At 44.2% G+C, this 139,862-nt stretch overlaps 3 protein-coding genes, 1 non-coding gene and 1 pseudogene across 12 annotated transcripts; 4 read left to right on the top strand and 1 right to left on the bottom strand.

Annotated features, from left to right (window-relative positions):
- Positions 1–395: 395 nt before the first annotated feature.
- Tcea3 (transcription elongation factor A3) lies at positions 396–25,592 on the top strand. The gene is made up of 11 exons (XM_041652509.1): positions 396–572; positions 9,084–9,146; positions 9,773–9,878; positions 10,349–10,490; positions 12,681–12,743; positions 15,339–15,502; positions 15,673–15,729; positions 19,128–19,282; positions 21,183–21,329; positions 24,093–24,164; positions 25,480–25,592. The coding sequence occupies exons 1-11, from the start codon at positions 504–506 to the stop codon at positions 25,486–25,488; spliced, it is 1,047 nt and encodes a 348-aa protein (XP_041508443.1). The 5' UTR covers positions 396–503; the 3' UTR covers positions 25,489–25,592.
- Positions 25,593–35,290: 9,698 nt separating this feature from the next.
- On the top strand, positions 35,291–48,112 carry Znf436 (zinc finger protein 436). 6 transcript variants are annotated; one of them, XM_041652415.1, is made up of 4 exons: positions 35,291–35,736; positions 37,038–37,092; positions 37,848–37,974; positions 44,165–48,112. In XM_041652415.1, the coding sequence occupies exons 2-4, from the start codon at positions 37,060–37,062 to the stop codon at positions 45,415–45,417; spliced, it is 1,413 nt and encodes a 470-aa protein (XP_041508349.1). In that variant the 5' UTR covers positions 35,291–35,736; positions 37,038–37,059; the 3' UTR covers positions 45,418–48,112. The 6 variants fall into 6 exon arrangements, with proteins under 6 accessions (XP_041508349.1, XP_041508347.1, XP_041508351.1 ...); XM_041652413.1 differs by having other exon boundaries at positions 36,503–37,092; XM_041652417.1 differs by having other exon boundaries at positions 37,731–37,974; positions 44,165–48,111.
- A 14,433-nt stretch (positions 48,113–62,545) lies between these two features.
- Hnrnpr (heterogeneous nuclear ribonucleoprotein R) lies at positions 62,546–98,911 on the top strand. 4 transcript variants are annotated; one of them, XM_041652114.1, is made up of 11 exons: positions 62,555–62,681; positions 65,733–65,898; positions 68,052–68,170; positions 68,733–68,840; positions 71,984–72,097; positions 82,734–82,910; positions 84,642–84,777; positions 88,277–88,482; positions 93,353–93,502; positions 97,401–97,522; positions 97,646–98,911. In XM_041652114.1, exons 2-11 carry the CDS (start codon positions 65,742–65,744, stop codon positions 98,256–98,258), a joined length of 1,902 nt encoding a protein of 633 aa, XP_041508048.1. In that variant the 5' UTR covers positions 62,555–62,681; positions 65,733–65,741; the 3' UTR covers positions 98,259–98,911. The 4 variants fall into 4 exon arrangements, with proteins under 4 accessions (XP_041508050.1, XP_041508048.1, XP_041508047.1 ...); XM_041652113.1 differs by having other exon boundaries at positions 65,730–65,898; XM_041652116.1 differs by lacking the exon at positions 65,733–65,898 and having other exon boundaries at positions 62,546–62,681.
- On the top strand, positions 70,099–70,227 carry LOC121448949. Its single transcript, XR_005974418.1, has one exon. It is a non-coding gene; the product is annotated as a small nucleolar RNA SNORA8 (small nucleolar RNA).
- On the bottom strand, positions 87,108–87,194 carry LOC121448971 (annotated as a pseudogene).
- Positions 98,912–139,862: the final 40,951 nt, after the last annotated feature.

Genomic DNA, 139,862 nt, shown 5'->3' with positions numbered 1-139,862 from the left:
TGGAGACGGAAGCACCCACAGGCCTTGGGTACACGAAGGAGCCTAAGTTAGGGCAGGGCTGACTTCAGGATCTGCACCAAGATGCGATGAATGTACCAACTTCTCTCGGTTTGGGCATAGCCACGGAACTAAGTTCTTCTGGGAGATGCTAAGACTCGGGAGCTCAGAACTTCCCTCAGCTGCACTCACACCCCAGTCGAAGCCTCATGCCCAAATGTCCCTGCAGCCCGGGGGCACCCCTACGAGGGTCGGAAGGGAAGAGCCCCTTCTCCCAGCCTCGTTCTTCCCCCAAAGGTGAGACCCGCCTGGCTCAAGCAATCTTTGCCCGGGCAGTCCTTGAAGTCTATATTTAGTGCCCGCCACCCCTCCCCCAGCGCTGGGAGGGGCATGCCCCGCCCCCGCCGGGCTTGAGTGGACTGTTGCGGCCCGTGCCGCTTGCGCTCCGCGCTTTTGCGCCCGTTGCTGCTCAGCACCCCTAACCCCGCGCGGCGTCGTGGACCAACATGGGCCTGGAAGAGGAGCTGCTGAGGATCGCCAAAAAGCTGGAGAAGATGGTGGCCCGGAAGAAGACGGTGAGGCTACAAAGTTTGCAACGCAACCCCTGGGCCACGGAGGAGCGACCCGGCCAGCCACGGGCTTGGTGGGCGTGCCGGCCGTGTGCTCGAAGGGAGCGCTCGGGACTCCGGACTGGAGGCGGGTGGCAGGCTGCCAGGCAGGGGAGTCCCGCGCTACTTGCTGGGCACTTAGGGTGTGTGTGTGCGTGCGTGGCCAGGTCTGGAGAGGATCGTGTAGCCCCCCTCCCTTCTCCCGAGGCGCGACTGGTGCAAGTCAGTGTGGACAAATCGGGTGTATTCGTGGGCTACCTGCGCTGTGCAGTGAGAGCGTGAGGAGAGACACGAACCCGGGGCGAGGATTTTGAGAGGGCAAGGCTGGGGAGCTGCAGGCACGGCGGGAGTTGGAGAGACAAATTCTGGGTGACTTGAAAAAGATCAGAGAAACTCGGGCTGAGAAGGGGCCGCCGAGCTGCATTTGCACCCCGCCGCCCGGGAGTGGGCCTGCAAGACCAGAGCGAAGGGCCTTAGCGGGGGTGCCAGGAGTCTGTTTGCAACTTTTTCCTTGGCCACGGGATGGGGCCCTGGCGGGCGGAGGTGAACAGGTGCGGGGCGGGGGGCGGGGGAGGAGAGGAGGAGGCCTGGGCTGCCCCAGCGGGGGAGGAGCGCGAAAGGGATCTGTGCCGGGAGGAGGGTCCGCAGCCCTGCGCGAGGGTCCCTGATCTCTCAGTCCCAGCCGCGCTCAGCGAGAGCCAAAAGAAAAGTTAATGTTTGATCTATCTATCTAGCGATCTTTGCCTCAGGCTGGTGGCTGGCGCCTGTGCCAATTCTGGAGGGCGTGAACATGGAGGGAGGGAGGACAATGCCGGAGGGAGAAGACAGGGGACCCTGTGGTTAAGGCCCTCCACGCAGACTCGCCGCGGGGTCCTTTTCTTCTCGTAGTGTCTAGCAACGTGTTACACCGAGACCTGCATTGCGCGAGTACATTCCAGGAAAGTTGAAAAACGCTGGGGTCCCCCAGGAGAGGTTTCAGAGCCAGGAAGAGCGACTGAGGCCTGAGGAGCCAAGGGGGTATCAGGCATCCTGGAATAGTTGCATAGTTGCAGGGCAACAATGAGATGGGGGCGCTGGCACAATGTCAGAGCTGCCGTTTCCTCGTCTATACGATGATTGAATTCCTGGGGAAGAGCATCTCGGGGCAGTAGGGAGGGGTGAGGAGTGAGACAGGTGTGCAAAGCCAATAGCAGGTCTGAGGCAGGTGACTGAGGTGAGCGAGGCTTGCTTCTGCATGGCTGGAGGGGATGCAGAAAGATGCCTCTCACCTGCACCGCCCAGGCTGCAGTTCCTCCCTCAGCTCCCATCCTCCGCTGAGGTGCTCTGGGCCACCCCCAAAGTCGCCAGCAAAACCTAACCTCAAGTTACGGGACACTTCCCCAGCTGGAGATGGCAGAGCCCAACTAAGAAACTGAGTGGCACTTCAAGTAGACTGTCTAAGCCTAACCCCTTGCTCACCCAGACACTCGGGTGAGCAAAGGAAGTCTGGACTTCCAGGTGAGAAGGATTAGGGGGAGGAGGAAACCCAGGAGGCTCCGGGAAGACAGCCGGGTTGGAAAGCTTAAGGGGCCTCCTATGGCTTCCCTCTCAATCCTTTTACAGTCCTAAGCCAGCCACTCTACTTCTCTTCTTTGGACCTCAGTTTCCTCTTCTGTGAAATGGGAAGAGGTAGTGGTGCCTCTTGGGAATGAGGGCCTGTGGAAGTGACAGGGTTGTCGCCAGGAAAGCAGTATGTCTGGCCACAGGGTCCTTACAGGACCGAGCCAGTGTAGAGCCCGCATCTGTGCCTGGAGTCTGTGCCTGGACTCTAGCAGGGTTTGGGTAGGCACAGAGCTCTGGGCTTCCGCCTGGGAAAGGCGGGCCTGTACTGAGAGTGAACGTGGGCCCGCCCAGTGGTGGTTAGTCCAAGAAGGGAATTGCTTCCTGCAATAAGACAGCGTCCACGTTGCAGCTCAGGGCTGGAATTTATTTATTCAGCGACTCGGGGCTCTGTCAGATACTGTGAGCACGCACCAGCGGAAACAGCATGGAAGAGACAAGCCCCGTGTTCAGCTAGACCTACATACAATGCCACATCAACAGAGCCACGCACATACCGAGCCACGCACATACCGAGCCACGCACATACAGAGCCATGCACATACCGAGCCACGCACATACAGAGCCACGCACATACAGAGCCACGCACATACAGAGCCACGCACATACAGAGCCACGCACATACAGAGCCACGCACATACAGAGCCACGCACATACAGAGCCACGCACATACAGAGCCACGCACATACAGAGCCACGCACATACAGAGCCACGCACATACAGAGCCACGCACATACAGAGCCACGCACATACAGAGCCACGCACATACAGAGCCACGCACATGCCACCTCGCAAGCCACTTCTACTTGCCTGTGTGTAAGAGGCGGCTCCTGACGCTGTCTATCAGGACAGGCCTGGTACACCCTGACAGTGTGAGTTTAATCCTGAAAGTCGACAGCAGGACTTCACCGGGAAATGCAAAGCCAACAGCCTCATTTACACCTTCAGACATCCTCACACAGGGACAAAGAGACCGGAGGGGGGGGGGTGTCTCAGGCTGCACACTCGCGACTCCACAGCTGCACCAGAGAGACTGTTCACCACACAATGAGCCAGCGAGGCACATCCAGCCTGATGGGCAGGCAGCCTTTGTGCGCCTGCCTACAAGGCAAGCCCGTGGGCGTTACTCCTCAGTATGACCCAGTCATACAGAAAGAGGTGGTGAGCTGCAAATGATTGAGCTCTGGTTATGGGATTTTCAGGTAGTTCACAAACTGTTAAACATAGACATTTGAAAAACATTTATATGCTTATGGTGAAAAGAACTCCTCGTACAGGGTCTCCCCTGCCAGTTCTGCCCCACATCAGGGACCAGGAGCAAGACGACTCAGTGGGTAAAGGTGCTTGCCACTAAGCCTGTCGAACTGAGTTCAGAACATGTGAGCTGGGCATGGCAGTGCACACCTTTAATCCCAGTACTCAGGAGGCAGAGGCAGGTGGATTGCTGAGTTCTAGGACAGTCAGGAGAAACCCTGTCTCAAAAAAGAAAGACAAGAAAGAAACACCATGTGGTAAGAGACAGCTGACGACACTGGGCCATCTTCTGACCTCCACACGGAGGCTATGGCACGGGCACGTATACACACACATGCTATAAACGTAAAAGAAAAGCCGGTTCAGAAACAGCATGTTGGTAGCTTGAGAGTCATCGCTGGAGGAATAGTTACACCCCAGAAACTAGCAGGGTGTTCTCCTGGGAACTGGCTGTTGGTATGCACCATCATGTGATAACCCGTGTTGGTATTCCACGACTGTATGTATTGGCAGATCTGTGGCTCAGTATAGTATGTGAAGCTCCAAGGCCAGTGTTCATTCTAGCCTAGGTTTTTTTTGTTTTTGTTTTTTTCCTGAGACAAGGTTTCTCTGTATAGCTCTGGCTGTCCTGAAACTCACTCTGTAGACCAGGCTGGCTTTGAACTCACAGAGATCCGCCTGCCTCTGTCTGCTGGGATTAAAGGCTTGTGCCACCACTGCCCGGTTCAACCCAGTCTTTACAAAGCTTCTTGGTTTCCTCTTCTATAAATGGGTTAATAGTTCTGTAAAAGTGGAATGGTAAATAGGACCCACTTGTTAGGGGCCTTCTGAGAGATGGGTGGGTGGTTTGTGTGTTTTTGAGACAAGATCTTATATAGAAGGCCTACCTCAAACTCTGTACCTGACTGAGAATGGCCTTGAACTTCTGCTCTTCCTGCCTCCACCTCCCAAGAGCTGAGATTCTAGTTGTGAATTACCACCCTGGTACACAGTGCTGGCTCTAAGCTTTGTGTATAACAAGCACTACCTTCCCACCTCTTCCTTGTGAGAAGTCACAGGACATTAAGGACTTAGGTGTTCCAGCACATAGTAAGCCTTTCGCTAACATCAAGCATGGAGTTTGTGTGCCTCCGAGTTCATAGACACACCCGTCTGCAGGTCATTCTGGAAACACTGAACCTCAGTGCTAAGGGAGGCTAAGGACTAACAGAGGACAGCTCACAGGATGTGGTCCAGGTCCTGGCAAGGGGAGGCTGGGAGCTGGAACCAAGCAAGGGACATACAGGACATAGTTAGTTTGTGTTCCTCAGGGGACTAATCTGAAGATAGCCAGGGCTGGCTTTTAGGATGCAGGTGCCAGGAAGGAGAAGGCTAAAATGGGCTGAAGGTGTGTTTAGGACCTGGCAGACAGGTTTTCAACTCCAAGCTTCCTTCTTTCTCTGCTCCTGCTTTCTACTCTGTTTGATCTTTAAAAAATATTTATTTTTATTCTATGTGTTTGGAAATTTTTCCAGCATGCATGTTTATCTGGGCACCGCATGCCTGCAGTGCCCATGGAGACCAGAAGAGGGTGGTGAGTTGTGAGCCACCCTGTGAGTGCTGGGAACTGAGTCCTCTTAAAGAGCAGCAAGGGCTTCAGCCACTGAGCCACCTCTCCAGCCCCTGTCTCGTTCTGTCTTGTGTTTCTATACTCAGAGAGCAGCTGAAATCCACTGGACTCTTAATATGTACCAGGAACTCTAATTATTTTATATCATTAGATAAACAGATATGCATGACAGAAAAATTGCTCTGAATTACAGAAAAGTAACAGAAAGGAGCTGTGTGTCCTGTAGATCTAAGGCAGTATGGATGGATCTCAGAAACAGTAAGCTAGCAAAGCAAAAAAGAAGCTTATGCTACACTTTTGGGCAGGGGGTTGAGACAGGGTTTCTCTGTGTAACAGTTCTGGCTGTCCCAGAACTTGCTTTGTAGACCAGGCTGGCCAGCCTCAAACTCACTGAGATCTGCTTGCCTCTGTCCTCTGCCCCGAGTGCTGGGATTAAAGGTATATGCTACCACTGCCCATCTTGTTTATGCCACACTTTTTATATAAAATACTTAAAATGGCCAGGCATGGTGGCACAAGCCTTTAGTCTCAGCATCTGTGAACTTGATGCAGGAGAAGCCAACTCGAGCTACATACTGAGGTGTTATAAAACATCCTCGATGGTGGCGCACGCCTTTAATCCCAGCACTCGGGAGGCAGAGGCAGGCGGATCTCTGTGAGTTCGAGACCAGCCTGGTCTACAGAGCGAGTTCCAGGACAGGCTCCAAAGCCACAGAGAAACCCTGTCTCAAAAAAAAAAAAAAAAAAGAATACAAAGTCTAGGGGCTGGAGAGGTGGCTCAGAGGTTAAGAGCACTGACTGCTCTTTCAGAGGTCCTGAGTTCAATCCCCAGCAACCACATGGCGTCTCAGAACCATCTGTAATGGGATCTGGTGCCCTTTTCTTGTATGCAGGCAGAACTGTGTATACATAATAAAAAAAAAATACGAAGTCTGGAGTTGAGCTTAGTGACACACCTTTAATCTCAGCAGTTAGGGGACAAAGGCTGGTGGATCTCTGCGAGTTTAAGACCAGTGTAATCAAAAAAGGGGGGGGGGTGCTGGAGAGATGGCTCAGAGAATAAGAGCACAGGCTGTTCTTCCAGAGGACCAGAGTTCAATTCCCAGCAACCACGTGGTGGCTCACAACCATCTACAATGAGATCTGGTGCCCTCTTCTGGTATGTAGGCATACGTGCAGGTAGAACTTTTACACATAATACCTTTAAAGGAAAAAAAAAGACCATGTAATCTACATTGCAAATTCCAGTACAGCCAGGCTGCATAGAGAGATCCTGTCTCAACAAACAAACAAAATAACAACAACAAAGTCAGTTGGCAAAGTGCTTAGTGTATAACCATGAGGCCCTGAGTTCAAGCCCCAGCACTCACTGGAGATAGCTAGATGCCTAGAACTCATGGTCCAGCCAAGCCTAACTGTTGATCCTGTGGTCCTGTTGAGAGAGACTGTCTCAAAAAAACAAGGCAAATATACCTGAGGGAAAAAAATCCAAAATTAACCTCTAGTCTCCACCACGAGCACACGCCTATCACATGCATGTCACATGCACACAAACAGACACACAAGTCACCTGCAGCGATGCAAGGAGAATGTTGGTTGTGTGATATGGCGGTAATAGGAGGCACACATTACAAAGAACCCGCAGGAATTTCTGAAGTGATGCCCGTGTTCTTGGTGGTGATGGTTTCATGGGGATTATACGTGTGTCAGGACTCAGAGGCCGGCTAGAGAGATGGGTTAGTGCATAAGTCTGGTGACCTGAGTGTGATCTCTGGGACCCACATGGTAGAAGGAGAGAGGCTGCTCCAACAAGTGCCATCTGTCCTCCACACATGCACCTTGGCAGGCACATGGCCTGCCTTCCAACAACAAGATAAATACATCAAAAAAAGTATCCTTTTTTCCCCTAATTTTTTATTTTATGTGCATTAGTGTTTTGCCTGCATGTATGTGTGTGTGAAGGTGTCAGATCATGGAGCTATAGACAGTTTTGAGCTGTCATGTGGGTGCTGGGAATCGAACCCAAGTCCTCTGGAAGAACAGTCAGTGCTCACAACCATTGAGCCATTTCTCCAGCCCCCACCCCAATATTCTTTTTTATTTTTTTTAAATTTTTTTTTTTTCGAGACAAGGTTTCTCTGTGGTTTTGGAGCCTGTCCTGGAACTAGCTCTGTAGACCAGGCTGGTCTCGAACTCACAGAGATCCGCCTGCCTCTGCCTCCCGAGTGCTGGGATTTTATTTATTATGTATACAATATTCTGTCTGTGTGTATGCCTGCAGGCCAGAAGAGGGCACCAGACTCCATTACAGATGGTTGTGAGCCACCATGTGGTTGCTGGGAATTGAACTCAGGACCTTTGGAAGAGCAGTCAGTGCTCTTAACCTCTGAGCCATCTCTCCAGCCCCACCCCAATATTCTTAAAGTGCCAATTCAGGACTCCAGCAGTCAGGAGGCAGAGGCAAAGGCAAGCAGATCTCTGAGTTCCAGGCCAGCCAGGACTACACAGAGAAACCTTGTCTTGAAAAAAAAACAAAAAACAAAAAATATCATTCAGGGGAGCTGGAGAGATGGCCCAGCCGTTAGAGCTGGAGAGATGGCTCAGTGGTTAGAGCTGGAGAGATGGCCCAGCGGTTAGAGCTGGAGAGATGGCCCAGCGGTTAGAGCTGGAGAGATGACTCAGTGGTTAGAGCTGGAGAGATGGCCCAGCAGTTAGAACTGGAAAGATGGCCCAGCAGTTAGAGCTGGAGAGATGGCTCAGTGGTTAAGAATGCAGACTGCTCTTCAGAGGACCAGAGTTTAGGTTTTGGCACCCACACTGGGCAGCTCACAACCACCTGTAATTCCGGCTCTAGGAGTATGACATCCCACGTTCACATGCACATACCCACTCAGAGACACATGAGCAAAACATACACATAATGTAAAACATACACCTGGGGCTGGAGAGACGACTCAGCAGTTAAGAGCACCGGCTGCTCTTACAGAGGACCTCGGTACAGCTCTCGGAACCTACGTGATGGCCCACAACCATCTGTAACTCCAGTTCTGGGGGGAGTCCAATGCCTTCGTCTGACCTCCACAGGTACCAGGCACACATGTGGCACACGTACATGCATGTAGAGAAAACATACATTTAAAATAAATTAAAATCTTTAAATTACACATATGAATACACATAATTAAACATTTTTAAATTAAAAAAACTGAAAAAAAAAAAAACCAACTTAGGGAGATGGTTCAGCTGATGAAGTGCTTGCTGCATCAGTTTGAAGACTGGACTTCAATTCCCAGCACCGATCAGCTGTCGGCCTGTGCTCTCAGCATGTGCTGGAGGCACAAGCTGATTAGTTGGGGCTAGCCAGATGGACAAGCTCTGGGATCCATTGAGAGACCTTGTTCAATATAGATGGAGGAGAGTGCCAGAGAAAGACAGATGTCAACCTCTGTTCTCCACACAGGCATCCAAACACACATGAACCCACATAAACACACCACACTGAGATAGATAAGCGAAAAAGAAGAAAAACGTATACAGTTGTATACAACAATACACGTGGCTTATCGCATGCCAGTTAGACCTCCATAAAGCTGATCTAAAAGCCCGAAAGTGCCAGGTGCAGCAGCTGGAGCCTGTACAATCCCAGTCGCTTTGGGAGGTTGAGGTGGAAAGATCCCAATAGTTCCCAGCTAGCCTAGGCAGCATAGTGAGACAATCCACAGCCCACCCGCCACAGAGCAACAGTGACTCCATTCTGAGGCAGACACAAGACACGGACATAGGGACATGCTGGGCAGAAAGTGAAGCAGAGGGAAAGGCTAGAACTCGGTGGAGGGAGGTGGTGGGAGGCACAGCTAGCCAAGTGCTCTGAGGCCAACCTTTCCCTCCTCTTCTCCTCTGTGCGCCCACATCTGTCCTTGGACCACACATCCATCTGTTCTCCCCAGAGCCCACAGCACTCAGAGTGGCCTGCGGCATCACCTGTGCCTCAGGGCTCTTCTTGTGACTTCCCACAGGAAGGGGCCCTCGACCTTCTGAAGAAGCTGAACAATTGCCAGATGACCATCCAGCTGCTACAGGTGTGGGGGCCCCTTGGGGTAGCACCTCTGTGGGAGGGAAAGACCCTGTGGAGGTTTCTGAGACATGGAGTTGGGACATGGGGAGCATCTCTTGAGGACCAGTTCTTTCTCAGGCTTGTGGGGGTCAGAGTCCTTGGGTTTAGGGAGAAGGCGGTTTCCTTGAATCTCTATCCAAAGTTAAGGCCTGTGGGATCTAAGTGGCCCATGACCCAGGGAGAGGGGGTCTGTCCCCTTGCTTTCAAATCCTCCTTAGATTTCCCACGTACCCCCAAACTTTACTAGAGACTTCTGGCCCCAAAAGACAAACACAGATCTAAGATATGGTAGCCAGAGGTGGGTCTAAGTCAAGACTTTCTCTCAATGTATCTAGTGGACTGCAAATGGTACAGGGTCCTAATTACAGCCAACGTCCTCTCAACCCAGCTCTCCACCAAAGTTCCCAAAAGTATAGGCTTGGGTCTCAGTCAGGGTAGCGGGTCAGACCCTAGTTCTACAATAGATGACTCAGAGTTAGGACACGGATCCTGGGGAGGTCTAGGTTGGAGAGAAGTGATGGCTGAGCTGACGCTCCCTCCAGAAAGAGTAACCAGTCCTGTGGGTCAGCTCCCCTAATCCTTTCCTCACAGACCACCAGGATTGGAGTCGCCGTCAATGGAGTTCGCAAGCACTGCTCAGACAAGGAGGTGGTGTCCTTGGCCAAAGTCCTCATTAAAAACTGGAAACGGCTACTGGGTGAGAAGGGGCAAACTGCTAGGAGGTGGTACTTCTTCTCAGCGTATGGGAGAGGACGCTCAACTTGTGTCACCGAGTTATTTAATTAATGGCAGGCGACCCCTGAATTATGGAGTTCATGGTGTTGTGGGTACAAGTGTAGGATCTGTATGTAGCATCTAACCTTTCTTGTGTGTGTCTATATGTTTCTGTTTGTGCACATACATGTGCACATTGCCTGACTCTGCATTGATGGGTATACTTCTATGTTCATGTCCCCATGTGAGGTATACATGTTATGTGTGTGTGCATGTGTGTACAAGCATGCATATATGTGTATGTGAATATGTGCACATACATGTGTGTGTTTAGTGGACATGCATGCGACTGTCCCCTAGTCCTGGCCCTTTATTCTCAGTGCCCAAAGCCACACACAGGGCTGTCCTGAGAAGGCGCTGAGTGGAGAGACAATGCCACTCTTTCATTTTCAGACTCCCCCAGAACTGCCAAAGGAGAGAGAGAAGAAAGAGACAAAGCAAAGAAGAAAGATAAAGGGCTCGGGTGTTCAGACTGGAAACCAGACGCAGGTCTTTCTCCACCGAGGAAGAAAGGAGGGGGAGAGCCCCAAACCAGGTACTTCTTTCCCGGACTGGAGCAGAGGGGGCCCACGCTTGTCTCATTCTCTATCAGCTGCTCACCCTGGGGTCTTTGGCTCAGTCTGACTGAGTCACACGGCACTGGCTTCCCCTAGAAGGGTGAAGGGATGCGAAGCATGCCAGCCGTGCAGCCCTGGCCTTGCTATCCTTGAGATACTCACAGGGGCCAGGCGCAGTGCACATGACTATAAACACATCACTTAAGAGGTAGGAGCAGGAGATCATGGGTTTGTGGCTAGCCTGGGCTACATAGCAAGATCACTGCCTCCAAAACGAAACAAAGCAAAAACAAATAAGGGTTCTCCCAGGAGGCTGCACAGCTGTTCTCTAGCCCTTCAGGTACAAAGAAAGAAGACCATGATGGAAGTGTGAACCCCTGTTCAGAGGGGTCCCCATGTCCCCAGCATCGCGCCGTCCTCTAAGCAAAGCCTTAGTGTCTGACAAGAGCAGTCGCCACTGACAGGATCCTCAGCTTGAAAGCTGTGGCTCTCCACTAATTATCCGGAGTCTGTTTGCAGCATTTCCTGTCTAGACACACTTTACGAACCGAGTCATTTGCGCTGGCAGTGTTGTTGCCTGGTAACCCAGCCCACATCCCACCTTTGTCAGGTCTGCGGGGCCAGCCAGTGGGGCCAGAGCCTTGAAAAGGGGAAGTAATTCAGTATTTACTCAGCATCTGTGTTAAATCACCTGGAAGCAGAGGATCCTGGGAGTAAGGACTTCCCAGATCCCACAGCTATGATGCGTGAGACCTCTGTAGAGAGGTCTCAACTCCATGCCCCATTCCTCTCGCCTACCCTAGCCGGTGTTCCCCAAAGCTGTGTGCTTTGGATAAGACACAAATGCCACATTTATTATGGTAGGTTAAAGATTTTGTAGATATATAGATGAGGCATTGGGGAAGCTGAGGCAGGAGGATAGCTTGAGACAGGAGTTGGAGGCCAGCCCCTATTTCAAAAGAAAAGCTTTCAAAAAGTGACTACATCTTCCTCAGTCCCTATAACCCGAAAGTCTCCTAACCTCTTGGGGTTTATGTTTGACCACCTGTTAGTAGGTTGGTGGTAGATGATGTCACACTGCACATACACACCTTCAGAATCTTCAGAATTGTTCACTGCACAAACTTAAAGAATTAGTGTGTATACACACTCATATATACACATGTGGGGGTCAGGGGACAGCTTCTAGGAATCACTTCTGTCCTCCTACCTTGTGGATTTGGGATATCGAACTCAGGTCATCAGGTTTAGCATCTGCCCCCTCCTCTTCTCTTTTTCTCCCCTCCCCTCTCCTCGCTGCCTCCCCTCTCCCCTCTTCCCTGTTCCTAGTGACCTCTCTTCACAGTGCTGGGGATGGAACTGAGAGCCTTACCCATGCTAAACAAGCGCTCTACCACTGAGGCCCAGCCCAGCGCAGCCCTCACACACAGCTCTTCTGTAACTTTCATGGAGGGCTGTTGCATAATAAATATAACAAGGAAATAAGTTGTTCAGTATACTAGAAAATGGGAGCTGTGGAATTAGGTAAGATGAGGGTACCATTTACAAACATGAATTTTATAAGAACGGTGAGAGGAAGTTGCTCGGTGCATGTGGAAAGTGAAGGTGTTTTTACCTCTGACCTCGGCATGCTAACGTCATGGTTACAGGATTTGGGTGGATTTTCTTTCCATCTTTTTTTCCCCTCCTGGACGTTGTTTTCTTCTAAGACTTTGTGCACAGCACATGCCCAATCCTGTCCCTGTTGTATTCACATTTGTACTCAGCTACTTGTCTACCTCCTCCACGCCTGTGTTCTCCTCCCCACCTCCACTTATAGCCTGCAGGGGAGCCTGAAGCCCACCTCAGTCTCTCCAGCTCCAGACACATAGCGACCCCAGGAGCCCAGCTGCCTGGCAGCAGGAGAGGGGCCTGCTGAGAATTCTCAGGAGAGTGATTTACATCACAGGGTGCATGGATGTAGCATTGCTGCAGACATCTGTTCCCTCCCTTGGATTGCTGTCCGGTAGGGCTGGGCACTTCTGAACCTCCCTTTCCCTGGCTGCTGTGGCCCAGGGAGGGTACTTCATTTTCCACCCAACATGCCTTGCCCCAGGGGTTCCTCTCCTGGAGAGCAGAGCCACTGCCAGCCTACAAGACAGCATCAACTCCAGTTTTGTGTCTTTCAGGAGAGACTCTGTAGACTCCAGGTCGTCTGCCACCTCCTCTCCAAAAAGGCCCTCAGTGGAAAGGTAAAGGAAGCTGCTGACTCCCCCTCCTCTACTGCCTTGTTCATCAGGATGGGGTCTGGGGTGGAGCTCTGCTCAGCAGGGGAAGCCTGAAGCAGGAGAAAGGGGGAAACCCCAGACACTATGTTTCCTCCAAATCCTAGGACCTTTGGGTATGAATGCTGACAGGTCCCTGTCACTCCATCACTGAGTACCATCCCCAAGGTCAAGCTGAGCTCAGTAAGGACAGCCAGGGCTCCATAGAGAAGTCCAGTCTTGAAAACCAACCAACCAACCAACCAAACAAACAAACAAAAAAAGGTGTTTTGGAGATGGAGGGATTGCTGTAAACTCAAGGCCAGCCTAGGCTGTATAATAAGAGGTAAGGAAGCTGGTTATGCAGGTAGTGGGGTCATACTTATCCAAGGGCCCTAGGTGTGTGAAGGCAGCCTGACAGAGCAGTGGCAAGGATCTGCAGGAGCAGACTGGGGGAAGCAATGCATGGATGAATCCAGTCCCACACGGGTCCTTTAGAAACTGGGGCCACTGGCTTGGGAGTGGCATCACCAGAGTTATCAGGCTTGCTCTGGTGGCTGCATCAGAGTGAGTTGCAGGGCTCCGAGCAGAAGGAGAGAACAGCCAGGAGGTTGCTGGGATGATCTGTGGCTCAGATCACTTTGATGGTGATGGAGGTGGAAAAAGAAATAGATCCAAGATCTGTCTGCAGTGGCATTTGATGAGTGGATGTGGGATGTGAGATGTGGTGATATTTTGTTTGTGTTTTAACAAATGAAGCTTACCTGAAGATCAGAGTGCAGAGCTAAACCACTAGAGGCCAGGAAGTGGTGGCACACATCTTTAATCCCAGGACTCGGGAGACAGAGGCAGATGTATGTGAGAGCATGTGCTCGTGTGTGTGTGTGGGTGTATGTGATGGGGTCAGAGGACACCTTTGTGAAGCCAGGTCTCTCTTTCTATCCTTATGTGGATTCTAAGGATCAAACCTAGGGCCCAGGCTTACGTGCCCATCTCTCTGGCCCCAGTCTTCCAGCTACTTTGATTGGTTGGTTGTGTATGGACATACATGTGGAGGTCAAAGCGCAGCTTGTAGGGGTTGCCTCTCTCCTCCCACTGTGTGGGTTCTGGGATGGAGCTCAGATTGTCAGGTTGTTAGGTTTGGTGGAAAACAACCATCTCATCAACCCACAACCTTCCAGTTTTATGTATTTTTGTTGTTGTTCTTTAATTTATATGTATATGTGTCTCCTTGCTTAAGTTTCTATGCACCATACATGTGTAGGAGCTCAGCGGTCAGGACAGGGCATTGGTTCTCCTGGGCCTGGCGTTACAGGTGGTTGTGAGCCATGCTGGGAAGGTAACAGATCCTCTCTGCAAGAAGAGTCAGTGCTCTCGACTGCCGACTCATCTCTCCCAGGCTTCCAGCTTTTAAGGAAAGCTAAACATTCATAGTCTTGATATGACATTTCCTATTGTAAATATTGGCCACGGGTACAGATTTTTCTGGGACACAACAGGACACAGTACAGAGGTCACACACCAAAAATGCTAGCTTAGATTCCTTGGTCCCATAACTTGGATTCAATGGAGTGTGCATGCCGTGCAGTAGGCACACAGGAAGAATGTCAGGGCGTGCCTCACAGAGGAAGGAGAGTTCAAGCTGGGAGCTGGCCTGCTAACTCAGAGGATGATGTCAGGAGGACCCTGGGGAAGCAGTGCAAATGGGAGGCAGCAGGAATGAGCAGGTGTTCTGGGGACGGTGGCTGTAACCCGCATGCACAGACAGACAGACACGCACGCACGCGGAGGGCTCTGTGGTAACAGAGTTTATGGAAGTTGCATTCAGCTCAGGTGCCTGTAATCTTGACTTTGGCCAGGCAGCTTCTGCACACTTGCAGTAACTGAGTTGTCCTCAAGGTGGCAGGCAAGATTTTCTAAGAGCGCTGGCTGATCTGGGAAGGTGCAGCAGCCAGGCTTGGTGACGCACGCCTTTAATCCCAGCATTCAGAAGGCAGAGACGGGGATCTGTGTGAGTTTGAGGCCAGCCTGGTCTACAGAGCAAGTTCCAGGACAGGCTTCAAAGCTACAGAGAAACCCTGTCTCAAAAAAACAAACCAAAAAAAAAAAAAAAAAAAAAAAAAAAAAGAGCTGAGATTAAAAGACACCCACTTCTACAATGGGCCTCAAGCTCATTCTCGTAACACATCTATTTCTTTCTTTGTTTTGTTTTTTGTTTGTTTGTCTTCAGGACAGGATTTTCTCTGACTGTCCTGGAACTCACTCTGTCGACCAGGCTGGCCTCAAACTCAGAGATCCGCCTGCCTCTGCCTCGAGTGCTGGGATTAAAGGCGTGCGCCACCACTGCCCAGCTAACTCATCTGTTTCTAAGGCGACACCTCTAGTGTGGGATAATCATAGTGTGGACCTCATGGACTCGCTATGAGGAATAAATGCAGTGATCTTTGTCAAGAATCTAAAACAGCACCTGCCTCCGAAGGCTATTTTGGGAACTAGAGGAGAGCACCCATGGAAACCTCAGGGGATGCTACCCTCCAAAAGTGGTTTGTTTGTCTAATGTCCACTATTGATTGTCACCCTCAGATCTAACAGCGGCAGATCTAAAGTGGAAACTCCCAAGACCCCCAGCAGCCCCACAACTCCCACATTTGCCCCCTCTGTGTGTCTCCTGGCCCCCTGCTATCTCACCGGAGACTCCGTCCGGGACAAGTGTGTGGAGATGCTGTCAGCAGCCCTGAAGGCAGAAGGTGAGGGCGTGGGCCGGGGGTGAGGGAGGACAAGCAGAGATGAGATGCCATTTATTTATTTACTTATTTGCTTACTTACTTATTTTGAGATAGGGTCTCCAGTAGGGATCCAGGTGTCATCCCTGGCAAAGTCACACAGGATTGATGTCTGTTTCCTGATCTCTTTTTAGATGATTTCAAGGACTATGGAGTCAACTGTGACAAGTTGGCCTCAGAAATAGAAGACCATATCCTCTTGTCGTATGGAGCTAGGGCTGCCTAGACTGTCTAGTTGGTGGGATATGGGAGCAGCTCTGGGAACAGCTCCCTGCTCTGCCCTTGAACGAGAGCTCCTAAGTGCAGCTGACTTTGCTGTTAGGTCTTGCCTTGCCTCTCGGTGGGTTCCCTGGGTTTATCCGGAGGCCCGGCCCGGGGAGGCTCTGTTCAATGCCAGAGCTCCTGCAGCTAACAGAGCTGGGCTTTGAACCCTGAAAGTGTGACTCCAGAACCTGAGGGCTTAGCTGCTGTACCAGACAGACCATGTTACACACACCTCAGCTGATCAAGTCATTGCCTGCCGGGTCTGAACGGATAGAGGGCAGCCTGCTTCGTACACACTGTTCTCCTCCCTCCTCTGATGGGCGCAGCTCCCGAAGTGCACCCTGTGATGCCATCAGGCGGGCACTGTGTCAGAAGACTCCCAACCATCCCCGTGGTGTATGCTGGTGGTCTCATTGCATACACACTAAGGAAACTAAGGTTGGGGACTCCGAGGATCACAGCTGGACTAAAAGCCTTCGTTCTATGGTTCTGTGCATAAGAAAGTACATTTTAAAATTGAATCTCACTGGGTACCCCTGGCTTGGCAGAGCGCTCTCTTCTCTCTCTCTCTCTCTCTCTCTCTCTCTCTCTCTCTCTCTCTCTAGGGCAGGCTAGCTTCAAACTCACCGAGATCTGCCTGCCTCTGCCTCCAGAATGCTGGTATTGAAGGCACACAGCAACATGCCTGGTGGGTCCTGGGTGCATGCATATACTTTCTATGTACTTCCCCCAGTAATTTCACCTCCTCACTTTCTACCTTTTTTGGAAAAATAATTTATTTCACTTTATTTTAGATACATTGGTTTCTGATCGCCTGGAACTGGAGTTACAGACGCTTGTGAGCTGTCCTGTGGGTGCTGGGAATTGAACCCCACATTCCCTGAAAGTAGCCAGTGCTCTTTTAACTGTTGATGCATCTCTCCAGCCCCTCACTTTTTTCTTTGTTTTGTTTTTGGAGACAAGGTTTTTCTGTGTAGCCTTTGCTGTCCTGGAACTCCTCTGTAAACCAGGCTAGCCTCAGACTTAGAGGTCTTCTGCCTCCCAAGTGCTGGGGTTAAAGACATGTGCCACCACCGATCACCTCCTGTTTTGCTTCTTAGGGAAAGGGTTGCATGCCGTGGCAAGGATGGTATGCTTTCTCTCCCTGCAGACAGAGGTTTGCATGTTTAGATGAAGTGTGGGATGAAGGGGCAGAAACTCTGGGGGAATGAGATGTGTGACTGGGTCTGCCTGGGAGGCCAGGGTCCAGACTGTGAGCAGCTAGCTTGCTTGTTTCCATCTCCTGCCTAAAGCCAACCCTAATATACCCCAGTATAGCCTCTGGTGGTTTCTGTTAGCCATTGTTCATTGGGTATCCAGCCGTACCTCCACAGATTTTGCATTTCCCAGTCTCTCAGCAAATACATTCTCACATTTTCTGGTTAATGTGGTCCCAGAGCTTTGGGGGTCTCACGACTTCATCTTCACTGTCTCCAGGACAGGCAGTGGCTTCCAAGCCCAACTTGAAGCAGAGTGAGTGGCCTGGTACCTGGTTCCACTTCTGTCTTTCTTCCTCATTTGCTTCTTCCATTGTCTGTCCCTCTTGTTAGGAGAGGAGCTGAAGCCACAGAAATCTGCTTATTTGCTTTTTCTCACAGCTAAGGGAAGTCTGAATACAGGGCTCATATGCTCTGTATCCCTCAAAAGATCTGTCCTCTGTGGAGTAACCCTGAACTAATATTGCATGGGTGAGGCATGGGTGTGACCTTATGAAGGATCCCCAGAGTTTCCAGGACTGCTTTCCTCCTGATTGTCCCCAGTGATACTGGTGTGTGCAGGAGAAATCAGAAAAAGGCTGGTGTTCCCAAGCGTCCCCCCATATCCACAGATCCACACACTATAGACGTTCTGAATGGCAGTGTTAAACTCAGAGTTTAAAACTCTGGCTCCCAAAGGCTTAGTGGCATATTCTCTTATTTTCATGCTCTTATTGTACTAATATCTAGATGACATTCCAACAAAAATGGGGCAAAAGCCACAGCTCCACCTCCTTTCCACCAGTTCCTGGAAGTCAGCTGCTCTGCTCTGCGTGTTGCCCTGGTCTCTGTCTTGGCTGTGCTTTTTCCCAGCAACAGCTTTGTCTTGCTTCCTTCACTTGGCTCAGGAGACCAAGAAAATGAGTCTGGCCTCCCCAGCCCTGCCCTGTGTCTCCAGAGCAGGAGGGGGAGGATCTGGGCTGCTGAGCTTGGACAGAACTGTGGTCCGTGGCCAGGGGTGACTTCCTGCCCATGAGTGAACAGAGCATTGCTGTTAAGAAGAAGCCTGGCTTGCGGCCCTAACCCCACTAGTACTTTGCCCTCTGACTTTGAGCAAGGACCTGAACCCTTCCCAAGTCTCAGCTTCCTTGTCTACTTGTGGGCGAAGTAACTGGCCAGTCATTCCCAAAGTGGATCCCTGGGATGAAGGGCTGTGTCTGAGAGGGAGAGAGAGCTCTGAGCAGGCACTGTGGGAGAGGCCGGGGGTGCAGTTTGGTTGGCATAGTGCTTGCCTGTAATTCTAGCAGCCAAGAGATGGGAGTAAGAAGATTAGAGAGTTCTAGGCTATCCTTGGCTACATCATCCTCAGCTACATAGAGTTCTAGGCTATCCTAGGCTATTCTTATCTCAAAAGAAATTGGAGGTGGCAGAGAATAGGACTGCCCACTGGATTTTGTTGTTGTTTTGGTTTGGTTTTTGAGGTAGGGTCTCTAGCCCTGGCTGTTCTGAAACTTGCTATGTAGAGCAGGCTGGCCTCAAACACAAAGATCTGCCTGCCTCTGCCTCCCAAGTGCTGGGTTAAAGGTATACATGACCATGCTCAGCTTCCAGTGGTTTTTGCACTTTTCAGAGCCAGAAACATGTGGTTCTTGGCCTTTTCCTTTGTCAGTTGCTCCCCAGCTCTGTGGTCATTTCAAACTAGAGGTTACCCTCAGTATTCTCGTGATAGCAGTTCCCGGATATGGGCTTGTTCCAGACCCCACACTGATAACTTCTTGATGCTGCCCAACAGCCCTGTTTGTTTGTTTGCTTGCTTGCTTTTAAACGAAAAGGGAACTGAGGCACTGAAGTTCTGGGACTCACCTGAGGTGCAGGAGAGATTCAGACAAAGCAGCCTGCCTTTTCCTGGATACCACAGAGCTTGCTGTAATCCGGCCTCTTCTTGGAGGCTGTTCCTATCTCTGATACCTGGATGATCCCAGGGCTCTAAACAGAAGCCCATTAAGCAGAGGCCACAGAGATGACCCCTGACCCCTGGAGCCGGCTCCCATTTCCACCATGAATGGCAAAATGGCCCTTGACCCAGACACATATCTACCAGGAACTCAAGAGCACAGACATGAAGTACCGGAACCGTGTGCGCAGCCGCATCAGCAATCTGAAGGACCCCCGGAACCCCAGCCTGAGGCAGAATGTGCTCAGTGGGGCCATTTCCCCAGGGCTCATTGCCAAGATGACAGCAGAGGTGAGGAGGATCACAGGGCCTTGGTGCAGGGCGCTGACCAGAGCCCTCCTGCTGCCCAGCTCTGATAGCAGTGGCCGTAGCTCTGGGGACACGATCTAGGTGCCCTTCAGCCTAGCCCAGCCCCCACCAGCTCAGACTCTCGTTGGACAGATGGGTACCCACACATCTCAGAACCCACATCTTGGAAAGATCGTTGGCACATCCTTGGGTGTGATTAGCTTCCACAGCTGCCAGGGGACTCCCTGTCGGTCTTCAAATCGAGAAATGAAGAGACCCAGAGAAGGCGAGAGGAAGTGTTAAGCTCCTAAAGACTGGGTGGGATTCAGGGTGTTGTGGTCCAGAGTAGAGGAGCATGACGTATGCTCTGTGTATAGTGTGGAGTGAGTATCTGGGATGTGTGTGTGACGTATTGTGTGTTGTATGTGTGATGGTGTGTGGTATATATGATATACAGAGTGAGTGAGGGCTGATGTGATGTCTGACACAAATGCCCATGTAAGCTCACACGATGGATGAGTGAGGGGGTCTTGCGCCTGTTTTCTTCACGAGGGCGCCATCCTGTTCCCTAGTCGCCTACAAAAGAGGCTGTCTCCAAACACTGTCACCTTAGGGGTGGGACTTCCACATGTGAAGGCCACAGAGACCTTCATTCTGTGGTTGCCTTTTGCCCCAGGCAGTCAGTTTCTGTAAGAAGTATAAGACACATTTTGCTTCCGTGAGAATAGTGGTTTCAAAGCCAGATGAGGTAGCACATACCTGCAGTCACTTGGGAAGCTGATATAGGAAATTACCATGAATTTGAGGCCAGCCTAGGCTATAGAGGTAGCAAAAACCTGTCTCAACACACATACACACACTCACACACACCCAAAGCGATGGCTGAGGGTATAGTCAATTGGTAGAGAGCTTGCCAAGTATGTTCAAATATGTGTTTGATCCCCAAGCTAGGTGTGACTCACCCTGTAAACCCAGCACTTGGGAGATAGAAGCAGGACTATCAGGAGTTCAAGGCCAGCCTGCACTAAGTAGCAAGTTCAAGGACAGTCTAGGATACAAGAGACTCTATCTCAAATAAATAATAACAATAAAACAATAATTAGCTGAAAACAGGCCCCCCCTCCCTATGAGCCTTGGCTGCCCTCTGGTCCACACACCACTTATAACTAGTGCTGCCTCCACATAAGTGGGTCTGCCCAGCCTTTCTTTGGCAGAGGCTTGAAGGCTTATACTCAGAGATCGGCCTGAAGGGGTTCAGTGAACAGCGGTCAGACAGGAAAGGGAAGAGACTGGATGAGGCTGATACCGCATCTCCAGAAGGATCACAGACTCTAGGTGTGTCTGGGACAGCTGTCTGAGGTGTATGTCCACAATGTCCACAGTGATTACACAGACCTGTGACCCTGGTTCCTGTGGGGACCTGCTGGATAGCGTAGCCCGTAGGTCATGGTTCCCACCAGCAGACGGGCTAGACAGCATGTTGTCCTAGCTGGAGCAGGCCCTGGTTAAAGCCCAGAGTGGAAGGCAATGGGACATGGGTGAGCAGCAGTCAGTTCAGATGCCAGGACGGTTTGGCTCAGGCCGAGGCCTGGCAGACAGGGTGAGCACTGTCCTAAAGGAATGGCCCCACAGTACTAACTCCAGCTATCAACACCTGCTGCTGTCCCACACATTCCCAGCTGACCTTGACCCAGCTAGAACTCCCAGGTTGGACATTCCAGCCAGGATGGAGAGGAGACTCCTCCAGGACAGGCCTTTCCCAGGTCAGGAGGGACCAGGAGGGTCCAACGTCTCTCCCAGATCTATGTTCCTAGTATAGTACTTCCCTCTCAGCTCAGACTCTAGAAACCTAGCAAAGGGCAGGCTCCCCCACCCACCCTGAAACAGACCCATTTCTCTCCAGGAAATGGCCAGCGATGAGCTGAGGGAGTTGAGGAACGCCATGACCCAGGAGGCCATCCGTGAGCACCAGATGGCCAAGACAGGCGGCACCACCACTGACCTCTTGCGGTGTAGCAAGTGCAAGAAGAAGAATTGCACCTACAACCAGGTAGGTAGAGGTGAGGTGGAGTGGGGTGGGGCCGTAGCAGGGGGAGCAGAGAGATGTCCACGGAGGTGCTGAGGGGAACAGAAACTGAACTCTTCAGGCCACTGGGTGAATGACAAGCTTGAAGATGCCACCTCGGTGCCTTGTGGTTTTCTGGAGAATGTTCAGATTGTGGAATGAGCTGCCGCGTGTCCATGGAGCAGGACTGGTGTGTCCTGAAGTGAGAGTGAGCTCCAGACCCCAACTTAGACCACACTGTCCTCCATGAACACTGCTGGGCACAGACTTCAGGAGCATCACTTATGCTGGAAGGAAACGTAGCAGTGAGAAATTCAGCTCCTCAGCCTATAGTGCCCAGGCAGGCCAATGGCAGGAAGACTTTGAACTCAGATTTGGGAATTTCTTTTTATCATACTTGGTTATTTTGAGATAGGGCCTTGAACTTACTTTGTAGCTAAAGCTACCTTGGAATTTCTTTCTTTTTCTTTCTTTCTTCCTTTTCTTTCTTTCTCTTTTTTGTTTTTGTTTTCGAGACAGGGTTTCTCTGTGTAACTTTGAAACCTGTCCTGGAACTCGCCCTGTAGACCAGGCTGGCCCCAAACTCGCAGAGATCCACCAGCCTTCCAAGTGCTAGGATTAAAGGCATGAGCTACCACCGCTCAGCTACCCTGAAATTTCTGATCCTCTTGCCTCCTAACTGTGGGATTTCATGTGTGCACCACCATGATGGGCTTTTGGGTCCAAACCTTTCTGAGGGCGTCCAGTCAGCTTGTCTGGTGATGACTAAGGGGGTTCCTGAGGATGAAGATACTCAGGAACCATAGGAGACTAGGGTGGGGATGGGGAACAGACCTTCCCCTAAGTCCCAAGAATGGCCTATTGCTAGGTTCTGTTCTTAGAGTAGCAATATTGATTCTAACTCATATTTAGTGATTCTAGAACTCTCTTCGTTTCTTTATCTGCTCAGCAAGCAAAATCCATCAAGAGTAGCCATGCATGGTGGCACATGTCTGTATTTTTATCACTAGGGGAATATGAGACAAGAGGACAGGATTGGGGGGTGGTAAAGCCAGCCTCGGATACACAGGGAAACCCATCTGAAAGGGGGAAGAATGGGTTAGAGAGATTTTTGGGTCATTGCTCTATCAGAGGGCCAAGTCCAGATCCCAGCACCCATATTGGATGGTCCACAAATACTTGTAACTCCAGATTCAGGGGATCTGATGTCCCCTTCTGGCCTCAGCATGCACCTGCATGAATACACACACAGCATCTCTTTAAAAGACATAGGGTTGGGAATGTAGCTCTGTTGGCAGATCAGTGGGGTGGGGGTGGGGGCCTGTGTGAAGCAGTGGGTTTGATCCCCAGCACCACAGAGACCAGAAGTGGTGGTGCACGCTAATCCCAGCACCAGAGAGGTAGAGGGAGTGGGCTAGCGAGATGGCTCATTAGGTGAAGGTGCTTGATGCCAAACCTGACGACCCAGATGGTAAAAGGGAGAGAACCAACTCTGCACATTGTCCTCTGACCTCCACACACGCCGTGGCATGTGCAGCCACATACATGCACGCAAAACAAAATGTAATAAAGAACTTTTTGAAGAGAGGGAGGAGGATCAGAAATCCAAGGTTATTTTTGGATACATAAATATGAGACTTTGGGGCTGAAGAGATGGCTCAGTGGTTAAGAGCACTGGCTGCTCTTCCAGAGGTCCTGAGTTCAATTCCCAGCAACCACATGGTGGCTCACAACCATCTGTAATGAAATCTGGTACCCTCCTCTGGAGGCGTGCAGGCATACACGGAGGCAGAATGTTGCATACATAATAAATAAATAAATAAATAAATAAATCTTTTAAAAAAATAAATAAATATGAGACTTTGCCTCAAAAGTGGGGAGGGACTAGCAGGAGCACTTTGCCCTCAGTATCCTGTGGCTACAGTGGAAGTATAGTCACCCATTTTATTTTCTGGAAAGTTCTCTTGAAGGGTTCCAGTTCTGGAATTGGGGGACATCTGTGTAAGCTCCTGTGTTCCTTCCTGTCTGTTCTAGACAGGGTTCTGGGCACTTGCACGGCACTGCCCTTCAGAAGTGAGCTGCTCAGCTAGCAATGTTTAGTCTATCCTGCAAAAGCCCACTCCTGCTCTTCCTCCTTACCGCTGTGGGTGTGGCGACAAGGCTGACAGACAGCTGGAGCCACACACCAGCAGAGGGCTCGGCCCCCACTGCTGATCCTAGCAGAAGCCACCAGGTTGCCTTTAGAGAGAATCAGAAGGGCAGCTGGAACTCCAGATTCTTGGGGTGGAAACCCATGTCTCTGAACCTGAAGGATATAGAGGACTGGAAATGGGGAAACACAGCATAACCCAACCCATCCCGGTGATCTGCAAGCCCCCTTTCCTCTCTGGGTCTCAGCCACTTGCAGGGTGACAATAGACAAGGTGATTTCCCAGGCACCTCTGGCTCAGACAGGCATGTCAGATACAGTGAGTCTGGGAAGGCTTCTTGTAAGCAGTGAGGCTTGGAGCAAAAGAAGAGAAACGGGTTCAGAAGGCTCACCAAGAGAACAAGTACAAAGGCCAGGCTGAGGCATGACCAGAGGAAAAGAGGTTATACATCCATGTCAAGGAGATTACCAAAGTCCGCTGAATATCAGTGACAGCCTGTGGGATTTGAATTTACTTCTGAAGATGGCGGGTGCCACAGCAGGCCCTAGAGCGGTGGTGGTGGTGGGGTGACCTTATGAATGATTCTTCTCTCCGTTAGGTGCAGACGCGCAGTGCTGACGAGCCCATGACCACCTTTGTCTTATGCAACGAATGTGGGAATCGCTGGAAGGTCTGTATGCTCGTGTCTTTCCTCCTCCCTGTCATCCCCAGATGCTGCCCTCCATGAGGAATATTATACCTACAGACAGGAAGAGGGCCCCGTGCTAGCAGGCGGGAGGCTTGCCAGCCTGCAGTACAGTAACCGTGGCAGGTGGTTACTGGGGAGGGAGTGTTAGTTCGGAAGGGCAGTAGCTGGGATGGGTGGCGGCTCAGAGTTTATTATAGGGTGGGCAAGGCTGTCTGTTGAACATGGATGGGCTTGGCTTCCTAGGGACCAGAGGGAAGGGGAACAGGAGCACTGTGCACTCAGACCAGACCTCTGTGAAACACTTTCACAAAGGCTATTGCCCTTGAACCTGGCCACACATGGCTAAGATGGGGAAGCTGAGCCCTGTCACAGTAGAGTAGCCCTGAGGTGACCTGAGTGTCCTGTCCTTCTTAGGAAGCTCTGGAAAAGGCTTTTTACCAAGTGTTGCGACCTAGGGGCCTGACTCCTGCAGGGGCAATGGTCTGGTTTTCAGTGGTGAGGGCCAAACAGAATCATCCCAGATACTCTTTGCTGGGGGGGGGAGGGGGTGGCTCAGGCCTAGAGCATGTTCTGATATGAATGAGGTCCTAGGTTTGATCTCCAGTGAAACATACACACACACAAACACACAATTATAAAAATGTAATTTAAGAAGACCATAGAAAAGATACTGGGTGCCGGGCGGTGGTGGCGCACGCCTGTAATCCCAGCACTCGGGAGGCAGAGGTAGGTGGATCTCTGTGAGTTCGAGACCAGCCTGGTACACAAGAGCTAGTTCCAGGACAGGCTCCAAAGCCACAGGGAAACCCTGTCTCAAAAAAACCAAAAAAAAAGAAAAAAAGAAAAGAAAAGATACTGGGTGAAATGGATTTAAACATATTACCATGGCCTAGCAAAGATCAGTGTGGAGTAATGATGGTTGCTATGGGGAAAGGGTATTCTGTCTGCTCCTCTGTGCCTGTTGGAAAGGCAGGACCCAAGGGAGGTTACATCTTGTCTTCTGACAGTATTTTTAGTTCATGTCCACTGCCATGTGGGAGAACTAAAGTCCAACCAAGTGGTTTGTGGCCACCATGTTATTTTTGTTGTCGTTTTGAGTCAGGAATTTTCTATGTAGCCCTGGCTGTCCTGGAACTCCTTACACAGACCAGGCTGGCTTCAAACTCACAGGGATTCACCTTCCTGTGCCTCCTGAGAGCTGGGATTAAAGGCAGGTAGCACCACGTCTGGCTGTATCCATCAGTTTGTCTATGAGACTCGATGAGACCTCTTACACGGTTGCCTCTTGGTTTTATAGTTCTGCTGACCAAATGACCCGCCAGGATAACAGTGGACAAGGTGAGGGAAGATCAAGCAGCAAGCAGAGACCATGTGACCCGGAACAATAATAAAATTTCAAATGAAAGAAAATGCTGAGTTCTGGATGAGGCTAGGGTTTAGTGTGTGTGTGTGGGGGGGGGGTACCAATTACTAATTCGTAATGAAAAATGATTGGCTCGTGGGATGTGATGCTTACCCCAGCACCTACACAGAATGTCAGCATCAAATCAGGAGTCTTATCTTTGACATGGCCTGGCAGATCTTTCGTTCCCTCTCCCCTACTGGAAAATAGCAGACTGGGGCTGGGAGTATAATTCAGTGGTTGGCTCTGGGCTCCACCCAGGATAGAACAGATCCATCTCCATATAGAGGGGAAGAAGAGAAGAAAGGAAGGGGAGGGGTGGGTAATACCAAGCCTGGCATGGTGCTGTTTGCTTGTGATTCCAACTGCTTGGGAAGCTGAAGATGATCACCTGAGTCTGGGAGTTCAAATCCAGCCTAGGAAACAAACCCATCTCTTAATTTCCTTTATTTCATTTCCATTTTATTATTTTATTGCATTTTGAGATAGGATCTCATATAACCCAGGATAGACTTAAGCTCTGTGTGTGGTTGAGGATGCCTTGAACATCTGGTTCTCTAGCCTCCACTTTCAAGACTTGGGGTCCTAGGTCTGTGCCACCAAGCCCAGTTTATGCTGGAGATAGAACCTAGGGCCTCATGCCTGCTAGGCAAGCACTCTACCAATATAGCTACACCCCCAGCTCCAAACTCCACCTTTAAACAAAACATCTGGGCTGGAGAAATGGCTTGGTGATGAAACTGCTCTTTCAGAGGACCCAGATTCAGTTGCCAGCACCCACATGGTGTCTCACAACTATTCAAAACTCCAGGGGATCTGATTCCCTCTTCTGATCTCTGAGAGGACCAGGCATACATGTGGTACATATACATTCATGTAGGCAAAACACTCAGAGAAATAAAATAAACCTAAAAAAAATTAGACAAAAATAATCCATGTGTGGTGGTATACATGTTGAGTCCCAGTGCTTGGGAGGTAGAGGTGGGATAACCACAAGTTCAAGGCCAGTGTGGTCTAAGCAATGAGTCTCTGAAGGCTGGCAGTGTGGTTTGGCTTCTGCAGATAGGAATTTCTTCCCAAACGCTGCTGTGTCCTGGTCATACCTGTTTTAAAGGCCTCTGAGGCCTCTGGATCATTCCAGGCAGGAACAGTATATCTGCATGAAGGAGGGATTGCAGTACTGCCCATGACTTCTGGCCCCCTCGAGGGTCCTGAGCCGCAGAGCCTGTCCAGACCCAGTGTGTTCCTTACAGCTCTCTGTAGTCTGAGCTTCCAAGAAGTAAGCAGAACACAGTAGCTTTGTTGAACTTCTCCCATGTTGACATCAGCTTGTTCTTTATGCTGAAGAGAACTTTAGGCAAAGCTAGAAACTTTGAGAACAGCCTTTGATGCAGGTGTGGTGAACTGTGGCTTTTTTCTTTTTTTCTTCCTTCCTTCCTTCCTTTCTTTCTTTCTTTTGTTTTTCTTTCTTTCTTTCTTTCTTTCTTTCTTTTGTTTTGTTTTTCGAGACAGGCTTTCTCTGTAGCTTTGGAACCTGTCCTGGAACTCCCTCTGTAGACCAGGCTGGCCTTGAACTCACAAGGGTCTGCCTGCCTCTGACTTCTGAATGCTGGGCCACCAACCTCCCAGCTGCCTTCAGCTTTTAAACCAGTAAGTGTCCTGTGGAAAGACTGACGATCCTCTGAACAGGTTTCACACCCGAAGCTCCTAAAGACAGAGCAGGACGTATCCATATCTGCTTCCCGTCACCATGTGCAATACTGGGAGAGCCAGAGCTGCTCACAACCCCAGCCCTACCTTCTCGCTGGTCTCTGCCTGGCAGGGAAATGGGCTTGCACACTGGATGATGATGTGTGCCACTTCTGAGGCACAATCATCACCCCCCAGAGGTGCAGAGGGACAGCACTTAGAAATCTAGGTGCTCCTTGAAGTTGACCCTGGGGTCATGTTGAGATTCAGCATCTGACTCAGTAGGTCCCGGGTGAGGCTGAAGAGTTTTTAATTCCAGCAACTTCCTAGGTGCTGCCAGTGCTTCTGACCATGAATCACACTCTAAGTAGGGAGTGCTCAGATGCCTAGATTTCTGTCTGCATGATTTAATTCTCCATTGCTTCTTGCCTTCTGACTAACAAACAGCAAATTTATCTAATCCTCCATCCAAATGTTTATAAACCAGAAGAAAAGCGTGACCCACTGTCAATCTAATAATGCTAGTGAGGGTTGCTTTGCATGTTTTTTTTTAATTTTACATTTCCCCCACCTATACGTAGTGAACTAATATATATATTTTTAAAATATTTATTAAGTGTACAATATTCTGTCTGTGTGTATGCCTGCAGGCCAGCAGAGGGCACCAGACCCCATTACAGATGGTTGTGAGCCACCATGTGGTTGCTGGGAATTGAACTCAGGACGTTTGGAAGAGCAGGCAGTGCTCTTAACCTCTGAGTCATCTCTCCAGCCCTAAAATATATTTTTTAAAGGTAAAGAAAGCATTACATATCCTTTTTTTTAAATATTTATTTATTATGTATATAATATTCTGTCTGCATGTATGCCTGCTGGCCAGAAGAGGGCACCAGACCTCATTACAGATGGTTGTAAGCCACCATGTGGTTGCTGGGAATTGAACTCAAGACCTTTGGAAGAGCAAGCAATGCTCTTAACCGCTGAGCCATCTCTCCAGCCCTACATATCCTTTATAAAATAAAAATTCCAGGAGGCTGGAGAGATGGCTCAGAGGTTAAGAGCACTGACTGCTCTTCCAGAGGTCCTGAGTTCAATTCCCAGCAACCACATGGTGGCTCACAACCATCTGTAATGAGATCTGGTGCCCTCTTCTGGTCTGCAGCATATATGTAGGGAAAACACTGTATACATAATAAATAAATCTTTAAAAAAAAATAAAAATAAAAAAAATAAAAATTCCAGTTTTAGAATCAAGCAATGAATATTCAGTATTATAAAGCTGTTAATAACAGGAGTTATAGTGGTAACATTTTACCCTTGAAAAATGTCACAGATGGGGCTGGAGAGATGGCTCAGTGGTTAAGTGCACTGACTGCTCTTCCAGAGGACCTGGGTTCAATTCTCAGCACCCACATGACAGCTTACAACTATCTGTAACTCCAGTTCCAGGGGATCCGACACCCTTACACAGTGCAGGCAAGATGCCAGTGCATGTGAAATAAAAAAATTTAAAGCTGGGTGGTGGTAGTGCACACCTTTAATCCCAGCACTTGGGAGGCAGAGGCAGGCAGATCTCTGAGTTCGAAGTCAGCCTGGACTACAGAACAAGTTCTAGGACAGGCTCCAAAGCTACAGAGAAACCCTGTCTCAAAAAAAAAAATTTTTTTTTACATTCATTCATTTATATTGTACGTATGTGCAAGTGCACACACATACCACAATGTGTGTATAGAAGACAACTTGTAAGAACTGGCTTTTTCCGTTTTCTCCTTCCATCACATGGGTCCTGGGGACCTAACTTAGGTCCTCAGCCTTGGTGGCAAGCACCGTACCTACTGAACTTTCTTCGTGAGTAACCTTACTGTTTACAAAGGAGATGAATCAGATTAAACAGCAAAGGAACAAGCTGCTGCAAGTCCACCTGTGCTCCTTCACAAAAGGACACAAAAGACTGAACGGCCCATAGGTTTTATAATACCCTCCCAGTGTGTTTTCCTGGCCCCAACCAGGACCCATCCAGTTCATGCGATTTCAATGGCAAGGACTGGATACAAGCTTTGTGAGACGCAGGGGCAACTGCCTTCAAGTCCCCTGCTCTGCCACCCACATTTAAAAGCGTCCCTTAGGCAGAGGCAGGCGGATCTCTGGGAGTTCGAGACCAGCCTGGTCTACAAGAGCTAGTTCCAGGACAGGCTCCAAAGCCACAGAGAAACCCTGTCTTGAAAAACCAAAAAAAAAAAAAAAAATTAAAAGCGTCCCTTGTCCCCCATGCTCTTGGAAAGGGCTTAGAGGTTCTGCAGGGCAGGCTCTGGCCTCACCGTACATGGTTCCTCAGCCACACTGGCCTCTCTGATATTTGTAGACTGTTGGGATGCCACTTAACTCCATGGCTGTGGACATCAAGCCTTAGGCAAATTGGCATTAACATCTACCACTCAGGAGGGCAAGATTGCTTCCCCGAAGGAGGAAAAGGACAAGGTTGGATGAGGTGAAGCAGAGAGAAGACATGTTTTGGGAGTTTGGAGAAAAGATCTCACCAAGTTATTTCAGCAAAAAGATATTGAAAGTAAGTAAAAGCCAATTAAATAACCGACAGCTAGTTTAGAAGGTATTTGTATCTTCAAAAGATCAAACACACATGGACTGGGATATAACTCAGTTGGTAAAACGTTGCCTTATATGCATGGGACCCCTTGGTTATCTGATCCCCAACAATGGAAGGGGTCGGGAGTGTTACGGACATCTAAAATATGGTATCAAAGTCTTCATTATGTGTGTGTGAGAGAGAGAGACTGGGAAAAGGGACCCTGGTGGGCTTCTAACTCAGACATAATTAACAATGGCCTTGAGCCCCTGCGCTTTCCGCTTAACTGACATTACAGGTGTGCAATAGTATGCCCAGTTTATGTGGTGCCTTGTGAATGCTTGGCAAACACTCTCCATCCTGTAACGTCCTCAGCCCTGGTTATGTATCTGACATGCATACCTGGTGCCCGCACAAGTCAGGAGAGGGAACTCTGGAACTGGAATTCCAGAAGCTTGTGAGCCACAATGTGAGTGCTGGGAATTGAACCCTGGACCTCTTTAGGGTTTTTTTTTTTAAATGATTTATTTAACTTTATGTGCATTGGTGTGAAGGTGTCAGATCTCATGGAACTGCATTTTCAGACAGTTGTGAGCTGCCATGTGGGTGCTGGGAATTGAACCCGGGTCCTCTGGAAGAGCAGTCAGTGCTCTTAACCGCTGAGCCATCTCTTTAGTGTCGTTTCCTCTCATATCCCTCCCCCCGCCCCCCCCCCCCCCCCCCCGTCTTAATCATCTCGCTGAGTCCTCCCTTCTCTTTAACTCAAGACTATGTCACCCAGGGCCTCTCAGATGTAGCAAAGTCCCTCCATTGTGAAGCCTTCTCTCCATTACTGCCACCATCAACATGGCTTCTCAAGATTCTCTCCCAGAAGAAACCCTGTCTCGAAAAATCAAAAAAAAAAAAAAAAAAAAGATTCTCTCCCAGTGCAGTGGCCTCCCTATTCCACCTTTGTCAACTCACCCTGAGTGCCTGCCCAGTTATCCTCAGCACATTTCCATCAGCCCACAAATAAAGTTCAAATGTTTTATCCACCCTGCAAAGCATCCCTCCATCTGCTGTCTGCCTGGATTTTTTGTTTTTTTGTTTTTTGAATGGTTTGGAAAATGCTTCCTCCCCCCCCCCCTTTACTTGTTTTGCCTACATGTATGCCTGTATGAGTGCCAGATCCCCTGGAACTGGAGTCACAGGCTGGTAGTTGAACCCTGGTCCTCTGGAAGAGCAGCCAGTGCTCTTAACCACTGAGCCATCCTGCCATCCTGCCACCTCCCTTCCCCCATCTTAAATGGCTCATCTTCCACTCTGCTGTGCTCTCTTGTTGCTCCAGCCTAAGTGGGCTTTTTGCCTTATTCGTTACCGGCCCTTCCCACCTATGGCTAGCTGTTCGACTTCCCCGACCCCAGGCCCGTGCAAATTGCACCCATTCCTCAAGCTGGCCTCTGACAGACACATTCCATCACAGTTCCCACCCCCAGGCCTCAGAGCTCCCGTACCTCTCAGTACCATGATTCTAGCTCAGTCTCTTGTTGCAGCCCATGATTTTAAAATGCTTCTTTGTCTCACAGTGCCCTAGCATCTGCCAGTCACCGGGCATTTCCCAAGTGGGTGTCTGGGGCACACTATGTAGCTCTCCACGCTTCCAGTTTTCCACTTGCAAAACGGTGGTAATACTGACTCTCAGCACAAAGTTAACAGCATGTGCAGAATGTTTAGAATCCTGCTTCATACACGCTTCTTTCAGCTACTCCTTTCGCTAAGAGCACCTGACACTGGCTTTCTCAAAGAACCCTCTGGCCCCAGAAATGGGTATTGTTTTGTTGTGGAGCTAATGGCGATGGAGCCTAGAACTTTAAGCATGCCAGGCAAGCGCTTTACCACTGAACTCCAGTCCAGCCCCTCCACCCTTTACTTTTTCTTTTTTCTTTTTGGTTTTTCGAGACAGGGTTTTCTATAGCTTTAGAGCCTGTACTGGAACTAGCTCTTGTAGACCAGGCTGACCTCGAACCCACAGAGATCCACCTGTTTCTGCCTCCCAAGTGCTGGGATTAAAGGAGTGCGGCACCACCGCCTGGCTTAGTTTTTCATCTCTTAAAGGCTGACTGGCTCAGTGGTAGACTCTGGGAGTCTAACACATGTGAGGCCTTTCCCTCCTGCAAGCCCACACCTTCCCCCATCCTGGCAACCACTAGAGCTCTTTGTATTATTAGACTCTATAAGCTGAGGAGCCCAAAGTTCAGGGAGTAATTTGTTCTTGGGAGACAGAACTTGGATTTGGACTCAGATGCCCAGTTACCTTCTGAGTCACTTCATATAGCTTCACCACACAGAGCATCTGTGATACATTTAACCCCCTCCTGTCTTGGACAATGGCCACCATGTGCTAAGGTCCTCCTGTGTCACTCTCACACTTAATCCTCCCAGCAGCCCTGCAGCCATGTAGGGGGCGGTGTCCAATTCCTAGTTTAGGATCTAGCACAGAAAGGGGATAAAAACCTGGCTCCAGTTGATGGCTTTAAACAGTCTAGGCAGTACCAAATCAGTTTGTTATGCATTTTCAAAGCTACGCTCTACATCTTTGGGAGAATCCTCTCTTTGGGGAAAACCAGCAGAAGCATTAGGAGACCAAGCGCCCCAGTCCTCTGTGCCCTGCCCTCCTCCTGCAGGGCCCATCTGCTCTCCTCACCTAGCCCAGCCCCCAGGGCCTTAGTGCTGGACTGACTACCAGCTTCACTGATCTGCAGCCAAAGGCGGAGACAGGCATGCAAGGGAACATGAGACACTGTCCTCATCCTGCTTCTTCGCCCTGCCGCTCCTCCCTCCAGTCCCAAGGAACCCAAGTCAGGCTGGAGCAGAGCTGTCCTTTCCCGCCTCTGTGCCTTTGCACAAGCTGTTCAAGACTGAAGCTCTCCCTCCTACAGTCTTCCTCTCTGGCATGCCCACGGTCTGCAGACTGCTTGAATGTCACCTCCACTGCAAAGCCTCCTTCATCCCCAGGGAAAAGGGGGTGGCAGATGGGGGCATGACGGGATGCATGTCTGGGTGCCGCTGTAAGGTCAAGGGAGACCCAAGTCATTTCCTTGAGAGAATTACAAACACAGAGCCATAATTTAAACTGTTGAACAGATTAATGCCTCTGATAGCAAAGAAAAACTACAGTTGGGCTGCTCATAGATAACCATAAGATTGATTAAAATATGGGGCTGGAGAGCTGGTTCAGAGATTAAAAGTGCTTGTTCTTTTAGGGAACTGGAGTTTGGTTTCAGGTACCCACATTAGATGGCTCACAATGGCCTGTAATTCTAGCTCCAGGGGAACCGACTCCTGGCTTTTCAAGAGTTCTCAGGGCATCGGCACAGGCATGCATGCGCGCGCAAGCACACACACACACACACACACACACACACACACACACACGGCGTGGGGAGTTAATAAAATGAATCTTTAGAAAAAAATGTTTATTAAAAATAACCATTCCCAGAGCCCCCCAGGAACACAAATCCAGTAGCAAATGCTTATATTTTAAACATGTGCGAGGAAGGCCCTCGTTTCCCAGGGCCAAGCCGTGCTGAAGCCTCCACACGGAAGGTGCTCATCATTTGCTGAATGATGGGGACAGATAGGACTTTCCAATTCACTCGAGAAAACCCAAAACAGTATTTCTGAATAACACTGAACAATAGGGCAGGAAGCTACCTCCTCCTCCGGGGACAGCCCCCCAACCCCCTCCACGCCCCAACCCTCGGAGTTAAGCAGCAAGCTGCCACAGGAAGACCTTCAGCCACTGTCCTTCCTGCCCCGCTCCCCCAGGTGCTTCCCACGCTGTTTATGCCTCCTCTCTACTCCCAGGTGGATAAAGAAAAATTACTCCTGAGGCTGACAAGCTGGACGCACAGAACCATCCTGCCCCCAGGCGCAGTCCTTGGGAATCAAAAGAATAGCAAGAGGGACAGTCGAGGATTTAAAGCTTGACAGCAAGGGGACAAAAGGCCTCAGAGTTTACAAAGGCTCTGCTAGAAGAGCCCTGAAAGGGGAGCTCCTTCTGCGTGGGACCGGGCCCTCTTCTCACCCTAGAGACCTGCTGATGAGCAGTACAGGCCTCCTCTGTGTTTCTAGGAGTTTGGTTATTGACCCCTGACTCAGTTTTCTCTGAGTGAGAGCTCAACTTTCTGGGCTGCTGGCAATCCCAAATACTAGGCTTGAATACATATATATATACCATGAACTTGAACCCACCCACTGGCCCAGCTTCCAGTTCTTTCTGCATTTCCAGCAGAAACAATAATGTAAGGATAAGGTCACCCCAGAGTTGCTATGATTTCCCAAACCTTCAGGCCATCGAATATACCCACAGACCTTTCTGTATGTTTTTCCTGCTACCAAAGGTAGGATCCATCCAAACATCTGTGGTCTGATTGTTCATTCTGTGCAGGTGTGCTTTAAATCCCTTCTCAGCTTCCTTAGCTACGACAATTCCAACTGTACAGAAAAGGGAGATGACAGGGCTGGAGAGGTAGCTCAGTGGCTATAAGTGTATACTGCTCAGAGGGGGAGTGGTGGCACAGGCCTTTAATCCCAAAGTTTGAGGCCCGCCTGGTCCACAAAATGAGATCCAGAACAGCCATGACTACTCAGAGAAACCCTGTCTCAAAACAAGAGCAGCAACAAGTGTATACTGCTCTTGGAGAGGCCCCAAATTTGTTGTCCAGTGCTCTCTCCCATAGGGTGGCTCACAATCACTTGTAAATCCAGCAGGGGATTGGACCCTCTTCTGGCTTCCTCAGGCACCTGTACTCGTATGTGCATAAACGCACCCCCCCAACCAATACAAATCATTAAAAATAAAATAAATTTTAAAAAAGGAAATGGTTCTGGAGAGTTTTTCCTGAAGAAACACAGCCTAGGCCCTGATTTTGCTCTGTCTGACCTTTACGGCCACACTCTTCTGGCTCTTGTAAATTCTTCAAGATTCTAATTTACATGGTGGCTGGATCAATTTTACAGTAGGTAGAAGGAATAATTTTGTGTGGCATTGACACATTTTTGTGTCCCAGCTTTGGGAGTGAAAGGGCAGCACAGGTAGAAAAGCTGCATTGTGGCTGGTAGGGGTCCTGTAGCTCATTTGTAGATCCTTGAGTCATATAGCCATAAATAACTGGGCACTGGGAACAGGACACTAATAAAAGCATGGCTGGGAATCATATTTGAAAAAAAAATTTTCTTTTTAAGTTCTTCAGTGCGTGGATGTATCTGCAAAACAAAAGAAAAGCCCTTTTTCCCAGCCCAGGCAGAGAAGTCTCCTGTTCAGTCAGAGACAACAGGCTTCTGGGCATCAAGCCAAGGTTCTTGGGATATTTATAACTTGAAGAGGGTGGGAGTCCCTAATAAGCTGCTATATTCTTTTTCCATCACTTCCCTCTCCAAGGCTACAGCAAGCTGGAAGCTCTTCCCCACGCAGAATGCCTGCTTTGCCTAGCCCTCGTCTTCCATTGTCTAATTCCTGCATCCCGGCTGAAGGTTCCAAGTCCTACTGTTTGGAGGACTCTTACTGAATGTAGCTTAGCTGCTGTTGGTGTTTATTGGTCAGCTGTCGTGGCCTCAGGGATCTGTTTATGAGCTTGTGGTTTTCTCGGGGCAATAGAACAGTCTGAGGTCTCTGCAAATCTTGAAGCTTTGGGCTCAATCCTACCATCAAACTCTGGCCTTTGCCTGTTCATCTATGGATTCGGATTTTTACCCATGGCTCTGAGATCTCCGGAATCTGCTGGTGATCTCTAGAATCTTTTCGAACGTCAGGGCTCTTTAGAACTCTGAGGCTTGGGGATCTCAGGCCTCTCGAGGATCTTGGAACCAGCGATCCGCGGTGTTTCACAGACCAGGAGGTAAGCCTGTTCATTCTGCCCTAACCCGGGTTTGTGGCTTCTTTGAAACAGAGACTGCTAACATCCTTAGGACCCTTTCAGGTTCAATCATCACAGGCCCTGGGTCTCCATGGTGTTGGGAAGTCTTCAAGAATGTTTCAGCAGAGAAACCGTCAATCGTGCAAGTTCCTTGAGGCTCCATTCTGAGACCAGCTATCTCCCTACACATCCTAGCTCCTTACCCGCTTCTGATTTCAGTGTTCTGGCGTTTTAGATAATAAGTGCACTTGGGTCGGGTCTCTATAAAACAGCGCTAGAAGCTCCCTACAGGGTTAACAGGATACCGAATCCTGGCTGCAGACTGCACTCCCACGTAGGGCATGCAGCACGAAGCCTACTGGAATATGTAGTCTGCAGGCAGGTTGCGAATACCGCAAGTTCTTTTGGGAGTTGTAGTTCTTGGACGCGGAGAGCAAGCGCTGCAGGCGGCACTGGGAGGTGTTGCGAGTACGTGGGCGGGGCCCAAAGTTCCACCGCGGCCTGGGAGTCTGCCGAGGGAGGGAACTGGAGCTTTTTCCCGCTCTGGACTGGGCTGTCAAATAAGGGTTGATCCCAGCTGAGTTCAGCCCAGGCCGCCACACTCGCGGATAATATCTGACTCAAAGACGGCCGTAGGGCCATGAGAAAAAATCAGGGAAGCCTCCTTTACTGAGTCGTGCTGTGGTCTCCGAGAAGAAAGTGAAGGACGTTGCCCTGTCTCCTCCCTTTTGTTCTTTTTCCACCCCAGCTCTTGGCCTCTAAGTGGCCTTTGTACGCCAGAGTGGAACTCCAAGTCCCGGCAGGCCGCGAGGCGCGCGCACGCGTGGTGGAGATGCTCGGCCACGCGGCAGGAGGAGGGCTGATGATTTGGCATCTGATTGGCCTCGTGTTTGATGAGGTTTTTCTGCTGATTGGTTGAGGTTGCTGCCGGAAAGGCCCTTGAACGGAGATGGAAGAGCAGAGGCGTTCTGTAGGGCTGGGTTGAAAGCCTCCGTCTAATAGCATCGGCCTGACCCCCAGTCCGGGGGCGGGGGGCACTAGCCAGGGGCTGTCCTCCCTTACTCTAGCCTTGCCTGTACTTGGTATTAACCGAGACGCGGAGAGCGGGTCACGCTCGGGGGTCAGAGAAGGAGGAGAGTGACCGATCCTGGGCCGTTCCTGCATACCCGGCAATCAGAACTCCAGCCCTAGGGAGTGGGCAGGGCCTCTAGCCGCGCCTCGCTCCCTGCTTTTCATCTCCTTCAGCGTTGTCTACTAGCTACTTGTCCTGCTCTCTCTCCCAGGAGACGAACGTTTGAGCCTGAGATGGCAGCCACCCTGCTCATGGCTGGGTCCCAGGTAAGCCGGGGGTGGCTTCCCAGACCTCGCCTCTGCTTTCCCATCTCGCCCGGTGTTTCCCCCTTCTGCAAACCCTATAGGAAATTACCTGGGGTTAACTCATTTCACTATTTTGCTGCAGGGGCTTAGTGCTGGCTAATTTAGTCACATACAGGCATATCGAACATCTACTGTATGCCTTTAACTACTGAGGAGAATAAAACCGAACAAGATGGGTGATAACCTCCTTGCAAACTATCTGTAGAGAGAGAGGTGCACCCGATTAACCTTGATACAATATGATAAACCCTCTGCCTTAGCAAGAAAGTGTTGTGGTGTGGGAACAGCAAAATCGTGGCGTGATTAACTCTATGCGGTATCCGAGGAAGGAGTGAAGAGCAAATGGGGGGAGGGGGGCAGGAAGAACGACAGTTGGCGCTCGAACTGGACCATAAAGAAGAGAATGTCACTGGTCTTAGAAAAGGAGAACATTGCAGGTAGAGGTCTGGAGCCGTGTAAGTTCTAGGTCTGAAGAGGATGTGTCCCATAGTGGGCAGGGATATCTAGTAGATTGCCCGAGGAGGCAGCTAGTAGATCGCCCTGCCTTTTGACCACATGTCTTTTTTCTTTCTTTCTTATTTCTTCTTTGCACTCTACAGATCAGACTTAATGCCAATGCCTTCTCGACATTTCTAACCATGTCTCTAATTTCAAGAAGAAAGGCTGGGACTAAACTCCTAGATGCTAAGTAGTGAGGAAGCATTGTGTGATTTCAGGCCCCTGTGACATTTGAAGATATGGCCATGTACCTCACTCGGGAAGAATGGAGACCTCTGGATCCTACACAAAGAGACCTTTACAGGGACGTGATGCAGGAGAATTACGGAAATGTTGTCTCACTGGGTGAGTGGGCATTTCTACCTTTTCTCGTCTCCTGTTTTGAACCTGTCAAAATGACTTAGGTCTTTCAGTGCAGACTTGTTTGTTTGCTTTTAAGGGAAACCAGACAATTAGTGATGCAAAGCTTTAAATGTGGGATGATCTATGTTATATGGTCGGGGAAAAAAAATGGTTTCTGCAGTTTTAGAGACTTTGAGGATCCTCATTCCATGAGTCATTCGCCATCCGGCAGCCTGTTTGTACAGATCGCTGACCAAACAGGTCTGGCGCTGTGGTGCCTGCCAGGACATAAAGGCCCTGTAAATGCCCTGTAAATGGTGCTTTTTCTCTAGGGCTCCTAAGCAGGTTCACAGAAGGGCAGAAGCCGCCCCTTTTGTGTTTGTTTTGGCTCCACGGCTGCAGTTTTGCCTCAGGTACTTTATCTGGGTAGGTTCTCTTCTCGAGCAGCTTCAGAGGTGCTCATCCTTCAAGTGTGCCGCGTTGTCTCAGAGGAACCCTCGCACGGTTAGATCACAAATGCCATTGAGAGAAGAACTCATGAGGCTGGGGGCTGCCGCTCAGTGGGGAGGGTGCTTAGCATACTTGAAACCCTGGGTTTGATTCTCAGCAGTGCATAAAGACAGGACTAAGATATTTTAAAATGTTTTTATCCTCAGAACAAAAGGTAACCTGAGGGGTTTTCTTGACTTGGACTTTCTCTAATATCCCAATTTCTTTGGCTTCTTCTATTGTGTGAATTTTTTAGTCTTCCGGCTTTTTGAGGGGCCCACCACCCAGCTCCCAAATAAATCACATAGAGACTTATTATTACTTATGAATACCCAGTTTTAGTTTGTCTTGTTTCTTGCCAGATTTTCTTAACTTACATATTTTTATCTATCTATCTATCTATCTATCTATCTATCTCTGTCATGTTAACAGCATTCTCCCTGCGTGTATGCTTGCCTGCCAGGAGAGGGCACCAAATCTCAGTATAGAGGGTTGTGAGCCATCATGTGGTTGCTGGGAATTGAACTGAGGACTTCTGGAAGAGCATTTACTGTTCTTGACCTCTAAGCTATCTCTCCAGCCTCTTCTTAACTTATATTATCCTGACTACTTTTTGCCTCTGGACTTTTATCTTTTTCTATTTCTGTTTACCCTTCTTTCCTTCTTACTCCATGACTGGCTGAGTGGCTGGCCCCAGTGGCCTCCTTTTAGATTTCTCCTTCTATTTATACTCTCTGCCCTGTCTATCCCTGCTCCTGCCCTGGCCATTCATTTCTTTATTAGGATCATCAGGTGTTAAGTAACAGTTTCACAGATAAACAGATGCAGCATAAACAAAAGTCACATACCTGAAAATAATATTCCCTAACATTCTTTTTTTGTTTGTTTGTTTGTTTTTTTTTTTTTCGAGACAGGGTTTCTCTGTGGTTTTGGAGCCTGTCCTGGGACTAGCTCTTGTAGACCAGGCTGGTCTCGAACTCACAGAGATCCGCCTGCCTCTGCCTCCCAAGTGCTGGGATTAAAGGCGTGCGCCACCACCACCCGGCTTTCCCTAACGTTCTTTGTAACAGGAAGGCTGCTTGTTTGTCCTGGCTGCCCAGAACTGAAATAATCACACAGAAACTATATTTATTAAATCACTGTTTGGTCCATTAGCTCTAGCATCTCATTGGCTAACTCTTACATCTTAAGTTAACCCATTTCTAGTAATCTGTATATCGGCACATGGCAGTGGCTTACCGGCTAAGATTCTAACCAATGTCTGTCTCAGGCTGGGGATCCATGGCTTCTCCCTCCCAGAATTCAGTTCCTTCTTCCCCGCCTACCTAAATTCTGCCCTAGCCGAGTGGTGGTGGCGCACACCTTTAATCCCAGCACTTGGGAGGCAGAGGCAGGCGGATCTCTGGGAGTTCGAGGCCAGCCTAGTCTACAAGAGCTAGTTCCAGGACAGGAACCAAAAGCTACAGAGAAACTCTGTCTCGAAAATCCAAGAAAAAAAGGTTCTGCCCTATCAACAGTCCAAGGCAGTTTCTTTATTAGACAAAAGGACCTCCTACACCAATTCTTCTTTTTATTTTTTTTTTTAATTCATTGTTAGGTGATACTAAACAATGGGTTTCATTGTGATGTTTTATATGTATGTGTGTTGGTATACTTTATTCTGATTTGTCCCCTACCCTACTTCCCCCTTGAGCCTTGTCCCTTGAATTGTTCCTTAAAAGCAGCCACAACTCCACTACTAAAAACAGGTTGAAGAGATGGCTCAGCTGTTAAGAGCACGTATTGCTATGGCAGAGGACCCGAGTTCAGCTCCCAGCACCCACATCAGGCATCTTACAACCACCTGTGATTCCAGCTCCTAGGGCCCAGATGCCCTCTTCTGGCCCCTGAAGGGCGTCTGCAATCATAGGTACCCATACTCCAACCTGGACACAGACACATAATTAAAAGTGAAGTGAAAATTAAACAGCCATAACTATGTTGTTTACCCAGATCTATTGTAAACACAACCTAAATATATCACAACAACAGGAAAGAAAGAAAGAAAGAAAGAAAGAAAGAGGTGTCTTTAAAAAGACTTGCTCTTGCATCTCTATAGACTATCTCAGGAGCAATTCTTAGCTAGAATCACCAGGAGCCTTGTTGCTTACACAGATAAATTTAGGGGAGGGTTAATAAATGTTTCCAAGGCACTTTGTTGTTTTGTTTTTCCTTCTAACGTGTATAGGTGTTCTGTCTGAATGTTTGTCTGTGCACCACGTGCATCCTTGGTGCCTAAGGAGGCCAGAAGAGGGCATCAGATCTCCTGGAACAGGAGTTATAGACAGTTGTGTATTGTCTGATGTGGGTTCTGGGAACTGAACTCAGGTCCTCTGCAAGAGCAACAAGTGCTCTGGACCACTGAGCCAGCTCTCAGGCCCTTCAAGGTAGGTTTTTTTTTATTTTTTATCTCAGAACCCATTGGATCCTTTAATGTAACATTAAACATTATTATTATTTTTTTTTTCGAGACAGGGTTTCTCTGTGTAACATCCCTGGCTATTCTGGAACTCGGTTTGTAGACCAGGCTGGCCTTGAGCTCACAGAGATCCCCCCCTCCCCCGCCCTGTGCCTCTGCTTCCTGACTGCCCGGCTTGGATTTCTTTTCTGTTTGTTTGCTTGCTTCTTGTGTGTGCATGGGTGTGTGGGGGGGGGTAATACACATACATGTGTGTGCACATGTATGTGCTGATGACATTTTCCTATGTATATAAGCCAGAGGCCCATTTCCAGTACTTTCCTCTGTCTGTTTCGACCTTATTTTTTGAGACAAAGTCTCTCCTCTTATTGAACCCTGAGCTAGCTCTTTGGTGCAGCTGCCTGACTAGCAAGGCCCCAGGATGCCCCAGGATGCACTAGACTCCATCCTCTCGAGTGTTAGGGTTAATGTTATGCCCAGCCTTTATGTGTATATGTGATGTCCCAACCCAGTTCTAATGTTTGTAAAATGAATATCCACTGAGTCATCTTTCCAGCCTCCCTTTGGGTTTTGGATTTTTGTTTGTTTTTGTAACTAGTTACCAAATTTATTTATTCATAGGGCCTTTTGTTTAAATGGTTTTGTTTTTGTTTTTAAATATTTATTTATTTATTTATTTATACAACATTCTGCCTGGAGTATGCCCGCATGTAAGAACAGGGCGCCAGATCTCAGTACAGATGGTTGTGAGCCACCATGTGGTTGCTGGGAATTGAACTCAGGACTTCTGGAAGAGCAGCCAGTGCTCTTAACCTCTGAGCCATCTCTCCAGCCCGTTTAAATGGTTTTTTATTACTTATTATGTATACACTATTCTGCCTACATGTATACCTGCAGGCCAAAAGAGGGCATCAGATCTCACTACAGATGGTTGTGAGCCACCATGTGGTTGCTGGGAATTGAACTCAGGACCTTTGGAAGAGCAGTCAGTGATCTTAACCTCTGAGTCATCTCTCCAGTCCTCATAGGTTCTTTTTATTTTTATTTTTTTTCCATAGTCCTTTTTAATGAACATAACTACTTACAGTTTTCTGGTGTGTACTAAGAAACCCAGTTTGAAAAATATAGTGTCTGATAGAAGTTCCTTATGAGCTGGTTGTATATTTTTATTTTCATACTTGAAATATATGGAATATTGAAGTATATGCAATATATGTAGTTCCAAAGCTAGTTTGAGTTGGTTCTGATGTGTGGTTGAGTACTATAGCACATGCTTAGCATACATAGAATGTCAGATTTGTTCCCCAACAGTCCTCTGCAAAAGAGGGGCTGCTCTGTGCAGCCTTTTATATACCCTGACTTTAAGTGACATCTATAAATCTCTTTTTCTGTCAAATAAGAGATGAAGACATGGAGCTGGAGAAATGACTCAGCGGTTAAGAGTGCTGCTGCCCTTCCAAAGCAACCACATGGCAGCTCACAACCATCTATAATGAGATCTGGTGCCCTCTTCTGACCTGCAGGGATACATGCAGGCAGAACACTGTATACATAATACATCTTTTAAAAATACAGGAGCTGCTTCTGTGGTGTGCACCAGTGTTCACTGCACTGGGTAGGTAGAGTCAACAGGAAGAAATATTCGGTGTCAGCTGACATAGTGAGTTAGACCCTGTCACAAACGAATGTTCCTGATAGAGATAGTTAAGAAATAACTTCATAGGGGCCTAGAGAGATGGCTCAGAGGTTAAGAGCACTGGCTGCTCTTCCAGAAGCTCTGTTTTCAATTCCCAGCAACCACATGGTGGCTCACAGCCATCTGTAATGAGATCTGGTGCTCTCTTCTGCCATGCAGGCGTACATGCAGACAAAACACTGTATGAATAATAAATATTTTTTTTAAAAAAATCTGGTAGCTTCTGAGTAAATATAATAATTAAGAAAGCTTGACAAGTTAAACAAAATAACACATGCTCCAAAATTTTTCTAGGGTCTTTTAGATACCCTAATTTAAGTTTCTTGTTGTTTTTATTCTGATTGTTTACCTTTTTCAAAAAAAAAAAAAGGAATAGATAGTTTCTTTTTTTTGCTTGTTTGTTTTTGTTTTTCAAGACAGGGTTTCTCTGTAGTTTTGGAGCCTATCAGGGAACTAACTCTTGTAGACCAGACTGACCTTGAACTCAAAGAGATCCACCTGCCTCTGCCTCCCGAGTGTAGATAGTTTCTTTTTTTTTTTTAAAGATTTATTTATTAATTATGTATACAGCATTTTCCCTACATATATGCTGCAGACCAGAAGAGGGCACCAGATCTCATTACAGATGGTTGTGAGCCACCATGTGGTTGCTGGGAATTGAACTCAGGACCTCTGGAAGAGCAGTCAGTGCTCTTAACCTCTGAGCCATCTCTCCAGCCCTAGATAGTTTCTTAAATAACAATTAACTGAAGAGCCTGAATTTAGCAGACTTGAGTTGGACATTTAGATTTTGTTTTTATTTTTTAAGTACATGTATGTGAGAGTGTGGGTTTGTGTATATGAGTATAGTGCTCACAGGAGCCAGAGTGCATTGCATCCCTAGAGCTGGAATTCGTGGTTGGGAGCTGCCCAGTGTGGGTACTGGCAACCAAACCCAGGTCCTCTGTAAGAGCAGTATCGCCTCTCCAGCCCCTACTGTGTCTCCCATTTCCTGGGGAAAGCCACTTCTCCGCTCTGAGCCATGGATCTCTCCTTCACAGAGATGGACTTTGGCGATAAATGTGAGCATTCACGGTTATGCATGTTAAGAACTTGGTGTGTTGCCGTTGCCATTCAGCTCAGTCCACCCTCCCCTGTGGATGATGTACGGACTTCCCACTTTTGCTTTCTCACCTGATGCTGAAGTAGACTGAAGCTGGGCAGTGGTGGCGCAGCCTTTAATCCCAGCACTCGGGAGGCAGAGGCAGGCGAGTTAAAGGCCTGTGAGTTAAAGGCCATTCTGGTCTGTAAGAACTAGTTCCAGGACAGACTTCAAAGCTACAGAGAAATCCTGTGACGAAAAAAGAAAAAACAAAAGAAAAGAAAGAGGACCTGGTACTGGAGCTGGGCATGGTGTAGCTGAGGGTAGAGCACCTAATGGTGAACCCAAAATCCTGGGTTTACTGTGCAGCACCGAGGATAGAGGAATAAACAGAACCCTTGGTTTAGTGCCAGGAACACAGTAAGAATGTTTACACACTGACCGTCTCCGCATTATTTACTCCTTACAGACTTTGAGATCAGGAGCGAGAATGAAACAAACCCGAAAGAAGAGCTTAGTGAAGATGTGGAGTTTGTGACCATGTCCGAAGAGCCTATTGGGGTTGCTGAGAAGAACCCGGAAAGCGAAGAGGCCTTTGAAAGTGGGGACAGGTCCGAAAGACAGTGGGGAGAGCTGACTGCAGAGGAGTGGGTCAGCTACCCTCTCCAGCAGGTCACTGACCTGCTGGCCCACAAAGAAGTCCACACAGGCATCCGCTATCACATATGTTCTCAGTGTGGGAAGGCCTTCAGTCAGATTTCAGACCTCAATCGACACCAAAAAACGCACACGGGAGACAGACCCTACAAGTGTTACGAATGCGGCAAGGGCTTCAGCCGCAGCTCCCACCTTATCCAGCATCAGAGAACACACACAGGCGAGCGGCCCTACGACTGCAACGAGTGCGGGAAGAGCTTTGGAAGGAGCTCTCACCTCATTCAGCACCAGACAATCCACACCGGGGAGAAGCCCCACAAGTGTAACGAGTGTGGGAAGAGCTTCTGCCGGCTCTCCCACCTCATCCAGCACCAGCGGACCCACAGCGGGGAGAAGCCCTACGAGTGCGAGGAATGCGGGAAGAGCTTCAGCCGGAGCTCGCACCTGGCTCAGCACCAGAGGACGCACACGGGTGAGAAGCCTTACGAGTGTAACGAGTGCGGACGGGGCTTCAGCGAGCGCTCCGACCTCATCAAGCACTACCGCGTGCACACGGGCGAGAGGCCCTACAAGTGTGAGGAGTGCGGGAAGAACTTCAGTCAGAACTCTGACCTGGTGCGGCACCGCAGGGCCCACACCGGGGAAAAGCCGTACCACTGCAACGAGTGCGGGGAGAACTTCAGCCGCATCTCGCACTTGGTCCAGCACCAGCGGACGCACACGGGAGAGAAGCCCTACGAGTGCACGGCCTGTGGGAAAAGCTTCAGCCGCAGCTCCCATCTGATCACACACCAGAAAATTCACACCGGGGAGAAGCCCTATGAGTGTAACGAGTGCTGGCGAAGCTTCGGGGAGAGGTCAGATCTGATTAAGCACCAGAGGACTCACACGGGAGAAAAGCCCTACGAGTGTGTGCAGTGTGGAAAGGGGTTTACGCAAAGCTCCAACCTCATCACCCATCAAAGAGTTCACACGGGAGAGAAGCCTTACGAATGTACCGAGTGTGACAAGAGTTTCAGCCGGAGCTCAGCTCTTATTAAACACAAGAGAGTCCATACCGACTAAGTCCTGTATTTCTGAGTAAGAAATGACTCGTGGAGGTACAGTTATATTTGATTTGATATCAGTGAGGTTCCTTAAGACTGACTTTCCTTATTGTTGGCCACATTTTCAAACATGGAAGAATACGACCCCTTTGAAATTCCGACCCACAGCGTTGGGGACGTTTTCCCCTTCTCCAAAATAGTTTTCTTCACCGATTTTATTACATGAATCGCTTCATCAAAAGCAGCCCCCGTCCCTAGTAACTTGAAAGCTGAAGACCAGAGGACAAGATGCTGGTGGATGCTTAGGCCTGGAGATGGAGTAGGTTTTTAAAAAGTTGTTTTTTTCCTCTCGTATCTTTGGCCCCAAAAGACTGCAGCAGGAATGTAGAACTGGACTAGGGTGGCCGCAGCTGCTCTGGCAGAAGGCAAGCGGACTTGTCCTGAGTAGCCACTGTTCACACACCGCAGTAGCCGGGCTCATGCACTTCCCTTCCAAAGGGCTTTTTCCTTGAGTAGCTCGTATTGGTACCTTGCCATCTTGTGCACAGGATTCTGCACGCTGAAGGCAGTGACTGAATCATTTCTCCTTGTTTCTCACTTGTGTATAGCTTGCATGCTTTTGAAAGCTACCGGAGGATACAGTGTGAAAGGAGAAGGGTCCAAGGTTGAGGACCAAGGGCCCTTGGATGGTGGTGACCTTAGCAAGAGATACCCATTGATGCTGTCTTTAATCAGGTTTATCACTTTAGAGATGGCAGTGTGGAAACTGCCTTTAGGAAAGGACAGGCCCGCAGGTGATGATGGAAGGAGTAGAAGTGGGTTGACTCCTTCAGGGAAGGGAGCACCGAGCCTTTCTGTGTCCTTTGCCATCTAACTTTAACAGTTAGGTCACTCGCCCTTGTACTGCTACCTCTAGGGTTTGATAGGGCCACGCCCCAGTCTCTATCGTAGCTTGCATAAAGGCACGTGTATGTACAGTGAAATGTGTACTCGAATAGCAGAGACCGAATTCCTAAGAATCAGCATGTTCTTACGTGATGTAGACCATAAGATAGAACTGTAGGCATACTCCATGCGAGAGATGTCCTTTATTTTTCTTGTGTTATGGGAAAGAATTTGAACACTAGTGCGCTAGCGTGCACTCTCCTGTAAGGCTTGGTTTTGTACAGAACTAAACTCTTGCTCGTATGTGTCCATCAGTTGTGAGACAATGACTGGACAGTTAGGTCCTCTGCCCTTTCTCAGACTGAGTTATCTTCTCCTGTGATGAATCCTCTTTGGCCCCATCAGAAGAAATGAATAAGCCTAAAGAGGAGTGTGTTTCCCGCCTCCAGGGACAAAGAGTTACAGTGAGAGTCGCCCAGTGTCGCTCAGTACCTCAGTTTTCTTTATCTCAGCCCAGGCAGGAATGATGAGTAGCCCGGATATTGGTGCTTACTCTGTCCCGTGGGGATGGAAGGGGATGGGGCCCAGTGCATTTTTATGGTGCTTAGTGCAAACTTGCAAATGTTAACATGTTTTTTTTCAAGAAACCTTTTTTTTTTTTTTTTTTTTTTGCAGGGGTGGGGATTGGGGGTGGCACATGCCTTTAATCCCAGCACTTGGGAGGCAGAGGCTGGCAGATCTCTGTGAGTTCAAGGCCAGCCTGGTTTACAGGATCGAGTTCCAGGACAGCCAGGGCTACACGGAGAGTCCTTGTCTTGAAAAACAAAAAACAAAAAACTTTTTTGTTGAAGTTCTTTGGGATTTGGCATTTAGTGCTTTCACTACAGAGTCACTGTGAGCGCAGCTGGGTGATGCCATGACACTCACTAGTGACAGCCTCAAAAGCAACCGAATGAAAACCACTCCGAGTGGCCCCTCCCATTTGAGTACGAACTTGGGGCAGGGCGTACGGTTTCTATTCTGTACGACATCTAGCCTGCCGTGGGTATTCACATTTTAACTGTTAGGTGACTTATGTCTTCTTGGTAACTAAACTCAGATATGGCATCTGTATGTAGCCAATGACTTGGTTGGATCTCAGCATTCTCCCGTCGTGTCTTTGAGTCACTGAGTGACTGCTTGGGAGTAGCTTGTAGAAGACAGCACCTCCGATCCAACTTCATTTTACCCCTTTCCCATCCCCCCCAGCCCTGCAATGCCACCTCCTGCCTTCATGTAAAGGTTTTGCTAGTGTGCCATTTGCTGCTTTTGCCTTCTAGATGAAAGGCTCAGGGAGGGTCTCTGATTGCCTTCCCATCTCCCCATACCTGTCTGCGCCAGCTGAATGCCCTCCCTTCTGCAGTCATCCGCTGCCCACTCCCAGTGCTGAACTCTGTGGAAGTCATGCGTCTGCCACACTTCACCAATGCTGTTTGCATGCCTGCTGTTTGCAGGCCCCTGGCTGTTCCTGCACATACCCAGACACTCTGTGCCCATGTTCTGTGGTTGTGGAGAGCGGATCCCCTTGGTATTGGTCAATTATCCTAGTGTCTTGTCTATGGCTGTATTATCCTAACAATATTCTATAATTAAAGGTATAATTTTTAAAGTCAAAACAATGGAGTTACTTTGGTAATCTCAAACAGGTTGCTATCAGAGCCTCTCATCAGGTTTATTAAAATTGGGCATGATCATCTTTACATTTGTGCTTTGTGCATAGATGTACAGATATTTTGCATAGTCTTCCTGTAGTAATTGAGGGTACAGTCAATGTCTTGAGCTCTTTGGGTATGCCACATCTCAACTGGTTGGTATAAAAGCCTAGATAGGGGCTGGAGAGATGGCTCAGTGGTTAAGAGCATTGCCTGTTCTTCCAAAGGTCCTGAGTTCAATTCCCAGCAACCACATGGTGGCTCACAACCATCTGGAATGAGGTCTGGTGCCCTCTTCTGGCCTGCAGACATACACACAGACAGAATATTGTATACATAATAAAAAAAAAAAAAAAAAAGCCTAGATAGTTTCCTAAGATGTTCATGCCAGTGGCAAAAGCAAGGTGATATTGGGAATGAGTATCTCAGTAGCTTTGCAGGAAAAAGGAAAACACGTCCAAAAGGAAAAGTTAGAATCTTTGTTTTAAAAAGCGTTTCTAGAGGCTGGAGAGCTGCTCTTCCAGAGGTCCTGAGTTCAGTTCCCAGCAGCCACATGATGACTCACAACCATCTGTAGTGGGATTAGTTGCCCTCTTCTGGCATAAAGACGTACATGCAGATAGAGCACTCAGATACTCAAATGGATGAATAAACAAACAAATCTTTGAGAGAGAGAGAGAGTTAGTTTCTGGAAACATTACCAAGGGCCAGCACCAGGCACAGTGGCGCATGCCTGTTACCCCAGTGCTCAGGAGGCAGAGCCAGGTAGATCTCTGAATTTGAGGCCAGCCTGGTCTATATATAGCTAGACCCTGTCTCCATACAAACAAAACAAAAACAACTGAAACAGCTAGTAAGATGGCTTCAGTTTGGTAGGAAGCCAGAACAAACTCCCGGTAGTTGTCCTCTGACAGACCACCGTGTGATTGGCTTGTGCTTCCCCTACCCCAAACAAGTTATTAAACAAAAAGTAGCAAAACAATCAGGCTGTCTCTTAGGAACAGTCAGATCTTGTGATTCAAGATGAGCAGGGGCTGGAGAGGTGGCTCAGCATTTGAGAACACTTCCTGCTTTTGCAAAGGAGCAGGTTCGATTCCCAGCCCCACATAGTGGCTTACAACTGTCCATAACTCCAGAGGATCCAAGACCCTCTCCTGGCCTTTGTGGGCATCAAGCCCAGGAGTGGTACCCACACATACATGCGAACAAAGCTCTCATATATGCCAAAAATTATTTCTATTTTAGATTTGTGTTTTTGAGACAGGGTTGATCTATGAAGATTCGGGTGTCTTAGAACACACTCTGTAGACCAGGCTGTCCTCGAACTCAGAGATCTGCCAGCCTCCGCCTCCCAAGTGCTGGGATTAAAGGGGTCTGCCGCCACCACCCAGTGAAAAGATGTTTAATTTGTGGTAGCAAGGGCTGGAGAGATGGCTCAGAGGTTAAGAGCACTGACTGCTCTTCCAGAAGTCCTGAGTTCAATTCCCAGCAACCACATGGTGGCTCACAGCCATCTATAATGAGATCTGGTGCCCTCTTCTGGCATGCAAGCAAACATGGAAGGAATGTTGTATACATAATAAATAAATAATTCTTTAAAAAAAAATTTGTGGTAGCAAGATGCCTGAAAGGCATTTGGCCATAAAATCTGGCAACCTGAGTTTGATCCCTGGATTCCTGGAATGGAAGGTGAGAACAGATTGTCATATGTTGCCCTATAATAAATAATAATTGTAATAAACTTAAAAATTAAGCTGTTTCTTGCTGAGGATAGTATCATAGGCCTGTGTCCCAGCTACTTGGGAGAGGACCTTAAGGAATCACTGGCAAGCAGGTGTTGAAATTAGGAGCGGCGGGCTGCGTCCCTGGCACCCGGCCGCCCGCAGGGCTAGCTTTACCCAAAATAATTACACGGAAACTGTATTCTTTTAAACACTGCTTGACCCATTAGTTTCCGTTTCTTATTGGCTAGCTCTTACATATTGATCTAACCCATTTCTATTAATCTGTGTAGCCCACGAGCTGGCTTACCAGGAATGATCTTAACCTGCGTCTGTCTGGAGTGGGAGAACCATGGCGACTCCCTGATTCAGCTTCTTTCTCCCAGCATTCTGTTCTGTTTTCTCCATCTACCTAAGGGTTGGCCTATCAAATGGGTCTAGGCAGTTTCTTTATTAATAAGAAATCACTCCCACATCAAGCAGGGATTTGGACCTAGGCTGAACAGCATTGAAAGACTCTCAAGGATAGCTCAGTGGTTAAGAGCACCTGCGTTCTTTTAGAACACCTTCCTGGGTTCGATTCTTAGCAACCCTATGCTCTTCAAAACTCTTTGACTCCGGTCCTAGAGGATTGGATGCCCTCTTCTGGCTTCTCTAGGTACTGGTTTTGTGGTGGACACATACGTGAAACAAAACACTCACTATCCACATAAACACAACTTAAATGTGAAAAGGTGTTGGGGTTGCTGGAAATGTTATCAGTAGTGGAGTAGGGGAGGCCCTGACTTCAGTCCTCAGTTCTTGAGCAAGCGGAATCTTCTAGCAGCTCAGCATGGAAAGGAAAGGTGGCTGGAAAGGAAGTTAGAGGAAATTAATTCACCGGAAGAGTAACTAGGCGCCTACCATATAGCATATTTGGGATGTTGCTATTTCTCTAGCATTTCCAGCAAAGCAGACTGGTTCCAGTATGAACTGTCTTCTAGCAGCTTAGGGTTACAAAGAGAGCACAGAGCAGTCTCCAGGCTGTTAGGACGCCAGGGAGGACACGGAAATGATGATTTGCTAACTGGTTCCCTGGTGTCTCAGATGTTGCTAGCTGGCACTCCCACACCCTGGGGAAAACTGGCCCTTAGGAAGCTTTTGTTCAAACTCTCTGGGGATCTCCTAGAGTAAATACCTACACACGCGGACACAGATACACACATGAACACAATTTTAAATGATAATTAAATCCTAAAATCTAGACTAGATGGACAGTACACACCTTTAATGCCAGCACTTGGGAGGCAGGAACAGGCAGGTGGCAGGTGGATCTCTGAGGCTTTGAGATAAGGTAGACCGTTTAGCAGGCCTGGTGACTCCTGAGAAGAAGACAGGATTGCAACACAGAGTGCCAGACTCGGGGAGGGAGGGGAGGAGATAGGGTAAAATCAGTGGAAGAAAATACGGGCAGTCTCATTGTATCTCGATTGTTTTCAAGGTTGGGGTCACTGTCAACATCTCCAAAGGTAGGTTTGCTCCGTTTTCCATTCCGTTGAAGTTGGGGTTGATGGCGGCACAACTCTTGCTTTGAGCGTCACCACAGCCCTGCAGCTGCCTCTCTGCAGCTCCTGATGGGGGTTCTGATACCTTGAAATCAAACTCACGCCCCACTAGACGCTTCTCCCACCCATCCCACAGCTTCTCCTGCTCTTCCCAAAACTTCCCAGCTGGAAACTTGCATATTATCCTTGCCACCTGCTCCTTGAAGTTCCTCCTCCCCAATCAATGACAAATGTCAGTTGCATAATTAGCTGTTGAGTTCGTGTCATCTCCTAAATGTCCTGAAACCTCCTTTGTAGACCAGACTGGTCTCAAACTCACAGAGATCTGCCTGCCTCTGTTGCCCGAGTACTGGGATTAAAGTCATACACCACCATGCCTGGCTATCGACCCTTTATCTACTGCCACTGATAACCGTATGACTTGGGCAATTTTAACTTTCCCTTTTCTTTGAGTTTCTCAACCATAAATGGAAAGTTATGTCTAACATATTTACCTCATCGCCGGGCGGTGGTGGCGCATGCCTTTAATCCCAGCACTCGGGAGGCAGAGGCAGGCGGATCTCTGTGAGTTCGAGACCAGCCTGGTCTACAAGAGCTAGTACCAGGACAGGCTCCAAAGCTACGGAGAAACCCTGTCTCGAAAAACTAAAAAAAAAAAAACAAAAAAAAAACAACAAAAAACATATTTACCTCATCAAGTTGCAGGGTTTAAATGACGTACTGGGATTCAGGCTATTAGCAGTTACTCAGACTGTCATCAGGACATTTTACTTAATAAAACAACCACATAATGAATTTCCTTAATCTCTGCCCCTTCTCCTTTGCTATACAGCTCTAATGATCTTCCTGAAAGGCAAATCTCTACATGGCACACTTTGGGGTAAACCTTCCCAAGGTCCCAAATTTGATCTCCAGCACTGAAGGCACAAAAGGGGCAGTGGGGCTGGAGAGATGGCTCAGTAGTTTGCTTGCTCAGAGTGCTTGCTGAGCCAGGTAGTGGTTGCAGTAGAAGCTGCTGCAGAAGAGCGCGCCTTTCATCCCAGCAGTGGGGAGGCAGAGGCAGGTGGATCAGTGAGTTTGAGGCCAGTCTGGTCTACAGAGCAAGTTCCAGGACAGTGACTGGCTACACAGAGAAATCCTGTCTTGATAAAAACAAAACAAGAAACAAAAGTTCAATCCCTTTAAAATATCCAGTCTCTTTAGAAATCCAATATCTCTTTTAAAAGTTCAAAATTTCTCAACTATAGGCTTCTATAAAAATCAAAATTAAGGGGCTGGAGAGATGGCTCAGCGGTTAAGAGCATTGCCTGCTCTTCCAAAGGTCCTGAGTTCAATTCCCAGCAACCACATGGTGGCTCACAACCTTATCTGGAATGAGGTCTGGTGCCCTCTTCTGGCCTGCAGGCATACAGGTAGAAAGAATATTGTATACATAATAAATAAATAAATATTTAAAAAAAATCAAAATTAAGGGGCTGGAGAGATGGCTCAGTGGTTAAGAGCATTGCCTGCTCTTCCAAAGGTCTGGAGTTCAATTCCCAGCAACCACATGGTGGCTCACAACCATCTGTAATGAGGTCTGGTGCCCTCTTCTGGCCTGCAGACAGAATATTGTATACATAATAAATAAATATTTAAAAAAATCAAAATTAAGTTAAATATTTTCTTCATGAGGGAAGAAGTAGGGAAGAGTCACAATCAGAACAAAGCAAAACCAAAATCCCGAAGTATAAATAACTATGGGATTCACTCGTGGTCTTGTGGGCTCCTCCAAAGGGCTTGTGTGGCTTCTCAGGCTCCATCCTCTGCAGCGCACACAGCTCTGGCTGCTCCACTCCATACCTGCTGCTGTTCCTTGTGGCCACCCCATGGTACCGGCATTTTCAAAATGCTGGGGGCTCTGCTGCAACTGGGCCACACTTTCACCAATAGCCTCTTCATGGTGCCAAGCCTCAGCTTCTCTTCATGACCCCTTCAGTCCTGGGGCTTCAACTGCCACTGACGCTGCACCTTCCCCAATGGCCTTTCTTGGCCTCTCCCAGTGCCAAGCCTCAGCTGCTTTCCATGGCCCCTTCGTGCCTTCAAAACCAGTACCACCTGGGTGACTCTTGCACGTTATATCAGATTTGGCTGACAGCATTGCAGCCATTACAACCGTGGCCGTGTCTGGAACACAGCATCCATGTACTCTCAGGAAACACTGTCCAGAAGATTTCACCGCAATGATGTTAGTGTCTTGTGTCTTTTTCCCCCCTTGAGACAGGGTTTCTCTGTGTAGCTTTGGAGCCTGTCCTGGAACTCGGCTCTGTAGACCAAACTGACCTCGAACTCACAGAGATCCTCCTGCCTCTGCCTCCCGAGTGCTGGGATTAAAGGTGTGCGCTACCACCGCTCAGCTTTTCTAGTGTCATTTTTTTTCTTTTTTCTTTTTTTCTGGTGGAGGAGAAAGTTTATTGTAGATAAAAGGGAGACATACTCAGAGGCAGGGACATCTGGGAGAGTCCAGAGAGAATGTGACCCTGAACCATGTGAGGAGAGGGGCAAGAGGAGACCAAGAGGACAGGAGGGTAAAGAGAGAAGGGGAAGGCTGCTAGTGTCTTCTTAGTCACCGCTAATGTCTTAGCCCCCACCAACAGTATCAAGTGTCCCAGCAGAACAAACTTTTCACTTTAGTATCTTCTTAATCACAGCTGATTCTTCAGCCCCAGCTAACTAGAACCTCAGAATCTTAATTCAAAATAATAAATGACCCCTAGAGTCCTGAAGCTTCCCTCTGAAGCCCCACAAGCCAGGCCGCCATCTTCTGCTCTCAGCAGTCTCATCCCCCCAGCTCCTGCAGAACAGCCCGCTGAGCTCGCAGCACACAGTGACTGCTGTCCCGAGTTCTGCAGTCCTTCCCCAGACAGCAGGGTCAGGTCTGTCACAGCAATGCCCCACTTATGATACCAACTTGTCTTAGTTAGCATTATTTTTGCTGTGATAAAACATCATGACCAAAGCGATTTGGCAAGAAAGGGGGTTATTCTGCTTACACTTTCACATTATAGTTTATCCGTCAAGGAAGTCAGGACAGGAACTCAAACCGGGAAGGAGCTAGAAGGTTGACATAAAATTATCCAGCACAGGGGCTGGAGAGATGGCCCAGAGGTTAGGAGCACTGGCTGCTCTTCCAGAGGTCCTGAGTTCAATTCCCAGCAACCACATGGTGGCTCACAACCATCTGTAATGAGATCTAGCGCCCTCTTCTGGATGGCAGGCATACATGCAGGCAGAACATTGTATGCATAATAAAATTATCCAGCACAGTCTTTGGAGAGTTGACAAGAATTTGGTCAGTCTTTAAATTCTTCAAGCCCAGCGCATAAACCAATGCACCTTTTAGTTGCTACTATTTAGTTGAGGATCCAGATTCCATTACTGTTGGGGAACAGCCTGGACAAAAGTACCTCCTGCCAGGGTAGAGGCGTGGGGATTTAGAAAATCTTAGTAAAGAATATGAAGATGGGGGGCTGGAGAGATGGCTCAGAGGTTAAGAGCACTGGCTGCTCTTCCTGAGGTCCTGAGTTCAATTCCCAGCAACCACATGGTGGCTCACAACCATCTATAGTGAGATCTGGTGCCCTCTTCTGGTATGCAGGTAGAATACTGTACACATAATAAACAAACAAACAAACAAATAAACAAATAAATAAATAAATAAATAGGTTTATCTTAAAGAGAAGAAACGTGGGAACTGGACGTGGTGGCACATGCTGGTTATCTCAGTGCTTGGGAGACTGAAGCAAGAGGGTTGCCAGTCTCGGGCTGCATAGTGAGATCTTGTCACAAACAAACAAACACCATACCTCGCAAATAGTGAGACTAGCACGGATGTGGGATAGATTGGGGCTGGAGTTGTGACTTAGTGGAGTGCTTGGCGGACGGGCTCAAAGTCCTGGTTTTGATCCCCAGCACCATGTAAACCTGGTGGGACAATGCACAACCCTACCACTGGTGAGGGCCAGACAGGAGAACTGGAAATTCAAGGCCATCCTCCATGCTACATAGTGAGCTTGGGGACTGATCGGGTTACGTGAGCTTCTGTCCCAAAAGAAGAAAAAAATAGTGGTGGCCAAAGCCTGGAAAGGAATGAGGAATCTTGGATGGAGTGAGAGTATCGCGAAGGATGGAATCCTGGGAACACCAACAGATAACGGTCTGGAGGAGAGGACCCTGAAGGAAGGACCAGGACAGGAGAGTCACAGGGCAAAGGACCTGTCTAGTGCAGTGCTGGCAAGATGTCTAGTGAAGTTTGGAATTTGGAAGGCCGTAAATGGAAAAACCTTACATTGTGGTTATTATTCACGATAATTACAGAGCACATGCCCCGTCCTGCAGTGGATATTTTAGCTTAAGGGTAATGAGGGCTTAGTTATATACACAGTCTATTTAGTGTTTTGTTGAATTTCCAAACATGTGCTAAAGTTAGACTAAACGCTATAATTACTGCACAGCACCACACTGCTGCTGGCAACAGGATTCACAATCCCTGTAGAATTAGATTTGTGGAGCTGGGTACTTTAAGTCCTATGTTTGAATATGGGTTCATACTTATCTGAGAATCCAACAGGCTTTGAGTTAAAAACTTGCACTACCGCCTCCACGGCATGTGGCTCTTCCGCCTGCCTATGGGGAAATGGAAATAACTGGGGTCAAAGGAGTTACGTGAAGCCACCTGCTGGGATGTGGCTTCTGGAACGGAGAGGTCCTATCTACTGCTGTTGCCTGCTCTGGTCTCTGTAAAATGGGGGTGGACTTTGGTGCCACTGTGTGTGTGCTCTGAGACCATGGTGGTGAGCTGCCAGGGAATTCCACTATGGCAGCATGGAAGAATGTTGCAGCCGAGGATTTAACACTCTAAAGCTGGATTTCATAATCCTTAACTGGAATCAGAATTGATGGTTGCTTTTTTAAAGTTGGGCTGGGAAAGCAGAGCTCTGTTAGGTAAATTTTCTGTTTTTCCTCCCAGTATTCTTCATCTGAACCTAAGAAGAGAATTCATTCAAAATGGAGGGAAGTTGAAGGCGCAGGGGTTAAGAATGTTTACTCCTCTTCCAGACGCTTAGTTCAGTTCTGAATCCTAACTGCTAGGGGATTAGATGCCTTCTTATGGACCCAGTGTTGGCTGAATCCTGACTGCCAGGAGATTAGATGCCTTCTTATGGACCCAGTGAACACTTGCACTCATATACAAATTAGATTTATTAGCAGGGCATGGTGGCACATGCTTATAATCCCAGCATTTGGGAGGCAGAGGCAGGGGGATCTCTGTGAGTTTAGGGCTAGCCTGGTCTACAGACTGAGTTTCAGGACAGTGAGGGAGACATGAAAAGATCCTGTCTAAAAAAATAGATTATTATTAATTTTATTTACATGTGAGCGTTTTGCCTGCATGCATGAATGTGTACCATACATGCTTGATGCCCGTGAAGGTCAAGAGAAGGTCAGATCCCTCCCGAACTGGTGTTACGATGGTTGTGAGAAACCATGTGGGTGCTGAGAATGGAACCTAATTCCTCTGCAAGAGCAACAGGTGTTCTTAACTATTGACACATCTTTTTCGCTCCTAATTTTTTTTTTAAAAAAAAAAGATTAATGTAGGAGGGCCAGAGAGATGAAATCAGTAGTTAAGAGAGTTAAGAGCATTTGCTGTTCTTCCAGAAGATGGGAGTTTGGCTCCCAATACCCATGTTGGGCGGCTCACAACTGCTTGGATTGCTTGCTCCAGGTGATCCCATTTTTTTCTAGCCTACACTGGTATGTGTATGCACGTGCGCGTGCGCGCGCACACACACACACACACACACACACACACAATAACTTTGGTTTGTTTTTTGTTGTTGTTCTTTTTTCTTTGGTTTTTCGAGACAGGGTTTCTCTGCATAACACTTCTGGCTGTCCTGAAACTCACTCTGTAGACCAGGCTGGCCTCGAGCTCACTGAGATCTGCCTGCCTCTGCCTCTTGAGTGCTGAGATTAAAATAAGCACCACAGGGTTGGTGATATGGCTCAACAGTTAAGAGCACTGACTGCTCTTCTTGAGGACCTGGGTTTAATTCCCAGCACCACATGGCTTCTGACACCCTTACGCTTACACAGACATACGTTCAGGAAAAAAACAATACACATAAAATAAAAATAAATACATTATACTGGGTGTGGTGGCATATTCCTTTAATCCCAGTACTCAGGAGGCAGAGGCAGGCCTGGTCTGCAAAGTGAGTCCAAGGACAGCCAGAGCTGTTACACAGAGAAACCCTGTCTCAAATAGCAAACAAAGAAACAAATTATTAACACAAAAAGAAATTTGGAGTCACAACCTTGACAAGGTGTGGTGTGTGGTGGTTGCTTGCACTCAGGGTTGGAGGGAAATATGGTCCCCAGCAGAACAGGAGGGTTTGTAGAGGGAGGTCTCTTACTGGCTGAGGTGTCTCTTCTGGAGTGAAGACTAAGGACTGAGCAGTTTAGAGTGACACCAGAGTTTGAATCTAGGTCACCTCACCTCACTTGAGCCGTCCCTCTCACATGCCAGTTCCATTTTAACTCTGTAAGCCTCACTTCGTCCACAAGCTGAGTTAATATCACTGAGGCACCGGGTTCCATATGAAAGCCAGCGACGGGCATACGTGACACAGTCAATACCATACATTATAGTGTGTAGAACTCTAAAATAACCCTAAAGCCTTTTCTGACAATTCTGAAGCCATGTCTGAGGCCTCTCCCTGAATAGGGGCAAGATAATCCTTAGATGTTGACTCAGTTACTGATGTTTTTTTTTTTTAAATATTTATTTATCGGGCTGGAGAGATGGCTCAGTGGGTAAGAGCACTGTCTGCTCTTCCAGAGGTCCTGAGTTCAATTCCCAGCAACCACATGTTGGCTCACAACCATCTGTAATGAGATCTAGCACCCTCCTCTGGCGTGTGGGCATACATGGAGGCAGAATGTTGTATACATAATAAATCAATCTTTAAAATAAATATTTATTTATTATTTATTATGTATACAGTATTCTATCTGTGTGTATGCCTGCAGGCCAGAAGAGGGCCTTTGGTTGCCAGGTGGTGGTGGCACACGTCTTTAATCCCAGCACTCGGGAGGCAGAGGCAGGCAGATCTCTATGAGTTCAAGACCAGCCTGGTCTACAGAGCTAGTTCCAGGACAGGCTCCAAAGCCACAGAGAAACCCTGTCTCAAAAAAAAAAAAAAAAAAAAAAAAAAACTTTGGTTAAGGGCTAGAAAGTTGACTTAGAGGTTAAGAACACTTATTGCTCTTCCAGAGGATCTGAGTTTAATACTCAGCACCTACATGGTGGCTCACAACCATCTGTAATTCCAGTTCCAAGGGGTCTGACACCCTCTCCTGATCTCTGCAGGAACCAGGCACACATATGGTAAATAGAATACTTGTAGGCAAAACACTCTCATTCAAGAGAAGGAGAAGAAGAAAAGCAAAAAAAAAAAAGATAGAAGCAAAACCAAAAACACCTAACCAAAAAGATATGGGTCAGACACAACAGTACACACCTTTGATCCCTGCACTCAGTGAGGCCAGTCTGGTCTACATAGTGAGTTTCAGGACCTGGCTCAGCAAACAAGCAAGCACGTCTTCATTCACATTGTGAACAGTGTATGTGAAAGCTTTGATCTGAATGTCCTGGGCCCTGGAATTTTTCCAAGACACAAAAGCTTATTTAATTTTTTTAAGATTATTTATTTTATATGATTTAGTGCTTTGCATACCTTATATCTGCATACCTTACCTTACGTGTGTCTAGTGTCTAAGAAGGTCAGAAGAGGGAGATGGATCCTTTGAGACTGTAGTAACTGTGAGGGCCAGCTCTGATAATCTTTTTTTTTTTTTGTTTTTTTGTTTTTAGAGACAGGGTTTCTCTGTGGTTTTGGAGCCTGTCCTGGAACTAGCTCTTGTAGACCAGGCTGGTCTCGAACTCACAGAGATCTGCCTGCCTCTGCCTCCCGAGTGCTGGGATTAAAGGTGTGCGCCACCACCGCCCGGCTAGCCCTGATAATCTTTTTTTTTTTTTTTTTTTTTTTTTTTTTTTTTTTTTTTTTTTTTAAAGATTTAATTTATTTATTATGTATACAGTATTCTCAGTATTCTGTCTGAAGGTATACCTTCAGGCCAGAGGAGGGCACCAGATCTCATTGCAGATGGTTGTGAGCCACCATGTGGTTGCTGGGAATTGAACTCAGGACCTTTGGAAGAGCAGGCAGTGCTCTTAACCACTGAGCCATCTCTCCAGCCCTAGCCCTGATAATCTTTACTTCCTCCAACCATTATCACCTGGGACTCTGGTCATAGATGAATTTAAATGGAGTCTAGAGTCTCAATAGTCAATGCCTGGCAGGCCCAGATTACCTGACCCCAATCCAAAAGCAGACCATTCAAAGGAAATTCCTGGCATTCCATGCACTGTAGATAGAAACACCTGCCAGCATTTCACCAGGACACCCCTAGACAAATATCAGCCAATCAGGGGTCCTGAACCTCAGAGACCCTTAGCCCCCACCTTTATTATTGTTGGGTCTCTTGAGGACAGGCCTTCGCAATCCCACTTGATCTGTTTTGCACTCTTGCGGTTGGTTATTTCTATATATATATATATATATATATACATATATATAATATATATGTATTATATAATATATATAATATATATATTGTGTATACAATATTCTGTCTGTGTGTATGCCTACTGGCCAGAAGAGGGCATCAGACCCCATTACAGATGGTTGTGAGCCACCATGTGGTTGCTGGGAATTGAACTCATGACCTTTGGTAGAGCAGGCAATGCTCTTAACCTCTGAGCCATCTCTCCAGCCCCAGTTGGTTGTTTCTGAAAACAAGAACAATCTGTTGTTTTCAGCAGTGTTTCTAAAGATGTTTACCCCTAAGGTGATGAGCTGCTTGCTTTTGCTGGCTCAGCCTCCTCTGCTGAGGGCTATATACTGTGTGAGAAAGTGGCATAAAGGCTTGTCTGCAGAACCTGAAGTTGTGTTGTGTGTTAATCCCGATGTTCCTCACTTAGACAGTTGCTGTGCTGGTGTGGCAACCACTGTAAAAACCCAATTCTAATTGAGCTCAGGGCTCTCCGGTTATTCCAATTCATTGGACATGCGGAGAGACCGAGTTTGCAAACATGATTAAAATAAAGGCTCTTTGCTTTTACATATGGGACTTGGTCTCCTTTGTTGGCTTTTGTGGGGACCCACGGATTTGGGTATAACAGTAAGAAGACTTTTGTGAGCCACTATGTAGGTGCTGGAATTGAACCTGGGTTTTTCCAGCTTCCAGAACTTTTATTATTATTTTCCCTCCAAGTTGGGGTCTGAACTTAGGGCCCTTTGTATGGAAGTACATGCTCTAACACTGAACCACAGCCTCAGTTCCCAGCATGTCTGTGTTTTACAGAATGGGTGCCATAGCCTCTTTAGCATGGCTATGACAGAATACCTGTGATGGGGTAATACAGGTGCGTGCATGCATGTGTGTGTGTGTGTGTGTGTGTGTGTGTCTGAAAGGAGGTGCAGACCAAGGGCAGAGGAGGATGCTGGGTATCTTGCTCTTCCATCCTCCATGTCAATCCCTTGAGACAATCCCTGTGATTCTCAGCCCTATTCAGCACTGGGATTACAGCAAAGGTGCACAGATTCAAAGTCAGTTGTAGGCCTATTTCTGTATGGCATGGCAGCCAAGCCATCAAGCCATAGGCCACACCTGAGATGGGTCACATATCCTGCCAGGCAGGCTGTCTGTCGCTAACCTAACAAAGGTTGTTGCTCCTTTCTTTATAATTGAGTCGTGTCTTCTCCCCTCCCCACCCCTTTGTGCCTCCATGGCTGTTATGTTGGGATCTGGTCAAGAGAAATAATTGAGGGTCTGGGATAGCATCAGACCCCTCTTTTGTGGGTTTTTCTGTGTAACGGTCCTGGCTGTGCTGTTCTGGTTTTTCGAGACAGGGTTTCTCTGTGGTTTTGGAGCCTGTCCTGGAACTAGCTCTTGTAGACCAGGCTGGTCTCGAACTCACAGAGATCCGCCTGCCTCTGCCTCCCGAGTGCTGGGATTAAAGGCGTGCGCCACCACCGCCCGGCAGGCTGTGCTGTTCTGAAACTCACTTTGGCCTTGAACTCAGAGTACACTTGGCTCAAAGACGTAGAGAAAACGAGAGTCAGATATCAAGCTCACAGCCTGAAGGCCTTCCACAGTCAGCATTAACCCACTGAGGGTGGAGTCCTAGTGCCTGAAACACCTCCCATTAAAGGCCCCACCTCTCAACACTGTCACAGAGGCCATCAAGTCCTCCACACGTGCATTCTTTCAGACGTACATTAAAAAACGCAGGGCTCGATGAACAATTTGGTTTATTGGGTTTGAGGAACTTCATTTCCAGATACATTTGGAAGCAGATCCCTTGACCCTCACTGAATTGGCAGTTGGGTTTGGGATAGGAGTGACAGGTGAGAGGTTTATGAATAACAGGAATTAGTCTCTTTGGGGAAACGAACGCTTTGCCTCCTGGTAGATCCAGTGTCCCACCTACTCTATGCTCCAAACTCTGGAGTCCTTGACTTCTGTTAACAAGGCTCTTGAGTCAGATCCACTTTATTCTGTGTGGAAAGGAGCCAGGGAGGGAAACAAGCACTTTTCCCGATCGTTCCAAGGGATGCTTTTCTACCGAAAAATCTCCAGCCAAACGATTCAAGTCATCCTTCAGTTGTGTTTCAACTGGAGCCAAAGTGATCTAGCGACGGAGCCGAGCGTGGAAAAGGGTGTGTTTGGGACCTCCGCTATCCGCTCTGCCAGCAAGGCGTGAGGGAAGATTGGGGGATAAGCAACTCCCGCGCCGGGCAGCAGCGCCATTGCAGAGCGTGGCCGCAAGGACCCGAGGGGGCGGGGCTCCGGAGGCGGCCACGCGGCCCGAGGCCTAGATTTTCGGCCTCGTAACCGTGCTAGACGAAGTGGGAGGAGCTTCGGCCACGCAAGGCCTGCAGCCCCGCAGCCTCGCCACTACCAGGGGCTCCCACCAACAGACCCCTTTGTGTGCATGCCCCCGCCCCGGAGGCGCCTCAGCCAGTGGCGCTGAGAACCCTCATTGGCTCAGCCCGACGGCCACGCCGATTGGCTCGCGGAGCCACCGGCATGGGGGCCGCTCTCCCTCTCTCTTATTGGCCCGCTGAACTGCCTGTCACGCAACCTCCAGAGCTGATTGCTCGGCCGCACGGAGTCCCTGGATGTAGTTCCGGGAAACCCCGCGTGCTGCCGGGATCGCGTCTCGGTCCATGAGGGGGGGGAGGGGGTGGCGCGCGCGCCATTTCTAGTCGTTTTCAAAGCGCCTCGCGCTGATTCTCACGGGCCCGGACGCCGGCCCCCCGCTCTGCCCTGGTGAGTCTCGCGCCGGCCCGTGGGGGGAGGGGCCGGGAGTCCCGGTTTGACCGGACTCGGCCGGGCCCGGGCTCGGCGACCTGGTCTGCAGTTTGGGTCTTTGCTCCGAGGCCCGAGGGTGGGGGTGGGGATGGGCCGGGGGCGGCTTCTGCTCGGGCCGACCGCGCAGCCGTGGGCCCGAGTCCTGCCGCGGCGCTTCCTCTCTCGCTCATCACCCTCAGCCCCTCCGGTGCCCGGTCCCTCGGTCCGCTGTCCTCCGCGCGGCCTGCCGGTCTCGCGGTGCTTTTCCCGCCTCCGCCCGCCGCTCTCGGCGGCCCGGCCGGGTTAGGATTTCAGGCATTTTCTTGACCCTAGCGCTCTCCCCATAGGCCCGCAATCGGGCCTGGCCCGCATCTCGCCGGGCATCAAGTGGGGTGTGTTGAGAACCGGGTCGCGCCCGAGGGGGTGGGGTGAGCCGAGGGCGGGGTGCAAATCCCAGGGTTACCTGAGCGGGGAGCAAAACTTTTGTGGGAGTCGGAGCGGAGGGGCCGAGGTATGGGGGGGTGCCTCCTACCCGATCCCCGTCCTGCATGCTTGGAGCCTAGATTTGAAGGAAAAAATGACTACTAGAGGCCGTGACACTTGGTTTCGAGCGGCGCCTGAGCTAGGTAATTCTGAAAATGTCCTAGGCGCTCCAGATTGAAAAAGCGCTTCTTTTTCTTACACGGTAGTGACCATGTGGCCAGAATTTCAAGACGACAGCCCAGGGGTTCTTGAAAGGGCCAGTCCTTTCTTGTTAACCGGCTTGAGAATACTTTTTCCTCCTGCCCTTGGAATCAGTGGTAGTGATTAAGGGCTTGACACTACCGAGCTTTGAGATAACGGTTAGCCTTCGTTGGTTCTTTTAAAGCCCTTCTCTTTACATTTTGCTTAGAGATGCTCGCCAGAAGTCAGGGAGGAGCTAGTATTGACTTCCCAAGTCTCCCAGTGGCCCTTATAAATCCTACTTTAAATGGCTTTATTTTTTTTTCAAAAAAAAAAAGTTTAGGTCAAAGATTCCAGTTACGTTAGTATATTTGCTGCATCCAGAAATATGGTTTGGCTGTGTGGCATTGTGTTGCATTGATATGAGTTTTAAATGGTCTCATAATATAAAAGTCTTTTAAATGAGCACTTTGTATTCGGCTTGAGGTTTTCTTTTTGTCTTGTTCTGAAGGTTTTATTTTCTGAAGTCAATTTTACTTTTTTTGGGTTAAAGTTGACAAAATGGAAATTTTAAAACAATTTCAATATCGGTGATAGTCATAACTGTCTTGTGCTTAAAATATAACTTGTCATTTTGCTTCACGCATACTTTAAAAAAGAAACACTTCACCTTAACAGATACTCATTGAACTTCTCCGTTAATTTGCTTCTCCTGTAACCTAGTATTCACAGGTGCAGTGCTGTGATGGGCTTGTGGTAGAACTTTTGAGTTGTGGTGGTCTTACTGTAGTGTTTGGGAGGGGATGGGAAAACACAACAAAAAGATTGGGGATTTTAGAATACTTCTGAGAGGACTAGGTTGTATTAATCAGTAAGTATGCTCATCTTATGTGCCAATAGTTTCTTGTGCCGCCAGTTTTGGATGTTTCCATTTTTTGCTAGTTAATCAGAATCTGAGGCTTTCCTTGAGATACGTTTATCTATTCAGACTTTGACTACAGTCGGCGTCTCTGTAGAGAGAGTTTCGTGATGCTGGGAAGTCATGCAGTTCAGGTCATTCTCAGTAACACCGTTCACATTTTCCTTCCTGCTGTTGCCTCCCTGCCCTCTTCGGCTTTCTCCTCTCATTAACTTCAACTAAATACCAGTGGACGTTCTAGCGAAGAGTTGTTTTACATCAAAAAACATCACCTGGCGCATTTGCATAGTGTTTGATGAGTAATCTGGAAGTGATTGGTTATTTTAGGAGTTAGTGCTTTTAGGTGACTTGTATTTTCTTCTTAGCTGTCTATCTTGAGTTTCTTTAAGAAAAGTAGGCATTTTCTTGAGACCCACCATCATCATGCCTTTATTTCAGTATGTTCTGCAATATCTTTATTGTGCCACCAGTTATCTTCATCACATTATAATTTCAACGCAAACAAACACTTAAATTCCCTGACTCTGAGGTAGTATAGACTGGCCTTGTATGCTTTTGTGATTATTTACTCTCTCTTCAGGGAATTAGTCCATTTCAGCATTATATACAGGCTGAACATACAAAATGATTTTGGTAGGCTAATCTGAGAAATCTGGCTGAAGTTTATGCCAAGCAGATAGTGTTTGTGAAGTTTTTTGGAAGTTGTCCATTCAGCATTTTTTGCAGCTTTCTTTCACTGGCAAGAAAAATTCAGTTTATACTTCTTATTTTTTTAAAGCAAAAAGCAACCTCAACTTATTTTTATGTAGACTTTAAACAATGGCTTAGCTTTTAAAGTTGGTCATTTTTTCTTTTAAATCTGTGAATGGGAATAGCAAATTAATCTTAGAACAAAATTAATGTGAAAGTTGTGTTTTTGTTTTTTTTTTTTTAAGTTAGGTGGAGAGAATCCAAGCCACCAGCTCGTTGAACTAGATACAACATGGATTTATTTCATAGCTATGTTGTTTCTGAAGCAGAGCTAGGAAAAATGGAAAGTTCTTAAACCTTGACTAAGTGATGTGTGGGTATTCATTCTGCTTTAAACCAAACTTTAGAAATCTATAAGCTGAGGGGCTTTTAGGATTTTGTGGTGGTTTGTTGATCTGCTCCCCAGAACACAATGGCTGCTTTTGTTACTCAGCAATTGTAACTTTCAGTAAATTCAAGCCCTTTTAACCCAGAGTACATGAAGTTGCTTAAGAATCTAACACTTCCATGTACGTTTTCTATAGTTTCACAAGATTATTATTGAAAATTTAGATCAGATGCTCACAAAAGGCATAAGATATTCTGGATAGTTGTTATTAGCAGCATGTGTACAAATTAGTTCAGATAAGTCATGCATTGTCCTACAAACTAGTTATTTCTGGCTTAATGTAATATAGCTCCTGAATTTTTTCCAGCAGCATAATAAAATGGCTAATCAGGTGAATGGTAATGCGGTACAGTTAAAAGAAGAGGAAGAACCAATGGATACTTCCAGTGTAACTCACACAGAACACTACAAGACACTGATAGAGGCAGGCCTCCCACAGAAGGTGGCAGAAAGACTTGATGAAATATTTCAGACAGGTATAATATGCATTTCTTGTTTCTGACTGGTTATGAAAGTGAGGGCAAACCACGTTGAATTTTACAGATTTTTAAGGTTAAATAATGCTTACTGTTTCTGATCTGTGTAGAGCTGAATATACTTTCCCTTCATTGAGGGCATATTGGGTTTGACTTTGATATTCCTATTTTATTATTTTGAAGCCTTCTTAGTGTTGAATATGCAGTCTTAGTTGTTTCAGAACAGAACATCAATTTGTCTTAGATTTACTACCAATTAAAATGTATGTTTCAGCATACCAAATTTTGCATTTCCCCCTTAACCTAAATCAGTCATCATTTTGCTTTTACTTTTCTGCTTTTAGCTTTTTAAAAGTGACTGTTAAATCAGCTTAGGTCTGATTAGGTGGCATAGTAAGAAGAATAGTTAGACTGTACTGTCTGAAACGATAATATGTCAGACTCCTTGAGAGTTTGTGGCCTGTCTAGTTTCTAATAGACAGAAATTCACATCTCTCAGTAATTTGGAAGTGTTTGGTTTGTAACAGCTGTTTTTTGTTTTTGTTTTTTTTTCTTAATGTGTAAGTCCCATGCTCAAGTGCTTAAGCAAATTTGAACATCTTAATTTGGTTGGTTGTAAGTGGTTTGAAGTTTTAAAGAGGGAGAGAAATATTTACCCTTAGGGAATGGTGTTCGTAAATAAATGTGTCCTCCTTTGGGGCCATAGATGGAAACTTTCTTCCTCTGTGTTTGTGTGCCTATTCAGATCAGGAGAGAGGATTGAATTGTTTCTCTTAGACATAAGTTTCAAATACAGTAGACAAATAGCTGTGCTTTTTTTCTTAAAATATTTTAAATCTCACAGTTGAGATTTAATTTTAGATACTAAAATGGCTTATAAAAATGACTCCTGAGTGATGGTCCCACTTGAAAACCAGTTCTCAGGAACTTTCTGTGACATTCTGCCTTAGAGAACTGGCAGTGATCTGCTTAGAGATGCTCCCTGTATAGTGTTTTGTTACTGCTAAGAGGCTGATGGTTTGGGTGTAGGATTGTATTGACAGGATGGATTGATGATTGTCCTGAGTTGTGGCTTTGGGTGGTGGTATGAAATATTCAAGTAAGTCACTTAGCCATGCTCATTTTGAGCTTTTAAAACGTGACATGGCAACGTTTTTAATCAATAACTTTGCAAGTGGCATCACGTTTATTTTCAATTTATTTACTGTATGAAATAAAGTTCTTTTTGGCTTTTCCAGAATAGGATCACTTTTGGTGTTGGTTCATATGGACTTGGGGAAGGGGCTGTTAATCTGTCAAATATTTCTATTTTACATTGGATCAATTCTGAAAAGGTGCCTTATGTATTAAGTTATTTTTAACATAGATATTCTGTTTGAGTTAAGGAGACTACATATATAGAATGCAGCACATATATATTCTGCATACTTTATTTAAAAATCTAACATTTTTACTGACATTTGAAAGAAATGGTCATTATTGACAGTGTTGTGAATGCCACAGCATCTTTTAAGTCTTGGCTTGTTATTTCAGAAGAGAAAAAGACTGCCATAAATACGACATTCAGAGCTGATTTAGCAAGCTGCACTTGCATTTGTAGAATCATTGAAAATTATGCCTTTCCACATTCTGACTGCAGCAAAATAGATGCTTGGATAAATACATTTTAATTTATCATTGGTGCTAAGGAGGGAAAACCTTTGACACTTTTTGGAGTGGAAAGAATTAAGTAAAATTGGTTCTCCTATTTTTTCCTACCTCTTCCGTGGTGAACAATTAAAACAACCTGTGATTTGAATATTTTTTAAGAAATACAGTGTATTCTTGCCACTCTAATATAAACCAGAATTTCTTAAATGAATGGTTCATCTTTAGTGCAGTATGTGCATCAGACTTTCAGAACTTACTGCTATTTGGAAAGTTGGAAACATTTTAGGATCTTGAGATTTTTTGTTGTTTTAGTTAAAATTCATGCTTATAGTTGACATTTTATGTTTGATTTTTGTACTTTCTACATCTTATTTGTATAACTATATATATGCATATAGTTAAATGAGAATGTAGTTTGTAAGAAATGAATGTAACAGCTCTCTCTAGGACAGTTTAGCTTGCCTCTTTGCAATAATGTTAACCCTTTTCAATTTGATTTTTAGGGTTGGTAGCTTATGTCGATCTTGATGAAAGAGCAATTGATGCTCTCAGGGAGTTTAATGAAGAAGGAGCTCTGTCTGTACTACAGCAGTTCAAGGAAAGTGACTTATCTCATGTTCAGGTAAGGTCAGTACTAGCAAATGCCTCTGAGCAGTTAATAGTCTGCAGCTTTTGAACTGTGACAGTCCTGTTTTTGCCTGTGGGGAAATGGTCTTTTTGTGTGTATGACTATCTCTCCTTTGAAAAACTTAAGGGAAAAAAGATCTGTGTCAGAGTTACTGAAGCATAAGCACAAAGCAAAAGTCTTCTCCACCTTTTTATACAGTAAGTTCCTTCAAAAGCTTAACCCATGGTTTGATTATTGTTATTAAGATTTATAAGTTTGAATTACTTACATTAAAAATATTCTTTGGGTTATTTGATCTATTTTTGTGTGAGAAATACTTTTAGACATCTTGGAAAGATAGTCCAGCTTCAATTAAATATTAATAAATGGAACACGTTTTTCCCCCCTCCAGTTTTGAAGGTAAGCTCCCTGAGGCTGTCTGTTCCTGTCTCTGGTACATAGTGACTACCATAAAAATATCTGTTGAATGAATGGAATGAAAATGAAATTTCATTGTGTATTTGACCCTTCAGAGATTCCTGGTAATTCTTCCTTTTGGATTGCTTGCATGTTTTAGAACAAAAGTGCATTTTTATGTGGAGTTATGAAGACCTACAGGCAGAGAGAGAAACAGGGCAGCAAGGTGCAGGAGTCCACAAAAGGGCCCGATGAGGCAAAGATCAAGGTAAACACGACTGGGGCAGGGGCTACAGTATTGGTGCAAAAGCTCTAATTCAGGCCCTTCCTTCGTCTGACATAGATGCATGCTTTTACTTTCTTTATATGCACTGTTTATATTTTGTTTGTTTGCTACAGGGTCCCATTATGCAGCTCAAGCTGGCATGGTACTCACTGTGTATCCCAGGCTGGTCCCAAATTCATGGAGATCCTGCCTCAGCCTCCTGAGTGTTGAAGTGAAAGGCCTGAACTGAGCAAGTCTGGGACTTTTTCCCTTGGGAAAAACTGTTGTATACTAACTTTAAATTTTCCCTGACCTCAGTTTATTTATAAATGGTAATGGTTGTGCTTACCTCCTGGAGTAGTGGAGATTAAGTGAATTCATATGTAAAGTGTCCACCCTCTCCAATCATTAATATTTAGATAAACTGCTTTGAAAGACAAATAGGCTTTTCTTGAAAGACCTAGTAAATGGGTATTGTTTTGTAGAGATTGCCCCCAGCCCCAGCCTTGGGGATCTGATCCAGTGCTTCACACATGCTAAGCAAGTGCTTGATCCTGGGCTGGACTACCAGATTTAATTTGAATGGTATTGAATGTTGGAGTTGTTTGTTATGGTGGCTTATGTTTAGATATACCTAACTTTGTAATGTGCCTTTACACTTTTATCCTCACCATTTGTAAAGTGACCTAGTTGCATTCCTTTAAAAATTTCAAACTAATGCCAGCTAGCCTGGTCTACAAGAGCTAGCTCCAGGACAGGCTCCAAAGCTACAGAGAAACCCTGTCCTGAAAAACCAAAAAAAAAAAAAATTCAAACTACTGTATAAAAACTCTGGTTGACCCCTTAACGACTCAAAGATCCCAGCCTTTAAAGATTTTTTTTTTTTTTTCAAGACAGGGTTTCTCTGTGGCTTTGGAGCCTGTCCTGGAACTAGCTCTGTAGACCAGGCTGGTTTCTAACTCACAGAGATCCGCCTGCCTCTGCCTCCTGAGTGCTGGGATTAAAGGTGTGCGCCACCATCGCCCAGCGCCTTTAAAGATTTTTACTTCCGGAGTACCCCTCTGTTTTGCTGAAGGCCCCCCCCCCCTCTGTCTCTCTCTCTCTCTGTCTCTCTGTCTCTCTCTCTCTCTCTCTCTCTCTGTATGTGTCTCTTTTTCTTCATTCCTAATTAAGGCCTTTCTTTAACCGCCTTCAATTCTGGTTTGAGGTAGTAGTTCAACAATTTGCATTTACTAACTAGCTGATTGGCTGTCTATTTGCCTTTAGTGATAGGTATACTATGGAAATAGTATGTGTAGTTCAAAAGACAGTACAATAGAAATTCACTGTCTGGCATCGTTGGTTTCCTGGCTTTGTGCAAGATAAACCTGGTATTTCTAATGATACAGTTAAAAAAAGAGAAATAATTTGTGTATATTTTGTCTTAGTTAAGAGTATCTATTGTTGTGATAATACTATGACCAAAAGCAATTTGGGAAGGAAAATGTTTATTCCATCACAGTCCATCACTGAGGAAAGTCAGAGCAGAAACTCAAGGCAGGAACCTGGAGGCAGGAACTGATGCAGAGTCTGTTGAAGAACCTTACTTACTGCCTTCCTTCCCATAGTTTGCCCATTTTGCTTTTTTATACATCCTGGGACCACCTGTCTAGGGATGGCATTGCCTTCGTGTGTTGAGCCCTCCTATATCAATCGTTAATTAAGAATATACCCCATAGACTTGCCAGGCAGTTTTATGGAGTTTTTATTAATTAAGAGTCCTTCCTAGATATGTCTAGGTTGTATCAAGTTGACAATCCAACCAGTACAATTGCTAATTTGTATGTTATTTGTATAATATGTATACTTGGTTGTATTTGATATTACATGTATATTTGTTTTTAAAAGCTTTGAATCAAAGGTAGAAAAATGAAAGATCCAAGACGTCCATCCCTGTGGAATCTTAGGGTTAACTAAACCTAATACACGTAAATCTGGTGTTGCTTTGTATAATTAGAAACTTAACATGCAAAACTCTTCTCTTTCTTGGTAGATTGCATATTTCATTTGCCAGCAAAAGATGCTCTATATGTCTTTCATATGAATGCTACCTATAGTGCATGCTTTTTGAGGACAAGGGCATATTTTCTATGACATAACTGTTAATAAAATGGGACGATAATCAAGAAATAATAAGGTTTCTTCTTTTGAAATCTGACTATATTTGGTAGTTGCCAGATTTAGGGTATACTTTGAGAATTTCCAGTTTTTCTGGACTTTGTTATAGTAAGAATATGCAACAAATAAATGGAACTGGAGTTAAGGACAGTTATGAGCCTCCATTTGTGTGCTGGGAATCAAACTTAGGTCTTCTGCAAGAGCCGTAGATGCTTTTTATTTCAGAGCCTTATCTCCGGCCACCCCCTTTAGATATTTTAGTGTTGTTTTTAATTATATGTATACGTGTGTGTTTGAGTATAGGTTTGTGCACATGACTACAGTGCCCGTGGAGGCCAGAAGAGGGTATTGGGCCTCTGGACCTGGAGTTACAGTTAGTTTATTATGAGATAGTTCACAAGATTGCTGGGAACTAATCTATGATCCTCTGTAAGACCAGTAAACTCTTTTAATTGCTAATCTATGCTTGCTTTTTGCTTTTATTTGAGACATAGCATCTCTGTGTAGCTCTGACAGTCCTAGAACTCTCTCTGTAGAGATCCATCTGCTTCTCTGCATCCTGAGTGCTTGGATTAAAGGCATGCATTACTATAGCCAGGCCCCATCCTAGGTTTTTACGTGATACTGGGGATAGAACCCAGGGCTTCAAGCTAGCTAGATAAATACCTTTATCAACTAAGTTATATTTTCAGGTGCCTCCTTTTAATCTCACCATAAAATACATTAAAAAAATTTATTTAGCTTTATTTTATGTGCATTGGTATGAAGGTATCAGATCTCCTGGAGTTGTGAGCTGCCATGTGGGTTCTGGGAATTGAACCCAGGTCCTCTGAAAGAACTGCCAGTGCTCTTAACCCACTGAGTCATCTCTCCAACCCTCCATAAAATACATTTAATAAGATGCTATAGTAACTTAAAAAAGATTATTATACTGATTTGTGTGTGTTTATATTTTCAAGTATAACAGATGTGTAATTAATTATGTTTAGGCCTTGCTTGAGAGGACTGGTTATACTCTGGATGTAACCACAGGACAAAGGAAGTATGGTGGTCCTCCACCAGACAGTGTGTACTCAGGTGTGCAACCTGGAATTGGAACAGAGGTACGTCTTATCCTTTTGCCAAAATTCTTTCCAGTGCATTAACTGTATTATCTAGTGTATGATGGGGGTAAAGTACTTTATTCTTTTCAAAGTGTTATATTTGGTGCTGTCTATATCCACTTTGTGCCATTGTTACAAAGGTTAATCTTTTTTTTTTCTTTTTGGTGTTTTGAGACAGGGTTTCTCTGTGTAGCCCTGGATGTCCTGGAACTCACTCTGTAGACCAGGCTGGCTTCGAACTCAGAGATCCACCTGCCTTTGCCACCAGAGTGCTGGGAGTAAAGGTGTGCACCACCACTGCCTGTTGCAAGGATAATCTTGGTGTAGATATCTCAATTCTTTTTTGTTTTTGTTTTTTTTTGAGATAGAGTTTCTCTGTGTAATAGTTTTGACTGTCCTGAAACTTGCTTTGTAGACTATGCTGGCCTTGAGCTCACAAAGATCATTCCACCTCCTGAGTGCTGGGATTAAAGTGTGCACAAAGAAATACAGAATTTGAGCTACTGCTAAAGGGAGAAGCCATTATCTACCTATCATCTATCTGTCTACCTACCTATTTCCCTCCCTCCCCCTGCGGTTTTTTTTTTTTTGCCTTATTTTTTTGGGGGGGGGGTGGTGCTAAGAATTTGAGTTTGGGGCCTCATGCATTCTGAACAAGTGTTCTACCATTGTGTTACGCCCTTGACTCAGACCTTTTATTTGAAATGGTATCTTTTTTTTCTCTTATATTTTCTGAGACAGGGTTTCTCTTTGGCTGGCCTCGAACTTACAGAGATCCGTCTGCCTTTGCCTCCCAAGTACTGGGATTAAAGCGTGTACCACCCCTGCCCAGCTAAGAAATAACTCTTGACTTTTGTGAAAGTTTCTTGCTCATACTGCTGGAGTGCTGGGGTGACAAGTTTACTGCACACCAGGTTTATGTAATGCTGAGCATCTAACCCAGAGTTCTTGTGTGTTCAATAGACAAGTACCCTACCCATTAGGTTCCTCCTACATCCTATAGCCCTAGTTCCCCATGTGCTTTTTATTGTAGCATTCTCCTATCTTTTAAATGGAGAAACTAGGCAATAAAATAACCCATTATAGCAGGGACTTTTTTGGATTTCATGTCTCCATTGTCTATTTTTAGTACTTAGCATAGAGCCAGGAACACAGTGCACACAGTATTTGATGAAAGGGTTTTTGTGTGTGTGTGTGTGTGTGTGTGTGTGTGTGTGTGATAGAATCTCATTGGGGTGTGGGTATGATGTAGGATATGAGTGTGAAGGATGGAAGTCAGAGAGAGACCTGCTTTTGGGAGCCCGTTCCTTCTGTCAATTCTGGGGACTGAACTCAGATCATCAGGCTTGTTAAACAAGTGACTTAACCCTCTGAGGTATTTGCTGGACCTCATACAGTCCAGGCTGGACTTGAACTTGTTGTCTAGCCTCTCAGGGTCTGGGATTACAGCCATGTGCTACATTCCCTTGTTTGTAGAAGTTTCTTAAATAGCATGATAGGGGTGAGGAGGATAAGGGTAACTTCTTAGATAATCACGGTGTCTGCTCATTATTTGGGGAGTATCATTGTTAGACATTAGAGTTAAGTTTTAGGTTGTCTGTTAGAGACATAAGAAATTAAAAATTTACTCAGCCTTCCATATGGACAGTTTTTAAGGAGAGAGTGGCATCTTTAGGCTATTATAAATTGAATGGTCATAAAAGCTAAAACATATATATATATATTAAATTTATTATGTATACAATCGTTTCTCTGCATGTATGCTTGCAGACCAGAAGAGGGCACCTCATTACAGATGGTTGTGAGCTACCATGTGGTTGCTGGGAATTGAACTCAGGACCTTTGGAAGAGCGGGCAATGCTCTTAACCGCCGAGCCATCTCTCCAGCCCCAAAAGCTAAAACTTTGATGACCTAAAGAAAAGATAATTTTTTTGTTTGTAAATGGATAAGCAAAGATGACTGTAGTTAGCATTACTTTAAAGAAAAAAAAAGGTGTTTGTGTGTGTTTGATGTGTAGATGTATGTGTGGAGATTAGAGGACAGTTTGTAGAGTTGGTTCTTTCTACCCTGATGTGGGTTTAAGGACTGGATTTAGGTCACTAGGCTTATGCAGAAAGTACCTCTACTGGCTGAGCCATTTCACTGCCACAGTATCATTTATTTGTTTGTTTGGTTGGTTTTTTTCAGGTTTTCGAGACAGGGTTTCTTTGTGTAGCTTTGGAGTCTGTCCTGAAACTCACTCTGTACACCGGGCTGGTCTTGAACTCACAGATCCGCCTGCCTCTGCCTCCTGAGTGCTGGGATTAAAGGTGTGTACCACCACCTCCTGGCTCACAGTATCAATTTTAAGGTCTGTGTTCTCTTAGTATAGTATGGTCATTGCCTTTTGTTCTTTGACATTCATTATCATGTTATAATAGTTAATATTCTGTTTCTTAATGTTTACTATTAAAAGGGATTCTAAGCATTTTTCGGTTTAGAAACACTAGAACCATCTATGTATTATTAGTTTGTGGCTGTTTTTAAATCATAGAATGTGGCTTGTAAGAAGACTCAGTGGGTTAAGGTGTTAATTGCCACATCTAATGACCTGAGTTAGATCCCCAGGACACATGATGAAAGGAGAGAACCAACTCCTGCAAGTTGTCTTCTGACATTAACATGTGTGTCTTGGTGTGTACTCTTATCCCCAATATAAATATAATAAAAGAATAAATTATGTGATTATCAGTAGGGTTGGAATTGGGACTCTGAGCCATGTAGGTTCTTTATAGAAACATGAATCACCAATGAAACATAGGATACAAATAAGTAATATTTTAGTCTTTTTTCTCTCTTGACCTGTCATTAATAGCTTCTTTCCATCCTTTACCATTTTTGGGGGGGTGGGGGGGTTTCAGGACATTTTTCTATGTGGTCCTGGCTGTTCTGGAATTTGCTTTGTAGACCAGGCTAGCATCTTAGTCAGATCCATCTGCCTGCCTCTGCCTCCCTAGTTTTGGGTTTAAAGGCATGAGCAGCTGCTGCCTGGCCTCATCCTTCACTTTTTCATAAATAATTATGATTACATTTATGTATGCACATGTCACAGTTCACATGTGGAGATATTAGGACAACTTGTGGGAGTTGTTTCTTCTACCATGTGGGTTCTAGGAATGGAATTCAGGTTGTCAGTTTTTGCAGCAAGTGCCTCTACCCACTGAGCCTCTCACCACCCCCTACCCTTCATCTCTCTCTCTCTATTTTGAGACAGGGCCTCTCTACATAGCCCTAGCTATCCTGAAACTCACTATTTAAACCAGGCTAGCCTCAAACTCAGAAATCCATCACCTGCCTCTACCTCCCAAGTGCTGGGGTCAGAGGTGTGCACTACTGTGCCCAGCCCCATTCTTCATCTTTTGCTAGTTCTTTCTTTTCTCTTTCTCGCTCACTTGATCTTGCTCTCAGTTTTTTTTTTTTTTTAAAGAGTTTACTTATGTATACAACATTGTGCCTCCATGTATGCCCGCATGCCAGAAGAGGGCACCAGATCTCATTACAGATGGTTGTGAGCCACCATGTGGTTGCTGGGAATTGAACTGAGGACCTCTGGAAGAGCAACCAGTGCTCTTAACCACTGAGCCATCTCTCCAGCCCCCTTGCTCTCGGTTTTTGAGACAGGGTTTCTCTGTAGCTCTGGAGCCTGTCCTGGCACTCGCTCTATAGACCAGGCTGGCCTTGAACTCATAGAGATCCGCCTGCCTCTGCACCCTAAATGCTGGGATTAAATGCAGGCGCCACCATCACCAGCCTACAAATGCTTGAGATTAAAGGTGTACAACACCATAACCTGGTTTGTTTATGTACTTTCAAAGCAATGTAGAAATGTGGTTTAATTGGGCCTGGTGGCTCAAGCCTGTAATCCAAGCTACTTGGGAATTAGAGACAGGAGAGCCTCAAGTTCCAGGCCTGTTTGGGCAGTTAGCGAAACCATACCTCAAAATAGAAGGAAAAAAGGGGTTAGGGCTGGTGTGGTTAGTGATGCAATTTACATTTGTAATCCCAGCTCTTGAGGAAAGTAGCTCACTTTGGGTTTTGAGGCCAGTCAGGCTACATAGATCTGCTTCGAAAAACAAAAAACTAAATGGAGAGAGGGAGGAGATAATAGGCAGTGATAGAGTCCTTTATATGTTCAAGGCTTTAGGTTCTGTCCTAACATCACAGAGAGAGAGGTTGTGACCCACTTATTTTGAACTCGTAGTATTTTTTTCCCTGTTAGTTTTAATATTTCTTTGCTGGTTTGTTTGAAGCAAGGGTCTCACGTACCTCAGGCTGTGTTCACATTTGTTGTGTGGCTGAGACTGCATCAGCGTTTGTGGCTTAGAGTTTGTTCTTAGCATTTGAATTTTCTTGCCGAAATAAACTAAAGCCAAGTAGTGCTGGCGCATGCCTTAGATTCCAGTACTCAAGAGGCAGAAGCAGGTGGCTCTCTGAGTCTGAGGCCAGCCTGGTCTACAGTGAGTTCTACGACAGGCTCCAAAGCTCCATAGAGAAACCCTGTCTAGGAAAACAAAAACAGTTTTTTTTTCTTTCTTATAAACACATCTACAGGATGACTGGACTAAAAATGGAATCAACTGGTTCTTTTTTTTTTTTTTTTTAAGATTTATTTATTATGTATGCAACATTCTGCCTCCATGTATGCCTGCTGGCCAGAAGAGGGCACCAGATCTCATTACAGATGGCTGTGAGCCACCATGTGGTTGCTGGGAATTGAACTCAGGACCTCTGGAAGAGCAATCAGTGCTCTTAACTTCTGAGCCATCTCTCCAGTCCTCAACTGGTTCTTATTTTCCTCGTTTTTAAGGTTTCCTGAAACACCTCCAAGAGGGCAAGCAGCACAGTTTGAAAGTAGTCCTTAGTGTTACACCATTCAGTGTGCTTGTTGAGGCCAGAGGTTAAGGCTAGGTGCCTTCTCAATTGCTTCCCACCATATATTTTAAAAAAGATGTGTTTATTGTGTGTATGAGAGTGCTTACATATGTGTAGAGGCATCAGTTCCTAGAACTGGAGGTGCAAGGCGTTGTGAGCTTCTGTTGTAGGGGCCAGGAATTGAACTTGGGTTCTTTGCAAGAACACCAAGTGCTTGTAACTATTGAGCCATCTGTCCGGCCTCTACATTTTAAAAATTTTATTTGTTTGTATATGTGCTGTTGGGGAGGCTTGGGTGCCATGGCTTCCATTTCATAGTGTGCTTGTGGTCAGAGGACAACTATGTGGAGTTGGTTCTCTCTTACCTTGATGTGAATTCCAGAGATTGAACTCAGGAACTCAGGTTGTTGGACTGAGTCATCTCGCTGACTCTCCACCTTTTTTTTTTTTTTTTTTTTTTTTTCATTTTTCAAGACAGGGTTTCTCCGTAGCTTTTGGTTCCTGTCCTGGAACTAGCTCTTGTAGACCAGGCTGGCCTCGAACTCACAGAGATCCGCCTGCCTCTGCCTTCCGAGTGCTGGGATTAAAGGTGTGCGCCACCACTGCCCGGCTCCACCTTTTGTTTTTTATTTTTTCATTTTATTTATTTTTGGTGCATTGGTGTTTTGCTTGCGTGTATATGTGTATGAGGGTATTGGAGTTATAGACAGCTATAAGCTGCCGTGTGGGTGCTGGGAATTGTTTTTATTTTATGTGCACTGGTGTTTTGTATTGGTGGTGTTGAATCTCTTTGGTCTAGGGTTCCAGACAGTTGTGAGCTGCCATGTGGATGCTGGGAATTAAACCTGGGTCCTCTGGAAGAACAGCCAATGTTAACCGCTGAGCCATCTCTTTAGTCCTACTTTTCACATTTTTGAGTCAGGGTCTCTCAGTGGGTAACGTGCTTGAGGCCAGCATTAGTCTGAAAGCTGGGCTTGCTGAAAAACGTCCACACCTCAATACACAGTGGGAGGCAGAGACCCATAGGTCTCTGTAGACCAGGCTGGCCTTGAACTCAGAGAGAGTCATCTGCCTCCTCTTCCTGAGTGCTGAGATTCAAGGCATACCTAGCACCTTTTTTGTTTCTTCCTATGTCTTTGTGTACTACTTGTGTGTGTCAGTGTGTAGAGGTCCTAGGTATTAGACACCCCCAGGATCTGGAGTTATAGGCAGTTGGTTCTTGGAATTGAACTTGGGTCTTCTTCAGGAGCACTATATGCCCTTTAACTCTAGCAGAAACGTCCATCATTCTTGTACATTTCTCATTCTCAGGATAATGCTTAACAGTTTGTTAATGAGTACATACCTCTGGAAGTAGCTTATAAAAAGTGTTATCTAATGAGTTTAATTTTAATATTGGACCATTCTGAAGCACTGATGTCAGTTAAAACCAAAGAAATTTTAATGATGGCTGTAAGAAAACAGAAACAAATATTAGTGTAGGTTATGATGGCACATGACTAATCCCAAGGTGAATATTTGGGAGGTCAGGTCAGAGGATCAAGACTTTAGTCATAATGTAAATAATCTGATCTGCAGGCTATCAGATATGCCACCCCTGTGAAAGGGTCCCAACCCATAGCCATTGTATTAGTTGGTTGTTTTTTAAAAAGATTCAAAAGAAAAGGTGGGTCATTCTTCATTTTTCTTAATGAAGTTTTTACCGGGCTTGTAGGTTTAAGAGACTTTCAAATATATGACTTTGAAAGCCTTGCATTATGAATGGGGAGAAAATGTTTTGCAGTAGTAAACTTCGAACTGGGTAGTTGGCTCGTGCCCAGCACAGGTTGAACTTTTCCTAATAGAGTGTAAATTGCCTGCTTTTCTTACCCTTTTCTGTAGTCTGATTTATTAACCAACTACTAAATTGTGTCTTTTGAAATAATGCATTTTCATTTTAGTTTAGATTAGTGAAACAAACTTACCTGGTTCTAAAAATAATGGCACAAATGTTAACAAAGTAATGTAAATAAATACCTGATGTAGCTGTGCTGTATATATTTCAGAGTATTATTAAACATCATTTCATTATAATAATTGAAAGATAGAGCAAAACTTGCTTTCGCTTTCTAGAACCTATTCCCTCCGATGCAGTGACCTCCATATTCTGTGTATGTTAATTAGACCACATTCCCTACTTTTTGCTATACTTCCAACCTCCTATCAATATGATTTTTGAAATCCACAAATATAAATAAGCTCATTAAAATGCTCTAAGGGGCCGGGTGGTGGTGGCGCACGCCTTTAATCCCAGCACTCGGGAGGCAGAGGCAGGCGGATCTCTGTGAGTTCGAGGCCAGCCTGGTCTACAAGAGCTAGTTCCAGGACAGACTCCAAAACCACAGAGAAACCCTGTCTCGAAAAACCAAAAAAAAAAAAAAAAAATGCTCTAAGGGCTAGAGAAATGGCTCAGTGGTTAATAGCAGTGACTGTTCTTCCAGAGGACCCAGGTTCAAATTTCAGCACCCACACAACAGCTCACAGCTGTCTGTAACTCTAGTTCTAGGGGATCTGACACCCTGGCATCAATGCAAATAACTAAAGTTAAATTATATAAAAAAGAAAATGCTCTAAGCATGGGTTAGAGATACAGTTCTTATAGGGTACTTGGCTAGTATATGTGAGGCTCTACATTTAATTCCTAATATCCTCTCTTCCTTCAAATAGGTTGAGAATGTAACTCTCAGTTGGTGCAGTGCTTGGCTGCGTGCATGAGACCTTGTGTTTAATGCACAGTAGTGCATAAAGCAAACGTGGTGCATGCTTGTAATTACAACACCAGGATAAAAAAAGAAGGATCAAAAGTTCAAAGCCGTTTTTTTCTGCATATTGAGTTGAGGACTAGTCCCTGATACACATGAGATCCTGCCTTAAAAAAGAGAAAGAAGGCTGCATGGTGGTGGTGATGGTGCACAACTCTGAATAAGAACTTCTCTTAGCCGGGCGGTGGTGGCGCACGTTTTTAATCCTAGCACTCGGGAGGCAGAGGCAGGCGGATCTCTGTGAGTTCGAGACCAGCCTGGTCTACAAGAGCTAGTTCCAGGACAGGCTCCAAAACCACAGAGAAACCCTGTCTCGAAAAACCAAAAAAAAAAAAAAAGAACTTCTCTTGTAGAGAGAAGACCCAGACTTGACTCCCACCAATGACATGGAAGCTTATTGTAACTCCAGTTCTAGTGAATCAAACGCCTTTTCTTGGGCTTTTTGAGTAGCAGATATCCATGTGGACAAAACACTCATACATATATAACAGAAAAGGAATTTGTAGTTGGCAGATACGATGGTACAGGCATATGATCCCAGCCCTTTGGAGATGGAGGCAAAAGAATCAAGAATTCTAGATCATCCTTAGCTATGTAGTGAGCATATAAGAGCTTGTTTAGGAAAAGAATTAATATGGATTTTCTGTATCATAGAAGTTGAACCTTGCATGTGTGGTTGCAAGATGAGGAAGTTGGCTCACTAATTAGACTACTTGTTCCAAGTAACTAAAAGTATAGATTCGAATCAGTCATGTATTACTACACTAAGCATCAGTTATAGCTTGCCAGGATTGTCCTGTTAACCCTGAGTGAGCTTGTTCATACATTTAATTTTCTACCCAGTTATCAGTATGCTTCCCTTAGAATGTAAGTCACATTCTTTTTCTGCCCAACACATCTAGAAAAAGGTTTAAACTTCTAGGCATGGTTTAACTTAATTTGACATTATTGTCTGACTTTCCACCACCCTTCACTAAAATTGACAGCTATAGCCTTTAGGCTGCTCTTTTTTCCTTCCTTTCTTCCCTCCCTCCTTTCTTCCTTCCTTCCCTTCCTCCTTCCTTCCTTTTTTTTTAAAAAAATATTTATTTATTTATTATGTATACAATATTCTGTCTGTGTGTGTGTTTGCAGGCCAGAAGAGGGCACCAGACCTCATTACAGATGGTTGTGAGCCACCATGTGTTGTTGGGAATTGAACTCAGGACCTTTGGAAGAGCAGGCAATGCTCTTAACCTCTGAGCCCGTTTTATTTTTTGTTGTTTTTTTTTTTTTTTTTATTAGAAATGGTCTCTCTGGGCAGTGATTAAGGGCTAGGCAAGAATAAACGATGTGCCGCCAGGCATGACCATTAATAATAATATTTTTGCTTTCTTACTTGCAGTGCTAGGGATTGAACCAAGGACCTTTCTTGTTTGAAGGAGACACTATCACTGAGCTATCTACCCAGCCCCAGTGATACTTTCCACATCTTTCTGAGTACTCTTGTTTCTTTGTTATCTATGCTTTGGTCATTGTTCAGAATTTAAAGTATTGCTGTAGATGAGTTTGTAGATAGCAAATGCCTCTCATGTAAATATTAGTTTACTGTTTCATATTTGTGGCTTATAAATGTTACATCAAAAAATAGTTTTTGACCTGGGCATGTCATGCACATCTCTAATACCCAGTACTCAGGAGGCAGAGGCAGGTGGATCTCTAAGTTGGAAACCAGCCTAGCCTACAAAGAGAGTTCCAGGACAATCAGGGCTACACAGAGAAACCTGTCTTGGAAAAAAAAAAAGGACAACAAAAAATTTGTTTTAATGTTGATGTTTGAGAAACTTCAAATTTTTGGTGTAAATGCTGACTTATTTTTACTTTAATGTTTTTGTTATTTTATAACTTAGCTTTGTAATTTTATAATTAAAGAATAACATGACTTTTTTTTTTTTTGACTTCTTTAAATGGTAAAAAAGGAATTTTTTCCTTACCTTACAATTAAATGTGCTTGCCAAACAGGGTAGGTACTTAGGAAGGTGACTGAAGGAAGAGGGTTATTTAAGCACAGGAGTTGGAGGCTGGCCTGGGCAACATAATGATGCCTCATTTTCAAATAATTTGCCTTATAAAGGAATAGACCAAAGACAAGAATGTTTTTGGAAACTATTAAGGTTGCTTTTTAAATAATGACGATTTTAGTATTGAGAAAACTCTATGAAAGCCTGGTCAATTTCGTACTAAATTATTATTTATGAAAATGATGAGTGTTAGTGGGGGATGGCGGTCGCCTTTAATCCCAGCACAAGGAAATTAGAGGTAGTTGGGTCTCTGTGAGTTCAAGGCCAGCCTGGTCGGTTACGATGTTGTTTCAAAAAACAAACAAAATGACTGTTGTATTTTTAGAAGGTACAGACTAGCTTTTTCTTTATTCTTTATTCTTTATTCTTTCTTTATTCTTCTAAATTGTATCTCACTGTATAGACCAAGCTGGCCTGTAACTCACAGAGATCTTTGAAGTTATTAGTACAGATTTTTGCAACTATCAGTTTTCATTTTATTTATAGACTTAACTTCTGTTGATAACCTTAAGGCTTTTTTGTGTTTGTTTTATTTAATTTTCGTTTTCGTTTTTCAAGACAAGGTTTTTCTGTATAACAGCGCTGGGTGTTCTGGAACTTGCTTTGTAGACCAGGCTAACCTCTAATTCACAGAGATCCGCCGGCCTCTGCCTCTCGGTGCTGGGATTAAAGGAGTGTTCCAACACACCTACCTGACTTCAAGGTTACAGTAAAAGTTCATATTTACTCTAAGCTGACTGCCAGATTCAAATTATCCTTTTCCTACCTTAAATACTTTAGCTTTTATCCCCTAGCAAAAGACAGAAATTCTGCCTCTAAATGAAATACTTATGTTGGGTTCTAACAAGGAAGTTTTATTTCAGGTCTTCGTAGGTAAAATCCCAAGAGACTTATATGAGGATGAGTTGGTACCCCTTTTTGAGAAGGCTGGTCCTATCTGGGATCTACGCCTCATGATGGATCCACTTTCTGGTCAGAACAGAGGATATGCGTTTATCACCTTCTGTGGGAAGGAAGCTGCCCAGGAAGCAGTTAAGCTGGTATGTGATCAATACCCACTGTCCAAGTCCTTACTGTCTGAGAAAATAAACTTCAGTTCAAAAACATATGCAGTTAACATGGTTTCATTTTCTTTAGTTTCTGCTTTTAATATCTTTATCTTGACTGAGTTGGTATGTGATCTTTGCTTTGTTCTTCCTGATTAATATTCTAAATTAACTAACAGATTGGTTAGTTAACTTAGCAATAAAAAAAACTCAACAGTTTTTTTTTATTTAGTATAAAGCTAATTCAGATTTTTCTTTTAGATAAAAATGTCAGTTCTTGCTGTCAGACTTTAGGCTTGGCGCTAAGTATAATGGAGGCTAAGATGGTTCTGCAGAACATAACTAGATGACAATGACTTTTTTAGGACTTGGTTTAGGAAATAGTGTGAATCTGTTTTGTGTCACAATCCCGCTATACCATTAAAAAATTGTATTCTAAGTCTGTCCTCTTTTGCTGTGTAATAGCCTTTTACTGTTTTCTTTTTATCCAGGGCTTGTTCCCATTTGTGCTTATTAAAGCAGCAGTTAGTTTTGCAGGTGACTTGTATTCTTACTGTATGAAGGTGATTCTATCAGTGTGTTAAAGTAACAGTGTCAGTGTTCCAGACATCTGAGGGCGTATGCTAAAGGCTAGAGCAGTTCTTGTCCTTTTAGCACAGCTGTATCCTATCCATCAAATGCTTTGGTTTCATTAGTGAGGTCTGAATTAGTTCTTTCCTGGATTGGCCCGGGTTTTAATTTTTCTGGTAGATTTTTCTCTTTAAATTTGTTTATTTAATATTAAGACAATTTCTTTTTTTTTTTTTTTTGGTTTTTCGAGACAGGGTTTCTCTGTGGTTTTGGAGCCTGTCCTGGAACTAGCTCTTGTAGACCAGGCTGGTCTCGAACTCACAGAGATCCGCCTGCCTCTGCCTCCCGAGTGCTGGGATTAAAGGCGTGCGCCACCACCGCCGGGCAACAATTTCAAGTCATTATTTTCTCGTTTTTGGTAGTTTATGGGTGACTTTTAAATCATCTTTTTTAGTAAACTAATGGTAAGTAATGTTAAAACATAAGAAACTAAAATTTATTTAATAATCCATCACTATAGTGAGTTTAAATAAAACATATTTTTATTCATAAAGTTTTGAAAGTATTTTGGTAGTTTACAACTATTTAGAATTGAGGTTTGTATACAGTGTGAAACTCAAGGGTTTTTTTAAGCATTGAATAAGCCTAATTGTTCCTTTTTACATATTATTGCTTTGACTATTGCTTATTTGATTCTAATTTTATCCCCAAGGACTCTGAATAGTTTTAGGTATTCCTTCTGAGATTCTCTGGAAAAGAATTTTCAGGTAGATAAAATTGAAATATGTAGCTAGTCTAGTGGTGGTACATGCCTTTAATCCTAGCATTTGGGAGGTAGAGAGAGGCATTTAGGTCTACAGAGTGATTTCCAGGGCTACATGGAGAAACCCTGTCTCACCCCCCCTCCCCAAGAAAAATATTCAATGTTAAAATGAATAATATCCTTGAGCCCCTTTGATATGGATGAATAGTAAAGGTTACAAAACCACGCTGTAACTGGAGTTTGTAACAAGTTTAAAATACACACTCATATCTCTGCAAGTTTTAGGGAGCTTGGTGAGTATTTGACCTTAAGTTGTGGGGCTCTTTAGATTAATATCAGTTGTCCTCAGTTGTGGGTGGTTTGGGGGTCTCTGGTTCTTTTCTTCTTTGCAGTGTGACAGCTATGAGATTCGCCCTGGTAAACATTTGGGAGTGTGCATTTCTGTGGCAAACAACAGACTTTTTGTTGGATCCATTCCAAAGAATAAGACTAAAGAAAACATTCTGGAAGAGTTCAGTAAAGTCACAGGTAAAACAAAAATGAATATAGAATTTGGTTTGTGTTAATCTCTTGTATTATTTATAAATAAAGTGTTGCCCTCAAAGGAGATAATACCGTAAACTAAGAAAGACTCATATCCGAATTGCTTCCTTTCTGCTTTAATAATGGTTGGACTAATTGTGTCTTAAGTATTCTTGATTTCATCTAATTTCCTTTTCATTTTGTCTCTGTCGAAGCTTGGTTTTTGGCATAGCCTTTAATCTCTAGTCCTCAAGTTAAAGCTTTTTCCTCCAGTAGTTATAGTATTAGGGAGAAGAGACTTCTCATTTCTTCCTGTTGACCTATTTTTAATTTTTAAAAGATTCCAATTCATGCAGTTGGTTGAGAAGTACATTTTACATCACAGATCCACATAATTAAATAAAAATAACCAGTCATGCATAGGGGTTCATGCTTGTATTCCTCGAACTTGGACGTTAGGAGTTTGTCAACAGAACTAACCCAAGGATAGTCTGGGATATATGAAGCCCTACCTTAGAAACAAAACAGAAGACTTTATAATATGAAAGAATTGAGTAAAACTGTATTTTGATTCATTACAAAAGATTCATCTTATTTTCTATTCCATTTCACTTGTTATGTGGGTGTTGGAGTTTTGAACTCAGGTCCTCTTGCTTTCACAGCAAGTACTCAAACCTACTGAGCCATTTCCTTAGGCAGCATTTCACTTTTTAAAAATATCTATCCTTCCTTCCTATCTATCTATCTATCTATCTATCTATCTATCTATCTATCTATCTATCTATCTTTGAGCTAGTCTCTAGCCTTAGCAGGCTATGTAGACATGGGTGGCCCTGAATTTACAGAGATTTAGCAGCCTCTATCTCTGCCTCTGCCTCTGGAATGGTGGAATTCAAGAAGTGTGCCACCATGCCTGGTCTGCATTCCACCTTTTATTTGTTTTTGTTTTTGTTTTTTTTTTTTTTTGTTTTTGTTTTTGTTTTTCGAGACAGGGTTTCTCTGTGGTTTTGGAGCCTGTCCTGGAACTCACTCTGTAGACCAGGCTGGCCTCGAACTCACAGAGATCCGCCTGACTCTGCCTCCCGAGTGCTGGGATTATAGGCGTGCGCCACCACCGCCCGGCTTGCATTCCACCTTTTAAATGTTGAGATGGACCAGTGAGATGGCTCATCTGGTAAAGGTGTGCTTGCTACAGGCCTTATGGTTTGAATTCAGTCTCCAGATTACACAAATTGACAGGAGAGAACCCACTCATGACAGTTGTTCTTGACTTCCACAGATGCATCCTGGCATAGGAGCATCTGCTGGTATGCCCGCAGGCATTCTCTGTTTCTCTCACTGTCTCTTCTCTCTCCCCATCCTCTCTCTTACACATATGAGAGAAAGAAAGGAAGAAATAATATTAGATTATGATGTGAAAACACTATTTTAAGTTCATAGTCTCCTCTTATAAAAACTATATTCCTTTATATTTTTGTCACCCAGTCATACTGTCTTTTCCCTTTACTTGAAGCTGTCAATACTCTGATTTCACCCTTTCTTTAACCTGAAGGTTGCCAATTCTCCCTCTTCTGTCGTAAATTGATTTGCTCATAGTACTCTTTTTTTAAAAAAATACTTATTTATTTATTTATTATGTATATATTATTCTGTCTGTAAGTCTGCAGACCAGAAGAGGGCACCAGAACTCATTACAGATGGTTGTGAGCCACCATGTGGTTGCTGGGAATTGAACTCAGGACCTTTGGAAGAGCAGGCAATTCTTAACCACTGAGCCATCTCTCCAGCCCCCTGCTCATAGTACTCTTAAAATCTATATAGATGACCAATCTAAAGCCAGACTTCAGTTATCCAGAATAGAGCTGGATCTTTTCTTCAGACCTTCTGCTCGCTCTGAAACCTCGATTTCCAGTGCTCATTTTGTGTTGGTCAATTGTTTTATTGACTATTTATATAGCAGTTCCTTTCTGTTCATGTCCTTCTACTTATTTCTCCAGCATGTACTTATTAAACTACCTGCTAAACATTGGGATACAGTGGTGAATAAGAAAGCTATTCTTTGCTGTTCTTTGCCTTTATAGGGCCTACATCTGGGAAAAGACTTAAGACCAAAAAATTAAAGAGAAATATTTCCAGATTGTAGGAAAATACTATAAAAGGGAAAATACAGAGTATTTAACTACAAAATATCTAATATCTGTTTCCGTGGTTAGCATTTCTGATAAGATGTTATTTCAGCCAAACCTGAAAACTCAAGTATACTGCTTACAAAGAACAGAGTACATTACAAAAGAGTAACATGTATCAAGTGTCTCAGTCAAGAAATAACTTTTTTTAAAAAACTGTATATATGTTGTTAGTCCCAAGGGTCACTTCTGTCCCTGTCAAGGGGAATGCTAACCTTCTCTCCTTCCATAAAACTCAAGAAATAACTTGTTCTATTAAAGTAACTGATAGGAAGCTAATGTTTGTTTAAAGATAATTTAAAGCACAATTATATGAGATAAAATAGACAGGATTCTATTAGGCCATGTAAGAAGTTTGTATTTTATTGTATACACAATAAAAAGGTATTTGAAAGTCTTATGCGTGGAATTTTATTGCATACAGAATGAAAAGGTGTTTGGAGGTATTATGCATGGAATAACAGATGTTTCATCTTTACAGAGTGCTTTTTCTATTGTACTGTAGATAAGGGCTTAGAGCTTAGCAGGATTAGTAGTATGTTAGAGAGAAGCATGGACCAGGGCAGTAGTGAGGTGGGAGAAAATAAATGTGATGGATTTGGACCGTAGAGATGAAATAAAGGGGGTGAGTATTATTTTTTGACTGGCTTGAGGACTTAGCTGATAATGGATGATCGTTTATTAGGTAGGAAAAATAGATTTTCGGTGTAGGTGTGCTGTTTTGGATATGTGAAATTTGTCCAAGACATTTTAAGCAGCTCATCCACCTTGGTCTCAGAGAAATCTAGACTAGAAAAAACTTGAAGCATTTGTTTATAAGGGTGTATAAAGTACTTGGCTAGCTCATATGACCTAGACAGCAAAGGAAAGGACTAAGCTTAGAGGGACTAGACACAGATAATTGCTGATCATCTTTTTTCATGATAAAAATAGTAGCTATTTGGTTGGGTACAAGGAAAGTTTCTTGTGTTTTGTTTGCTTTTTGTCTGATTAGTTGTTGAAAGTTAGTTCTCTTGCATTTATGTGAGTAATTGGAGTCTTGAGGTTCTGATAGTGCCTTTATAAATTATGAAGTCATGTTTTATCATTAATTGCAAAACTTCATAGTAGTTGAATCTACTTTGAGAACTATAAAATTAATAGAGAATACGTAATACTGTCCTGAACCCTGCATTGAATAATGCTGATCTAATGTTTACTACTGTGAGGCTTCAATTTTTTTTTTTTTTTTGCTCATTGGCAAGTGGATTTAGGTCTGCCTAATCGCTAGACGTGTGGTGGATGCTTTTGGCTTATATATCTGGCTGTTGGTTTAACAGAGGGTTTGGTGGACGTTATTCTCTATCATCAACCCGATGACAAAAAGAAGAATCGGGGGTTCTGCTTCCTTGAATATGAGGATCACAAGTCAGCAGCACAAGCCAGACGCCGGCTGATGAGTGGAAAAGTAAAAGTGTGGGGAAATGTAGTTACAGTTGAATGGGCTGACCCTGTGGAAGAACCAGATCCAGAAGTCATGGCTAAGGTAAATACAGCTGCTTGGGGCTGGGAGTAGGTTACCATTTTAGTTTCATAGTCAAAGCTCAAACTTTGTGAATGTGAAAGTAAATACAAATTGCTCTTTACTGTAATTGTTTAGAAAAGCAAAAAGTCTGTCTGAGACAAAGCCTGTCTTAGCTTCTGGTTAATTTCCTCCAGATCAGATATGTCAAAAGAACTGAAGTCCAGTTTCTTCAAACAAGTATTTTATATACACTGAGCATTTATTTAATGTTAGCACCATGAAAAATAGCAATACATTGGCCAAAAGTAGTATTTTTTTCTCTCCATTTTTGGACAATTTCCCTATTTAGCTCAGACTGACCTGGAACTCACTGTGTACCCCAGGTCAGCCTTTTTTTTTTTTTTCCTTATGTTCATTGGCATTTTGCGTGTGTGTGTGTGTGTGTGTGTGTGTGTGTTATATCCCCTGCATTTGGGGTTACAGTCAGCCGTGTGTGTGTGTGTGTGTGTGTGTGTGTGTTATATCCCCTGCATTTGGGGTTACAGTCAGCCATGAGCTGCCAGGTCCTCTGGTCCTCTGGAAGAGCAGCCAGTGCTCTTAACCACTGAGCTATCACTCCAGCCCCTCCCACGTCAGCTTCTAACTCGGTCCTCTTACCCAGACTTCTGAGTGCTGGTAGTATAGACACATAGGCACGAACCAGCTCTCGCTATGACTTTTGTTACATTAATGTGAATTGTGCCTTGTTTATATTTATAGTTAATTTATTTTAATATATCCAGTCTCCCCCCCCCCATGAAAAAAGACAAAAATACTTGTTGATATCTGATCGTGGCAAAATAGACTTGACAGATCCTACAAAGAGCCAGTCTCAATTTTCTCATTGTCAGATCTTTGCTTGTGGGTTCTGGTTCTTAGACTATAATTTTTGGATGACTCTTGGGACTGAAGGGCATTCATCTGCTGCTTGCAGTGAGTTTGTGTATTTCAGTTATGGCTCTTTCCTTGGGGGCAACTTTATTAATGACTATTAATTTGTGTTTGGATATTCATGACTGAATTTTTTGTTTGTTTTGAGCTTCCCTCCCTCCCCCAATTATTCCAGATTTTAAAGAGGCAGATGTTCCCCTCTGTCTAGTTTGTAGACTCTGGTCTCTATTAGTATGGTGTAGTATCTTTGTATGCAAAAAATGTTGAGGGATTGAGCAGAGGTGATCCAGAGAGGCTCTCAAGAGTTCTGCTTCCTGTTTTTTGTCTTACATTCCTTGAGTAGATGAGTATCCAGGAAACGGAGTAGGAATCTAAAATAGTCCTGGTTGTCCGGTCAAATGTCCATCCGCCTGCCTGCCTGCCTTCCTTCCTTACTTCCTCTTGCTTAACTTCAGTCTTCGTTGTTTCTTCTAGTATATTGTGGCTTTGGATGACTTGTGTTTTATTTGGGCTGGATAAATGTCTTAAACTACACTGTAGCTTTGACTACCTATACAGACAAAGCAAATCCTCTTCTGTTTTTTTTTAAAAAAATAAAAATATCTAAAAAAAAGGTGTATTATACATTTGGAATACTAAAATTTCTCAGAGATCTCAAGACAGAACTAGTAATTTTGCTTTACACTGAATCTTGCTAAACTTCCAATTGGAAGTTCAAAATAAACCCTCTGACCTCACCACCCCCACCAGAAAATGGTGAAATTTTAACCTTATAACTGTTGTTTTCTGGTTCAAAATAGGGTTTAGAAGCCTTGGGCTCCACCCCCAATACCAAATAAAAGTGGGTATGGTAGTAGTATACTTGGTAGGTAAAGCTATTAAGGTAAGAAGCTTAGTCTGTTGTTGGCCACATAGGTAGTTTTGAGACCCTGTCTTAAACAAAAGAAACCTCCCAAAATTCATGAAAAATGAAAAGGCTTCAGAGTGATAAGGAAGCCTCTGTTAACTTGGAATTGAGTCAAATTGAGATCTTGCTTCCTTTCTAACTTAAAGCTTATGTGTTTTGGTAAAGCTTCTACTCTTTTACTCACTAGTCTCACAACTTAACCTTTTTGGCAAGGTGGGTCAGTTTTATAGTCAACTGAAACCTAAATGTAACTCTTACAGGTACCCTTTTTCTTACTGAATATGTTTAATTTAGTATTTAAACTATATTTTCGCAGTGCTTAGCAAGTGCTATCTATACAAATGAAATATACCTTAGAACTCTTTCGAACAGTTTTTAAGTGCAATTCCAAGCTTGTTTTTGTACTGCAGACCAGACCTACAGCCTCATACGTGTGGCTTCCTAAGTGTGAGGCAAGCACTCTGCCACTAAGTTAGTTACACTTCAGTCCAAGTCCAAGGAGTAGCTTTTTTTTTTTTCTTTTCAAAAGCCAGTGGAAGCCTGTCTAGTCTAGAGGCTAGAGCTCAGTCTGAAAGTATGGAAAATGTAAAGGCAAAGGTAGAGAGGTTAAAAAGTATGAAAAAATTTTTCCTCTTTGAATTAATCTAATCTTCCCAAATCTGTTGTTTTGTTTTGTTTTTTATAAAATATTTATTATGTATACAATATTCTGTGTGTATGCCTGAAGGCCAGAAGAGGGCGCCAGACCTCTTTACAGATGGTTGTGAGCCACCATATGGTTGCTGGGAATTGAACTCAGGACCTTTGGTAGAGCAGGCAATGCTCTTAACCTCTGAGCCATCTCTCCAGCCCACTGTTGTTGTTTTTTTGACATTTGGTTTTTGTTTGTTTGTTTAGATAGGGTCTCTTTACATAACCTTGGCTGTCCTAGAACTCAAGTAGACCAGGCTGGCCTCAAACACAGATTAACTCACATCTCTCTGCATTGTCCCCACCCTGCAAGTGATGTGGTTAAGACACATGCTACTATGCCTGGGCTTAAATCTTTCTGAATCATAGAGCCCTTTATCTGAGGCAACAGTTTTAGTGGGTATGCTTAGTTTTTTAGTTTGTTTGAATTAGATAGTTTCCTAATTCAAGAATAAAATATCACACAGAAAAGTATAAATAAGTTCGCACCTACCATCATGTCTGCTATGATTTTTATAAGGGACCTAGTTTTAATAATCGATAGATTATTCTCTTAGCATTTACTTAGACAAGTATAGGCAAATAAAAATATATGTTATTTTATTTGATTCTCAAATGAGTGGCTGTAGGCAGCCTTTTGTGTTTATTAATCTATATTTGCTTTATTCACCATTCTGTGTGATCAGCCCTGGGAAGATACAACATTATTATGTGTAACACTAAAAAGTTATGATGCTGCTAGTTAAATTAGCATGGTGGTTATTCATCAGTTGACTGCAGATGATGTGATGAGTAGGGAAAGAATGTCTCTTAGCACCCATATATCCTGACTCTTATCAGCTCGTATAGAGTGCCCCCCTCCTCCCCACAGGATTTCTCTGTAATTTTGGAGCCTTTCCTGGAACTAGCTCTTGTAGACCAGGTTGGTCTGGAACTCACGGAGATCCGCCTGCCTCTGCCTCCTGAGGCGCGTCTTAAGTTTTTAATATCCATAGTATACTCAGCTGTAGATAGACATTGGATTGTTTCTGATCTTTTGTTATAAGTATAGTGAGAATGTACTGTGTGTATTGATATAGGGCAAATATATTGTAGGATAGATACTTAGGGGAAAATTATAGTCTAAAGGGTAAATGCAATTATTAAGATAGTCTCATGCTTTCCTCTGTAGCAGGTGTCCCTCATACCTGACAAAATAGTATATGATCAAACTTATATTTTTGTTTAGTGCTGTAGGTGGTTTGTTTCTTTTACTAACTTTGTGTTTGAGTGTTTAATATATGAGGAGTTAACATGTATTTCTATATCAATCATGTCATGAATTTTACTTATTTTTCTGTTCATTTGTTGAGCTTTTTCTTATTTTCTGATGCTTTTATGTCTCTGTGATGTAAGTTGTAAATTTCTTTTCCATATTAATCATCTGTCTTCTGACTTTTTTTATGATGGCTTTGCCGTATAACCCTGTTCTCAGTAGTTAGTATCATTCCTTCATTTGGGTTCTAGATTTTTAAGTCATAAAAGGGTGCTCCACACCATGTGACTTTTAAAACTTAATTTTTTTTTTTTTTTTTTTTTTGGTTTTTCGAGACAGGGTTTCTCTGTGGCTTTGGAGCCTGTCCTGGAACTAGCTCTGTAGACCAGGCTGGTCTCGAACTCACAGAGATCCGCCTGCCTCTGCCTCCCGAGTGCTGGGATTAAAGGCGTGCGCCACCACCGCCCGGCATAAAACTTAATTTTTGAGATTGTATTATTTCCCCCTTCCCTGACACCAATACTTTATAAAGCAATCCCCTCTTGATTTCCTTTGATATACAACCTCCGCATTACTATTTTACACTTCTGATCTGTTTATCTTGGTATATGGTGTGTAATATAGACTTTCTTTTTTTCTCCATTAATGATACTCTACTCTAAATGATTTAAGCTTTGTAGTTTGTTTCTAGATTTTGTTCTTTCTCCTCAGCCCAAGTAAGTCTTTGCTTGTACAGTTTTTAAATGAATATCAATAGCTTTAGGAGTGAAATGGTTAAACTTGTTTTGAGGGGTACTTAGAAATTACGATAAATTTGCGAATTAGTAATGATAATTATGTGTTGGTGCCTAATAGATTTTGCTCAGTGATGACTATTTTGATGAGAAGGCAGGAGCCAGCAGTTTGTATAACTTGGTTGCTTTTTAAAAAGCCTTAGTAAAGTAGTAGCTAATGCAAAAATCGTTTCTTAATGTTTCTCAGACTTTCTATGACTGTACTTTTAGTTTAGAGTTGAAAAGCCTAAAGCCTATGCCATGAATACAGAAGTAGTATTTTAAGGTTTAAACTAAAATTTAGGAGTGCCAATTTTGTGTATTTATTGCTGTTAGGTGAAAGTTTTATTTGTGAGAAACTTGGCTACTACGGTGACTGAAGAAATATTAGAAAAGTCATTTTCTGAATTTGGGAAACTGGAGAGAGTGAAGAAGTTGAAAGACTATGCGTTTGTTCATTTTGAAGACAGAGGAGCTGCTGTCAAGGTAGGAGCTTTGCTGGTTTTGGTTTTTCTTCCTTTTTTAACTATTTGTTTTCAAAATTGGTAGACACATAAAATACTTATGTATTTTTTTTCTTTCAAAGGCACAAAGTTTCTCTATGTGGCTCTGACTGTTCTAGAACTAGCTCTGTAGACCAGGCTGTCGTTGAATTTGCAGAGATCCACCTGCCTCTGCCTCCCCAGTGCTGGGATTAAAGACATGCTCCACCACTGCCTGGCTAAGATTTTTTTTAAGTTAATTAATTTATAAGGGTATATCTGTGTTGAGGGCATGTGCAAATGTGAGTATACAGATGCTCAGAGAAGTCCAGAAGAGGGTGCTGAGTTCACTGGAGCTGGAGTTACAGGTGGTTGTGAACTACCCAGTGAGGGAACCAAACTTGGTTCCTCTGGAAGGACATTATATTCTCCTAACCTGAGCCAGCTGTACAGCCCCATAAAGTAACTTTTTAAAGTGGAAATAAAGTTGGTGTTTATATGTTGGAGTTTGTATGTTGAGTGGTTGTGTGTTTGTTACTGCAGTCTGAACCCAGAGCCTCATACATGAGGCAAGTGCTTTTCCTCTGAAGCCACACCTAGTTATAGTCTTCACAATTTAGCCAAACTTTGAACTTTTAAAAATAACTAATAGTGTAACCAGGTGGTTACACTTTAATCCCAACACTCAGGAGACAGGTAGTTGGACCTCCGAGTTTGAGTCATCCTGGTCTACAGAAGCGAGTTCCATGAACAGCCAGAGCTACACAGAGAGACCCTGTCTCAAAAAGTATGATATACTGTGTAATATCAATTAACTCTTCATTTCTGTTGTATTTATTTTTGTTTTTTTTTTTTTTTGAGATAGGGTTTCTCTGTGTAGCCCTGGCAGACCTGGAACTCACCATTTAAAACAAATCAGCTTTGAACTCACGGAGGGGTACACACCTACCTCTGCACTCCCAAGTGCTGGGATCAAAGGCATAAACCACAGCCCCAGCTCTTAATGAGTGAAACCTTCATTTTCTTATTCTCGTCTCTTTCCTTAAGCAGGAAAATCAAAACTTCTTCTGTATTCTTTTCTTTGATTGTTTGTTTTAATATGATCAGGCAAATGGGTCCAAAATACTAAGTAACTCAAACATTGTTGGTTTTTTTTTCCCAAATTCTCTGTTGGTGGTTGTCTTAGTTAGGGTTTCTGTTGCTGTGATATAACAGCATGACCAAAAGCAACTTGGGGAAGAAAGGGATTATATCATTTTAAACTTGTAGTTCATCATCCAGGGACAGGAACTCATGTGGAGGATTGATGCTTATTGGCTTGCTCAGCCTGCTCTTTCTTTTTTTTTCTTTCCCTCTTTTCTCTTTATTCTTTCCTTTTTCTTTCTTTTTTGTTGGTTTTTGAGACAGGGTCTCTCTGTACCTCGGGTTGTCCTGGAGCTCACTCTGTCAACCAGGCTGGACTTTGAGTTCAACTTAAAGGGATCTGCCTACTTCTGCACCGCCCGCCCCCCCAGTACTGAGATTAAAGGTGTGGGCCACCACCACCTGGCAGCCTGCTTTGCTGCTTTCTTATAGTACCTAGGACCACCAGGCCAGGAGTAGCACCTTCCACAGGGAACTGGACTATCTCATAGGAAAATACTTCACAGATTTAACCACAGGCTAATCTGGTGAGAAATTTTCTCAGTTGAGATTCCCTCTTTCTAGACAGATGATTAACATATGCTGACATAGCACAGTAGTTTGCTGTTAGTTTCTGATTTGAACATTTTCCTCCTAGGCTGCTGCTTTGAAGTAGGACTTATAGAATCATTTACTACTACAGGGCTTTGCTTGTGTGCTTTCTTCTTATTTTTATAGTACTGATGATCAAACATCGCACCCCAAGCATTAGACCTTAACTCTGTCTCTGAGTTCTAGTTCTAGTATAGCATTAATCACTTTGCTTTCTGCTGGAGTCTGTTGAAAAATTGATTATAAAATTCATAGTTAGAGTGCAGTAGTTTTCTAATGTTTGGCTTCTTAAATTTCTATGGTAAAGAACATGCTTGATAAATTTATATAATACTTTATAAATATTGCTTTTGATTTGGTGCTAAATAATTGGGTGAGTTAGTAGGAAATATTTGCAAGAACTCGAAATATATATAAGACCTGGTAGGATAATTCGTTAAAGAAGCCTGTGAAATTAAAAAATTTCTAATCTAGGAACTGGGAAGAATTCTGGATGGTCAGGGCAGATAGAACATAGGTATTTCGTTCTCTTGTTTATAGACGTTAACACTATTTGTGTTTGTGCTGTGCTGGTGGACATCAGACTCACATTTATGCATGGGTTTTACTCCTTAGCTACAAGCCCTGAAGCAGGAAGATAATAAGTTGCTTTAATTGAAGCAGTCCTGTAGCTTATTGGTAGAATCTGCCTAGCATGTGCAAGGCTCTGGGTTTGATATCCAGCACTTTAAAAAATAAATGTGGTTTTCTGAGCATTTGATAGTCAAAAGAAGGTGAATTTCTGTAGAGTTCGTGGCCAGCCTGGTGTACATAGTTCCAGGCTAGATAGAGAAACTCTTTAAATAACGAAATGGCAGGTGGAGATGATGACTCATGCCTGGGTAGGCTAGTATTAAATCCCCATAAAATTCAAGGCCATCCTGGATTACAGAGTGAGTTCCAGGACAGGAACTGCACAGAGAAACCCTGAGGAGGGGGGTAGAGAGAGGGAGGGAGGGAGGGAGGGAGGGAGGGAGGAAAAAGAAGAAGCAATGGTTTTGGAGAAGGAGAGGGAAGGAGAGAGAGAAAGAACAAGCAGTGGTTTTTGCTTTCTTGGTGGTTGCTTAAGGCTCTTATGTTTGGTTTAGGCACAGTAAGTCCTGTGTTAGATGTGAGGGAAAATTAGACTTAGTGTCTTCCTAAATTTCATAGATAACTTTTCATTTCCCATCCATGAAACATCTGTCCAAGACTTGAATGTTAAATACCACATCTTTATTGAGATCTGAAGAGTTAGTTTTTTTCTGTTGTGTATTGATGGGTGTGAATTGCTTCAAGAATGAATTATTTGGGGGCTGGAGAGATGGTGCTTAGCTGTTAAGAATATTGTCTGTTCTTTCAGAGGACTCAGGTTCAATTTCCAGCACCCACATGACAGCTTACAGCTGTCTGTAACTCCAGCTAAAGGAATTTTGACACCCTCATACAGGCCAAATACCAATGACAAAATAAAAATAAGCAATCGAGAAAAAAAGAATTATTTGGAATTAAGGAGTTTGGGTAAATGCAGTTTTTTTTTTTTTTAAAGAAAACCTTTTGTTCTACATGTGTACCTGGTGCCCTCAGAGTTCAGAAGAGAGCATCAAATCCTCTGGAACTGGAGTGAGGGATGGTTGTGAGCTACCATGTAGGTGCTGGCAATCAAACCTGGGTCCTCTGCAAGAGCAGCAAGTACTCTTGACTGCTGAGCCATCTTTCCAGATTCTTTCGCCTCCTAAAATATAATATTAGAATATTGCTTTTTGTTCTCAATAATAATTTATGTGTAAAGCATAAGATGAAAGAAAGATATTTTTGGCTAGACTACTCTTGCAAGTTAAATGTTTACTAAGTAAAATGTTTTGTAGAGGCAGTGATAAGTTTATGCCTTTTGAAGATTTAAAAACATTTTTAGTGTATAGGTATTTTGCTTGCATGTATGTCTCTACATGACATACATGCATAGCATCCACGGAAACTAGAAAGGGGTGCCACATCGTTTGAAACTGGTGATACAGATTCCATATTGGTGCTTAAAATTTAGCCCAGAGTTCTCAAACCTTACCCACTGAGCCATCTCTCAAGTTTCCTATTTATATTACATTTTAAAATACTGTTTCTTATACAATAAACTTACTTTTGTAATTTAGGCTATGGATGAAATGAATGGAAAAGAAATAGAAGGGGAAGAAATTGAAATTGTCTTAGCTAAGCCACCAGACAAGAAAAGGAAAGAGCGCCAAGCTGCTAGACAGGCCTCCAGAAGCACTGCGTGAGTTTATATTTTACTATTTGAACAGAGAATATGGTGGTAACAAGCTCAGATAATAAAGGCAGTATGAACGTTGAAGTAAACTAACTTGTTGTTCCTTTTCTCCCTTCCCGCCATTGCTAGGTATGAAGATTATTATTATCACCCTCCTCCCCGAATGCCACCTCCAATGAGAGGTCGAGGTCGTGGTGGAGGGAGAGGTGGATATGGCTACCCTCCAGATTATTATGGCTATGAAGACTACTATGATGATTACTATGGTTATGATTATCACGACTATCGTGGAGGCTATGAAGATCCCTACTACGGCTATGATGATGGCTATGCAGTAAGAGGAAGAGGAGGAGGAAGAGGAGGGCGAGGTGCTCCACCACCACCAAGGGGGCGGGGAGCACCACCTCCAAGAGGTAGAGCTGGCTATTCACAGAGGGGGGCACCTTTGGGACCACCAAGAGGCTCAAGGGGTGGCAGAGGGGGTCCTGCACAACAGCAGAGAGGCCGTGGTTCTCGTGGAGCTCGGGGCAATCGAGGGGGCAATGTAGGAGGCAAGAGAAAGGCAGATGGGTACAACCAGCCTGATTCCAAACGTCGTCAGACCAACAACCAACAGAACTGGGGTTCCCAACCCATCGCTCAGCAGCCGCTTCAGCAAGGTGGTGACTATTCCGGTAACTATGGTTACAATAATGACAACCAAGAATTTTATCAGGATACTTATGGGCAACAGTGGAAATAGACAAGTGAGGGCTTGAAAACGATACTGGCAAGATACGATTGGCTCTAGATCTACATTCTTCAAAACAAAATTGGCTTAACTGTTTCATCTTTAAGTAGCAGTTTGCTGCCATTTGTATTCAGCTGAAGAAATCACTATTGTGTATATACTCAAGTCTTTTTATTTTTCTTCTTTTCTAAATGCTCTTGGACATTATTGGGCTTGCAGAGTTCCCTTATTCTGGGGTCACAATGCTTTTATCGTTCCAGGCTTCATTTTAGCTTCAGAACAAACTGTTAAATCATGATTTTGCAGAACCTTTGGTTTGGACAGTTCCGTTTTTTTGGATTTGGAATAGATTACATAGGAGTATGAAGTATGCTGTAAATAAAAGTACAAGCTAGTGCTTTGTCTTAGTAGTTTTAAGAAATTAAAGCAAACAGATTTAAGTTTCCTTGTATTGAAAATAACCTATGACTGTATGTTTTGCATTCCTAGAAGCAGGTTAACTGTGTTTTTAAATTGTTATAACTTCACATCTTTTTGAAATCTGCCCTACAAAATTTGTTTGGCTTAAACGTCAAAGCCGTGACAATTTGTTCTTTGATGTGATTGTATTTCCAATTTCTTGTTCATGTAAGATTTCAATAAAACTCAAAAATCTATTCAAAACATTACCTATTTCAAATTCAATTGTGTCCTAAAACATTATTTTATTCGTAATCCTTGAAGGAATACTGTTTTCAAAGTAGAACTGCCTATGTGAGTGATCAAATTCATGAAAAATTTCTTGTCTATTCCATCATGTATTGTGGATATCAGATTTGAGAATTATTCTAAATTCACATATTCCCAATAGCATTTCATTGATTGGTGTTCTTTCTTAATCTCTTCTAATTTTGAAATTTTATCCTTAAAACAAAACAGACTCAAAGGTTTTTGAACAGGTATTGGATAATTTTCATTAAAGCAAAATGGAACTGGGGAAGCAGACTACAATTTATTTGACCCACAATATATCCAATCAAGAATATTTTGTGACTGAAGATCTTATTGGCTGGATAAGTAGATACAAATACAGAGAAAACTTAGTATTGTGGCATCACTTGCACCATGGATTAAACTTCAGTACCCCTACTTTAGTTACTTACTGGTTTAGGAGCACAATTTCTATCGCTGAGTACACTTGCTTTGGGACGCAGTCATGCCTTAGAAGAGGCTTTTAAATGCCATGTAGTTGTGTCTCTGGCTTTCTGCTAAATTCTCTTTATTTTTAAATTTTTATTATGTCTACTGGCTAAGTTTTTGCTGACCAAAATAATAGCATTATCTATTTCCTTGTTTCTTTTAGAAATTAATTTATTCTAATGACTTTTTGCTAAATGAAAAGAACAGAAGAATTAAATTTTCTATTTGAAATTTTTTTCCTTTTGGTGCTGGGACTTGAACCCAGAGCTTTGCACATGTGCAACCACTGAGCTGAATCTCTAATCCCCCTAAAATGTTTTAAATTATAAACCACTGGGGAATTAAAATGGACTCCCTCATTTTATGCTTTGTTCCTGTTTGGTGTCTTTTGTGGTCACAGTTTTAGGTATCAGAATCACATGCCATTTAATTCCTTGTTGGCACAGTCAACCATAGTTTCAGTTTCCTGACTTCATTTTGAATTTTAAAAATTAACAATTGCTGATGAGAGCCAAATACCACATTTTTTTCAAAGTTTATTTATATAGGACAATAATTTAACAGGCTTTAAATAGTCTTATTTTGTAGAAATTGATAAAGGAATTATGTGGCCTGTTGTAGTTATAAGTTAACATGGGTGTTACTTGGTAAGGTTTACAGTCCAGTTTTTAATTTTGCTTATGCCCATGTATATACATAAAGACAGCAGATATTCTTTAGATGCTGCCTTTAAACTTTGAAAATATAATTCAAAACCTTGAGTGTAAATTAGACTTAAATTACTTTTTTCTTTCTTGGAAAGAAAAAAATGTACAAGTAAAAATTTCATTGCTAGTATTTTTTTAAATACATGTTACAGGCTAGAAAGGTGGCCCAGCAAGTGCTGTCAGACCTGACTCTGTGAGTGTGACACACAGCTTCACACACAATTAATTGATTTTAAAAATATTTAATTAGATATTAGTCATAAAATTAGGAAAGTGATTCTGAAAAAGCAGTTCATTGTGCTTCTGCCAATCACCCTAAAATACAAAGTTTAGCAAATACAGTGAAGCTCAAGTTCCATTTCAAAACCCTTTAACTATATATTCTACTTCGAATTTTAAGTGGGCACTTTATTTTCTGTCCCTTTCATTAATTAAAAATATATCTACAGAGATTTCCTTTAATTTTTGCTTTAAAAGTTTTTCTTAAAAATCAATGACCCCATTTAAAAAGTTTGTTTTAGAGCTTTTCCTATTTGATGTCATAGTGTAGTCATAGTTATGCCTTGGCATTCACCAAAAACCAGTGCTCACCTTGTCATGGGCATCGGACAAATGTCAATCAAGGAACTTTGTAGATTTGCAGTAGGGAATTTTATTTATTTGTTTATTTATAAGTAAATAGTCACAGATGATGAATTCTAAGGCATTTGACTTCCTATTTGTCTACTTTTCCATATATTTTTTTTCTCCCCAACCTAGTTAATGAAGCATTATTTATGAGCCTGTCAGACTAAGTGTTAGGAAGTAATATCTATATTGAGGTAGGCCTCTTTGACATTAACGAGTATATTCCTTCCCCATAATGGAATGCTAATTTTTATTTGATCACTCATTTATAGCAGTTGTTTAAATGTGTATATTTATATGAAGCCATTCTAATTAAAAGCAAAAAGTTCTAATAAGTTGCCAGATTTCTAATTAAATTCAGATTTACCTGATCAAAAAAGATAAGGAAAATTAATTATGGTTTTAAAGTTCTTTTTTTTTTAAAAAAAAATAGCAGATTTGTGTTTTATTTTTCTTAGTTGCAGAGATTATTCTGCAAAAGAAAGCCCAATGCTTTCTCCTAGTTAGAGATCATTTTTCTTAGGATATGAACCATCATACAAAGGTTAGCATGCATCAAAATAAATTACGTATTTTAAATTATAGAAGAGAAGGGACATAAAATTCCACTCTTATCATAAAGCCTTATAAAATTATTCTTGAAACTCATTACATCATTTGCCTCCTGCCCATTGAATATAATCATACCTATGTTTTATTAATTGTGTATTATTTGTAAAACCAAACCCTTCCAGTAAATACTTGCTATAAGGCTATTCCTTGTTTGTTCTAAAAACTTAAAAATTTATTACAAGTTTGCCTTTCGAAGTCTACCTTTCAAAGACAATCTACCTGTACTGAGCTGTTCTCAGGACAGTTGGCTGTACTTGCTGTTTGCGCTGCTCTCTGATTTGGAATTTCCTACGTGAGCAGTGAAGAGAAAGCCTTATAGAAAGACTGCACTGGACCTGTGAATGTGTTTCTGTTTCTCTGAAATGGGAGCTTCTGTTAACTGAGGGTAGAGTTCTGAGTACGCCAGTGCTCAGGTGACTGCTGGAGAGTGCAAAAGAACAGATACACGGACCAAACATGTTTACTTTTGCATTAGAAGTTGGTTGCTCAGGTCTTAACTTTTGAAATGCAAACATCAAGTTTTTTAAAAGTTAGTATTGGTTAGTAATTTCATATTAATATTTAATTTGAAGTAGCTATTGGTACTCTTTCTGGAGATTTTTTCTTTTTAAAAAATCATGTTTATATGTGTATATATATATATGTTACTGTTGTTGTAATTTTGAGGTTACCAGAAGCTCTGGCTTTGTTTTGGTTTTGCTTTTTTATCATTTTCAGATGTTGTCCAGAAATCTGCAAGTGTTCTTTTCCTGTTTTAACTCCTTCCTTTTATCACCTGACTATCAGGGAAGCGAGGTTGAGGCTGCCCTGCCCTGACATGTCATGATGTCGACTTGCTAGGTGGGGTTCGCTGGGGACCATAACCAGTGGAATTGTTGGTAAGAACTTTTTTTTTCCTATTTCTTTTCTTTTCCTTTTTTTTTTTTTAAATTCATTAGTGGGGAATTGTGGGAAAATGCTGCCCATATCTTATAAGTAGGCAATTATGTTGGCCTTATAGAAAAATAAAGATTTTAAATAGTATTTGTATTCTCAATAGGAACATATAATAAGAACTTCACTCATTCTTAGATTAGTAGATCGGCTGGAAAGACCTACAGATGTTAATTAATGAAATATTCCCCATTATAACTTAGAAAATAGATACTTTACAATCTAGAACATCTATTGAAGCAATCACATTTTATTTTACTGTGATTTTAGTGTCTTTGTTGTCTATTATATTTTTATTGTGTAAGTTAGCATATTAGCATGTAGGGAGATTTATTGCACATTTAATTTTTATTGAAAATGAGAAGCTATTACCTAGACTGTAGGGTTTAAACAGTATACTATATATTTTTATTAAACTTTTTAAAGTTTTATCAATTTAATACAAAAAGGTATTGGCTTAAAGATACATTGATAATGGTAATTTGGGATCCATAGGAAATTTATATGGCTAAAGTCTTAAGACCTTGAATGTGAACGGAAACATAAAAGTAGAGTGGAGGATGTAGCTCAGTGAGAGCTCATACTTAATATGTTTGAGGCATTAAGTTCAGTCCTTAGCAGCTAGCTGTTCTAAATAAAACAAAAACGCTATAAGCCTGTCAACTGACAAGATTTGTAAATACTGCTAGAACTAATACTCAAAATACTAGATGATTGCTAAAGTAAAATTCTGTACTGTATGTGGTGGTGCTCACCTTAATCCCAGCACTGGGGGAGTCTATAGAGGAAGATTGTGAGCTCCAGTTCTTTCTAGGTAACGCAACGAGAATCAGGATCAGTGGTGGAGCGCTTGCCTAGAATTCCTAAGAATCTAGGTCAATACCTAGTAGCACAAAAAATTTCCTTAGGCAGCAACAAAAACTTATCCCAGCTTATACTCAGGGAATTTCATGATGATTAAATATAAATTGAGAGAAATCGATTTAATAACTAGACCAAAATAATTTCAATAAAATTTTTATCACAAATTAAATATAATTATTTAAGTCAGAAGAACTGTCTCGTTATTCTTGTGGAGCTTAACCTTCTGTTGGCAGTATCAGTACAGACAGAATCTGGTAGGTGTTACACATGTGCTAGTCAGTGTTGTAAGTGTAATTCTTAGCTCTCAGTTTACTGTAGAGTGGCTAGCTGAGTATCACAAATGAAGTCATACAGAATAACTAGCAGTTTCAAGGTTGGGTTCAAGTTTTGTTTCTTTGTGCACATTTTATGCATGTTGTGTGAGTGCTAGAAAACAATCAGGTGTAGAACTTGAATGCTTGCACTAAAAAAGCATGGTTCTTGTGAACATTGTTGGTATTAGAAACACTCAGTTTGATGAGTTTGTGTAAGTTAAGAGAAATAAAGAGAGCAAATTTATTAACCTTATGCATTTATAACAAAATACACTTAATGGGACCAGAAAGAGAAGGAGGCTATGGAAGAACACTTAAATTGCTCAAATAAGGGCTTCCATTTCACGTAGCAGCTGTTTCAGAATCCTAGAACATTGTCTATTTTGATTTCTCACAGGTAAAGGCCAAAAGAAACAGCCAAAGAAATTTCTCTGGCCTGCTAAAGAATATAGAATTGTACTTTAAAGAATCGCTACAGTGTTTAGAGTTACATTCTCTGGCTATTTTTAGAATTGAACTGAAAATGTCTACAGACACTAGATTCCTTGTGTGCATACAGTAACATGAGCTATGTCCAAATTGGGAAATTTGCAAGACATTCTCCATTTAATCATTTTAAGAAAAACCTGCTTTTGGTACAGTGTTCATGTACCATAACTGTATTGAAATATTTGTACAATGTTAATATTTTTAATAAAATTTAACATGTTCAAAATGTTGTGTTGGTGATTTGGGTTGGGGTGTCATGGATTCAGCTGTGCAAAGCAGACTCATTAGCTGTTAAATTCAGGTTTTTATAGGAAACAGGCATTCTTCCCAAATCCAGTACTAACCTGTTTGAATAAAGCTAGTCAATGAGTAGCAATGTAGTTACTTGTACTGAGTTCCTGAGTACAGCTCTTCCTGGAGGGTACTTAGAGTACCTCGGATCAGACCTGGACTGAATACGTCAGGAAGGAATGTTCATTACAGTCTGCCACCAGAGTTTTTCTGAGGAAATTTAACAACCACATTAGAATTGATCTTAAGATCAATTCGAAACATCTATATGGTGTTTTCAGTATGATTTTTAGGCCTTGAGCCTGTAATAAGATGTACCACAAAGAGAGGTGGCAAGAGGGGGTATTTGACAGCTGTGTTGTCAGGTTGGGTGTGTAGTTGAGAATGCTGCCAGTGAGCAGGAAGTTCCATGTGAAGAGTTCTCTGTGTCTTCAAGTAAGTTTAGTTTCTGTTTTCATACAGCTCCCATTCTCTTGCAGGTTACCTTGATATGGCCAGTTCTCTTCTGTTATTTTCCTTGAGGATATACTCATCCTCACCAATGGTAAAGGTTGGAAGTTCTGCAGTTCACAATGGAGATTTACTTGAAGTCATACAGTCATTCTTCTTTGTACTGTGCCGTTAATATAAAAAAGATATCTCTTGGGTGAAGATAGGTGATAAGTGTAGTTATAAGATGAGAACTATAGGTCCTTCCCTGCAATCACTGGTTTTCAGTTTACCCTTTTGTTCTTTTTCTGTTAGTTCCCAAGTCAAAAGATCACTCAGTGAGCCAGGAAGGACTGTTAGAAAAACAGACATAACCGAAGCTCTTGCAGATGTTTTCATAGGGAGGGCAGAGGCCAGGCAGGTGTGGTGCCAGGCCCTATCCTGCTTAACTCTGAGATCAGATGTGGGTCACATTTACTCTGGGATGTCTGTAGGTCATGTCTGACTTCATTTAGTTCATTTGTAAAAGTATTTTCCTGTGCAGTTTTATTATTGACGTAGAAGAATATCGTACCTATATCTATCAAAATACTGCTTTTCTGTTTAGAAATTTCAGAAAAATTAAGACTATGTATAAATATTTCTCACAAGAAACCCTGTTTTTTAATATTTTTTATGTATACAATATTCTGTCTACATGTATGCTTGCAGGCCAGAAGAGGGCACCAGACCTCATTACAGATGGTTGTGAGCCACCATGTGGTTGCTGGGAATTGAACTCAGGACGTTTGGAAGAGCAGGCAATGCTTTTAACCTCTGTGCCATGTCTCCAGCCCCCAAACCCTATTTTTTCAACTAATTTGCAATTCCCAGATAGAGACCTAATTTTTATTTAAACATAAATTTAAATATGTAGCCCTTGAACTCAGATCTGTCAGCTGCCTTCCAAGTGCTGAGATTAAAAGCACTATGCCTTAGCCCCAGAAGGTGACTATTAGGGCATGGTTGTTAATAGGGCCGGGCTCCGTGATAATGGTTCAGTATTGAGAGGATTTCTGTGCGCAAATCCCTGGGTTTACTTCCCAGCATGATGGGGGAAATAAGAGACTAATAAGTCATGAAATCATACAGTTAGACTCATGACATGTCTGATTGAGGCTGACCTGGGCAGCCTGGTCAGTGTCTATATCAAAACAATTTAAACTTTACAGCTTCATTCTTTTCAAATCACAGGAGTTGATCATCTGAAAACTCAGCTCCACAGCTGCAGCACCATTGGGAAGGGCTCAGCCTAGAGTTCCTAGCTATGCAGAGGGGGAAGCAGTGTCCTGAATGGGAAGGGACTGCACCATTTGAGGTCTTATAATAGTCCCCAGAGGGCTTTGTCTCTGCCATGGAGATTAGTTTTATGCTATGCCAAGAATCCTGTAAGTCTGGAAATTTCAGTTCTTTAGATTTTTTAATAGATTAAACAAAATATTATAATTCAAGAACTTTTTATTTTCTGTTTAAAATTTTGGGCTTTAGGAGCTGGAGAGATGGCTCAGTGGTCAAGAGCACTGGCTGTTCTTTCAGAGGACCCAGGTTCAATTCCCAGTACCCACATGGCAGCTCACAACTGTCTGTAACTCCAGTTCCAAGAGATCTGATACCTTCATACCAATACATATAAAATAAATTATTTTCTTTTTAAATTGGGCTTTAAAAGGAAGTATGTTTCTCATTGCTCAAAACGTTATCCTAACAAGTCCTGTCATTGAACCTGTAATAATGGGCTTATTTATTTGGCTTTTGTTAAAATACCTCAGTTGGTTTGATCAGAAGAACTTAAATCCCCTCCCAGCAAATCATGGTAAAACTCAAAGATTTTGAGCCAGGCAGTATTGGCACACACCTTTAATCCTGGCACTCAAAGGTGGAGACAGATTTCTGAGTTCAAGGTCAGCTTGTTGGTCTAGAGTGAGCCTTAGGACAGATAGGACTACCTTATAGTAGTCCTGCAGAGAAACCCTGTAATAAAAAACAAAACAAAATGCATTGGTGTGCCTCCTGGTTGGCAGCAAAGTCCTGTTGGTGCAGTGTTCTGGAAGCTATGCCAGGAGGATCAAAGTCTGGGGCTATACAGGGAGACTGCACCCTTCAGACACAAAGAATAGTAAATTTTGCTGCTGAATTTCATGTTGATGTTTTGAAGAGTAATGTGATTGTGTTCATGCATTGAAATTATTTGTTTGGTTTTTCTAAATGGAAAAAGTGCTGAATGAGCCCATTTGTTGTATATATCAAAATGATGACTGTGTCATCCCAGCTACACTAGAAATTGGGCAGGAGGATTAACATTTTGAAGCCAGCTTGAGCAATATATAAAGACTGCTTCTTAAAGCCCTTAGAAGGAACAGTGGGGTAATTAACTGGAGTTGTTCAGGTCCAGTCCATCACTCCTCAAGCTGATGTGTATGGAAGCCTCTTAGGAGTTCTCCAATTTTCTCTTTCTCAGACTCCATTTCTCACTCTAATGATGGACTTCTGGTTGATTTTTCTGTCTTGACCTCCTTATTGATGGGGTTTTGTTGAGGTGATTTATTAGCCCTGAGGTGAGGCAAGAATCTTCTGTTTCATCATCTCCTAGGTGATGCCAGGGTCATCATTGTCTCACATTTCAGGGACTTAACAAAAGAAGGCCTTAGTAGAGGAACTACCAACAAGTCATTGATGGGTGTTATTTTTGTATTTGTTTTTTGAGGCAGAGTTTCTCTGTAGCTCTGGCTGTCCTGTAATTTGTAGACCAGGCTGGCCTTGATCTTAGAGACTAGCCTGCCTTTGCTAGGACCATAAGTGTGTGCTACCACTCCCAGCTTACTATTATTTAAAGTCTTATTTTGTAGCCCTGGCTGGCCTAAGCTCATTGTGTATATATTATTCTGGCTTCAAAATCACAAATATCAGCCTGATCCTGAGTGTTGATCCTGAGTTATTTTATTCATTCATTCATTTGTTGTTTTTTAAAGACTATGGTCAAGTTTTAGAACTTGGTTATACAGGCTTTGGTTTGCCATCTAGCAACACAAAACACTGTGGTAAAAGACTTCGGTAGTGCTTGGAGTGCCAAGGAGGGGATAAGGAAATAGATGAGACAATTTTAATAGTTTTAGGGGTTGTTAGAAAATAAGACCACCAAGGCAGAGTCACTGCATGTTGTTTAGGTGTGGGGTCAGGAGCCAGGCTCAGGAGTTACTGAAGGTGGTCAAGACTTAGAACAGGGATGTTGACTGGTTAACAGGAAGATGAGTGCAGGTTGGTTGTTGATGAGATCTGTTTTTGACCCTAAAAGGCAGAGCAGAACAAAGCTGACTAAAGGGGAAACAAATACTCTGTTTCCGTTTCATGGCAAGTATTTTTAGTTCTATGTACCACCCTCTGCTAAGTGGATGTTTTACAGGACCGGAAGGTAGGTTTTGTATATAAGCAACTCAGAGATGGAAGGTAAGTAAAAAAGTATTTGTAGCTAGTGGCCACCAGCCTTCTAAATGTTTGAAGTGGCAAAACTGAAATGTGCACCTTGACTCCCAAGTACACCTGTACTTTTATTTTGATATGGGTATAGCCTAGGCTTGATTTGGACTAGCCCCATAGCACGGACTGGCTTTGAACACTGATCATTCTGCCTCCAGTTCTGAAGCCCTGAGGTCACAGGCATGAGCCACTCTATACCATTGCATAGCTTTAAGTTACTAGATTAGAAGTAAACAAGAAGTAAATAATAAATTTTATATATACTTTATATTGTATGCATACTAAAGCAACCCTAATTCAAATTTAAAGTGAAATAGGCTAGGGGTATGATTAAGTGGTAGAATACGTGCTTGATATCATATACAATCCTTAGAGCCTATCTTAGCACCAAAGAAAGATGAAGAAAACAGGTAAAGTAGTTCTATCATTTACTTTAGCTGGACATGGTGGCTCATGTCTTTAATTCAGACATTCAGGAGGCAGAGGCAGGTGGATCTCTGTGAGTTCAAGACTAGCCTGATATACAGAGCAAGTGTCAAGACAGCCATGGATACACAGAGAAATCTTGTCTTGAAAAAATAAATTAGTTCAAAGTATCATTAGATTTTGGTCTGTAAGAAACCAGTTTGGGGCTGGAAATGTCACTCATCGGTAGAGTTTGTCTAATGTACACAAGGCTAGGGTTTGATTAACAAACCCAAGAAAAACAAGGGAAAAAAGGAAGCTCTTTTTTCCTAGGCAAGTGGCAAGCTTATAATTGATTTGGAAAAGAAAGCTTTCTATCTTTCTTTCTATCTGTCTATCTATCTATCTATCTATCAATCACAGGCCTCTGTATCTGTGTACCACATGAGTTCCTAGTACCCTTGGGTCCTCCGGGATAGGAGGATTTTTGGGAGCCAACATGTGGGTGTAGGGAATCAAGCTGTGGTCCTTGAAGAGCAGTCAGTGCCTTTTATTGCTGAACCATCTCTGCAGTCTGGAAAGCTCTTTTCTAAGTGATTTAAACATTTGGAAAACAAACCAGTAACAAAATAGAATTATATAATAAGCTAAAAATTCATCCCTGGCCAGGCAGTGGTGGCATACACCTTTAATCCCAGCACTCGGGAGGCAGAGGCAGGCGGATCTCTGTGAGTTCGAGGCCAGCCTGGTCTACAAGAGCTAGTTCCAGGACAGGCTCCAAAGCCAAGGAGAAAACCTGTCTCGAAAAACAAAATTCATCCCTGAAATAGTGTGTGGAGAACCTTCTTTAAAAAAATTCTGTCTCTGCCAGTCATACTATAATTGACTGTAATCCCAACCCCCAGGAGAGCAGTTAGGAGAACTAAAGGTTAGAAGCCAGCTGGTACTCTGTACACAGTTGAAGGTTGGTCTTGGTTAAATAGTAAGACTATCTAAAGAAAAACTATTCTTGGCCAGGCTTGGCGGTGCACACCTTTAATTCTGGCAGAGTCAGGTGAGTCTCTTGTGTTAGAGGCCAATCTGGTCTACAGAACGAGTTCCAGGACAGACACAGAGAAACTGTCTTGGAAAAATTACAAAACAACAAAAAATGGTAGGTGAAAAAAGTAATGACTTTCTTTGCTATTCTATCTCATGAAAGACTGAGTAAATTAGAAAATGATTTGGAAGGGGCTGGAGTCTTGGCTCTAGTTACCTAGCTAGGCAAGAGCTGAACCCTTATGTTTTCCATGCAGCCACCTTTCAGTTTACTTTTGAGTTTCTATGTTTAAAACGTTCATCAGACTCATTCCCCTCCCCCCCTTTCTGTGTGTGTTGGCAGTTGAACCCAAGGTTGTACATACTAGGCAAACGCTGTATGTGTACAATTGAGTTATATTGCCAGCTCTTGGAATAGGCCTTACTATATATGGGTCCGTGCATCCTCCTGCCTATGCCTCTTTGGTGGTGCTACAGTTACAAATGTAACCTGGGCCCACAAGGCTCCTTTGGGTTAGGGTAGATTTCGTGGCTGCTAGAGAAGGACTTCATATACATGATGTGAAATATGACATTAATACAAGATACATCTAGTCTTTGAAAAGTCATCTTCTTCCCCCCATAGGACCTTAGGGCTAAAGGTACTTGGCTGGTAATGTCTTTGCCTACCATGCATGAACTCTTGGTTCAGAATATAGCACCTTATACATTGGACATGGTAGTGCACATATGTAATACTGAGGAGGCTGAGATAGAAGGATCAGAAGTTTAGGGTTATTCTCAAATACATAGAGAGTTTAAGGCTAGCCTGTATGTAATTTATAAGATTCTTTCTCAGAAGAGGGGGTACAAAAAAGACTTGCATAACCTAAGCTTGAATTTATATCTTCTGCTTCATCCTCTACAGTCCTGGGATGTTAGATACATAGCTGTTCTTTTAGAAACAGCATTTATATTGCAGTGATACTTTTTAAGTGTGGGGTATATGTGTGTGTGTAGCCAAACATGGTTCACGTCTATAATATAAACACAGGAAAGCAAAGTCACAGATTCCAGGCTATCTTGGGTTTCATGGTGATACTTAAATTTAAATTTGGTAGCTGATGCCTTTAATCTTAGTACTTTGGAGGCATAAGCAAATGAATCTCCCAGAAATTAGGGCCAGCCTGGTCTGTATGGTTCTAGGCCATCCAGAGCTCCATAGTAAAACCCTGTCTAAAAACATCTTCGTTTGATGTCAATATACCACCTATAAGGCCTCAAGAGTCTGAGGCAGCAGTCTTTAGTTTGAGGCTAGCTTGGACTCCGTGGTGAAATCTTGGCTCAAAAAACCATGGGCTGAAGATTTAATTCAGTGATAAGAGTACCTGTTTATCAAGTTGAAGGCCCTGTGTGCAATGGTGGTCTTTTTCTTTGAAGTCTTAGCCTTTGCTCAGGACACTGCAGCAGCTCCAGTCACTTGCTTCTCCCATCTCTACCCCTGAGGAAAATGGAATTGCCTTTGAAAATAACCCCACTTGGATAAGTCTGTTCTTGATCACAATTTCTTTTTTTTTAATATTTATTTATTTATTATGTGTACAATATTCTGTCTGTATGCCTGAAGGCCAGAAGAGGGCGCCAGACCTCTTTACAGATGGTTGTAAGCCACCATGTGGTTGCTGGGAATTGAACTCAGGACCTTTGGAAGAGCAGGCAATGCTCTTAACCACTGAGCCATCTCTCCAGCCCTTGATCACAATTTCTTGGGGGCCCAAAAGCAAGGAGAAAGGGAAGAGGTTGGTAACCAGATAACCTTTGGGTGGCACTTAGGTGGGAATTAATAGCCCTTTTGACTACAGACCTACCTCTAGTTTCAAGCTTCTCCACCCTGGAGTAATTTCCAGGAACTTGGCAAAATCTTTAAAAACGAGGTAAGAATGCCTGTTAGAAGAAGTGAAGGTAAGACATTTTTCAGCAAGAAGGGTGGTGGGTAAAGGTGGAGCTCTTGACTAGAATACTTCAAAGGAGTGAAGTGTAGCCTGCATTAGGAGATGGAGCGTATATTATGCCGGTTGTGTTCTTATGTCCTTTTTGTACAGATCACTAACAAAGTGAGTATTTCATTTCTTAGTTGTGGAAGAATAGGCAGCCTGCCTGGAGGCACATTTGCAGCAAGTGCTTTGTTTCTAGGTAGCAGAAAGGACTTAATGATACTAGGACTTTTCAACAAGGACAGCATTTCCAGAGGAGACCTTTGCTGTCTTTAGGCTGCAGATAAGGTTCAAGAATAGTGTTTGGTCAGTGGCTTGGTCATTGAGAAGGACCTGGAAGTATTCAGTGGTAAGTATTTGCCTAGGATGTGTGAGGTCCTAGGTTCAATTCCCAGCAACACAAACACAAAAGATCATTGGAAAATAGGAAGTACAGGAAAGTGAAATGCTCAGGACTTTTTTTCCTGGCCTGGCTTCTTATTCTCATAACATCTCAAATGATCTTCATAAACACTCAGTTACTATTTAAAGTGGCATTTCATGAGCTAAGACTTAAATGAAATTGAAGTTTTTAGGGCACAGTTTATATCTGACCAAGTTAGAAGACATTACGTTTAATGTGAGCATCCATTTTATCTTGGGGTTAATAAAGACTAGTATTTAAGTTTAGTTTTGTTCTTGACTTGGACCCTGAATTTAGATCTGAATCAAATGAATTAAGGGGAAGTGTGAGGCAGAACCAACAGCTTTATTCAAAATATATCTAGATCTATCTTTTTCTTTTAAAATATTTATTTATTTATTTATTTATTTATTTATTTATTATATATATAATAGTCTGTCTGTGTGTATGCCCAAAGGCCAGAAGAGGGCACCAGACCCCATTACAGATGGTTGTGAGCCACCATGTGGTTGCTGGGAATTGAACTCAGGACCTTTGGAAGAGCAGGCAACGCTCTTAACCTCTGAGCCATCTCTCCAGCCCCCTCTATCTTTTGTTTTTAAGTCAGATTTTTGGACCTATCTCGGAACATTGAGTGTTGTGTTAAAATAATATTTGCTCAACAACAACAAAAAGGCATGGTACATGACATTGGTCCTGACACTCCTGAGGAATAGACGGGATCCCTATGAGCTCAAGAGCAGCCAGAGCAACACAGTGAGATCGTGTCTCAGAAAGTTAAAAAAAAAAAAAAAGCGTTGCTCATATTTCAAATTGTTTTAAGGAACTACACACACAAATATTTGAAGTGTGGTTAGATTATTGTAGCCAAATGAGAAACATAACTGCTACCAATGAGAACATAATCTATGTGGGTCTTAATTACACTCTTGGGGAACACAAATATGAAAGCCTAGAGTAATTTCACTTATGAGAGTTTATTGGCTCCCTTCTCAGGATAGTTGATGTCCTTGGAATTTCTTTTTACCATGGCCTCTATTTTTCTTAGGTTTATAAACTAGGTAGGAAAACAAAAGCGCTCAAAATGGTTGTCTTGAACAAGGCACAGACAAATTGGTTGTGCTTGTCATTGGATCTCCTCTGTATGAGGCTAAGCTTCTTGAGAAAGTGAAACAGTATTAGGGAAGATGGTGAAGGTGGAATGACCCTGTAAACTCCCAGGGCCACACTGAAGGGTAATTAACTTTGAAAGTTCAACCTTGAGGATGGGGATGTAGTTTAGTGGGTAGAGTGCTTGCCTAGCATGCATGAACCTCTGGGTTTGACCTGATCGTTTCATAAACCCAACATAGTGGCACATGCCAGTACTTAGAAGGTGGAGGCAGGAGATTCAGAAGTTCACAGTGGTCCTTTGCTGCATATCAAGTTCAAAGCCAGCGTGGGCTACCTATGTTGCTGAATCCAAGAAAAATACCTTAGAAATTTCTGTTACCTGTTAAGAAATAAAATTCATGAGCTAGGATGTAGAAGTCTACTACTGCCTAGTTTCTTGACTTAATGTACCTAATCTAGGGTGTGTTTCAACCCTGCAACTAACTTTATTTTTGCCTTCTTTCCAGATACCGATTGTAACACATGTTCCCTGCCACACTGATAAGCTCTGAGCGTGTCTTTTATTTGAAAGAATACTTATATGCATATTCTGTCTTCGATATGAATATTCCGTCGAACCTGCAGACTAAAACTGAGTTCAGTGATAAATGCAGCTTTTTCTCTCACGCCTATTTAACTTTGAGCTGAGACCATCTGAAATGTGACTCACTTTCTTTTTAAAGCTGAGTTCTGCCTTCTTTTTCTTTATAAAAGTAAACGTAGTCAACATGAGCTTTGCTGTCAGAATCTGACTTAATGGTTGATGTGTTTGATCTTCAGTTAAGAATTTTTCTGGCATTTGATGACCTATTGAGTCTAATCTTTTCTATTTTAAATTGGCTGGCTTTCCTTCCTATTTAGTGAATACCACTTCATGATATCATACATTCTTTTGGAATACCAGCCCGGAAATGGACCATATGTTGACTGACAGACATTTTGGAGGTTTTCGGGGGTGGGTTCTAAAACCAAAACCCAGCATGGGATTCATTTTCAGTCTTTATTTTCATTGGTTCTGGTCATTAACTGGCATACTTCTCTGGTCCCTCAAGTAGCTGTATATGCTAATTTTGTTTTGCCTTCCTAGCTGCTAAGATAGATAAGTCATTGCAAAGTGCATATTTTTAAATGGTTTCATCTGAGGATCGCTTCCGAGCCACTGATGGAATGTGCCTTGAGAAGGAATGTGCCATTTGGAATCAGGACCGTCCAGCAAGGATGACTGCCTGGTCACATGGTCAGAATAATCAAACTCTTAACAGTGTTTCCCTAAAAGCAAGTCTTGACAGCCTTGGGGTTTCGTCCATCTCTCCTCATTTCCATTCCCTAATAAGTGATGACCCAGTCCTTTCATTTCTGAGTATCTTGGGGAATTGAATTGTCAGTAAGTCAGTTTGCCCAGCCTATAGAGTTTTGGTTTTCAGTTTATGATTTTGTAGTATAAAGATTTTCAAATGCATTTTTAAATATTTTTCCTACATTTTACTGAGTTTATTTTCATGTTTATTTGTACCTCAGAAAGCAGCTGAATAAGCTGGGTATAACGCACACTTGTAACCTCAGCACCTGGGAGCCTAAGGCACAAGAGGTTCAGTATGAAGCTGGCCTGAGTTGAGCAACACATTGAACTGTATCTCGAATATTTTAAAGAAGAAAAATTAGTTGAATGGAGATAAACCTTTCAAACTTGAAGCTTACACCAATGAGAAAGTTAACTTCTTTTCTGGTTTAAGTGGTTTGTACGTAAACCCTATTCCAAATCTGACAAACATAATCAACCACTTAGACGAGTCTACTAGTCCTGACCTGTTGCTCTTATCAGATTGTTTTTCCTTTACCCATTTAGCAAAATCATCAAGGGACTTAACTAGTTTATGTTTGGTCTTCATGGGAATCATATCATACCTGGTCTCACTGACTTTTACTAAAAGAATGCAGAAGCCAGTTGTGGTGGAGTTTACCAAAATCAATTAACCACTCCTCAGACAGGAGGCTCCAGAGCAGCCTGGACAGCAGAGATTCCATCTTAAAAGGGACAGAAAATTCCAGCTTAAATTGGGGAAAGAAAGGGACCAGCTGGAGGTGGGGAAGGGACTTAGGTGAGGAATTTGGGAAGGGATTGAATGAAATAAATTATAATGGTACCAATGACTGAAGATGCTATAATAAAACCATTACTTTGTATCTTAACCTAGAAAATTAAGAAGAAAGAAAATGTCTGCATATAGGTCTTGAGCTTGCCAGAGGGCCTTTTAGCATTAAACAACTTAAAATTCATTTCCACATACATCAAAGTGTGACTCTTCCCGATTGAAGTTGTGAGACCTCAAACTATGCCCCAGTGACTTAATTTTATGTCCTTCCCTGTTTACTGTGTCTGACCTTCAAGATTTCGGAACTGATGCTGAAGTGGAAGCCAGCCAGTGCAGACGTTTGGGGGAAATGACATCTGAAGAATGCAAAGGGAAGTAGGAATTCATGTCTAGCCTTCCCAAACCTGCCTTCCATACTCGAGTTGATGGAATTTTCCAGCTAAGCCTTATGACTTTGTTTGATGTTCTTAGGAAAGGTACCAAGAAGGTGAGTGAACTATTGTTGTCTTTGAAGAAAGACTGCCTCTGTATTAGAACCATATCTCTACTTCTGTAAAGACAGGAAGCTCCTTCCTGGGCTCCACAGCCCTGCCTCTATTTGGTATATGTCATGGGACTGTGCAAAGTGTAGAGTAGTTGAGCCTGCAAGTATTCTACTTGTGCCAGGTATGGTGGTGCACTGAAGCAAGAGGATTAAGAGTTCAAGGAGAGGGGCTGGGGTGATGACGCAGCAGTGAAAAGCACTTCTTACGAAGGATCCGGATTCAATTCCCAGTACCCACATGGCAGCTCACAGCCATTCATAGTTCCAGCTTCAGGGGTCCAGTGTCCAACTTTGGTGAGCACAGGCATGTACATGGTATGCAGACATACATGCAAGCAAAACATCCATACATAGAAAAGTGATATAAAAAAAGTTCAGGAAGACCCTGTTGGAATGAATATTCATTTGTTTTAGTGTTCTTGGTATATACATTTTTAAATTGTTTAATGTTCAAAGGTTCCACCAGAATTACATTTGCCTTTGATGTGAACAAATACAAGTAAACTGGGGTTTTTAGTGGTTTCTGTGAACATTCATTTATTAGTTTTGTAGCAAAATTACTAGAAATAAGCTGGGCTTTTGGCACACGCCTTTAATCCCAGCAATCGGGAGGCAGAGGCAGGTGGGTCTCTGAGAGTTCCAGGACAGCCAGGTTTGTTAAACAGAGAAACTCTGTCTCAAAAATTAAAAAAAAAAAAAAAAGAAAAGAAAATAGAATAATAAAGAGACCAGCCTGGTCTACAGGAGCTAGTTCCAGGACAGGCTCCAAAGCCATAGAGAAACCCTGTCTTGAAAAAACAAAACAAAAAAAAAAAATGGCTAGAAATAAATGATTCCAGATTATGTATCTGTGTAGTTTGGATCCTGCAGACCTTGGAGGTAAACTAGTACAGAGTTTATGACCTTAAGGAACTCACTCTTATTCATAAAATATAGAGAGAAGTTTAAGGAATTAAAATCTGATTTAACAGAGGGAGGCCTAAATTCCTTATTAGTATTCCATGCTAATAACTAATATGCTGACTTGACTGCATGCAACACATTATAAATGGAAGATCTAAGGTGTGTTGTAATCCCAGCACTCAAGAGGCTGAGGCATGAGCATCAAGAGTTTGAAGCCAGCCTGAGACAGTCTGTCTGTCTGTCTGTCTGTCTCTCTCTCTCTCTCTCTCTCTCTCTCACACACACACACACACACACACACACACACTCCCTATTTATGTGAGTTTATATGTGTAACATTTATTAGATCCTTCATATTTCGGGTACTGCTCCAAGAGCTTTACATATAATATTTCAGAAAAGGCAGAGATGTGCACTAACTGCCTAAGTTTATATAACTGACATAGGACCAATATTGAGCTCCAGCAGGTTGGCTGCAGAACCTGCAGTCTTTTATATTTTAAATCTCAGCACTCAGGAGGCAGAGGCAGGTGATTCTCTGTAAGTTGAAGGCCAATCTGGTCTTCATAGCAATGTCCAAGCTAGCCAGGGCTGCGCAGTGAAACCCTGTCTAAACCACACACACACACACACACACACACACAAATGGAAAATAGAAAAAACAGGAAAAAATAGTGATGAAAGTTAACGCTGCAGTAGCTTGGTGCTCAGACATTCAGTCTGCATGCTAACCTTCCTTTTGCCCGAGATACAGAATTGAAAGATCTGGAACAGAAAGAGCACTTTCTGCTTAGAATGCAGATGGGATGGAGGGTGGGGAGGCAGGTTGTTTTCTTTTAGCTGTTAAATCCTGACAGACTGACTGCTGAGACTTTCCCCAGTATTCTTCTAGAAACAGAGCAGACTGCAGAAGAGAAGAGAAGCCCAGGTAGGTGAGTGCCCTTGTGTTATTTGCAGCGCCACTGCGCCTCTGTCGCTGTTGTGTTGTTCTTCTGTAAATCTGATTTTAACTTTAATAAACTGCTTTCTGAAAGTCATTGGGTATCTGCCTCATTTCTACGTGTTACCTGCTCCTGCCTCAGGATGGGGGGTTTAAGTAGGGTCACAAAAAACAAACCAACTTACTGCAGGGTCCACTCAGCGCTGAAACTGCACAATTTTAAAGGAAAAGCAGAATTTGTAAAATCAGTATAAAAATATTGGATCATACGCTTCAACCAGTTGTGACAGAATAAAGAGTTACCTGTATAATTCTTGCCCTCTGGAGGGGAAACAGGAAAAAAAGGAGTTTAAGGCTACCCTGGGCCATGTAGTAAGACCCTGAGTCAAAACCTTAAGTGGCTTTCCCTGCTGTGGGTAGGTCCTGGGTTCAGGCCCCAGCCCATTAAGAATAACAACTCAGTCCTAGTCAGATAGAGACTTACCTGTGAAGAGTAAGTAACTGGAGGAACAGTGTTGATCCTGGCTCACTCAGATTGCTCCTTCCTCATACATCGCATTATGTAAATTGCCCAAGGATCTTGCTAAAATGCTATTTTTTATTCAATAGCTCTGATCAACCTTTTTTAGGACACAATAGCACATGGGCTGTACAATAAGTACCAGGCCTGCGTAGACTTCAAAGCAAAGTCCTGTCTCAAATGCAAAACAAGTCTTATGAAATAATAATCCATATGCATACAGTTCGTTCACAATTCAATGTACTGAGATTTTGAGTGTCCATCTGTTCATTTCTGTTAGGACCATAATCAGGAGTGAGATTGTTCAATCAGATGGTAACCTTCATTTCAAGAATTAAAAGCTGTGTTTCGTGGTGATGCTGGGAATTGAACCTACACCTCAGACATCCTAGGCAGGGCTCTACCACTGAACTGCTTTCCCAGCCCTGCAAAACCTTTTTCTGGAAGAGGTTGTGGTGTTTGAATCTGCATTTTTAGCAACAGGGGGTGCAGATTAACACTGCAGATACCATTCCAGCCCCTGCAGAAAAGAAACATGAATTTGAACTGAGTTGAGCTAGTTAAGTCTGATGAGCCTTCTCAGTTGCCTCATGTTTTAGCTCTTATTATTCTGGGGATTGTTCCTGATTTTAAACTCAGTCTGATCCCTAGAGAGAAGGAATTTCATTTTTAGTTGAAGCTGTTTGAAGTATATGCTTTCCAGGTGTGGTGTAGGCCTTTAATTTCTTGCCCTCAGGAGGCAGAGGTAAGCACATCCCTGTGAGTTCACGGTTAACATGGTCTACACAGAGTAAGTTCCAAGACAGCCAGGGTCATAGAAAGACCTTGTTTTCTGACCTCCACATGTGCCTGCACACACTCAGAGTAAGTTATTTTTAAAAGAATGCGTCTGAGAACAATGCTAAAATGATGGAGCAAATACTTTGAGATTATGACAGGATGTACATGCTCTATGCACCAAACTGCTGCCAAGTAAGACAGGCAGTAGAGTTAGCTTGGTATCCTGGGAAAGCATTTAGCGACCTGGGAACTCATCTTCAATGAGCTGCACACATAACCTCTCTTCATGTCAACATTTACATCACTATATAGCTATAATTACCCTTTGTTCTGGAACATACTAGAACTTATCAGGGACCTAAGTCAGTGGGCTGATCCAGCTGGGTGTGGTTTGGCAGCATGAATAAATCCTTGGTGACTTTGCTATTTGTATGTGCTTCTTCACTTTGAACATGACACTGGGATCCTGGAGACACTTGATTCACACAGAAACCACACAGGTGCTGTGTTAAGTCTTGGGTCTATGAAAAGGAGCATGTTCCCTAATAATGGGCAACCAACTGAGAATGATGGCACACACCTTTAATCCCAGAACTTAGGAAGCAGAGGCAGGAAAATCTTTATGTTTGAGGCCAACTTGGTCTCCATAGTAAGTTCCAGAGCAGATGGAGAAACCCTGTCTCAAAGCTACCAAAAAGAATAGTGTGATATGGCTGGGCGGTGGTGGCACACGCCTTTAATCCCAGCACTCGGGAGGCAGAGGCAGGCGGATCTCTGTGAGTTCGAGACCAGCCTGGTCTATAAGAGCTAGTTCCAGGACAGGCTCCAAAGCCACAGAGAAACCCTGTCTCGAAAAACCAAAAAAAAAAAAAAATAGTGTGATATGATAGTTGTTTGAAAATTTTTGTTAAGTATAAAAATAGAAGTTTTGGGGTTTTGTGCCTTATTCTATTGCTGTGAAGAGACACCATGCCCAAGGTAACTCTTAATTAAAGCATTTAATTGGGGCTTAAAGTTTCAGAGGTTGAGTCCATGATCATTTTGGGGAGCATGGTTGCAGGCAGGTGCTAGAGCAGTAGCTGAGAGCTACATCATGATCACCAGGCAGTGAGACCCAGCTTGCCATGGATTTGTGAAACCTCACATCCCACACCCAATAACTTACTTCCTTCAACAAGGCCACATCTAGTCCTTTTAATCCTTTAAAATAGTGCCACTCCCTGGTGACTAAGCATTCAAATATATGAGTCTGTGATGTGGGCATTCTTATATAAAGCACCACAGGGTGTGTGTGAGAGAGAGAGAGACAGAAACAGAGAGCTGGGTTTTGAACTTATGGCCGTTATATGTTGTCTACCACTAAGCTGCATCATAGCCTTCAAAGATGCATGCTTCTCTTGAATGGGTTGTCTTGGTGCTACAAGTGAAAGGACTAGGAAACATGGATGCAAAGGCAACTCAGCCAAGGTGGCATTGTGTACCTGTAACCCCACCACTTAGAAGATGGAGGCAGCACCATCGTTCAAAGCCATCCTCGGGTACATAGTAAATTTATAACTGGCATGACCCAAATGAGACCCAGGATCAGAAAATGAATATGTAAATATAGATTGGCCTGTTTTTTACCCTTACCTATGTTGACAGGAAGTGGTCTTAAAGAATCTGATGATGGTTAGTGGAGGGCAACAAGGGCCTGAGTTTTTTCTTTTAGTGATCGTGTGGTCATAAAAGTCCAGGGGAGCCACGCTGGCCTGCTCCTCATTTTCAAAAAACAAATTATATAGGGTAATTTAAAGCACAACTATAACTTACACTTGGAAATTGTTAGCTGGAAGATTGTCTTATGGAATGCCCTTCCAAATTACCTAAGGTATATTCTCACCCTCTTCAGTTCATTGCTATGAGTTCTACACAACAAATTGCCCCATCCCCAAATGTAGGAGCTTAAAGTGAATGTTTATGATCCTATACAGTTTGTCTGCATCAAGAATCCTAGAGGAAAGTTGTGTAGGGTGGAGCTATGGCTCAGTGGTTCAGGGTACTGGCTGTTGGATCTAGGTTCAATTTCCAACACCCACAAGGCAGTTCATAGCTAGTTGTAACTCCACTCCCAGGGGACCCAGTGCCCTCTTCTGGTCTCTTTGGTATCAGGCGCACATGTGCTACATGGATATACATACAAGCAAAACGCATATATATCCAAACTAAAATTTTTTTATGCTAGGTGTGGTGGCACACATCTGTAATCTGAGCACTTAGGAGACAGAGGCAGGTGGATCTCTGAGTTTGAGGCCAGCCTGGTCTACAGAGTGAATTCCAGGTCAGCCAAGGCTACATAGTGAGACCGTGTTCCCCCCCCCCCAAAAAAAATAAATAATCCTAGTGATGTAGCTCAATTGGTGCTTACCTAGCACTGAGAAGTCCTAGGTTCTTTATAAGTTAGATGTGTTATAAATTTAATGTAGTGGCATATGCCTGTAACCCAGCCCTCAGGAGGACCCAGAGTTCAAGGTTACAGGGCTGGTTAGATGCCCTGCTTCTAGGGACAAGGGGCTAGAATACCAGTCTGAACCCAAATGGTAGGAAATGAGAACCAGCTCCAGCAAGCTATCCTCTGACTCCCCATGCATGCTATGGCTCACACACCCCTCCCACAAGCTTACAAATAATAAATGGAATAACAAAATCTGGATTAGAACTGCTATTTTCTAAGAAAAGTTTACTGAGTAGATATGAAAATATACCCAACAGCAAAGTGTTGACTCATTAAATTACCTGAGACAAACTTGTCATAGGGTATATATGTAAGAATATTGATAGAAGCCAGACATGGTGTTGTGCACACCTTTAATGCCAGCACTCTGGAGACAGAGGCAGATAAGTTCCAGGCTAGCCTCAGGAATATGGGAAGTTAGAGACCAGTCTTGGATGAGACCTTATCTCAACCCCATCCCTCAAATAAACCAGGACTAAGGAGATGTGGTAGTAAAGTGTTAGCCTGAGGGCCGAGTCCCTGCACCACCACCTCAGAAAGCTGGGCAGGCCTAGTGGCTGCAGTGACCATTCCCCTCCTGTAGTCCCAGCAGTTGGTTAGGCAGAGAAAAGGTTAATCCCTGGGGCAAGCCTCTAGTTAGACTAGCCAGAACCAGGGAGCTCTGGGCTCAGCAAGGATCCTACCGTAATGAAATGGAGACCTATTGAAGAAGATATCTGATGTCTTTGGACCTACACACACACATACACATGTACCCTCCCTCCACACAAATGTGCATACATACATGTACACCCATCACATAACAGAATGAATGTTGGCCTGGCATGGTGATAAAAGCCGTTAATTCCAGCACTAGAGATACAAGGGCAGTTTGAGGCTAGCCCGGCCAATATAGTAAATTCCAGGTCAGCATGGGGTACATAGTGAGACCCTGGGCTTTTTTTTTATTTTTATTTTAAGATTTAATTAAGTATACAGTGTTCTGCATGCATATATGCCCTTCAGGCCAGAAGAGGGCACCAGATCTCATTACAGATGGCTGTGAACCACCATGTGGTTGCTGGGAATTGAACTCAGGACCTCTGGAAGAGCAGCCAGAGCTCTTAACCTCTGAGCCAACTCTCCAACCTTAAGAGATCCTGTTTTAAAACATAAAAAAAAAGAAAAAAGTATTTGATAGTAAAATCGTTTGTAAATGTCAAAAAGTAGAACCAGGTCTGGGAAATGGCTCACTGGGTAGGACACTTGCTGCGCAGGCCTGATGTCCTGGAGTTGATCACCTGTACCCATGTCTTCTGACCTCTGCACATGCCATAGCGCGCGCGCACACACACACACACCACACCACACCACACCACATCACACCACACATGGAAGCCAAATTTTCAAAAGTAGGATGGTAAACTGTTCCTTTTTTTTTTTTTTTAAGATTTAATTATTTATTATGTATATAGTGTTCTGCCCAGAAGAGGGCACCAGATCTCATTACAGATGGTTTTGAGCTACCAGGTGGTTGCTGAGAATTGAACTCAGGTCCTCTGGAAGAGCAGGCAGTGCTCTTAACTTCTGAGCCCAGTGATAAACTCTTCTTTCCCACAACCTGTGCTGCATACAACATGGATGTGTGCCGGTTAGTGTCACTTTCACACAAATTTGAATCACCTGGAAAGAGTGGATCTCAACTGAATAATTGCCTCCCTCAGATTAGCCTGTGGGCAAATCTGTGGATTTTTTTTTTTTTATTGATTAATGAATGATTCATGTGAAAGGGCCCACCCCACCCCACTGTGGGCAGTGCCATCCATCTCTAGGCCTGTATAAGCAAGGAAACTTCAGGGCTGGAGCACTTGTTCTTTTTTTTTTTTTTTTTTTTTTTTTTTTTTTTTGATTTTTTTCGAGACAGAGTTTCTCTGTAGATTTTGGTTCCTGTCCTGGAACTAGCTCTTGTAGACCAGGCTGGCCTCGAACTCCCAGAGCTCCGCTGCCTCCCTCTGCCTCCTGAGTGCTGGGATTAAAGGCGTGCTCCACCACCGCCCAGCAGAGCACTTGTTCTTGCAAAGGATTCAGCTTTGATTCCCACACCCAGCGGCTCACAACTGTCCATAACTCCCATTGTAGGAGATCCAACATCTTCTGACCTCAGCAAACACCAAGCGCGTGAATGGTGCATAGACATACTTACAAGCAAGATGCTCATACAAATACAATATATAAGTCTTTTAAAAGGATGAAAGAAAGCCGAGTCAAGTCAGCAACTTGTATTCTTCCCTGGTGTCTGCTTCAGTTCCTGTCTGTGGGCTCCTGTCTTGGCTTCCCTCAGTGATGGATTATCTGAAAGTGTTAGCTGAAATGACCCTCTGCTTCTCAAGCTGATTTTGGTCATGGTATTTACCTCAACAGGAAAATAGCTAGGACATTGTATGTTGCTGGAGATAAACCCAGAACTTCACGAATACTCCACAAGTGTCGTGCTGTGCCATTTATCTGCCGTTTGCTTTGAATGAGCTGACTACAGTCATTTTAAATATTTGAGGGTGGGACTCGTCAGAATGCTTGAGGTCCTGGCACTGGATGAATCTCATAAACAATGGTGATCCAATATGATTCCATACATGTCAAAAACTATAGAGCAAAGGCAGAAAGTGGTTGCCATCCAAGGCATACAATGTGGAAAGAGGACCCTAAAGTTTGACTTTTGTCAACATGGTTCTATAGGTATTTTTATGATTCATTAATCTATAAGTTTCATATAAGTCATTGGCATTGTTTTTATAATATTTAAAACTGGGTTATAAGGCAACCTGGTGATACAGCATGCCTGAGGTCCTGGGTCAGTCTCCAGTATCACAAGGGGGGAGGAAAGTTAGCTTTATAGTTAAATTTTTTTTTTTTTTTGGTTTTTCGAGACAGGGTTTCTCTGTGGCTTTGGAGCCTGTCCTGGAACTAGCTCTGTAGACCAGGCTGGTCTCGAACTCACAGAGATCCGCCTGCCTCTGCCTCCCGAGTGCTGGGATTAAAGGCGTGCACCACCACCGCCCGGCTATAGTTAAATTTTTGTCATAAATTGTTTTCATAGTCTCAGTAAAATAGCTGGCACCCTGGTAATGTCGTGGAGGGTGGCTGAGGTGACCCACCACAGTGCTGCCTGGCGCTGGCTGTAGGAGCATCTTCCCATGCACGATCATGCGCTAAGGGTTAACGCGCCAAGAGTCATCAACCCTTGGAAACTGCACTCTTATTTTTTCTGTCTTAGATAAAAAATCAAGTCTGGTAAAGTTGAGTTAGGATACAAGCATATTATATAATGGCCAACATGTTAAAATTTTGTTTGATTATTTGACTTACAGTGACCCGTTGAGTCCAGCCATGTGAGCAGCTTCACCAGTGACACTTGCCCAGCTCTCAGCTGCCCTTTAGTCAGCTTTAGGTGGGCCCTGTGATTGCCTCCCTCCTCTAACAGCTGCTGCTTTAGGGCTGGAAGTGGCTGAGGAAGTCATCTCTGCCTGGGTTAGGAAGGGAACAGTCAAGGTCTGGACCACAACTGCATAGAGAGGAGGAAGCAGATGATGCTTAAGAAAACTAAGACTCAAAGCGAGGGATTTCCCTGTCGTTTAGTAAAGCTGACTGGAGACGCCAGAACCAGGCCTTCATTGAAGACAGTGCTCTGCCCTCAGAGTTTTAGTTGGAAGTCTGAAAACTGGAGAGTCTTTCAGCCTCTTAGGAACATTGTAAATCTTACTGTAAACCCTTTAAATGTCCAAGGTGACTGAGTCCTCTTAAATATGAAAAGCTGGGGTAGGAACTGGGACTGGGACCTGGGTAGGTGCCTAACATGCAGTAGGTCCTAATTTGATTCTCAGCACTACAAAACAAAATAATAAAAAATAATTATCACCACAAAGACACTGTACATAATTAGAACACCAGTGATCATGTTGCCTGTTGTCATGAATGCCAATGAGCAGAGCCAGGCATTGAATCTTTAGGTTGCCCTTTATTCAGAGAGAGCCAATGATCATATCTTAGCATCTCATCATGGACCAAAGGTTTTATGGTGGAAATGAAGGCAGTCATTTCAGACCTTGTTGTCTCCCATCTGCTCAGACAGCAAGTCTTGTGATGTCTAAGCTGCTCTCAGTATCACCCCTGTCACCTTCCATCACTTTCTGGACTCTGGGGCTCGGTTATTTCTTGAAACACTGAGTCTAGTTTGTGTCTTCCACTATCATTTCTGAACTCCAGCTGCTGATGTGGAGGAGAATGAACTCAGAACAAGCACTGTGTGCTAAGTTAATAACACACATGCACATGCGTGCACACACACACCCCTAATACAAATTCATAGGGTGTGAGAGGTATAAAGTAGTATAGTGACATTCTGAATCCCAAGACCTTAACTCTATAGTAGGATAGACTTTCCTCACAAATATCTGTTGGACAACTAGAAACACTGGGGAAGAATACAAAGAGCTAAAAGGCCATGTTCTCCAAAAAAGAGAAGCAACACAAACTTGGTAGGAAAGACAAGTTAGACTGTTCTCCCTTATGGCCACCAGGAGGCGCTATTTACAAGGGTTCCGGGTTTCTAGAACAAAGTACGAACCACCTGTTTATGACATTCACAGAAAATAGGTGTTTTCAGGTTTCAAAGACTTCTCTGAAGCCCTGTCTCCACCTTGATGCTCTCCGTTCTGAACTCTGTATGAAAGAATGAGCATTAAGCCTGAAACACTCCAACTATCCGTTACTAGCTGTGGGATTTTAACATTTAGTGGCCTTCTGGGCTGTGGCATTAGCTCAGTTGCTAGAGGGACTCCAAAGCATGCATTAGATCCCAGGTCCAATTACCAGTGCTGTATAAGCGTTTCAAGATGACACACACCTGTCATTCCAAAATTTGGGAGGTAGGGGCAAAAGAATCAGAAGTTCAAGGTCATTCCAAATTGCTTGGGGGAATTGAATGCTGACTCAAAAAGAAACAAACAACAAACAAACAAAAACAAAAAACCCACAACACCCTGTCTTTCTTTGGCTCGGTGGTAGAAGCCTTTCCTGTCATACATCTGACTTTAAACCCAGCACAGCAAGAAACACCATTTATAAACATACAAGTTTATTTCTATTTTGGAGTCTTTAGTTTTCCTTCCTTCCTTCCTTCCTTCCTTCCTTCCTTCCTTCTTTCCTTCCTGCCTTCCTTTCTTTCTTTCCTCCCTCCCTCTCTTCCTCCTTCCCTCCCTCCCTCTCTTCCTTCCTTCCTTCTTTTCTTTCTTTCTTTCTTTCTTTTTCTTTTTTCTTTTAGATAGGGTTTCTCTGTGTAGTCCTGGCTGTCCTGGAGCTCACTCTATAGACCAGGCTGGCCTCAAACTCACAGAGATCTACCTACCTCTGTCTCCCGAGTTCTGGGATTAAAGGCATGCATTACCACCACCTAGCTAAAAGTCATTTATTTAAAAAAAATATTTATTTATTATGTATACAGTATTCTGCCTGCATGTAGAAAGTCCAGATCTCATTACAGGTGGTTGTGAGCCACCATTTGGTTGCTGGGAATTGAACTCAGGACCTCTGGAAGAGCAGCCAGTGCTCTCAACCTCTAAGTCATCTCTCCAGCCCTAACAGTCATTTTTTAATTATACTCTGTTCTGTGGATGCTTATTTTATTTTAAATAAACACACACAACAAAAATAACCAATTTTCAAACACCAAGTGACATTAGTAAGGGGTTTTAGAAGATTTCTTTGAGTTCCTCTTACTAGCAAGACATGTTTCAATAATTTAAGACAAATTCAATCCAAAGAAACACTTTCCCCCCCCCTTTTTTTTTCTTCTGGCGCTCTTGGTCCAGAGATCCCCTTAAAAAAAAACCAAAACATTTATTTATTTATTATGTATGCAACATTCTGTCTCCATGTATGCCTGCTGGCCAGAAGAGGGTGCCAGATCTCATTACAGATGGCTGTGAGCCACCATGTGGTTGCTGGGAAATGAACTCAGGATCTCTGGAAGAACAGTCAGTGCTCTTAACCTCTAAGCCATCTCTCCAGCCCCAGAGATCCTTTTAAAGACTTGGAATTTCCTCAGTAATAGTGTTTATTTCTTTTTTTTTTTTAAAGATTTATTTATTTATTATGTATACAACTTTCTGCCTCCATGTACACCCACACGCCAGAGGAGGGCGCCAGATCTCATTACAGATGGTTTAGAGCCACCATGTGGTTGCTGGGAATTGAACTCAGGACCTCTGGAAGAGCAGACAGTTCTCTTAACCACTGAGCCATCTCTCCAGCCCATAGTGTTTATTTCTTAAGAAATCCCTTTTTCAACCAGGCCTGAGTTTATGCTAATGAGGCAACTTACTAAGGCTGTTAATAGGCTCAGGATTGACTGCAACCACTGCCCTCTAAAAGGGGGCTTGGCTAGAGGCTAAATTCTATAAAATTTGGACAATGACATCTGGCATATATAACACTTCTCTTAGAGTGAAGGAACATGTTGAGGTGCTGAGAGGGTCTCTCTGGAGAGCATCATCTAAGCTCTGGCCCTCTGACCTGGCTGGATGCATTTCCTCCACTTGACTGTTGCTTTTCTGAATTCCACGACCCCATCTAACAAATTATTGAAGCCAAAGAGAGGCTTGGGTAAATCTATTTTTAGTCAGTCCAGAAAAAATAGGGAACTGACATTTGGAACTGAACAGACTGCGGGACCCTCACCCTGTGGGGTCTGTGCGTGGGACAGTGGCCGAACTGAGTCACTGGACCCAGTGTCCTGTGAGACGGAGAATCAGTCACCGGTCGGTGCAGGGAAACCTTCACATTTGCTGTCAGAGGCGCTCTGAGTAAAGAGATCATTTTCATCTACAGCAGGTGGCAGACATCAGCAATGACCCTCAAATAATTCCGCTTGTGATCGGCCATAACATTTATCTGCCAACGTAGTTCTTTTGAGTTCCAAACATCTTCTCTTTGAAATCCTTTTTAGAAGACTTGAACTTGAATTGATGTTTCTCAAACTTGATGGAGTGCAGGGCCTCGGTCCTGCTGAGCATCCCACAGCTTCATGTTCCCCGAAGCCTCTGTCTCAGCAGACTCTCTGGGTCCGTCCAGAATGACTGACTGCTTAGGCACTCAATGTTGCTCAAGGAAGGTCCACTGTCTTTGGCTAGGCAAAATTTTTAATAACTGGTCACTGTCCCACCCTCCACCCTCCTGATCACTGTCCCCACCCTCCACCCTCCTGGTCACTGTCCCCACCCTCCACCCTCCTGGTCACTGTCCCCACCCTCCACCCTCCTGGTCACTGTCCCACCCTCCACCCTCCTGGTCATTGTCCCCACCCTCCACCCTCCTGATCACTGTCCCCACCCTCCACCCTCCTGGTCACTGTCCCCACCCTCCACCCTCCTGGTCACTGTCCCCACCCTCCACCCTCCTGGTCACTGTCCCCACCCTCCACCCTCCTGGTCACTGTCCCCAACCTCCACCCTCCTGATCACTGTCCCCACCCTCCACCCTCCTGATCACTGTCCCCACCCTCCACCCTCCTGGTCACTGTCCCCACCCTCCACCCTCCTGGTCACTGTCCCCACCCTCCACCCTCCTGGTCACTGTCCCCACCCTCCACCCTCCTGGTGTGGTCCTTCCTACTTGCTGTGAGTTTTCTAGAAGCCACTCTCGTTCCCTCCCACATGGATTAGGGAACAATGTCAGCTTCCAAAGCTGAATGTGTTGCTATGGGAACTTAAAGTTATTTAGAGTTGCAGAGCAATAGCAGGTAATCATTGACACAACCTGAAACACTCCATAATTGTCCCCCAAGAAGAATGGGTGGAATATTTGACTCTTTGGTGAGGGAACTTCTGTGCTTTTGTCCCCCGTGGGGAACTGCTGAGTGTGGCGGTTGGGAGAAGGGACCTAGCTTCTGGTTTGAAGATAAGCCGCCTTGCTTTCTTACTTCCTGCTGCTGGTGTCCCTTATGGCTCTTTATTCTCCTTCAGCTGCTTTTTCTCCCATGGAAAGTGGGGCATCAGTCTACAGCTGAAAGGGACGTGGGAGAAGCCGTGTGAGTCTCTGAAGCAGGATGTGTCTGCACTTAGCCGTCTAGATGAGGAACCAGCAGGCAGGGAGAAAACCTGTGCCTTTAGCGTGACCTTGCCACTGCTTTATGAAAGAAATCTGCACACTCACAAGCTATGCTCCGGCTGCCCTCAACATTTTTAAAGTTTTATTTATTTTTATTTTATGTGTATGGGTGTTTTGCTTGCATGCATGTCCATGCACCACTTGTGTGCCTGGTACCCAAAGAGGCTAGAAGAAGGCATCAGATCCCCTGGAACCAGAGTTACCGACAGCTAGGTAACTGGGTGCTGGGAATAGAACCCAGGTCTTCTACAAAAGCAGTCCGTGCTCTTAACTACTGAGCCATCTTTCCAGCCCTCTTCCTTAACATTTTAATCTACACACAGTCTTCAGGAGTCTAATAGTGACTAAGTTATTAACATGTAGTCATGTGCGGTATGTGGCTAGGGGCAGGGGCAGGATTCTTATGTTTGAAATGTCTTTTATGTTACTTATTCATGTGTGTGGTGGCAGGTTATAAACCCAGGGCCTCCTATCTCTACGTCTGGTACACACTCCTTCACTAGGGCATCAAATCCGTGGTCTCATGCCTCAAGCTCAGCATCCTACCATTAAGCTGTCTCCCCAGCCCAGCCATTAGTCTCCTTCCACCTGAGGTCATCTTCAGCCTTTTGTGTGCTGTTTTCTGGTTCTGGTGAACCTGTGATTGGGTTAAGGTCATGTCTGCATATTTACCAGGAGCCCTACAGAAGTGATTCTGGGTCCCCAGTGCTTCATATCAGAAGGTATCTTGGTAACGTTAGCTTTTTTAAAAAATTATTTTCCTGGGGGCTGGAGAGATGGTTCAGTGGTTAAGAGCATTGCCTGCTCTTCCAAAGGTCCTGAGTTCAATTCCCAGCAACCACATGGTGGCTCACAACCATCTGTAATGAGGTCTGGTGCCCTCTTCTGGCCTGCAGGCATACACACAGACAGTATATTGTATACATAATAAATATATATATATATATTTTTTGGTTTTTCAAGACAGGGTTTCTCTGTGGTTTTGGAGCCTGTCCTGGAACTAGCTCTTGTAGACCAGGCTGGTCTCGAACTCACAGAGATCCGCCTGCCTCTGCCTCCTGAGTGCTGGGATTAAAGGCGTGTGCCACCACCGCCCAGCTATAAATACATATTTTTAAAAAAAGAAAAAAATTATTTTCTTTTCATTTGCACTGGTGTTTTGTCTGCATGTATGTGTGAGGATGTGAGATCTTGGTGTTACAGACAGTTGTTAGCTGCCATGTGGATGCTGGGAATTGAACCTGGTCGTCTGGAAGAGCAGTCAGTGTTCTTAACCGCTGAGCCATCTCTCCAGCCCCAACATTAGCTTTTTAATTTGTTTGTTTGTTTGTTTATTTTGTTTGTTTGGTTTGGTTTTGGTTTTTTCGAGACAGGGTTTCTCTGCGTAGCCCTGGTTGTCCTGAAACTCCCTCTGTAGACTGGGCTGGCCTCGAACTCAGAGATCCTCCTCCCTTTGCCTCTTGAGTGCTGGGAGTAAAGGCTTGTGCCGCCACCACCATCCAGCTGGTGATAATGACTTTAATTACTTGGTTAAGATGGTGTTTTTGAGTAGGCATGGCAGTGACTATCTGTATTCCCAGCACTCGAGAAGCCAAAACAGGAGGATAGCTGCAAGTTTTTGACTAACCTAGCCTACAGCAGCAGCATTTGCTTGTCATCAGGGCTCTGGGGAGGGATGCTAAGGCAAGAGGATCCCTTGGGTTCGCTGACCAGCCCATCAGCTGAATCAGTGTGCTCCAGGTTCAGAGAGAGACGAAATGAGAAGATCTGGAGAGATGGCTCACTGCCGTAGAGCATATACTGCTCTTGCAGCAGATCTGAATTCGGTTCCAGCACTCACATGTAGCAGGACACAACTACTTGTGACTTCACCTCCAGGAGCTGACATCTCTGGCCTCACGGCACCTGCACTCACATGCACATAGACACGGACGCATAGAGTTAAAGATAAAAAATACGTCTTAAAAAAAAATAAGGCAAGTGGTCAATGGCAGTGAATGCTTTTAATCCCAGCATTCAGGAGGCAAAGGCAGGAGAATTTCTGTGAGTTCAAGGCTAGCCTAGTCTACAGAACAAGTTTCAGGACAGTCAAGGATATACAGAGAAACCCTGTCTCAAAAAAAAAAAAAACAAAAACAAAAAAACAAAGGGGGGAAAAAACCCAAAACGAGGGCTGGAGAGATGACTCAGTGGTTAAGAGCACTACCTGCTCTTCCAAAGGTTCTGAGTTCAATTCCCAGCAACCACATGGTGGTTCACAACCACCTGTAATGAGATCTGGTGCCCTCTTCTGGCCTGTATACTTAATAAAAAAAAAAAAAACAGAAACAAAAGGATAGTGCTTGCCAGATTGTGATTACTAAGTGAATTACAAGGGTCTCTTGTTCGGTCTCATTCCTCTGCCATCTGAGCTTTTTGCATTCTATAAGGCAGTGCTTCCCGCCTCGTTCGTTCATGTCGGTATGATGCAGGGACTCGTGCATTATTCTATAGTTTATAACCTAAGGCTGTCATCATCATTCAGATGCCATGTCATCCCAGTAACAAGCCTGTAAAACCATGTAAAGTCCAAGTTCTTCTTTCAAAGCAGTGGTGGGTTCAAACGTCAAGGTCGGATATGGGTCTTGAAAGGTAGAAATAAAGAGGTAAGAAAAGTTTGGGTCAGTTTTCAGTAATAAAAGCAACTTATCTATTGAAGTGTATTGAAATGTTAAGAAAAATAGCACAGCCACTCAACAGTGGCTGGAGGAGCTTGGTGGGAAGGCCAGGACAGGTGTGTTCATTGTCAAGGAGAAAAAAAAAGATTGCTGGAGCTTCAAGTTGTCCCAGCCCTCTTGAAGAGGCTGGGGGTTGCTCTCAAGTTGGTAGGAGGAGTTTCAGGGCCCTTCCTTTGCTAGTCTTGTTGAGGACATAGCTTTCTCAGAGACGTGATGGAAGCTGAAGCCGTTTCTCTTTAGAAAGCACGCACAATGTCAGGTACAAATCCAGGGAGCTCAGACAGATAGCTCAGGCTGTAGCTTTTGGGTAGAGCATGTGTTTGGGATGCACAACTCTGCTTGGTCCCCAGGACTGCAAAATCCAGAAAAGGAATAGATCGTGAGTTCTAGGTCTACTTAATTTATTTTGTTTCTTCTCATAAAGTCGGAATCAAAGCACTGTGATTGTCACACGCTGGGAGCAAGTACAAGTCGGGTGCATCCTACAGTGACATCATCCCCAGAGAGATCTTACTTTACCCTCAGGATTTTCTGTTGACAAACAAAAAGGCTCAGTTGTCATCGCTTCGACAACCTCCAGACTCTACCGGCATGGAAGCAGGTGAGTCATCTGGTTTCTAACTCAAGAGCCAGCGTCAAGAAGTAATCACATGGGATTCAGGCACAGTACCACATACCTGTCGTCCCAGCATTTATTAGGTGGGATACCTGGGGCCTTGTCTCAAATCCTTCCCCAACCAAAAGAAGCACGCAGGACTGAGTGAATGGGTGAGGGAAGGAGGCAGTTTGAAATATTACTGATACCTTTAAAACTTTCCTGGGCACACAAAGGAGTGTTTTTGTTTTGTTTTAGTACGTTCTGTAAGATGAAATGAAAAGCCATACATTGGGCTGACATTAGGTAAAATAACCTTGGTTCAGCTCCCAGTACTGGAGAAAAAGAAACTTATTCTCATTGGTCCACTTCTTTCTCCCCTTTCCCCAGCAACTTTTACTAAGTATTTACTCATAGTCAACGTCAATAAGTTTATTACCAATGGCCTCCTCTTTGCTATATTCTAGTTGGAAAAACTGTGTTTGTAGCCATGGCCTTGCCTTGTCCTGTTTGAGACGCTGCTGATTTAATCAGCTCTGATTGGTCCTAAGGAAACAAGTTGGACTTTCATGGTCTCTGCCTTCAAGAATCTCTTACAGCCTTCTGGTCTAATACGTGGGTTAGGAAGGCCACTTGGTGTCAGGCTAGGATTACACAGAAAGATAGGAATCCACCCAAACTGAGATCCCTTATTCAAATCTGCAGCCATGCGTGTCTGCGCATTTACATTCTCTCCGTTCCTTTCTCCAAACCTAAAGTGCACTCTTATTTTGTAGGCAAGATTTTTTGTTTTGTTTTGTTTTCCAAGACAGGGTTTCTCTGTGTAGCCCTGGCTGTCCTGGAACTTGCTTTGTAGACTAGGTTGGCCTCAAATTCACAGATATCTACCTGCCTCTGCCTCCCAAGTGCTGGGATTCAAGACATGTGCTACCATGCCTGGTTGCAAGATTATTTTTTGATCAGTGGGGGTGTATCATTTTGCATTGTCACTGTAGTAACCCGGTGACTGAAAATAACACAAACTGGGCTGGGATATAGTTTACTAGTAGGATGTATATACTCAGGGGTAGATTATGTGCTTAGCATGACATAAGGCCCTGAGTGTGACTCCCAGGACACACATGCAGAGACACACACATACAGACACACACTCACACATACAGACACATATCTAAGCTCTAGAAATCAGAAGTCCAAAATGCATCTCCCTGAGTCTAGGTTCTGGTAGAACTGTACTCCTGGAGGCTCCAGGGGAAATCATTTCCTTGCCTCTTCCAGCATCTAGAGACCACAACATCCCTGGTTTGTGGCCTCTTCTAACCTTAAGTCATTGATGGATAGAGTGATGGTTAATTTTTGATTGGATTAATAAGCACCTAGGACATTAGCAAGTGTGTCTATGGGGGCTTTCTAGAGAAGATTAGCTGAGGGGAGGCCCTGAATGTGAAGGGTTCATCTCACTCCCAGACCGGGGAACAAAGGAGAAAGCCATTCTCCACATTACCTGCTCTCTGCTTCCTGAAATCCAATATGAGCAGTGGGGCCTGCTCCTCTTACTGACCCTTCCCCTATAATGGACTCTGTTCCAACAAGGTGCAAAGTAAGCCTTTCCTCCCCTCAGCTGCTTCTTGTCAGATGCTCGGTCACAGTGACGTGTGTAAGGAGGTCGATGCTGCCCACTTTACTCTTCCACCTCACTGTTTCAGGGGGCCTCTCACTGAACATGGAACTTGACAGTTCAGCCAAGCCGTTGACCAGCAAACTCCAGGAACCTACCCATCTCCTCCTCGGCGCTGGGGTTACACATGCACACCCAGGTAATCATGGGTGCTAGAGGGCCGAACTGACAAGTCATCTCTCCAGCCCCCAGTTTTGTTTTGTTTGTTCATTTTGTATTGTTTTTGGAGACAGGGTTGTACTCTGTTGCCAAACTGTCTTTAAACCCACTATTTAGGGGCTGGAGAGATGGCTCAGTGGTTAAGAGCATTGCCTGCTCTTCCAGAGGTCCTGAGTTCAATTCCCAGCAACCACATGGTGGCTCACAACCATCTGTAACGAGGTCTGGTGCCCTCTTCTGGCCTGCAGGCATACATGGAGGCAGAATGTTGTATACATAATAAATAAATAAATATTTAAAATAAATAAATAAATAAACCCACTATTTAGATCAGGCTGACTTCAAACTCATGACCCTCCTGCCTCCGTCTCCCAAGTGCTGTTCAAACTATTTTTGGTTTTCATTTCTCTTTTTGTAACACAAGGGTCAAAACAAGGCCTTGTGTATGCAGAAACTCCATTGGGTTACATCCAGCCCCAAATCTATCCACTGTAGTGAACCGATAAAGAGAAATAGCTCCTGTCTTCACGTGCAGACTCTGTCTGGCAGAGATGCTGTTGGCTTCCCCTGACTGCAGAAGAATCCAGCTTGGCTTCCATTTATGTCAATATTCATGATGCATAGTGTCTGTTATTTGGATTTTCCTTTGATTTAGTTTTAACATCTTCTGCTTTTCTCAATAATGGATTAAGAAGGATATTTAAGATGTGTCTGTTTTATATTTGAATAGGAACCATGATTTTACCTTTTTGTAAAAACGATCCTTGAACATGGGCTACTGTGTTGGTCTGACTCTCTGCAGAATGGGAAATGCCTGAGAGAAACAGTTTAAACTAGATTTTAAAATTTTATTTATTTTTGTTTTTACGAGACAGGGTTTCTCTGGAGCTTTGGAGCTTTTCCTGGAACTCACTCTGTAGACCAGGCTGGCCTTAAACTCACAGAGATCCACCTGTCTCTGCCTCCTGAATGCTGGGACTGAAGGCGTGTGCCACGACAGCCCGGCTTAATTATTTCATGTGCATTTATGGTTTTGCCTGCATGTATGTCTGTATGAGAGTGTTGGATACCCTAGAACTGGAGTTGCAGACAGTTATGAACTGCCATGTAGATGCTGGGAATTGAACCCAGGTCCTTGGGAAGAGCAGCCAGTACTCTTAACCATTGGGCCTTCTCCCTAGCCCCTAAACTAGATATTATGTTTTAAATGAGAGATGTCCTTGCCCCCTTTGGTGGTTTGAAAGAAAATGACTCACTCCCAAAGAGAGTGGCACTATTGGGAGATCTGGTCTTGTTGGAGTAGGTGTGGTCTTGTTGGAGGAAGTGTATCATTGTGGAGGTGGGCTTTAAGGTCTCACATATGCTCAAGATACCACCCAGTGTCTCAGACCACTTCCTGTTGCCTGCAAGATGTAGGACTCTCAGCTACTTCTCCAGTACCATGTCTGCCTTCACACCACCATGTTCCACCATGATGATAATGGGCTGAACCTCTGAATTATAAGTAAGTCACTCCAATTAAATGTTTTGCTTTGTAAGAGTTGCTGTGGTCATGGTGTCTCTTCACAGTAATAGAAACCCTGACTAAGACACCTCCCACCACACACTTTGTATTTGAACATTTATTTGGTCATCAGCTGGTGGCACCATTTTTCTTTGTCTCTGCTTTTGTGTATGTGTGTAGATTTGTGTGTGTGTGTGTGTGTGTGTGTCTGTGTGTCTGTGTGTGTGTGTCTATGTACACGTGCTTGTGCAGAGGCTGGGGGAAGAGATCATTGTCAGGTGTCCACCTCAGTCCTGCTCCACTTTATCTTTTGAAATGCGGTCTTTCACTAAACCCGGAGCTCTGTAGGCTTGCTGGCCAGCCCGCCCCAGTGTTCCTGCTGTCCCTGCCTCCCCCGTGCTTAGATCACAGGAATGTGCTGCTGTTTCCAGCTTTTTATATGTGTGCTGGGGGTCCAAGCTCAGGTCCTCATTAACTGACCCATATTCTCAGCCCCAAAGACACAGGATGTGGAACATATGGGGTTGAAGGGACAGCTGGCAGAAGTAGGTCACTGAAGGCAAGCATCTGAGCAGGGTAGCCTGGTCGAACTGTTGACTCATTCTGTTTCCTATCCACCAGATGTGAACAAGCCATGATACAAGCCCCTGCTGCCACGGACTGAGCCCTCCAGCCATCACGTCTTCCTTGTTATGATGCACCGCACCTTCTGAACTGTGAGCCCAAATGAGCGGCTAGCTGTTTCTCCCGAAAGTCACTTCTGCAGCAATTTCATCTCTGTGACTAGAATAATTAATAATATGGGAGAAAGATTACTTTGTTTCTGGGTTTCAGAGGCTGGCCCTGCTGTCTTATGCATCAGAGAGGGATTGGTTGAGAAAAGCTACTGACTTCATGACAGTTGGGAAGGAGAGAGAGAGAGAAAGAGAGAGAGAGAGAGAGAGAGAGAGAGAGAGCGAGCGCCTGCCTGTGCTAGCGGCTTCTTTCCTGTATTCTGTCCCATCCCTCAGCCTCTCGGCAGCTGCCACCCACATTCTGTCTCTGGGGATGCCCTCACACCCAGAATATGCTTTCCTCACATCCTAGGCATCTCTCATTCCAGTCAAGTTAACGCTCAAGCTCAGACTACGCAGCTGTCCCCGGGGTGCTCAGAGAGGCTGAGACCATGCTGTCTGTTTAGAGTTGGCCCTGCTTTGAAGTTTCCAAAGCTTCTAGAGACCCAGCTGAAGCGATTCTGCAGTCGGTCATATAGCCAACCACAGGGCCTAATGACCTGGAGAGAGGACTCACACAGTAGAGCAGTGACAGGCTGGAGCCATCTGGAAATGGGGGAACTGCAGTGCACAAACAAGGCCAAGTAAACAGGCTCCGAGTTCCCGCCCTCATTCTACCAACATGCCATCTTGGGCAAGTGACATCTTCTCCCATGGATGGACGTCAAACAATTGCGCAAAGGCAGCCATGTGGTAGAAGACGTCTCATGTGGTGAGCCTTCAGGAAATGCTGGCAGCTCTTATCGCCAGCACAGGCATCAAAGGTTGACACGGCACACTCTAAATGCCACCTGTCATCGCTAACATCCACTGAATCTTTCTTGGCTCGGAGGCCTGTGTGTTTTAGACACAGGCACTGCTAGTACATGTCAACGTTCACTGGTCACGTGCTGCTGTTGGGGGGGAAGGGTCTGGCTTATTCTGACTACCCCCGAAGTCTAAACTAACCTCAGTTGGTGGGGATTGCTGAGAAATACACAGCTAGTGAAAGAGAGACCTTAAAGATCTATTTATTTTTGTTTTATTTACATGTGTGTTACTTTATGTGCACTGTGTGCAGTGTCCACAGAGGCCAGAAGAGGGCAGCAGATCATCTGAAGCTGGAGTTGCAGGTGGCGGTAGGCCCCTGACTCCAATATGGGTGCTAGGGGTTGAGCCTGGGTGTTCTGCACGAGCAGCAAGTATTCTTAAGGCAGAATCATCTCTCTCCAGCTCCCCCTCACCCCAATACCCTACAGAACTTTAAAAAAGATGTGGTGGTACAACCCTGGAATCTAAGCACTCGGGAGGCAGAGGAGGGAGACAAGACAGAACACCATGACACGGTATGTAAACAGGCTGTGCAGATTTGGGGTGACAGCAAGGATGGGATTTATGTGTTGCATAGAATCACAGCTACAGGTATGCTATGCTGGGAACATAGGTGGGCAACATTTGTGTCTTTCTATTATATAAGATCTTTTGAACTTATTGAATGACCAAAACACACAAGCCACGTCGATTTTGCTGGTCACTGTTTACTGAATAGTCCTGATTTCTTCTCATAGTTGGCTGTAATCGCAGGCTCTTTTATTCCATCTTAGCTAGTTATGATAACGGGAAGCTCACACGTTCCGTTTCATGCACCAGTGTGAATGTCGGTTATAGACTGTCAAAAATGGATTAAAGGGGCCAAGAGGCTACAGTGTTACTGTGACAGAGGCAGAGACCCACTGCAGTTTGGGCATAGACCTACTGCCAAGAAATCACGCCCTGCTTAAACACATGGTCTCAGGCCAAAAGGAAAAGCTTTTACTCTGGCTTCTGAAGCCCCACCCAGCATGACACCCCCCCCCCCAGCTTTGCCTCCCTCTCCAGCTTCCCTGGGCCCTGCTCTCTTCCTGAATTTGGTATTTCAGCCACTCTGGCCTTCTCTCAAGGCCCCAGAGGGCTTGCATATGCAATTTTCTCTGCCCAAATGCTTTTCCTCACTTCCATTAAAGCCTCCTGGTTCTTTGCCTACTTAATTCCTACCTCTCCTTCAAGTCTTGGCTCCCCCTTCACCTCTCTGAGCCCCAGCAGAACAATTTCCCCATGATGCCCTCCCTGAGTGGCCGGGTGTGCCTCTCTTATACAGCACTTACTACCATCAGAGTTTGGCATGGTCCTCTGTGATGGTTCAGGACCTCTGTGATGATTCAGGACCTCTGTGATGGTTCAGGTCCTCTGTGATGGTTCAGGTCCTCTGTGATGGTTCAGGTCCTCTGTGATGGTTCAGGTCCTCTGTGACGATGGTTCAGGACCTCTGTGATGGTTCAGGTCCTCTGTGACTATGGTTCAGGTCCTCTGTGATGGTTCAAGACCTCTGTGATGGTTCAGGTCCTCTGTGACGATGGTTCAGGTCCTCTGTGATGGTACAGGACTGTCGCGCCCACCTCCACCAGCAAGGAAGACGCAACACCGGAGCTCTTCTTGCAAGCAGTTTATTCAGGACCTTGCTCACAGCAATCTTTCTCCTTCTCTTTCTCTTTCTCTCTCTCCCTGGGCAAACCTCTCCCAACCCTTAAAAAGGCATGGGCTGCCAACCCCGGATTGCCACGTGGGCACTGCCCATAGGTTCACGCATATGCAAGCAGCTGACAATCATTGTGTGATAATAGCATGAGTCAGGCCTTAGCCATATTAGGAGTTGATTATCACAGAGAGCACTCGCTTTCGGGATCGCGGAGGGCGGAAGCCAGCACCATCAGGTGCGGCTCCATGCAGCTCTCTACACAGGACCTCTGTGATGGTTCAGGACCTCTGCATGATTCAGGACCTCTATGATGGTTCAGGTCCTCTGTGATGGTTCAGGCTCTCTGTGATG

Source organism: Microtus oregoni, unplaced genomic scaffold (genome assembly GCF_018167655.1).
Source record: "Microtus oregoni isolate MIOR12 unplaced genomic scaffold, Mior012 000005F_ref0000423, whole genome shotgun sequence".
Lineage (NCBI taxonomy): Eukaryota > Metazoa > Chordata > Mammalia > Rodentia > Cricetidae > Microtus > Microtus oregoni.
The sequence above is the reverse complement of the archived record's forward strand: the minus strand, read 5'-3'. Positions and strand labels throughout refer to the sequence as shown.

Excerpts from the sequence above, each read along its gene's own strand:
- Tcea3 (XM_041652509.1), top strand. The coding sequence starts at position 504 with ATGGGCCTGGAAGAGGAGCTGCTGAGGATCGCCAAAAAGCTGGAGAAG. Across the intron at positions 15,503-15,672 it reads AGCAGCCCTGAAGGCAGAAG|ATGATTTCAAGGACTATGGA; the intron begins GTGAGGGCGTGG and ends ATCTCTTTTTAG. Across the intron at positions 19,283-21,182 it reads TTGCCAAGATGACAGCAGAG|GAAATGGCCAGCGATGAGCT; the intron begins GTGAGGAGGATC and ends ATTTCTCTCCAG.
- Znf436 (XM_041652415.1), top strand. The coding sequence starts at position 37,060 with ATGGCAGCCACCCTGCTCATGGCTGGGTCCCAG. Across the intron at positions 37,093-37,847 it reads TGCTCATGGCTGGGTCCCAG|GCCCCTGTGACATTTGAAGA; the intron begins GTAAGCCGGGGG and ends GTGTGATTTCAG. Across the intron at positions 37,975-44,164 it reads CGGAAATGTTGTCTCACTGG|ACTTTGAGATCAGGAGCGAG; the intron begins GTGAGTGGGCAT and ends TACTCCTTACAG.
- Hnrnpr (XM_041652114.1), top strand. The coding sequence starts at position 65,742 with ATGGCTAATCAGGTGAATGGTAATGCGGTACAGTTAAAAGAAGAGGAA. Across the intron at positions 84,778-88,276 it reads AGAGTTCAGTAAAGTCACAG|AGGGTTTGGTGGACGTTATT; the intron begins GTAAAACAAAAA and ends TTGGTTTAACAG. Across the intron at positions 97,523-97,645 it reads CAGGCCTCCAGAAGCACTGC|GTATGAAGATTATTATTATC; the intron begins GTGAGTTTATAT and ends CGCCATTGCTAG.